This window comes from Strigops habroptila, chromosome 1, assembly GCF_004027225.2.
Source record: "Strigops habroptila isolate Jane chromosome 1, bStrHab1.2.pri, whole genome shotgun sequence".
Lineage (NCBI taxonomy): Eukaryota > Metazoa > Chordata > Aves > Psittaciformes > Psittacidae > Strigops > Strigops habroptila.
Genome location: NC_044277.2, coordinates 17,648,185 through 17,757,976, shown reverse-complemented (window position 1 = coordinate 17,757,976; position 109,792 = coordinate 17,648,185). Strand labels below are relative to the sequence as shown.

At 41.8% G+C, this 109,792-nt stretch overlaps 2 protein-coding genes across 15 annotated transcripts; one reads left to right on the top strand and one right to left on the bottom strand.

Annotated features, from left to right (window-relative positions):
• The first annotated feature begins 10,368 nt into the window (after positions 1-10,368).
• On the top strand, positions 10,369-28,408 carry EBAG9 (estrogen receptor binding site associated antigen 9). Of its 7 annotated transcripts, none has more exons than XM_030477380.1 (8): positions 10,393-10,532; positions 15,609-15,782; positions 16,700-16,797; positions 20,109-20,187; positions 20,344-20,502; positions 22,478-22,585; positions 23,574-23,665; positions 27,873-28,408. In XM_030477380.1, the coding sequence occupies exons 3-8, from the start codon at positions 16,715-16,717 to the stop codon at positions 27,991-27,993; spliced, it is 642 nt and encodes a 213-aa protein (XP_030333240.1). In that variant the 5' UTR covers positions 10,393-10,532; positions 15,609-15,782; positions 16,700-16,714; the 3' UTR covers positions 27,994-28,408. The 7 variants fall into 7 exon arrangements, with proteins under 7 accessions (XP_030333222.1, XP_030333231.1, XP_030333272.1 ...); XM_030477403.1 differs by having other exon boundaries at positions 20,063-20,187; XM_030477394.1 differs by lacking the exon at positions 10,393-10,532 and adding an exon at positions 11,248-11,590.
• A 4,436-nt stretch (positions 28,409-32,844) lies between these two features.
• On the bottom strand, positions 32,845-75,939 carry SYBU (syntabulin). Of its 8 annotated transcripts, none has more exons than XM_030495462.1 (8): positions 75,779-75,938; positions 75,442-75,631; positions 61,847-62,044; positions 41,692-41,763; positions 39,880-39,982; positions 36,715-36,918; positions 35,598-35,750; positions 32,845-34,942 (listed from the first exon to the last, which is right to left on the bottom strand). In XM_030495462.1, the coding sequence occupies exons 1-8, from the start codon at positions 75,803-75,805 to the stop codon at positions 33,832-33,834; spliced, it is 2,058 nt and encodes a 685-aa protein (XP_030351322.1). In that variant the 5' UTR covers positions 75,806-75,938; the 3' UTR covers positions 32,845-33,831. The 8 variants fall into 8 exon arrangements, with proteins under 8 accessions (XP_030351322.1, XP_030351329.1, XP_030351350.1 ...); XM_030495469.1 differs by having other exon boundaries at positions 75,442-75,628; XM_030495490.1 differs by lacking the exon at positions 36,715-36,918 and having other exon boundaries at positions 75,779-75,939.
• Positions 75,940-109,792: the final 33,853 nt, after the last annotated feature.

The following is a 109,792-nucleotide window of genomic DNA, read 5'->3' as shown; positions in this document are numbered from 1 at the left end:
GCTGTATGTCATTGTCTCTGTTAAATAAAGGTAGATGTCAGAAAGAAGAAAATTCTTTCTTCCACTTAAAAGTCCATCTTATTTTTTAAAATATTTATTTGCATTGAGTATGTGTCCTGGTTTAACCTCAGCCAGCAACTGAGCCCCACAGAGCCGCTTACTCGCTCCCCCCGGTGGGATGTGGGAGAGAATCAGAAAATTGAAAGGGAAAACTCATGGGTTGAGACAAATACAGTTTAACAGGTAAAGCACAAGCCTACACACAAGCAAAGCAAAGCAAGGAATTCATTCACCACTTCCCATGGTCAGGCAGTTGTTCAGCCATCTCCAGGAAAGCAGGGCTCCATCACGCTTAACACACACTTGGGAAGCCATGATTCTGAACGTCCCCCCTTCCTTCTTCTTCCCCCAGCTTTTCACTCTGAGCATGACGTTGCATGGTGTGGGATATCCTTTGGGTCAGCTGGGGTCAGCTGTCCCGGCTGTGTCCCCTCCCAACTCCTTGTGCACCCCGAACCTACTCACTGGTAGGGTGAGGAGCAGAAAAGGCCTTGACTCTGTGTTAAGCACTGCTCAGCAGTAACTAAAGCATCTCTGTGTTATCAACGCTGTTCTCGGCACAAATCTAAAATATACTAGCTTCTGTGGAAAAAGCTAACCATACCCCAGTCAAAATCAGCACAGTATGATAATTCAAAGTTTGATTTATGCAACTTCATTTGCAATGAGTATGTTCTGTTTGAATTGCATATATGTATATTCTGAGCTCTTCATTCTATACTCGATTTACCCAATGCTAGTAACTGATGGAGTACAGAATGTTTCTTCACACAATGTAGCAGAATATACTCTAGCTGAGCTTGTGTTTAATATTTGGCAAGGATATAAATTATCTCCTCTATTCTTACTCTTTTGTTCTTAGAGGTCTTTGATGTTCTTTGATATCTTGTACATGACTGAAAGTCTTTGCTTGATGAATGGCTGCAGCGTGTCATGGGCATACAGTAACTTGCTCCAGAGTTTCCACTTTATTTCCTTCACTGTGATGGGAGAGGGCCAGACTTGGAAGGCTTGTTGTCTGATTAGTAAACATTTGAGATTCCATCTAGAACATGACAGTTGAAGTGCAGCTGCTGTAAGTGCAGTGCAGTTCTCCACTGTGGGCAGCTCATGCTTGGCACAAAATAAATACTGAATGCTGTATGAATTTCCAGAAAGTTCTGCTGACCAATCTGAAGTTAAAGGTTTGACAAATAGCTCTTTCACATGCTTCCAAAAATAAATTGTAAAGTTATGCCCAGACTGGCTTAAAATGCAAGAGCGTTCAGAGACCCAGAAGAGCGAGCAGAGTGACTGCGTTCCAGACACACACCAGCGGTTCATCTCCTAAGGTAATACAGGCTGCTCACTGATGTGAACATCCCAATACCACATGTTCCCACAGTTAACCACACCAGTGCAGTCCCCTCCCCACGCAGAAGCTAGGCAAAAAGAATGTTTGACAACGTGCAGATCCAAATTACACTGGAGTGGACTAGTCAGAGGCATCTTGATGGATCTTCTAAGACTAAAGTTAGATTTGGGGTGATACCAGATGGTTTCTAGAGGAATAAGTAAGTCCCCTTAGTGGCTTCATATTTTTAACTGCAGGTTTTATTCTCACATGGACAAGGTGGCTTTGTTTTACAAACTGTTCTCTGAACAACCTCAGTTTCTACTCATTCGGTCAAGTATTGAAAACAGTCATTAACATTCAGGATTCAACCAGCATATTATTGTCCTGTTGAGGTTCTTTTCACACACTGAAATATACGATTATCTGTGCTGTTGAAGGTTCTGTAGCTATAGCATGTACAGACACACAGATAGATGCACTAACTACTTCAAAATTTCAGCATTTTCGATGTCATGAAATGCACCCATTCCTTACAAAGGCAGACAGCACCCAGAACTAGATAGCCAAGAACAGACAGTTTAGGATTGATACAAATTACCTCAGCTGTGGGCATCTACTTCTCTTAGGCGGCAGCCCTACATATACACTCTAGTAGCTGACTCAGCTTGGTCTTTTTGTAGACAAGCCCGTAAAAAATAGAATGTTTGTAAATTGACATTGAAATAATGGGTCAGATAACAGCTAGGGTAAATTAGTATAGCTCTGGATGTGCGCTAATCCAAATCATATGTGACAGAGAATTGAATAGTCCTACTGCTGTCAATGAAAGACCAATAGAAAAAAGTTAGCTCAGCCTCTCCCTTAGTCAGGCCCTGAGGGGTCTGAAATACACAATGAACTGGAACTGGTTAGATTCTAATTTGTTTGATAACTATTTCCCCATGAATACTTCTCCACATTGACACAGTCCAGTCAAAAAATGTTATAAAACAGTAACATTATCAAGAAATTCTGCTGGGATGTCAAACTTACACTCACATTTTAGATAGTTTTTCAATTGTTTGAGGGGGGTTTTTTTGAGTGGTGGGGTGGGTTTTTTGGTGGGTTTTTTGTTTGTTTTTTGTTTTGTTGTTTGGGGTTGGTTTTTTTTTTCTAGTCTATTTTTCCCCATTCTTCTTCATCCTTGTTTACTGCCATAGTATTTCAGAACAGACCTTTATCACTTGGAGAACAAGTATGTCTGAAATCTGTTGTAATCCAGCAAGAGTCCATCAGTGCTATTAAAAAGTTACTGCTGCTTTTCAGATCTTCTGTTTGGAGGGTCCTTTGCAGTGACAGCTCTGCACTACGTAGCCCATGTCCTCATCTTTTCTTTCACATAATGGAATATGTTTGATTTTACTTGATTGTGGCACCTTGATAATTTGGCTTTAACTTACTTAGTGATTGAGCTTTTATTGGAACAATGGAAAATATCCAATGCTTTTACCTGCTGGCTTTCTTTAGATTTCTAAATATTTGCAATTGAAATCAGAATTGTGTTCTACTTGGCCTGTTTTTCTCAAGCTATTCAGTTTCTAAAAGAAACAGCTGTGGCTGCAGAGCCAAATTTATAATGGCTGGAGCCCAAAATGAGGAAAAATAAATTCCTCATAAATAATTTATACTTAACCACTTTAGTGTAATGAATAAGTTAATTAGCATTCTGCTTGGAATGAGAAAAAGCCTAATCTCACTTTAGTGTATTTCCCATTTACCATGACACTTTCCACCTTAACAGTATTGTTCTTAAAAATATTCTTTATGCTTACCTTATAACTAGTGAAGTAATTTAGAAGTAGATCATAAAAAATACCCCTCTCAGAAATCCCTGCTGATTTCTGTTAGTTGGAGTTGCTAGGAAAGCGGTTATCCATTGTTTCAATCATTGATCCTGAGGTAAAGTGTCGCATTTATCAAGCTGCTGATAAAATCTGCATGTGGCAGCCTGTGGGTGAACACTGACAAGGGCAGAGCAACCTGGCCTCTCCTGTTGGCTGGCTCCCAACAACAGCCTGGGTACAAAGTCAGCACAGCATTGAGTTTTTACATCTGGGGCAGAGGGCAAAAGCAATGCTTAATTTCCTGGAAGCAGTGACACTTATTGAAAAGAAAGCTGATAGAAAATATGGTTGTGATGTGTCAGAACCTCCTCAGGGAGAAAAGAGGAAACACAGGGCACTTTAATCTAGCAGAGAAAGGCACAGAATCATAGAACGGTTTGGGCTGGAAAGGACCTTAAAGCTCATCCAGTTCCAACCCCCTACCACGTGCAGGGACAGCTTCCACTAGACCGGGTTGCTCAAAGCTCTGTCCAACCTGGCCTTGAAAAAAAAGCTGCAAGGGGAAAAGGGACATAAAGAGCAGATGGAAACCGAAGTCAGATAAATTCAAATTTTAAACAAGATGACATTTGTAAAACCACAGCTGCTTAATCACTGGAAAAAGCTATGAAGAAATATGGTGGACCCTTCATTTTTCAACACCTTCCTGAGTACTTTCTGGATTACTTTCTGGAAGATTACTTTCTGGAAGAGCTGCTTTAGTTGAGAGTTACTCAGGCTTTGTGGAAATGCATTATTTGCCTATGGGTGCTCCCCAGAGCTGGCAGCAGCAGCTCAGTTTCTTCCAGCTGAGAAAGAAAAACCAGAATAAATACTCTTCATTTATACTTCTGCTCCACTGCAAAAGAAACAGAGGCATCCCCTAGAATGTGAGTTCCAGAGCAGCTCGCTGATTTGTATAAATGTCCTCTGCTTTCTACCTCCTGTTCTAGAAAAGCTCAGCAGCATCTTAAACGCTATTTTCTAACACTTTCCAAGGTGAACCTTCTAATGAACTTGCCGTAAAGAGAAATGCTGCTTCAAGCAGTAGTTAACCCCAGTACGGGTGTAACTGGGTGGAATGCAATGACCTTAGAATTGATGGCAGTAGTCACAGCAGCAGTTAAGCATTATAAAATCTTTTCTTTTTAACCTGCATTGAAAAATGTGCCTGTCTAGCTAATCTGTTTGTTAACTTTTTCATGTGCATTTCACTGAGATAAGTTTCTGCCGAAATCCCAGAGGCGTTTGGTAATATTTGAGTAGTTCAGATTACATTTCAAAATACCCATTGACATATTTTTTGCAAGGAGGTGTTTCATCAAGTAGTCAATGGGGAGAACAGGACTGTTTTCCTCTGCTGAAAAAAGATCAGAAAGAGTATTATCTGTGCTTGGTTTCTGCCTACTGACTGCTGCAATGACAAAGATGACTTAAAATGTTTCCTTGCTACCATGAAGTAAAGAGGAAAACTGGATAATGAATTTAAAAATATATTTGTTTCACTTCATTTCCCTTCTTTGACTGCTGTCTCCTCTAGACTATATATATATATGAGATTATGCAGTTATATTCAAAACCAGCTGTTGAATTTTGTCCCCACCAAAACTGGGATCTAGATGTCCCAATCCAAACTTTACTGAGACAGTGAAGTTCATCTGAAGCTGGGATTAATTTTAGTCAGATTTTGGGAGCTCAACACTTCCAACAGCCACTTGGGCTTGGCACATATGCTCAGACAAGAACTTGAGTTTTGAAGTTTTTGATTTATAACATAGGTCTTTGTTGCTGGATTGATTTGTTTTAAAATGGAGAAAAGAAGGATTCATGATTAATTTACCTTTTCTTTTCTATTATTTTCCCAACTTTAGAATAATTCTTCTAGAAATGAGATTATTAAATCTGGCAAAGGGCATGGAAAAAAAGAAATGAAACACACATTTTACCAATAGGTAGAAATTCTTGTAACAAATGAAGTATGAAGAAACATAACAGTTTCATGATTCCCCTCCCCCCCCAAACAAACTCTAGATAGAAAATCCTTTGCTTTGCTAAATGCATTTCCAAACAAAACTTCATGACTATTTATTTCCATGCTATGCACTCTCTCTTCTATTTCCCTAAATGCAAACTATACACATGCACACACAAGCATATCCATGTAGATAACTATTTTTATAAAGCAACATGCTAAGTACTCAAGTATTTTGAACTCAAAAATGCTAACACTATGATCTGTCTTCTAATAACTTGAACTTTTTCCCTTAGAAAGAAACACAAGAAAGGCCATGCATTTAAGTCAAGTCAAGCACGATTCCTTCATGGCAACATACTGCAGGAAGGAAAGGAAGATTTTCTATTTAGTAACAAAGTGATAAATTAGTTGTATAAAGAATAGGTCCCATTATCCTCTCCCTAATTTGCAGTTGAGGAATATGAGGATTATAAGGAATACAAAGCATAAGCTTTCTTCCCATATAAAAAAGCTGGGGATTTAATTCTTTTTTTCTGGCAATTCTATTTTCTAGTTTAGTTTATGCACCTGTTTGATCTATTAAAATCAGTAATGACCGAGAGCCAGTAGGGCCCATAATCATCTATAATACATTTTAAGTGGAGTTTAAGCACCAATATCCACATTTGCTGTCTAACAGCTGCTCAAATGTACCTAAATGGCAGTTCCAGAAGTTCTTGAGTATTGTAAGTACCTTTACTACTGCAAACTTAAGTCTATTCACAATCCTGCCCTTGTACAAGCTGGAGTTTCCCTGTTGGGGGCAGATAAAGATGTACAGAGGCATCCAGTTGGCACCTAAAGGAAACTGGGATCTAGGAGACAGAACAGAATGCTTTAATTCCCAGGAGATCCGAATCCCAAGCACATCTTGCACTTACTTCAGCAGATTTACTTCCTGCCAAGGTGCAGCAGCAGGCACTGCTTTCTTTAGGATGTGGCTGAATGAAGAGGAAATAATTGCGATAACTTGGATACAGAGCCTTACAGTTAAATCACATAATCAAGACCCAAATAGCTAGTAAATTCTTTATTCGGGAAAGAGATGGGCTGTGCACCTCCTTCCCGACCTCCTGAAATGTAAGTAATTCGTCACTTTAAATCTTCTGCCTCCTGGGCAGACAAGCCTTATTGACAAGCTACTGCCTTTTCTCTCACAAGTCCTGGGGAAAAGAAGAACTCCAATACTGCTGTTCACTTGTGTTACTGTGAAAAAAAAAAAAATAATAATTGAGAGAGCCAAAGGATGCCTGGCTCTGTAGCCTCTTGGTTGGCTCACTCGCCTGGCAAGGACAGGGAGAACTGGGTTCTGGTACCTCCTCCTAGCATCGATTCTGTATAGAACCACAGAATCATAGAATAGTAAGGGTTGGAAAGGACCTTAAGATCATCTAGTTCCAACCCCCCTGCCATGGGCAGGGACACTTCACACTAAACCATGTCACCCAAGGCTCTGTCCAACCTGGCCTTGAACACCGCCAGGGATGGAGCATCCACAACCTCCCTGGGCAACCCATTCCAGGGCTTCACCACCCTCACAGTAAAGAACTTCTTCCTTATATCTAACCTAAATTTCCCCTGTTTAAGCTTGAACCCATTACCCCTTGTCCTACCACTACAGTCTCTAATGAAGAGTCCCTCCCCAGCATTCTTATAGGCCCCCTTCAGATACTGGAAGGCTGCTCTGAGGTCTCCACGCAGCCTTCTCTTCTCCAGGCTGAACAGCCCCAACTTTCTCAGCCTGTCTTCATACAGGAGGTGCTCCAGCCCCCTTATCATCCTCGTGGCCTCCTCTGGACTCGCTCCAACAGCTCCATGTCCTTTTTATGTATATTCTGTATATTCCATGATTCTATGATATGAACCCATCCCATTAAATACACAAACACCCCAGGAAGGAGGAGCTGATGCCATCAGCAGAGAACCCAGGATTGTCTCTTGTAGAAATTCTTCAGCATGAGGCTAAAGTCACACATTCTTTATCACCTCTTAAGTTCTGTACAGCACTGAACAAAACAACCAGCCTCTTTCAATCTGAGGTGGGTATTCCTCTAGGCTGACCACAGAAAGTCCTGTCAGCTGGCTGGGCTCCAGTGTGAAGGTCAGTGCCTCACACAGAGGTGCTAAAGGAGAAGGAACCCCTAGATCACTCCCCAGGGAGCAACAAGAACTGCCCAGTCCAGCAGAAAGTCTGCTTTGAGCTCAGGAAGACATAGGCAGTCATCGCTGCTCTTTGGCATCTCTTGGCCACTGCTTCCAAAAAGATTACTTGGGATGTGCACCTTTTCACAATTTCAAATATGATTTCCTTTATATATTATATGCTTGTTAAAAGTCAGGGTTTTTATTTTTTCTACAAAGGTCTCTCACCAGGATCACCAGTCTGGAAATTCCCTCTGCATGGCATTTCAAGCCTTAATGTGCATGAGGGAAGGAATTTAAGGTATGCTGGCAGAGGCAGTGGAGAGCAGAGCTTCATCCTGGAAGACCTTTAGAGAGAAAAGAGGCTTTCACGACTACTTGCCTACTTACTTGGGAAAGGGGCAGATTTTCATACACGCTAGAATACACACTTGCCTAAACTTAGGCAAACTCTTTGGACAATACTTAGATTTTACCAAAACCAGGTGCTCAGTAATGCTACAAAGGAATGGAAAATATGTCTCTCGTCTAGAGTTTTGAGACAGTTAATGATGAAATTTCAAAAAGCAGAACATGAATTTGTAGCAGCAGTATAGAAATCTACTTGTGAATTTTATAGTAAAAGCCTGCAATTTTTCTGTGATTGAAACTATGAAAACTCTTACTTTGGCCAGAATCAAACACTTGTCCAGGGTAAAATCTCTTCTGCAAATGTAAAACTCCAGTTACTGCACAATTCAACAGGACTGTAACTGAGGAAAGGCACCCTTAGATAAAAAAGCTATTTATAGCTTTAACAAATGGCTGAACAGTGAGAGAACACACAAGCAAATGAAGCACAGATAATAGAGGAAGAATTCATATTGAAAGAGAGACTGTATCCTTTTTATGTTTGGAAATGGAGATATTAAATAGAAACACAAATGTATCAGATAGCTTCTACCCAGTGGCTGTGGAACTATCAACCATGAAGTGGTGGAAACTGCTTTGTATGTAAAGAACTGACACTAGCAAACTTGCAAACTGTCAGGTCATGTCACGTGTATGTTTAATCTTTAATATCTGTAAAAGAAAAGCATTAATTAAAAAATAAATGTAATTCCCTAACAAACTTTATTAGTTTACTGTAGCAGTACTACATTTGCTGTGGCAATGAATTATCTACGATTTAAGACCAGCTCTTTGGGAAAACTGATTGTTCCAAGGGATTCCAGGTTAAAAACTTAAGAGCTAACAACATTTTTGAACAGAAAAGTATTTATCCCTGCAAACATTTCTTTTGAAATTATGTTTATATTATTCCTAAATTTGAAGTTGCATAATTATGTTTTTTATGAAGACAGCTATTCTTCATCTGTGGTCTGCCAATTTTTAGGGTTTTTTCCCATTAACACATCAGAAACACACAGGTCTGCTGTGCATTTAGGGTGACAGTGTGGGCGAGCCACTATGGCAGCTTTTGTATTAAGTGTGGGTGTTTATATACATATTTTAAAACATTTCGTTCTCATTGTGGCATATTCCCTATTGAGTACATAGACTGTAATGCCAAAGTGAGTGTGAAATGTCTCTGGCTATCTTCATAATCTGACCTCTCCCACTGTGCCACGCTTTTTTGTGTGAATGCTGATGAAGATTATTTTTCAGCTTCTGCTTTAGACAGAAAACTGTCCTTGAACGTTTAACACTTTGTTGCACAAAAGGTTTTGAAATGGTGCTTAAAATTAAAACCAGCATTGCATATATTGAGTTTCTCTTACTGAATGCAGGTTTTGCAGGCATAAGATCAGTCCCCACCTGAGCAACACTGCAGGAGAGCTGCCCTTCAGCTCAGCCACTGCTGTGCCCTGACTCGCTATGGACTCTATTGATCCTGGACCAGTAGATTGGCTCCCTGGCTTGTCCTCAGGTCTGCCTTATCGCCAGAAAACTGTCTGCTGGCCTGGACCCTGAGCTGCCGCCAGCCTGCCTTGCTGAGGTCCTGGCTGGAGAGGCCCCTGCCCTGCCACCAGCCATGTCATGCTTGGCTCCTTGTCCCTCTGGCCCCTGCTTCCTGACAAAGAGTTGGAGAACGCAGTTACAGTGCCTGCTGGGACATGAGAACACAGAAACAAAGGAACCCTGTTCGGCACCAGGGCCTCCCAATAAGAACCACCTTCCTAGCACCCATGTCCTCACTGCCCGAGCCAACAGTACAACAGCAGTTAACAGGTTAGCTACACAGCAGGAAGTCTGTAAGGGAAGGCATCTAAAGAGAGCAGAAAGAACTGGTCTGGATTTGAAGGGACTTTGTACCAGAGCTGCCTTCCAAGTTGACAATGCCTCCCAGTGAGCTGGGGCAGCCTGCCTCATCCACTGACTGGATTGCATTGTCAGATGCAACACGGCTGGAGGCATATACAGAGCTCTGGAAAATCACACATTACTGGACATCTCCCTCCTTCCCTTTTCTGCACATCGTCAGGGAATGAACAAACCGTGCCCGGAGGCCGGCCAGTTAACACACACAAGCACTTCTTGCGGCATCTGGGTGAACAGAGGCGCTGCCAGCCAAGGCTACACCCTGTTAGCAGCTACTTCAGACAGCATTTTTTAGCAGCTTCCAAACGTACAGCTCAGCGTGTAGCCAACCACACAGGGATACCTTTACAATCACGTATGCACACCCTGATTTATTAAAGACCAATGCTTTTTATCACAGCTCCCCGAGCTGACAAAGACCCGTATCCAACTCCCCCGGGGCCCGGCAGCGGCCCTGCCGCGCGGAGCGGACCGGGCTGGGGCAGGGGGCAGAGGGCGTGGGCTGCCGGCGGGGCTGCCCCGCGGAGGCGCCCCGCCGCCGCCTCAGCAGCCGCTCGCTCCGCCACCGCCGGCGGCGGCAGCGGGCGCAGGGCGGAAGCCCCTAGAGCGGGCGCCCGCGCGGGTTGGCGGCGTGCGGGGAAGGGACGCGGCCGGAAGGGGCGGGCCCGTCTCCCGGGTGACCGGAGGCCGACATGGCGGCGCGGGAGGCGGCGGTGCGCGCCCGGCTTTGAATGAGGGGAGGCCGTGGCAGGGCGCAGGGTGCGGGAGCGGCCCCCGACGCCCCGCGCCCCCCGGAGCGCCCTCCCGCGACGGGCAGGTGAGCAGCGGCCTGCGTCCTTCGCCTGCATGTGCCCGCTTCCGCCTCGCCCCGCCGTGGTGTGGCTGGGCAGGGGGCCCGGCCTCGGCGCTCTCCTGCCTTAGGGCAGGCCCTCCTGCTTCTCCCCCAGAAGCGCCCCCGCCCCGTTCCCCCCCGTGCTCGGGACGCCGTGTAGCCGCCGCCGCACCTGCGCCCCGCGGGCCTCGCCCGGCGGCGGGCCTGCCCCGGAGCACGGGGCCCGCGGCCGCCCCGTGTCTGCTCGGTGCGGGGCATGGCGGGGCGGGGGGACCTCACTGGCTGGACAAAGCGTGAAGCGACTGACGAGTAGATCGGCAGCGTTTGGGGGCCGGGGGGCTTGGCACCCGGTGGGGAAAGGGGAGGGGGGCACGTCCTGTCAGAGCTGGCGGGTTTAACCTTTCCCGGTGTTTCTCGGGGCTGTGTGGGACCGCGCTGCTTGGGGTTACCTAGTGTGAGGTTTTCCTTTGTTTATGCTGACTGACAAATTGCATGAAAGTTAACGTGAAAGTTGCTTAGTACAGTTTGAAAGACTTAAGTATCTGTAACAAGTCATAGAAAACTTAGGTGCTGCCGTCTGGCCTCGGTGCTGCCTCTAATTAAACCCTTGAGGCCGGGCTGTTCTGTAGAATGGTGGGGCACTATTTCATGGTCATGAATTCTCAATGTGTCTGCGTTGCACATATAATGTAAACAGCATAGCTTGCTGCTTTGTAGTCCTTCTGGAAGTACAGACATGCTTTGTAGAGTTTTCTTTAAGCCATCTTGGACAGTATGTCTTGTAGTGTATCTTGATTGTAAATAACGGGTGGTTGTCGAGACAGCAGATGTTAGAAGATGATTTTATGGTGCTAACAATGAGGGTGTGTTAATTTTTCATCTCTGGCTTTCCATGTAGCTACAGATAACTAAAGTCCAGGATGACTAATAATGACTGGAACAGAACTGGGGTCTCGAACTGTGGTTCTGTGCTTGAGAACTTCTTAGTGTTGTGAATTAGTGCATTATGTCAAAGACTTCTTGCAAATGTGAACAAAGTTGAAGTAAGTATTATGGGATTGCATGACTTCAATCCTTGTGTTCTGTATGCTGGTTTTCAGAAGGCTGTGGTTTATATAGATAAGGATTGTATATAGAATTTAGAATTTCTAATTCAGAACAGAAAGCTTCACGAGTTCACGTGAACAAGATTGGAACTATATTTAGTTTCTTGGAGAGGAAGGGGTGAGATGAGGTGGTATTACTATAAAAGTTTTGTGGGTCTGGGAGTAGCACGCTTTAAAAGAAGTTGAAACTCTATGTCGTGTAGTGGAGTGTTGGGTGTCCAGGAATAACTTGGTAATTGCCAGCATGCACCAATTTTTACTGCCTTTAATTAGGCAAGCACACATTCCTTCTTGAATTTTGACATCTTCTGCAGCTCCTTTTAGTCTTGAAATCTCTTGCTGGGTTTGAGCACCTTGGATCACTTAGTTCACAGGCAGAGTAGTCTTTTCCCAGCTACCTGGAGGATTAGTGTCAGAACTACAGTACCTATACAGACATCCACCAACTACCTACTTATAGATAGACAGGAGGTGCCTCCTCATCTTTCCTTTGAATTCTGCTTCTCTCTCTCATACCATAGTAGCATGGCTTCAGAGTTCAGTCATGCTGCCATTTAACCTATCCGTTTATCAACTCAGTGTTGGAGACATTGACAAGTTCTTTCCTTCTGCCTTTGTGTTCCAAATATTATGTCTCTACATGAAGTGATAAAACAAACAAGCAAACGAAACCACAAACACAGAAATCATCCAGGAAGAGGAGAGTGGAACCTCCTCATTAGGCTACAGACTCATGGTTTCTTTCTTTGAAACGCAGGAGATGCTGGTTGTGTCTTTCAGTACCTGACTGAATGCTGTTCCTGAATCATTATGTTGCCCTTTTTAAAATACAGAAAGTCTTTGTACATCCTGTTATGTACATGATTTTGAGGAGGGTTTGTGTGCTTGAAAACGAACAGGTTTTTTAGCTCTGTCTAGTAACCTTCATAAAATTCCATCTCCCTATAAACGTAGTTGGGCATCTGCATGGTGGTGTGCCTGTACAGATGTGGCCACTCTACTTTTGTAAAATTTCATACAAAATGAACTTCTAAGAAATCCTATCCTTACCAGTGAAACTTTGGACTAATCTTACGGTGCTTGCTAGTGAAGACACACTGGTTCAGCTGTGCTTTTGTGGAGTTTTGGTGCTGACATATGTAAGCGCTTAAGGCCATGTTAGTCTTTTGTACTAGGAAGCGAACATTTCATTTTGCTTTAGAAGGGTGAGGCTTTTTTTGTGGCTACTTATGTAAATGTGTAGTTGGCAGGGAACCTTTCAGTTTCAGACACGTTATTTTTAGTCTCGATTTAGATGCCATCCTTTGTCTATTTAGCTAGCTGTGTTTAATGTAAGTTAAAGTCACTGTTACCAAGGTGTCTTCATGTATTCATTGCAGAGTCACAGACAAGCTGATGTGAAAGAGAATATAATCAATTCGGAAAGCAGTGGTAATTTAAGGCAGAAATTTTGAAGATGGTGACTCCTAAAGAAAACTACACAGTAACAATCAGTCCTCATTGTAGAGGAGCAGAGGTGAGGAGGATAGGTGCTCTGTTGAGTGTTTTAACATCTTTTTCACTGACAGTAGGAGCTGAGCTCACTAAGAGAGAACAAGTCTCTGCAGCATTTTCAGTGCCACAAAGTGACTGTATTTTACAATTGGCTCTGTCATATGAAATAGTGTTTAAGTGGCACATTTAAGTATGTGCAATTAGGTATGAAAGAGGAAGTGCTTCCCCACATGACAACCTGCTCATTGTACAGTGATGGCCAGTGAGAGTCCTGCTTATTGTACCACAGCTAACTGACTCGGACTACGTGTGCCACGGATGATTTGAGGGTTAGTGTCAGTGAAGTCAGAGGTGCCAGAGTTCTAATGAGGCCACTGCTGCAAGCTGAAAGCAATCAAGAAATATTTCAGTTCAGTAAACTTCTGAACTTTCCCTCCCTTTGCTGTATTTCTTTTATGGATCTATAAAATGTTTTCAGGGATGAGTTGCCTCATTCTTCTGATCTGGGTCTAATGTGTTTAACGTCTTACTGCTGCTGTGCTTTAATCCTTTCTGTGCTCATTTTCCATGTAAGCAACTGCTGTGATTTTTTTACCAATAAAGGCAGTATGAGCTACACAAGTCAAACTCCAGCTAAATTGAGTGTCTGTTACAAAATTGTTGCGTTGACTGATAGAACCAAATTAATTGAGAATCATGTCCTGATTTATTTGCTTTCTGTTGTAATGGAACTTAAAAGTTCAGTTGACAGGAAGCCTGATAAATATAATACATTAGAAGCAATCTCAATAATGGGAGAAGGAAAGTTCCATCTCATTTTACAAAGGGGAAGCTGAGGCATGAGGCGTGATATGCACAACAGTGTATCAGGCTGATAGACAAATCCTAACAGATTTCCTGAATTCTAGTCTAGAGTTTCACCTTTGCCATCTGTTAAGAAATGTTCTAGGACTGTATATGTCTCTGTGCCATCCTGCATCATAGTTGGCTGCCGATGTAATTGTAGTTCCTTTTGGGATTGATTGTCAAGGAAAGGCTTAAGAGAAGAAAGGAAAGAAGACTGTGGCCCTGCCATTTAGCATTCCACGGTCCAGTATTTTTTCCCATTCATGAGATGAGGAAGATACATGGCTGTGCTTCTTTCCAGTGTTTGAGAAAGATGGACAAGAAAAGAATGAACACTTTGTTTCACTTAAAGTTTACACAATTGTTTACCATTACACAGGTTTAGTGTAGTGATATCAGGGGAATTAAGTTTGCAGTGAACTCAAGAAATATTAAGGTTCCATGTGTACATATTTATTCATGTAACTGCTTCAGAATATAAGATTCTTTACCTTTGAGAAAATTAATTAACTAAATCAAAAAAATCCCCCAAAAAACCAACAAACAAAAAACCACCACAAATCCACCAAAAACACAAACCCAAACCAACATAACCGCAAAGGCACCAAAACCCCCTCAAAACCTTTAGCTAACATTTAACTTTTCTTTTTGGGTAGTGTTGTCCTTAGAGCCACACTGCAAATGCTTCAAATGCTACTTCAGCCACTGGGGAGAATGTTTGACTTGTCTTAATATTGAGCCAATAATTTAGTCACAATTCTGTTTTAAACAACTTTTAGCATATTGCTAAAACTAATGCATATATACTGCTTCATGTCTGAATTAGCAGTATAAAAACTGGTTACACTGATGAAAGTACTCTTTAAAGGTAGATGATTGCTAATACTACTATGGCTAGCTGACAGCATATTGTTGCCAAAACTCTGGTACTGCATCATACATAGAATCTGTAGTGTCCAGAGCTTAACTTGATTGGGAAGACTGCAATCAAATTTCGGTGAAGAGGCAGGCCAGACAGTACTTACTGTCTTGAAGGGCCTAGCGCTGCCAGAGTTGAAGTGAAATGCAGCTCTAACACAAATACATGATGTGATTGTGTGTCTCATCTCAGAAACTTTTGCATGACAAATAGAAAATTGAAAGGGACAAGTTACCTGGTAGCTATCGAACCCTGCCAAACAGGCATACTGGTGGTACTGGAAGAGTAGTCACTCATGTATAGGAATGACCTGGGACAAAAGGATTGACTTCTGGTGGCTAACTCTTGTCAGCAGTGGACTTCACAAGCTTGCAAGACAAGATTTCTTGTGGATTCTGTTTTTTTTTTGCTTTTGTTTCTGTTAAGTCAGTGCAGCATACAATTTCATATATAAAAAAATGGAGATTAATTGAAAAACTGAGGTTATATATATACGTACACATATATATATTTATATATATGTAACTGATACATGTGAGTATTGTTTTGGTTTTAGTTTTGCACTTAGGTATTTCCAGGACTATATTTAAATAGTGTTTAATACTTAGTTATATTATCTAACAAATGAGCACCAATAAAAAATAAGCTCCATGAAGCTCACAAATCCCATTATGTACTTTTTAATAAAATCCTCAGGGCAGTATTGGAGCAGCCTACCTAATGATCCACCTTCCTGACTTCCTAACTTAAAGCCTGGAATATAAAAAGTGATTTAAATGCCATAGCATATTTGAAATCAAGCTGTCCTTCCATGGAGTACTCATGGCCTGAGGAAAATGTCACAGGGCTGCCTTCTCTTCTCACCAGGAGGTACGTTAAACTTGCAACAGAAAATGTTGTTACACGTGTAGACATATATGACGAAAAGCTATTCGTGAAGCCTAACCTCTTATTCTTTACTCTGCAATGTTCACCTCTAGAAGAGAGAAGAAGGATCCTTGAATTACAGTAGATTATTCTGGCTCAATCTGTACCTGTGTAAGGGAATCTGTTGGAATAGTGTGAAATACTGAGTATTGAATTCTCTAGAATATCAAATTGACACTGAAAGAAGCCTAAATGGCTTCAGCCAAAGGTCATTATTTTCTCTTGGCTGGGTTTGCCAGCATGATCCAGTCTGGAACAGGGATATTGATAGATCCAGGGGTTAACTGCTGCGATAGTGCACACAAGTTGAACAGAGTCTTTCTTTGCTGATGATTTTTCAGTGACGCTGGTTCTAAAATAAACAATATTTGTTCTCATCATACATTTCCATCAAAATGGAAGCTAGACTTAAACAGCTAATTTTGGGTTTTGGTTTAATGACTAAATTTATAATTTGTGTATGCAAGACTTGCTCATGCAAATGTGAGCTTCTTTCTGATGATTATTCTGTTCTTGCATTGCTAGTGTTCAGTGCCATTGCTAGTGTATAAAACTGCAGCTGTACAGTCACTGCAGTTGGTTGCCCCCACTTCCCCTTTAAAAGTATTTCTAACTGTGACTTTACCTATGATTATGTGCTGTTTCTGTAAAGGCTGTATATATTCAGTACTTGCATTATTTATACCAGTGAAATGTCCTGATAGTAGGTAGGTAGTGTCTGTGCTCCAGGTACCTCCTCTCTCTTCTTGCATTAATATAGTTTCATAGAATTCTCCTTGCTTATCAGCAGCTAAGAAGTTGACTTTAAGAACTATGTAAAGATGTATAATCCTCTATATCTAACTTCTTTTCTTTTGCAGGAAGGGTTTCTCGCCATGGCCATAACACAGTTTCGACTCTTTAAAATCTGTACTTGCCTGGCAGCAGTGCTTTCTTTCATTAAAAAGTTAATATGCAGGTAAACACGTGTGATTTAATTTGGTTACCTTGTCTTTTTTAATTATAGGTTCTTGCACTTCTTTCCTTCTCCCAACATCCACCTGCCACTTTTCCCAGTTCTGATTTTACTAATTGCAAAACAGGACAGATAAAAACTAAGTCAAATTCATGCTTTAATCTTCTTACTCCTTCAGAATTCAAAAGTTTACGTTGTGCAGTTGTGAGTTATGCAGCTATCATATCGTCGAATGATAGCTCTAATGAGTGTTTTCTAAACAGCTATGACAGGGTTTTAAAAATGCCTTTTAAAAATATCCTGTGTCAAACTTAAAGCAAAATTGTTCTCTGCATTTTTTATAAGTACTTGGCAAGTGATACTTTGTTTTTTTTAAGAGATTTGATTAATGGCAGCACCCATCCAGTCATCAGTCAGTAGGCTTTCATTATAAATATGTGATTCTAATCTTGCTTTGTCAAGAAACAGTTGCCTGAAACTTCAGATTCTTCTGCCTATTGAAGGTTCCTTCAGAAGTTTGGAGGACAGTGATTAAAGTTCAAGGAAACTGGTTTTCGTTTGGGATTTTTTTTTTTTAATGAACATAGCTTATTTTTTGCTTACTCTTGTAAGTCATACATAGTGATCTTTTGAGTTGTAGACCCATGAACATAGTAGTGTAGTACCTAGAAGCATTCAAAAGCCCTCAAGAGTTACAGCTGTACATTAGCAGAGTTCAAGAGAACAGTAGCAGATTACCTGAGGTACATCTCAGCGCTGCTGTCATGTGAAGTACTGCTGCTTCTTGCCACTCTTAGAGAATGTTGTTTTACATAAACAAATAGCCGTCTAGAGAAATGTTTTCTCCTTTTGTGTATGATGGCTACTACTTTGCCAGTGAGGTTAAAGCATATGCAGAATATGTGGTAGACACAAATTAAATGTTTATTCCCTGTTCACCTTACTTATCCCAAGAATAAGAGGCAGCTCTCAACTGGCTGGTAAATTCACTACAGATCTAGTGAAGCTTTAAAAAGATATATTTTAATGCTGCATACAACTGTATAGATGTCAGCCTTAGTTCTGTGATTTCAATTCCAAATTAAATTAAGAATACTTGTCGTGTAAGTTCTAACAGAAATCAAAACACTGAGCTGATGGTAGCTTCTGTATTATGTAGACCCTTCATCTCTCTAAGTGTGAAGCTAGCTTTTATAAGCAGATAATTGTTTAGTAGGTGTAATGACAGTATTTTCCTCAGTTTTTCAACTTCTGAATGAACCAAATCCTTGAAATTAACAGCTGAGGAACTGCTTGGGAGTAAAAAGAACTTTTCTTCTGTGAATAGCAGTTAGTTGAAAGAATGAAAATTTAAAATCTTTCACATAAGCAAGTCAGTGGATGAAATTAGTTCAGTCCATTAACTACAGATGTTTCTCCTGTTTAATGTTAGCTGCAAAGCATAGCTTGGTCATTTCTTTCTCCTGTAATGCTCCCCTGCACATGAGTGTGCTTGATAACCAGCAAACATGATTTAATTAAACATGCATTTTAATTCAGTGATTATGAACTTGTGCTTATTTAGATTATATAGTTTACATTAGGTTTTCATTTAAACAAGTACCTGTAGAGATCATGCATCTTTCTAGTAGCGTAAAGCCTACATGTGGTACTAGTCATCTCGTTAGTTAAAACTTTTTCTGTTTTATATATATAAAAGCCTGCCTGAATGCACTGCTTCCAGAAAATAAAATATATAAATACAAAAAAGGATGAAACTTTATTCTGTTTAAAATCTCTAGCTGGCTTCTCCAGCTGAGAAATCTGCATACTGCTAATTAGTAAAGAGAAACAAAACCCAAGAGCAGCATCTTGTTCCCTTTGTAGAAAAAGAAGTGGAGATACATAGCCTTCCTCAGTGCTGCCCTGTGTAGCATGTTCTTTCCCATGTTGTATAAGAGAAGGTGGTGTCGGTGTAATCATTTTGGCTAGCTGAATGTTTGTTATAAGCCACTTCCTGGAGTCTTCTATATCCTGTAAATAGGGGAATACATATAATTGCAGAAGTGATGGCTTAGAATAGTATTAAAGATACATATGTTGTACAGGTCTGAAGGATGTTTCCAAGCTTGGGTTTCCTTTAGAGACATCAGCTAAATCTAGTCAGCCAGAACCAGAAGTCTCTAATGCGTTTGAAGAAACAGCATTTTCACCTTCCTTTACCCCTAGACTGTTGCCTTCCAGTTTAAAGGGACAGTTTTTTAAGGGGGCTAGAGTTAATTATATAAAACTTGCATATTTGATGATAGCACCTGATCTTAAGGAAGAATCTGTTGGGCTTGAAGTAAGAAAATATATCTAATCACTCACCGGCATGCAGCGGAGGTGGTATTACAAGCAATTTGGCTATTCTGAGTTAATGGTAGAATGTTCTATAATAGTAAAACTAATGGGTGTGAACTCAAAATTGTAGTTTCCCAGTTTTATTCTCATCAGTAATAATAAATAACACTTAAGTTTTCTGAGCTGTATAAAGTCATTTACATGACTATCTTGCTATAGGAAATTGCACAACTTGGGGAAAAAAAAGAGTGTGACCCTGAATTTCATTCTCTTGTGTTGTAAGGTTTTAAAATATACTGAATGTCAGCTAAGAATATTTTAATTATTATTGTGATCTTTGAATGGTGTCATTAAGTAAACATCTAGGTGCTTTATTTGCATTAGTGTTCAGTGAAAATTATTTGATGCAGCTGCTGAAATGCTTTAATTAAAACTGTTGTGTAAGTAAGTAGAAGCATGTATTGAACAGAAGCTGTTGACTTGCATAATCTCATAGTACTTCTGTTTAGACTTTGAAGGAAAGTGTTTTAGAGGGGCTTTCAAATCAAGCAGCTCAGAAAGCGGTTTGTCAGACAACATCTAAGACAAGTAGAAATATTTCTCAGTTTACAGTAGAAATGGTTATCATTGAACAAATGTAGATCAATAGTGCTTGCTTTATAAGCACTGACAATCTAAAAATGGGAACTGTCTATATGCAAATAATGGAGTTAATTTGTCCATTTTCATAATTTAAAATTGCTTCTCCTGTATTTCCACAGCAGTTTGAAAAGTAAATTGGAAATTCTTGTAAACACCACTTTAAATTCATGATGAAATTCCTTCGTTTAGCAAACTTTTACTGGCAGTAGTTAATACTAAAGTAGTTTAAGGACTGAATGTTTTAGCCATGACTATATTCAGCAGTGCTGTTCTCAGACTTCCTTTTTGGTTTTTTTAAACTTAGTGCTCATGTTTTCAGAGCTTGGAGGAATCCTACATTTTTCTTTCAGGTCTGGAAGAGGGCGAAAGTTAAGTGGAGACCAAATAACTTTGCCAACCACAGTGGATTATTCATCTGTTCCTAAACAGGTAATTGCTTAAGCAGTAAGTGACTTAATAAATAATCACTTAGCAGAGTGATTACACCAATCCTATATAACATTAAGTACGTATCTTAGCAAGATAAAGACAGACAAGTTTTTACTCACAGATAATATTAACTTGTACCATATACTTCTTATTCAGCCTGAAGTAGAAGACTGGTCATCATGGGATGAAGATGCACCTACCAGTGTGAAGATTGAAGGTGGCAATGGTAATGTGGCTGCTCAGCAGAATCCTTTGGAACAAATGGAACCTGATTATTTCAAAGATATGACGCCAACTATAAGAAAAACTCAAAAAGTAAGTATTGCACTTTCAACTGTGCTTACGGAGGGTTTACCTTCCTTTAAAATAGGCTATAAATAAATCAGCAACTTAGGGAAGGTGCTGCTGGTAAAATTAAGCTGTCCTATTGAAATGAGATCAGGTGCTGATGTGTAGTCTAACATGTCCAGTTAAAAATACTGACTCTTTGAGATCTTAGCGAATGTGATGCTAGTTCATATCTACATCTTTAGTCTTAACATTATTGAAAACTTATAATTTTATAGTCTGAGGGCTCTGGAAAATATAATGTGAGAACTCTCAAGTTCTGAAAATGGAACTACTGCACTAAGATACTTGTGCTTATACCCTTCCGTTATTTGAACAGAGACATTCCATGTCATGCTGTACTGAAGTTTGAGGTAGCAGCACTGCTGTTTCAGAGAACCATTCACCAAGTTATATTGGGGAGGCTGGAATTAGGAAGCTGATATTTCAGAATAGCTTGCTCTTCAGATACCCATTTTTATTATGGAGACAAGACAGAAGGGCATATCCACAAGAGCATCGACACTGTAAATAAATGCTGATTAAGCTTCTGGTAATTGCAAGATTTGTTTGTATGTGGAAATCTTCCAGCTGGGTACTTACAGCACTTTGAGTCAGTTGGAAAACCTTTTTCACAACAAAGGCAGTCAAATACTGAAACAGATTACCAGAGAGGTTGTGCAGGCTTCATCTCTGGAAGTTTTCAAAATCCAGGTGGATTAGCCCTGAGTACCTTCATCAGCCTCGGAGCTGACAGTGCTTTGAGGAGGAAGTTGTATTTCAGCGCTCCTGAGGCCCTTTTCAGCCTGAATCTTCCTGTGGTCCTATGAACTGGAGATGATACTGGGGTCAGTTTTCTGTGCATTCAGGATCTGCTGTATTCTGTGGAACAAATTCTGCGAAGGATTTTTATCTCTCGAAATCTGGGGGCAGAGGTACCACTGGAGAGGTAGATTTCTCCTCGAGAAGAGCTCATGCTGCTTGAGTACTATATCCTGGGTTTGGCTTAAATGTACTTTTAGGGGTGACTGCAGGCACCGTAAAGAACATTCCTGCTAGCTTTGCCTTGTTGCCACCCTCAAATATGAATTCATGTTTGTTGCTACCAAATCTGGACTGGAACCGCAAGATCGGAGGTGGAATCTACTCGTGTTACCACTCATATCTACCACGTATGAAAATGGAACCTCAGTCAAATAACGGTGTCTCTCATTGCTAAATAAGATGGTCTAGTCTGTTTTTTTTCTTGCATTGGTAGTAGCATTTGTACAGTCAGTGGATCTGGGAATCTGCCTCTTTTGGAATTGGCAGAAGTGTAAAGTAGGCTAAATGAAATAAGTAAGTTCATATCTTGAGGTCCAGACACATAAGGGATGCATGATTTTAGCAACTGTCTTGAATTTTCTAATAAGCCTTTTAGGGGAAGCATTAGTGCATGTTTTTAGCCAAATCAGTACAGAGCTTTACCAGTTAATGTGATAGTGAATTACATTGCAGGTATTGAAACTTAAATTGTCTGCACAGGTATGCTACTGAAGTAGCTAAGAGAGCTGCATGTTCCAAAGCAGTATAGCTGTGCAGACAGCACTATCCTCAAGGGTAGTATCACACAGTGACTGTTCATGGAAACAGGGTTTATCCAAGGAATATGTCATGTAATTGGTAGCTTGTATGAGTACAGGGAGATGTGTCTATTTGATCTGTAATCACAGATTGAGTCACATTAAGTCATATGACTTAAGAAAAAGCTGGTAGGGGGAGGAGGGAGTATTTGTGTCTTTTGCGTTTAGCTTCTCTTCATACCAGTTCCTCTGGCTGTACAGCTTCCAGAGCCTGAGCAAGTTTGAGGCAGTGTGGTGGTGTGTATCTGTATCCTCACAGGCACAGAGTTAGATGATCACCGAGGAACCTGTGCAGTGCTTTGACTCACTTTTCCTTCCTTTTTTTTTTTCAATATTTTCAGATAGTTATTAAAAAACGAGAGCCTTTAAATTTTGGGATACCAGAGGGAAACACGGGATTCTCTAGCAGATTAGCAGCTACACAAGATATTCCTTTTATTCACCAGTCTGTAAGTATGTTCTAAGTATCGATCTTATACTTGACATTTAAATGACTGTTCTGTAAGAGAATGAATAGTCTGCCTAAGGTCTGCATTGTGGGAAGCAAGAGGAATAGTTGTGGAGTAACGTAAATTGTTTTAAAATTGAGTATTTGGTTCGAAGCAACGAAGTAGTTAATCTAATTTTAACTAATGTATTCTACTGAGAAACTTAACAGATCAGTGATAAAAAGGTAAGAAGCTTCCAAACACTTGTATACTTGTGAATCTTCTAAAGCAATGGGCTATACGTTTGGGGTTTTTTTATTCTACACAGTGAGTTCCTAACAAAAAGGTAGAAGGCTTTTCTGTTTGTTTCTTTTTGAAAGCTTCTGGTTACCTTGGTCCCATTTTTAACTTTCTGCTTTTCCCTTCTTTTCTGTAGGGATTGTATTCTAACAGTCTCCTGATTTTTTGCTCTTCAGCCTTTTTAAAAATAGACTAGTTAACCAACAGCCTGGCTACTTAGAGGGAGATGCTCTCCCTCTCTTCCCCTTTGCCTTCTTTAATGTTGCTTCTGCTTTGGTTAACATAGTGCACAGAAGGGTCATACCACTTCCTTAGACTGTCCATAATGAAAATAATTCAGGAAAGGAATTCTAGTGAAGAAGAACAGCACTCAAGCGATAGTGGACACACCAACATGTGGATGTACATGTTGGTTTATCCATGCAACTTCCAGAAATATACTTTCTACTCATTTCAGCTGCTCAGCTTATCTTCTCCTTCTAAAAAGGCACTCCAGTACTTCCTTCCTTCCTTTGTTACCCACCAATAAAAAAAAACCCCAAACAAACCTCCAACAATTAACTGGAAAAAGTCAATATAAGAGAAGAGGAAAAAGCATAGACAATCAGCTGAGAAGTATCATCATATCTCAGATATTTCTAGAAGTCTGAGGCATCGAAGGTAAAAATAAACATTTTATCACATTTTTTCATGTTTTCTTTTGTTTCAGCCTGAACTGGGGGACTTGGATACTTGGCAAGAAAATACTAATGCCTGGGAAGAAGAGGAAGATGCTGCCTGGCAGGCAGAAGAAGTTCTTAGGTAACTGAAAATAATGTAACATCATGTAAACTTTTTATGTGTGAAAGGCTCAAATGCAGGTTGGTTTGTTGTAACCTTTCTGATAAGGGTAAGAATTGTTAAACAAGTCTTAAGATACATGATTTTTATGCATCAGAGCTTTATGTAACTGGTACTTGGCAGAATGCATTTTGGATCTAATTAATTGAGTAGATGAGATAGTAGGGGAAATCTGCAAAAAAGCATTCTGGTCAACTGTTTATTCTAATATTTGGGGAAGTTTACTTTTCTCAACCAGCAGAATATAGGGAAGTCACCAGCACCCTTTTGATGCATTAATGATAGTAATACATTCAAGCAATTCTAATTCTGTCAGTCTTCTTCTGCAGCAGCCTCACATGTGAGAATAAGGTCATAAGGCAAATATGCTTGTAAACTTAATCAGACACCTCTAGGTGTGCGCTCCGGTCAGCATCTTGGGTTTGATTTTATTTTAACCAGTGCTGAAGCTGTTTCACCTCGTCTTTCACTAATGGATCGCAGGAGTATGAGCTTTGTGATATGAATGATGTGGCTTGGGGCTGGTTTTGTTCTAAGGATAATACCTATTCCCATAAAGTGTATCAGTAGGCTCAGTAAGATCTTTGATCTCTAAAGTGAAATCTGTTGAGACTTAATCTATGGTACATCAGACGAAGAAAATGAAAAACAGTGAAAAATGCTGTTTTGATTTCTTTAACTGAAGAAATGAACCAGCTACTTTTGCTGACTGCAGAAGCTGTGTTGTACTTTACTTAACCCTTGCCACATTCAATTACAGACATTTTTAGGGTGCTGAAAAGAAGTATTCAAACTTTCTGAAGCAGGGACTTGTCTTACACAGACCAGCTACTAGTTTTCTCACAAGCTCCATTTTTCCAAGTGTCATCCTGTTTGGTTGAAGCTGTTCTAACCATTTCAGCCTGGCACCTTGACTATTGAAAGGCTTCAGCTCAAGTGGTTAATTTTCATAGAATTCTTTTCCAGCTCCACTAAAAATATCAAACTTTACTGGTTTTAGAAGAGATGTGTATGTGTCCGAATATTTCAAATACATGGAACGAACATGATCAGAACTGTAACTGTCTGTATTACGTACTGCTTGGCCAGCTATGAATGGCCACCTCGGTACAACTGATCATTGTGTAAGCTGTATCCCAGCTGTGTGAAACTGAACTTTGTTTTATTCATGACACACCAAATTACAATGTTTTTCTGTAATTGGGGAAAGTGCTGGCTGATTTCTAGCCAGATTGATAGGAAATACCTTCAGGGCTTACAGTTTCTCTTGCAGTAGACATCTGTGGTATAATTAACATCTGACATTTAACATAAAACTTAAGTATAGTACGTGACAGGCCTGGCTCTGCTTTCAACAGACTGTAGTAAGGAAGTCATCTGGAGTTTCTTCTTAATACTAGGAGACTGCATCTTGGTCTACAAAATGATCTGGAGATTTCAGACTGCTACATGGGGGACAGAGTGCCCCTGACCCTGCAAAGAGTTAATGCTGATTGTACTCCAGCCGTGCCTATTGAGGATGAATGTGCAGGAAAAGTAAGGTCTCCGTTAGCTAGTGGTGTCTGGATACCCCTTGGTGCTCAGCATTCAGAAGTATCTTAGAGTGGAGTAATTTTTGTGTAGTAATGGAGTACAGATCAATCATGCAAAAATGGGCTGTGGCCTGCTAAATAGCAGAGAAGACTGGATTCTGTGGCCTTTCTGGTGAGTTTTATGCCTGACAGTTGAAATAAGCATGCACAGTAAGCCACATGCTTCCTGGAATCAAAGCATGCTGAAAGATAGTGCTGAGGAGTAGAGTATTAGTGCCTGAGAAGTTCTTGTAGTCTGCCTTTGGGGCTTTCTCCTCACTTCCCAGCACGTTCTGGGCTGAGATGCACTGAAATTTTCCAGTCAGTGGGGAATCGGTGTAGAAGATGATAAACTGGATTTTCAGTTAACTGAAGTTAGCTAGAACTTCATTTCTTTTGCAAATTGTAGATGCCCACCTTCACCTTTAGACTTTCTAATACCAATGAAGTTGGTTTTTCCCATTGGGAACAGTTAAGCTAAATGCTGGTACATTTTTAGTTGTGTTGAAGTAAAAGACCAAATGGAAGGAATGAATACTTTCCTGGCTTAAACAACTTGTATCATTCCATCCAAATCCCTCTGAACTCCTTGCTTTGGAACTCAGAAAAAGTGCGTCAGATATGGCTGCAGTTTGTCATGTGCTTTTCTTCCATTGAGAAAGGAAGTTTGGAATAGAGATCAATGTTTTGAATGTTGACCGAGTAAAAGAGCAGTGGAAATGTAATCACTTTGCAGCAAGCTGCTTGTTTATATTTTTTGGTGACTTCAGTTCCTCCATTTGACGTGACGTGAAGGTCTCTCATCTGGGCATAACTGAAGTCCAGTAAAACTACTCAGCCAGTAGAGGGCGCGGAAACCACTTCTCCGTGCAGCGTTCTGCAATATGCAGTTTTTAGTAGGGAGAAGAAACATGACCTGGTATGACTTTCCTCACTTCAGAATTGCAAATGAATAGCAGCATTGCTTAGCACCTCATGTAGCTTTTTGGAATTCTTTAACATGCTGGCTGGTGTACATGCAGCTTTTCCCCTTCTGCATCAGTTCAGAGGTGTGGCGAATGTAAGAAAATCTGCTGCTGTAAAGTGGCAAATATTATTCCTCTGCATATGCTCAACCGTCAGCACTGTCAGCGATCTGCTCTCTGGTGGGACTTAGAATAGTGGGTCATGATCTCAAAAATACCCCAACATTTGGGCTTATATTAACTTGGAAGGTAGATCCTGATCTGAATGGCTAATTGCATTCTTCCCTGACAGACAGCAAAGCAGCTTAATAGAGTATAGGAAAACTTCTAGCCATTAATAATCAAGGGAAACAATGAAGGTATAAAGTAAGTGCAATCTTTCTCCTGTCAATACAAAGATAGCGTAGTCTTTGTACCTCATATTTTGAAGTTTTGTGCTTATTTTGTGCATAGTTGGAATCCACCAGAGAGGGTTGCTGCAGATGATGATCCTTTTAATTCTGTATATTTTACACATTTAAGTGGATGTGCACAGGTAATTTAGATTCATTGAAAGTTAACACCTTACTGCCCTGTCAATTTGCTTTCTTTGTTCTCTTTTAATGAGCAATTCTACTGACTCTGTGTTAAATTTCAGCTTTTCAAGTTAATGAAGCTTCATATTTATTTTTACAGTCCTCTTGCAGGCTACATAGCAAATCTTAAATATCTAATAAACTGAATCAAAAGTGGGAGTGACCATACGCCATTCTAATACTACTTATGCAATACAGGGGAGAGAGCTGTGATGTGCCACTTGGGGTATGGATCCAGTTGTTGAGCCTGCGCCACTCAGTGATGTAGCTGTAGTGGGGGAACAAAATGAGTGGAATTTTGCGTTGTTTTTGCCTTTTGCTCTAGTGAGCTCTCTATTTGTGGAAATTGGAAACCTTTTTCTGTAGACAAATTCTTTGAGCTAGCACATAGTGATGTCCAGGGATTTATAGCAGTGATGAGGAATAATGCCAAAAGGATGCACAGGTGAGAACTCTTATTTCATTTTCTTAAAGACTATTGTTTATTCCTGTACTGAACACAAGAGTACAACACAGATCCTGAGCATGTGAAAGGCAGTGTCAGAAGTTATCATCTCGCCTGATCATGAGGGAAATACTTGTCGTACTTGCATTACCAAGAGAATAACTACTGATGCTTCTGCTGAGGGAAGGGGGGACCTCAGTTAGTGTTCTAGGCAAGTCAAATTGTTTTGGTCTGAATTTGAAGAAACAGGTAATCATAATAGTCAAAGCATTAGATAGCTTTTTATTTTTTTCTAAATAGCTCTAGGCCTTATAATAGCCTTATATTAGTCATATACTCTCACTGATTCTCTTAACTCTCAGTCTTTGGGAACTGAGTGGCTTTTAAATTGGAAAATAATTTAACAAATATTACTGCCTAAGACTAGATTAATCTGGAGAAAAAAAAGGACTTCAGCACAATAAAAGAATAACTGTTCTGAGCCCAACTACAGTAAAGTGCGGCTCTGTTTGATTAGTTGTAACAACCTATTTATTGATGGGAACTTAAGGTATGACCATGCTAAAAACTGGTTTCCTGTTATTTAGCAATTCCCATTTTCTTTAATTACAGACAACAGAAGATAGCAGAAAGGGAAAAAAGAGCAGCAGAGCAGCAGCGGAAGAAAATGGAGAAAGAGGCCCAGAGGCTAATGAAAAAGGAACAAAACAAAATTGGCGTAAAACTGTCCTAACAGAAACCAGGCATCAACGGCAGTGCCAGTGAAGAAGAGAATTTCAGCTCTAAAACATACATATTGGTATTGATTTTAAGTATTTCTAGGACTTCAACATGCTGCTTGGTTTCAGTGCATTCTTCAGGTCATCTTGGAATCCAGGATTCTCCCAAAATACCTTGAACTACTAGTTGGTTCTCTTAAAGGAGAAAAAGCCCACAGAAAATCATGCCTTGATGGAATCACGATTCCTGCAATAGTTCTATTCCAGCGCCCTTCTTTGCAGCAGAAGTGATTGAGCAGGGATGTTGATTGAAAGACATTCTTAATGAACAGCTCAAGCCTAGAGAAAAGAATGTAAATATTCAGTGGTGGGAAATCTACTGTATTGTCTGTGCTTACCTGAAACATGTAATTAAACAGTTTTAAAGAACCCTTTGCTTCTTGCCTGGTAAAGAATGTCTGCCTTTGCCTTTTTATAAAAGTATTTATAAATACTTCAGCGTTTTCCATGGGTGATCATATTTTGACATGTGCAGGAGAAAAGCACTTGTTATAGATGACCTGTGACTCTAAATGTACTCCTGGTAGATTATGCTATCGTAGAGCACAAGTGGAAGCTGAACACTGAAGTGGCTTTATTGTCACTTTGTCACTTGCAGCTTCCTGTGCCTCCGCACCCATTTACACATGACACTGCAGTGGCATCACCACGCAACAGCAGTGCACGCTGCTCCTTTCTTGTGCAGGCTGATATGAACACGGGGGAGCCATCTCATCGCTTACTTATCGTGGTAAATTTGTATTTATAGCAGAAATTCTTCCTACAGTTAGGAAAAAACCCCTCACCTTATACTTGTTGCACAAGTAGTATAATTGAAAAAAATTGTGTCCTGTTAATAAAGCGAAGTGTGAAAAGTCTCAGTTCAGTTCACAACACTTGTCAGATTCCATTTTTGTACACTTACTCTGTGTATTTACACTGGAATTCCTCTGGTAAAGTGTGCAGGGTAGATACACAGTAGAAAACAGCAGTGCTTTAAAGAGGAAAGGAAGTTTCATGTCTGCTGGAAGGGAAGGTGTACACGAGGAGGGGGGGTCTGTGTGGCTCTTAGATCCACGTCAAAGCTTCAGCGAATACCTTCTCCATCTTCTGTTGTGTGGATGCTGCTATCCCTGCGTTCGGGGGTTGTATGGATTTCTTACCTGTGACAGATGAGTGAAAACAGTGAGTTCGGTGCCTGAAACTTGTTCCCCGTGCATCCAGGGAGCAGTGAAGTTGTAAAGGAGTGCAAAGGGGCGGAAGGCTGTCAGACCAGATCATCCCTACCTGGAAGAATAGAATTCTTAACTAAGTTCTAGTAGGTTCTGACACAAGTTTTGCTTGAAAGGTAAGTAAGGGAGAAAATGACAGTACGAGCAACCTTCAGTGGGCTTGGTCCCTCACAGAAGAGGTTTTAAAAATGGTTAGCATGCTTGTCATGCTGCTTAAAATCTTGCACAAGCGCAGTGATTTGACGGCAGTTTTCAGATATGAAATAAGTCCTGAGGAATGTCACATTTTAAAATACATTTTAAAGGGCAACAATATGCACTTTTTTGTTCGTTTTTTCTGCATAAGTGTTGTGGCTGGAGCAGGATGGATGGCTGCAGCCCAGGCAGACTGAACAGCAGCATGGCAAGTGAGTTTGCTCCTCATGCACACCTCTATAGCATCTGGCGGTGGCTGGGAGATAAGGACAGAGTCTGTCAATAAGCTTTAATAACCCATGTCTGTCCTTTGAGCCACACTGATGAGAGGAGGTACAAGTCACAACTCTCACTACTGCTGATGGAGGGCAGGGAAACCTAGTATTTGTTGCCATCTTAAGGTCAAACCTGTTGGAAGCTACATCTCATCTTTTAAAAAATCAGTTTAGTGCTTCCTATTGCTGTTTATGAGGCAATGTAAAATAGATGCAAATAAATACTATTTTAAAAGTAAAACATGGGCTAGTTAATAAAAAGCTAGAACCAAAGCCCCTGAATGCATCACGAATGTGTGTTTGTTTTTTGAGCCTTCAGCCACTCTCAAAGCCGTTGGGTGCTGCCACCCTCTCGCCTGTCAGCCCTCCTGCAGCTGCGCGCTGCTTTGCCGTGCTTCCCTCCACGTCCCTGCTCTGCTTGAGCACAGCTGCTCGAGACATCACTTACATCTCATTGACCATGTGCTGACACGATGCCAGCAATGGTGCTCTTGTAGGTACATGTTAAACCCAGGCAGTGGTGGTACATCTCATCTTACCTGTGCTGTGTCTTCTTTCTTTCCTCCTTCATATTTCTTGATTTTTACCCTCAACAAATATGAAAACACTCCTGTTGAGTTTTTTGCATAACTGCTGCATCATTATTATCTTGGAGGTTCGAGTTCTTGAGGGATCTGCTACACCTGCTGTGTATCTTGTTTTCTTCCCCTCCTGCTGCCATAGGCTCCTCCTTTTCCCTCTCACAGTTGGCCTGTTGGCCATGTCCTTTTATTTCTCCACTGAAAGCTAGACTTGATTGCCTTCACTGTTATTCTTGGCTATGGAGAATGGACCTGCCAGGATGACTGAAATATCATCCTTTCCTTGGCTGTGCTATAGTTGGTCATGTTTGCAATGTCCTGTCTTCATTTGTCTGAAGGGTTTTGGAGCAAAATTCTCACCTATTCTTCTCATGTAGAACATCCATAAAACAGTGTTTTCATTTTAGTGTGGGTTGGGATTTAGGAGAAAGTTGCTTTGGGGTGAAAGGAAGGAGAAATGAGTAAGTAATCAGAAGTGAAGAAGAGCCTTGAGAGAGGATGGACATAAGTAAGGGTGAATCTCTGGGGTAGAGGTGGGCAGTGCCTGAACCTCAGTGTTCTCATCAACTGATGGGCATGTTGGGTACCCCTTCAGCTGAATAGTATAGAAAGGATTTTTTGTTCCTGGGCTAGAAAGCAAAATGCATAATGGTGTTATCAGCAGTGGTACTTCAGCATCCACATCCTCTGTGGATTGGGGAATAAAGGTCACCTGTTGCTGGGCAGTTAAATGCCTTATGTGATCTGAGCAGACCAGAAGACTTTTAAGGCCAGAAGCAACTTTGATGTTATTCTGGTGTTAGCACCTTATGTCTTCAACAGCACTGTTTAAAAACACTACTGTTAAATGCAGCCTGCCCAAACAATGGGTTGAAATCAGCCTGGAGAAGGCTCCACCTTACAGCAGCCTTCCAGTGCCTAAAGGGGCGCTACAAGAAGTCTGGAGAGGGACTTTTTACAAGGTCGTGTAGTGACAGGACATGGGAAATGGCTTTAAGATGACAGAGGAGAGATTCAGACTAGATATAAGGAAGAAATTCTTCACTGTGAGGGTGGTGAGGCACTGGCACAGGTTGCCCAGAGAAGCTGTGGCTGCCCCATCCCTGGCAGTGTTCAAGGCCAGGTTGGACAGGGCTTGGAGTAACCTGCTCTAGTGGAAGGTGTCCCTCCCCTTGGCAGGGGGTTGGAACTGGATGAGCCTTAAGATCCTTCCAACCCAAACTGTTCTGTGATTCTATGAAATGAGTTTGGCCTATTGGAATTTTAAACCTAAAAGTGTGGGTTTATGCTGCTTTGTTGCCTCTTGCTGCAATAGAGAAATCCAAAATTGTAATAAAGTTGGTAACATCTGATGCTATAAAATACTGCTCTCTTGGCCTTGAGCAGACATACTCTGAAGCAGGAACACAGCATCTTCTGTCAGGTGTTCTAGTCCCAAGAGGAGATACCTATCAATGATGAAATTGCTTGTGTAACATCTGCATTAACCCCCACACACTGGCCCTGGTGTCCATGTAATGACAAAGCTTCTGAAAGCGACCTTTGAGCAATGTGTATTGTAGCAGCTCCACAGGGCATGCCAGGCCTGCAGGAACCCAGGGAGGAGGGAGAGCACCAGATAGGAAGACATCGATGAAGAAAGCAGGATGCTCCCATAGCCATCTGTGAGCTCCTGGGGACTGTGTCACGTCTAATTGCCTGTTAATTCTCCTTCTTCAAATAATGCTTAAAGAACCCTCTTGAATCTTCATTGTAAACACAAATAATGCAGAACCCAGGCATCACAGGGATGTGAAAGGTGCCTCTGTAAGCACCAGTCTGCATCACCCTCTAGAGTGCTGCAAATGCTCCCCACACGCTGGCCAATTATTGCTCCTCCCTCTGGCTTACTAACAGCTCTCTTCCTCCCAAAGCTGCTGAGCAACGCATGGCACCGTCAGGCTTCACCAGGCCTCCCCTGCCCTGAGCTGCACAGGGAGATACTCCACTTGCTTTGCAAAGAGCAAAACAGGAGGCCAGTGAGGTTTAAATGGACAGAGCTGTTGCTGAAAGCTTGGGTGGAGCCAGACAAGCCCCACGGCTCACCCATGGGGTAACGTTGTCCTCCTCTGATCTGTGCACAGATCTCAGGGTTTGGACATGGAGAGTTCATGGTTTGATGGTCACAGTTGCATCTCAGTGTGCTCACTGAGACTGCTGGCTGAGTTAAACAGGGCCTCCTGGACCTCTGTCAGAAGCCAGGAAGATTGATACTCTTCTGCAAGCACAAAACCGAGAAGTTGCAAGTTTCCCAAGGCTGCATTGGGTTTCAGAGCAGGTCCCTCGTGCCTGTGATGCACGGCCACAGACCCACTGCAGCCTTTTCCTCTGTCTGAGTGCTTCTGCTTGGACTTGTACTTCAGTTTCCTCAGTCTAACTCTGTGCTCTGTGTCCTGTGGTTCCTCATGCCCTAACACCGTGCCTCCTCCTGCTTGGCCTGTGGCAGAGAGCTCAGCTGAAATGGGGTGGGTTTTATAGCTTTTCCACAATAAAACACTCACGCATTTGACATTTCCAACATGCTTTTACTGAACTTGTGATAATAAAGGTAACTTACAATAAAACAATTAAATAAACAATAAGTTAAAACACAATACATTTATACTTAGTATTTTAAAGGGCTCGGAAGACTATCCTGTTCCAATACACTAAGACTTAAACCAACATTAAGATTCAAAGTGTATCTACGCCTATACTTATAACAAGTTTCAAGACTCCCAACAACGTACGTTTTTGTTACAGTCCCCGTATACACACAAGACCAGTGAAATGCTCGAGCAATTGCACCATTGAGAAGAGCACTACACAAGACAGGGACGAAGGATGTGCTGGGTGGAAGCTGCCTGGGGAATATGTGTGTTACCTCTCAACTTAATTGACACTCTGGACAACAGATGGAAAGCGCTAGCATGCCTTCTGGAGCACATGGTTGATACCCTTGTTGGGCTGGAGTCTCTATGTAACTTACTTAACACCGTAGTTTCACAAATGTTTGGGTTAGTGCTGCCTCAAGAAATACCGCTCCTTTCTCTGTGCGTGTCTCGTGCTACCCTTGAGCCAGTGAATCTGCTCAGAGAACCAGTGAGGGAAAGTGACGGAGCTCCACGCCAGCTCAGCAAACACAGACATGAGCTGCAAGTCTCCTTGATTTCCCTGGTCACGTTCACTGTGCAGATGTGCTGGCACCAGAAAGACCCCAGCACAGGGGAAGGACACAGTGCCTGGGAGCAAGAGGGCCATCTCTTTAGGCAGCAGTACTGTTAAAAACACCAGTTAAAAAATAAAAATACCTTGTGGAGCTACAGGATTCAGCTATTTCTTTTTTTTTATTTTTGAAACAAGGAATATGTTTCTGAAACAATTTATAGTGCAAATCAAATAGTTAAAAGCAAAATTATGAACTCTTAAAGAATATACAATAACTTTTCATGACCTATCTTATCCCTATTCCCCTCTGCCTCAGCCAGTTGGCACCAGAGACAGAGCAGACTTTAAGTTTTGGTGAAGGGTGTACGGCGCAAAGAGCACAGGGCCACCAGGCAGCAGCCACGAAGCAATGGGCAGATATTGTAAATGGGTTCTGTGCCTCCTCTGTGGGTACTGAAAGCCCACACAAGAGTTGGTATAACAGGGACTGCTACAGCCAGAACATCTGTGAGGAGACTGCTGCTCCAGTAGCTCCTCTTGGTGTCTATCTGAGAGGAAGTATGGGCATACCCAAAGGCCTCATCAGCATGAGGGTCTATAAAATCAAGTTCTTTCATGAAACGGTTTTCATTAACTCCGCGCTCCACCAATCTGCATGGAGACTCCATGGGAGACAAAAGGATGACAGAGTTTGGATCGCTCGGAGTTAAGTCCACTGCGATAGCAGAATCGGTGAAGCTTCCAAGAGAAAATTCATCCAACTCCTTCAGTGAAGAAGGTGGGCTTAGAGGATAGGCATCTTGAGCACTGAAGATGCTTTGGAAGAACTGCTCCACATCCAGGCTATATGGCACCACGTCAGTCTGGATGGCCTTCTCCACCATGACGTTAATGCTTTTCTCCTCCTCCCGGGGCGAAGCTAGTTTTTCATCCAGAACATTTTCAAGCATCTCTGTATTCACAGCAGAATTGGAGGGAGCTGGATCACTCAACGCACAGGTTCTGGTGATCAAACTCTCTTCACATGAATCAGTCTCATTAGCTGTGTCCTCATTAAGAAGCAGTCCACTGTCTGCCACCTCCTCCAGAGCTTGCTCCTCAGCGATGAGGCTGTCTGGTATCATGGCACACAACGCTAATGGTTTCCCTTCCAAGTCACACGTGTACTCCAGGCACTGCTCATCCTGCACAGAGCTGTGCTGAGCCAGCTCCATGCTCTGCAGCAAAGATTCCAGTTTCTTGTTTTGAATGTTTATGTCTAGGAAATATTTCTGCATTTTTTTGTCTTTCTCAGCCATGCTGTTTTTCATGGTTTCAATAACCTCCTTAAGTTGTTTAATTTCATTTTTTGCTTCCTTTAAGGCCAGCTCTGCCTCCACACGATTACACTCTTCTTCAATCCAGTCTTCCCTCATCCGTCGCAGCTGAGCTTTGAGCTCTTCTACTTCTGTTTCCCTGTAGCAAAATAAAAGTGTTGTGACACTACACTGCTGACTGGTCAGTTAAAGAATCAACATGAGGCTTCCCTGTGCTGGGATGGCTGTGCTGCAGAGATGCTCCAAGAAGGAAGCAAGCTCCTCCATGCCTCATTTGCTGCCATCCCTGAGCGAGCTGGCAGAGATGTAGCCAGCTGCCAACCAGTCACCAACCTCACCACACAGCCAGCAACCACAAGTGGGCACACTGGCTTGTGTAAGAGCTTTTCTTTCGTTAGGGGAGAAAAGGGACATTTGTAGTCATATTTCACTGAGAGACGCAGAACAGGAGACTAAGGTCCCATGCTGGCAGGGAGAAAATCTTTTATGTATAAAAGGCCTCTCAATGCTAAATCAGACTGGTAAAATACAATCCTTTAAAAAATACTCTATAGTGAAAGTTCAAAAAAGGGAAAAGAGACAGCTATATTCATAACTAAACTGCATGGTATGTATTCCCTGAGAACACTACGAGACCTGAAATACCTGAAAACAACCTACTCAGACTGATCACATTTCAAATTTCTTAATGAAACCTTTCTGTGGTCAATAAATGAGTAAAAGCATTTGGGATTCCCACCCCTAAATGCTTCTGAATAATTCTTTCTTGCTCTGATTTCTGAAGTGAAATTTACCTTTCTTTGAGCTTGCTCTCAGACTCCTTCAGCTTGGTTTTCAAATGCCGTACTGTGACTTCTTTCTGCTGCAGAGGTGTCAAATACTGCTCTGGATTTTGTGGCTTACTGTTGTGACTGTCACCACAAGAATTACTGTACCTTCCTGATCGCCTGAAAAGGAAACATACAAACCATCATTCCTACAGTTCTTCCATCCTGGCCAAATGAAAAGCATCCCACTGACTGATACAAAATTTGACTCATTTGGGGCTCCTCAGTGTCCATACAAGTGACCTCCTCTGGCAAATCAAAGTACTTGAGGAAACAGCTGATTTGTGGCTATAGTGCAAAATTTACTATTTATCGTACTTGGTTTCAGTGCCGTGACATCAAATGAGACATTAACGTTAAACCACCCAGCCATGCCCTCACCCAAAAGGGATGGTGTGCCCAAGAGCAGGCAGCCGGGACCTGGCAAGGGTCCCCAGCTGGGCACACAGACAGGCAAGGCTGAGTTCAGCTCCACATGGGAGTTATGTAGCCCAGCACGCTGAAACCTCGATTCATCCTATCTAGCTTTAGGTGCATGTCTGACATGCTTGGCTGCTGAATTGCCTGAGAGAGGGAAAGGGATGGAAACAGCAGCAGTGTGGTGGCAATTCTCTGCAGTATGTGTCGCATGCTCTGGCAGGCATCTGTTTTCCTTCCTGTACAGGAAATTGCACTCCTTAGGAGGGTGCCCAAGGCTGGGCAGAGTGAATTTTCACTCAAGTGTATATTATTTTCTATACTACCCCATCCACTTGTCTCCAAAGTGAAAGGACCCTTCAACAAAGAACCATTAATTCCCCATGAGAACTGAAGGCATGAAACACATGAAGGAGCCTGCCTTGGAGTGAAATAAAACTCCAAAGGGCTTTGACTAGAAGTAACCTTGAATTTTACAGTGCTGAAACAATAAAGCTTTTACAAGGGATGGAGCACCCTGATGACTGTCAAGCCACCAGCATGAGGAGTCACACCTATGCCGAGGAGCAAGGTGACCTGCTCTGCAACTGGTACAGCTGATCCCACGTTACAGTGCAGAGAAGGTAAGTCATGCGCTGAACACCGGGATGCTGAAGTAAAGACTTGCCTCATCACTGGGCTGCTGTCGCTTCCTTTGTATGAGCCTGAGTTGCTGCTGCTGACTGAAGAAGCCCTGTAACTCTGATGGATGTTAGGAGGACTCAGCTGGTTTTTGCACAGTGTTGGCAAAGGGTCCTTTTCACGGGAAGCAAGTGGGCTGGCTCCAGGCTTGTAGGACAAGGATCCACTATTCCGACCATAAGGGCCGCGACTGGAGGGGAACCAAATAGTCAGAGGATTATGGTGGTTTAACCCCAGCCAGAAACCAAGTTCCACAAAGCCGCCCACTCCCCCCTGCCCTGGTGGGATGGGGAGGAGAACCAGAAAAAAAGGTAAAACTCATGGGTTGAGATAGGAACAGTCTAATAACTGAAATAAAATGAAAATATGGTAATAATGATAACACCAATTGTAATGAAAATGGAGACAACAAAAAGAGAGAGCTGAATAAAACCCAATAAACACCAGTGATGCACAATACAGTTGCTCACCACCCGCTGACCAATGCCCAGCACGACCCCAGCAGTGATCGGCCCCTTCTGGGTAACTCCCTCCAGTTCATATACTGGGCATGACGCTCTGTGGTATGGAATACCCCTTTGGCTAGTTTGGGTCAGGTGTCTTGTCTCTGCTTCCTTAGGCTTGTTGTGCCCCTCCTCACTGGCAGAGCATGAGAGACTGAACAGTCCTTGATCAGGGTAAGTGCTACTGAGCAACAACTAATACATTGGTCTGTTATCAGCACTGTTCTTGGACTGAAGCTAAAACACTGCACTGCACCAGCTACTAGGGACAGAATTGACTCTATCCCAGCAAAAACCAGGGCAAGTATATTGCATTATCGTCACCACACAACTCTTATTTTACACACAAAGTTGTGTAACCATTGAACCAGACAGGTAATTGTGAGTGGCTGAGAAGAAAGTCCTGAAGCCATCAGCCACTGCATGTCCTTTCACTGACTGCGAGGCGCTCAGCCTGAATCACACGATCTAGGGAAACCTCGGCCATCTTCACTTTTGTCTGTGGATAGCACAGTTCCCAGTGACTCCATCATCCACATTCCCTGAATTTCTGGCTCCAGTAAATAATGAGAGGACTGCAGCTTGGATTAGTGCCAAAAGAACTATGCTGCAGCTTTCCCTGGCCAGGCCTGCAGAGAGATGCCCGTCTGTGGAGGTTTGCTGTAAGGCTGCTTTCATGCTGCTTAGCAAGCAGCCTGAGGGATCACAGCATGCAGTGAAAACAGATTTTGTTTGAGCCACTGTTCCTTTCTGCCTTTGGCATCCTGGGTGTTTCAGCTGTCATTGTCAGCTATTCATTTGCTTAGATATAGTTTGAACCCCACTGAGAGTAGGCTGGAATAGTATTAAAACAGACAAAGGAAAGCACAGCCTTTTCTCCCTTCCTTCCAGTTTCCCTCATACACATCTACCTTTCTTTTCCCTCTCTTCATTAAAAATCTGACTGTCAACTGTGTGTGCTTGAAAGCAATTGGTATCTGCACTGCCCAACAGCTGCCAAAGGGCTGGGGCACTTCGAGGATAGCCTCTCGGGTGTCTACTTGGTTTGCCTTCCTGCACTACTATGCTGCTGCCTTCGTCCTCCCATGGAAGTTGTTCTAAGCTCTAATGAAAGGGCAGGTTTAAAACAAGATTGGAAAAAGGTAAATCCAGCCAGCAAAAGAGAAAGCTGGAACATAAAAATTTAAATACCACAGAATTATGGAAGCAAAATCTCTTCTTAAAATCGTTTGATTTGGTTTCGTCCCTTCTCTGAAAGTGGAACAGCTTATAAGGAACAGATGGTTGAGTGGCTGCTACAAACCTTCATGACTGCTGTGGTTTGGGTGATTTTACAATTATTTTACAATGAAGTGCAGGGCGGTGGTTTGTGACAACACTGAAATGTTTAGTCGTGAGTTAAGTCAAACAGTTAAAAAAGAGCCTATTGCAAAGGAGATATCTCCTTCTACTTTGTAAAGTACAGCATCAACTCTGGAGCGAGGCAGAACTTGTACAGACTGTGCATAAGACAGCAATGCATTTGAAGGAGTCTTATTACAGAGGACTTCTGTCAAATTCAGTAGGTCAATATGCTCTAATTTAAAGTTATATTTAAATGCACAATAATATATGAAATTATACATAATCTTACTGAAAGTAAGGTGATTTTAGGGCTTCATATTATACTTAGTACTGTTTCTTCCCACAGCCAGTAACTTTACTTATTAGATTTAATCTAGAGAGAGCTTAAATAAAGTTTATTTTTCTAACAGTCTCACAACACAGATAAGAAACCACTCATTAAGCATCATTCTGCTGATGTCTGTACATTGGGGCACACTGCGATCCTGGAGTCATCTGTGTGACTCAAGCATATGGGTACCCTGCTGCTGGTCCCTGCCTGCCAGCTCTGCCACAGAGGGCAGGAAACCAGCCCTGTCAACCTGAACTCTTTCCACCTTCTCCAAAACCTGTAAGCAACAGGGACCGCGTGGGCAGAGCACACTGTGCGCAGCCCAATCCCAACGCCTCCCATTCACAAGCTGTCTGGATTTGCACTCCACACATGATGGGGAAAAACCCCAAAATCTTTTATGAAAGGCTCGGTCAAACAGATGATCATGGTATTTTTTAAAATTTGCATTTAGTTTTAGTTACGTAAAGGTTGGGCCAGGGCGTTTAAGAAAAAAGCATCAAAGGCGATATTGTCTACTCTTCCTACAGAAATAAGGTCATGATCTGGAAAGGTGTAAGTCGAGCTCACAATTTATTACAAAGAGGAAATAAAGTAATAAAACCAAAAGGTTAAGTGGTTAGAAGTACTGCTGTTAACTAACATACACCCAGTTGTTTCCTCCTATACTCTAGCCAATATCTTTTCTGCCTTACCTCATTCTATCTCCATACTTGTTATGAATAAACAACAAAAATACCATTTGGCTGATCTGACATACTGACAATCTGTGTGCTCCAAACACAGCATCATTTTTTCTTTCTCATATCACAGTTCTCATCAGTGTAGGTGCTGCCCGAGAACATAGTGTTACCCAAATTGTTTTAAACCTCACAATACAGGTATTGTACGCATTAACTGCAAGACCTTTACACAGCAGTCTGTCTTTGCACAAGCAGCACTCGCAATGTTCAGGAAAAATCGCTTTGCTTACTTGCGAGAGAAAGAAGATTTCTTGCTTCCAGCAGCAGACAGATGGACTTCAGGCGCTGAAATACTGCCCGTGCTGCCTGAAGAGCTAAAATCAGCTTCACTGCCTGGAAAGGAAAAGGGAAGAGTGAAAACATGATGGAAATTATAGCTCAAAGACTGTTTTCAAAGTAACAGTGAATCACAAGCATCCTTCCTTTGTCTGTCCCGTGTGAATTTCAGAAGTTGCATGGATTTTCACACATCCCAGAGGGCAAGTGCTGGATTTGTTCCAGATTTTCAACATTTCCTCAGAACCGGCACTTCCACAAGAGCTGAAAAAACTTGGACACAAACCCTTCATGCTACAGAAGCCATTTTAGGACTTTGGCTAGGAACATTTGTTGTGACCACTTGTTTGCTTTCTCACAGCCATCAACAGATGAATGAGGCCACTAACGTGGCTCCTTTGGGAGCACAGTCATTAGGAGCACACAATTCTAACTGGAGATTTCTCTTGCTTCATACCATATGCAAATACTACTTGCTGGGAGGAAAGCTGCTTCTGTTTTGAGGTACCCACACATTTATATATGTATAAAAGTATAGAGACTAACAGGGTATATGCATATATATATATGCACACCTGTGCAGGTTTTCATGTGGCACAGAAATATAGTAAGGCAGTACTAATAGGCTTAAAATAATCCAGTAATCACGTGTGGCTCTCAAGTGCTTCTTGGGTGCTAAGTCATCTATCTGATTACTGACTTTCTATGGATGACAGATTTTATTTCCCAAGCTCTGATATACACAAGGAAAAATGCTCTCGTTTTGCTAAGGTCAGTACTAAGTAGATGTACTAATAAAGTCTTGTCATCTGGAAAAAAATCCACCCTAAAATTAGGAGTTTTTTCAGCCTGTCACTCAAATAGCATATGCCCCAAGGCATATCCAGGGCTCCTGCTGCAGAGCCACAATATTGGATGGTGACTTTATTTGAGGGGATGGAAATAACTCTTCAACCTTCTTTACGCAGCCGGTCAGGGGGAGCATGTCTGACCTGGGGATTTCTGGGTGCTGTCCCATGCACACACACCCCTGGCCAGCAACTGCAGACTCACCACAAATCCCAGTTTTGCTCTCTTTTCCACGAGGGGGAGATGCAGCTGCAGCTACCATCATCCCGCCAAGACAGATAAACCTTCAACTGCACAATCTTCACAGCCTTAAACGGGATGAGACATCCAGCAACCATCCCTACCATCCGGTAACTCTTAGCAACTGCTCTTAGGGTCAGACTTGTTCAGATTAACCCAGTATTTTCCCAATCTCACCAGGTCTGAGACCGGCTCCATTGCTCTGCGCCTCTGGTTCAGCCCAGCCCAGAATATTCCTTTGCCCAATTTCAAAGTGCGCAAATGCAAAGTTTAGCTCTTCAAAAGGGTAACTCAGGGACCTGGCTTTTCCACCTCTAACAAACTCCGTACCCAATAAAACACCCATGATAATCAGACCCAAGGCACCAGAGCTGTAACCAGATCAAAACCACATGCAAGTCTGCAAAGGAAGGGAGAGAAAGCAGCAAAGCCGCTTCGTTTCATAGAGTATTTATATCATGTCTACAGATGTAGATGTCAGTGACCCTCTCCTTGGGGAAGCAAAATGACCGTGGGACATAATGTCCAAAACTGCAACAGAATTTTCCTGATAAACAAAACATTCCCATCTACAAGACTGAAATACACTCTGAATACTGTCTTGGTACCGCACTACTGCCAAATCTACTCTTCCAAGCAAGACCCAAACAGGTAAACATGTTACACAGATGTCATACCTCTGGTGTTTGGGCCCCCACAACATTCCTGCCCTTGCAAGACGCCAGCAGCTTTCCACAGCCAGGTCCTGCCTGCAGCACAGAGAGCAGGAGCACTTGCTGAGGCTTAGCCGTGGCTAAGCAGACAACATCATAATCAGCTCTGGCTACGGAAAACATTCCAAGGAAGCAAGGCTTACCAGTTGCCTCTCGCTGACCTGCTCATGTCACAGTGCATCGCCGGGGTGAACTGCAGAGCTGGCACTGCCGTCCGGGTCAGCAGAGCCTGGAAACAGCCACCTCCACCACAGAGCTTCCTGAGAGTGAGCTGCATCGAGACACGAACTGCGCCTGCCGAGCACCAACTCACCTTTCTGGCCACAGTTCTGATAACAGCTACACACAAACTTAACAATGAGCACAGGAGATTACTTATGTTTAAAATTAGGCATTAGGCTATTTATAGGATCTTCAAGAACATTTTATAAATTAAAGGGGTCACTGCTGGTAATGGTTCCAAGTGTGTTAGTGATGTTCAAGCTAGCTTTGCGTGTGGCAGAGCAGTGTTACCAGGAGACCTTAAAAATATTTCCTCTCACTTGGTAGGCATCTCTAAGCAAAGGAACGTGGCATGTATCCATAAAATATCACTTGCAACACATCCTCTTGGGTAACTGTGACTTCCATTTTACAAATGTCTTAACAAAGAGGTGGAACTCCTTGCCTAGCAGCAGTGCAGACAGGAGCCTCTCATCTCTCCTAATGCCATTCTCCAGCCTGATGGCTCCCCAAGGATGCCTGTTGACTATTTTTGTTGCTGTGACAATGTGATTGCAAAAGCTCACACATGTAAGCCCAGAACAGCTCACTGATTCAGTGCTAACGATGAAGGAGGCTGACATTTCTCAAAAACATTATTTTGTCCTAACTGGCCTTAACACTTGCTCAGCTCTGATCTGAGACTTTCCAGTTAACAGGACTGTCTTACCCACCCTTTCCTGCCCATGATGCTACATGTTGAGCCCCTGGATTCAGCGGTATGTCATCTGAAATTCATTCATACATATTCTTCCATGCTCCAGGCGCTCAGTGTCACAGCACCAACAGCCTGCCAGGGTGACCTGACCTAGGAACATGCTCTGATGGAAATGCTTGCGCCACATGTATGGCATTCAGCATTGGGAAGGCCGTTGCCCTGGCCTCCCCCCACCTCGCAGCAGGCTCAGTACAGCAGCATGCCCACGCCCCTGGAGCGGAGCTATGCACTGCTCTGTGCTGTGGGAGGAACAAGACGAGAATGGCCAACAAAGTACTGTAACATTTTCCAGGATTGCTCCTTGCCTGGAATGGGTATCTGAGAAGCAGGAGTGAAATCATGTAGCATCTGGTGCTATCCCTGCACTTTACTGCTTGATGGGCAACTGCTCCAAGCTAAGAGCTTGCTGCAGACAGCATCATGCTTCGTGCTGCCTTTTACTCTCCTTGCTGCCTTGACAGCACTGCGACAGTCACCTAGCTCCAGCTGACATAAGGGGAGAAGGGAGCCATGCCACCCCGTGACAAGGGCTGCAGGCAGCGCGGGCAGGCACAACCCAGGCAGAGGCCAGGAGGGCAGCGAGGGTCTGGCACACGAGTGCTCCCCTGCACCCTGGGTCAGGGAGCACAGCTCAGGGAGCTAACGCCGTCCTCCTGCAGCACGGAGTCAGCTGAAGAACCTCCTGCTGATGACTCAAATTTCCCATCCTGCACATGATGCCACTGAATTTCGGAGTGGGATTGAGGGGAGGGAGAATGAGCTGCCTGTGCAAGGGCAGCTGGCACTAGTGTGTGTTTACTCCGCTCGGGCAGCACAGCCACCACGCCTACATTGTGGGTGTAGAGAAGCCCCACCTTTAACTCTGCTGCCTGCACAGCCTCAGTCATAGTGCAAGAGTAATGATGCAGTACTGTGAGCAGATGATGCACTGCATTCACAGCTTTTATAGGTAGAAGAAAGTCAGCATATTAGGCCTACCAGGGCAGTATGCAAGCACAGAAATACCACACCATGGAAATATATGTATGTATGTATGTATACAGAGACAGTAAATACATTGCTTACAGAGTCACACAATAACCCCCTCACGCATGCCTGGAATATGGCATTCTAGTCTGCTATTCCTTGCCATTACAGACAAGGTCATCTGGCCTTGATATTAAAATTTAGCATTTAACCTCCTTCTTCTATAAGAAGAAAGCTCAAACTTTCTTGCGTGCATTTTATTGTCCATTTGCTATCTAAATAGTAAGATTAAAATATGGAGAGAAAAAAATAAAAAGTTCAAGTAATATCTGTAACAGGAACATTGACAGCCGAGCAGCAGAACTGGATTCCCAAAACTCAGGATGCATGTGAGTTTATTAGTATTTAGTCTTTCTGTGTAAGTCTTTCCTATTTGCAACTTCACCACTGTTTCACGGCTGACAAAGCATATAAACCACAGAGCATACTTATCTTCTGACTCCATACCATGACCTCTATATATCAGTTTTGATGGTAAGTTTTGCATATTGTCATCCGGTGAAACAGAGCTGTAAATAAAACCGTGCTGACAGAGACAGCTTGTTCTCAAAATGTAAAACACTTACATTTGCTGAGCTTCCTTGCCTTGAAAAGCATCCTGTTACACAGCAGAGCCCGCTATATGCATACATGTTCACCACTTGGATGTAGCAACTACAGGAGTAAGAGGCACACCCTCTCCATAGATAGCTTTATTTAGAGACCCCAGGGGAAGAGATAGGGCCTAACTGCGTAAAAAATTCCAGCAAAGCCATTAGAAGCCGTTGGAAAAGTAGAAAGAATGCAGTTGCAATGCCCACTATTGAAAGGACCTGTATTTTAAAGAGATTTAGTGTCATTTATCTTGTAACCTTTAACTCACAGCTACATCTCTTGTTCCAGTCTTTAACAGCATAAGCAGTGTATTTCCAGGAAACACTAATGTGGCTTCTTTTCTACTTAATATGAGGTTGTTCCTGCAAGATTGGTTTTGTACAGCACAAGCAATCTAGGAAAGAAAACCACACTGCTCACATGCACTGAAAAAAATAAGAAAAAGAAGCTGCAAAGGAGTGATGAAGTCTTTCTTTAGCATTTCAGGCCTCTCTTCAGGTAACACCCTTAAAAATTACCCATTTCAAGGGTAAAGTCTCCTAGTGGGAAATGTACTCAATTCACAGCATCAAGCCATAGCTGACAGTGGGTTTTGGTTCCAGCCCCTGTCCTTTGACTTACTACTTATTTGACTTACTATTATTGTACGTGAGACTCGGATCTTGGACTTCATATTATAGTCACACCAAACAGTAACTGGGTAAAAGAAGATATAATCCTGGAACCAAGGAACAGGACACAGAGCTCTCCTCCACGTGGACAGCGCTCGTCTTTGGGTGACACAAGCTGCTCCCACTTGTTCCACCTTTGCCCATGGCTCAGCCTCTCTGCTACTATGAGCTCTAGAGTGCATGGTGGAAGCTGAAGATGTCCAGTAGGCCGCAGTGGCTCAGAACTCTGGTGAGAAGTGTGGATTCACAGTTCACAGGAACAACTGGTAACCTGGGCACCTGGCAAAGCTGCAGTCAGAGGGGATGTGGAGCAAAACTTGCAGTGTGACCCTCTGTAAATTTTTCAAACCTGCTGGGTGAGGAGACCTCCAGCTCAAAACCTGACAGACGACTTTGAGAAAGAACTGCGACACAGATCCTGCTTCTTCACATTTGGACCTAAACTTGATTTTACAAATGATCCCCTCAATTCAGAGTGCTAGCTTTGTGGTCTAACCTCATTATTTGTCTTGATTTTTGCTTGCTTACTCTTCTTACTTTGGAAGAAGGGTTGTTATCAAATAATTAAAATTTATCTCATTAAGCAGTTTTCTGATCTCATCAAAATACTATAGTTTTGGTAGTAATGGGAACTACATTAATGCAAATTATAAGCACTGCAGATCTCAAAATGAATACCGAATGTGACTTGTGTATGCTGTGAAACCACAATCAATCCAGCTCTTGTCTAAAAACACAGTCACTACAAACTAATTACTGCTATTGGCTGAGAGCCATCATGTATATTCTGCATATCACTATGATCTGGGCTTGTGTTTTTCTTAATTGTTTTTAATTCATGGATTTGTACAGCAGCCACAAGCGGCTGTTGGAACAAAGAGCATTGCAAGCTGGGGTTTTTTCTGCTTTTTAAAGATTCTTCATACAGAAATCAGCCTGACCTAATTACTTTTTGTGCTTCTATATACAGTTTGGGCTGTTCTAACACCTTAGAAATGGCTCTCGTACCTTTTCTTTTCTCAGCCTGAAATGACCTTTGTCAGGAGGAACATGTTCACGAAGCAGAAGGGGACTTACTGGGGAACTTACTGCTCAAACAAAAAGGCTCTTTGGAGCAGTGGTGGAAGGATGCTGCTTTGCTACACCAACCTCATGGAGGTTCAGATAATACACTGACAGTTGTATAACTTCATACTCAATTTGCATTTGACAGTAAGTGCAAGTGTAAATGCACCTATGGACAAGTATCTTTTATAATCAAGCACGTACTGTCACCTCAGGAGATTTTTAAACGTACCTGGCAATGCCATTTGGTCTGTTTGAAGGGAAATGGATAGGCTGGTCAGAAGTATTTTTAGGAGCTGGAAAATGTCATCTTTGGTAGGGATGACTTAGCAGTACACAAAAAAGGGAGTGAACTCCATCAGAGACTGGGAAAACATCCCAGCCCTCCTGTCACATTGGTGGCAGAAGTTTAACAAAGGGCTTTCAGAGGCCTCTTCAACACATCTAAATCTGGTTCACATATACACGGAGGAGGAAGGCTGGCCGGAGCACTGCACAGGCAAGCATTCACACCATATATGCAAATGCATGAAATCACATGCTAAACCTGGTTCAGCTGAAAGCTTGTGCACAGTCACCCTTAATCTAAGACATATGGTTTTCATTATAATGCACATAAAAATTTAAGTCAGCTTGACACGTTTTCAGCAGGCAAGAGAAAAACACTGGAAGAAGCAGCATATCTGGGAGGTAACTAACGAACCAACCTGGCAGACCCAGGATGAAAACCAAAATTTGTCATAAGCTAAGAAAACATTTACTGTAGCACACACCTTGAAATGATTACAAAATACAACAGAGTTCAAGTATCATTTCAGGTTGTGACTGCTGTCATTTGCTGCTTCTTTTTCTCAACAGCACTCTTCTCATTAGGAAGCACAAATGACAGACAAGAGACCTGTGCTTTTTCACCTTATTAATCCTTATGGGTTTGTGGTCACACTGTATTCTGCCAACTCCAGCAGTCACAGCCTGCCTGGATTTGGACAGCCAACAGCTTCCTGTTAGTTACAGAATTTCAGAAGGGAGGAACAGAGACCTGTAATAAAGTGCCTCGGCATGGAAGCAAGGCAAGGTTTGTAATACTAATAAAACATGAAACAAACCCGGCAGAATTTTCATTTCCTTATGGAAACGGTATATATAAAACACACTATCATAAAGCGGGTTTACTCTTTTGTTATGTCACACTAAAGGCAATACATTTTAAGCTCCTTATGGAAGCGATGTCCACCTGGAGGCTGGATTTATGAAAGGATGCCAGGTACCCAGCATTCGGAGTGTGATGGGGGAGGGATTTTGGAAGTGGCCCTCTCCCCATCTGCCACCTCACTTGGGAAGTACCTCCCCATCAGTCTCAATAAGCAAAGCTTCTCATCTGTGTGACACTCTTGTTTCTGAGCATGCCTAGGAGCAGGTCAGCTTTGAAAGTGGTGAACAGAGCAGTGCTTGGCTGCTGTCTGAAGACCAGGGTGGGTGTTTCACGCTACATTAAATACATTAGGATCTACACAAAAGCAGCCCAAGGAAAGCGCTCTTCTGCTGTCTGCTTTACTATGGAAAGAAAGCATTCAGCTGGGATTCGCAGGGCCAGATTTCGCTTTGAACAGGGAAGAGGCTGCACGACGTCTCCCCATCACACCACCAGGAACATGCACCACATCCAGCAGTAAGAAATGGGTGAAGAGACGGAGTTCCCATACTCTCAGCTGATCATGCTCCTCTCCACTTCCTTTGCAAATCCACTCAGTCTGGGATGCCTGTCTTCATTACCCCCTGCTGCATTTCCCACAGCTCCCACCTCCATGAGGAGACTCTACCCAACCCCAGCACCCAACACGCCTGAGAAAACTAAGCTCTGCAATCTGAAGTTTTGGGACAAGTTGCGCAACCTCTATCTAGTTGCTCTTCCAGATGCTAGTGTTTATTTTATGATTTTAAATTGTGGTTTCTTTATTAGAACAGGGACTGGTTGTGCATTTCTCCTATGCTCTTTCTGAGCTCAGAATTGTATATTCAAGAGGGAACCAAAACAAAGTGAAGGCATCTAAAACACAGCTTCATCAGGATTTCGATATCTAGGTACATAAAAGCAAGTAACATACCACTGCTTAACCAGGCCAAGTGTTCAAAATGCCACTGCTACCTGCAAAGGCCTGCTTAATTGTTTATGCTTGAGCTTTCACTTTTGAGCCCAGGAACCACCAACTTATCTGATGTCTTTATCGCACTGTGAAATGAGTGAGATTTGCATGACTAAAATACATTCCCTTAGCTTTCTGTGCTTAAGTACAGATCTATAAACACAAGGAATATACAGACATATCTGCTCAATACTGATCAAAAAGTATTTAAACTACTCACTCTGAGGGAAACAAAAACTTTTAGGTAGCAATTTGGTCACCAAAAAAACAAAGTTCAGAGAATACTGAAGCTATTTATGATTAAAAGCCAAACAGAAAATTGTCTACTTTCTGTTTGTAATGATGCTGTAATTTTGAAAACTGACAAAGTTCTTTTTTGTGTCAAAAAGGGGGTAAAACCACGAAAAAAACGTCCCCACACATTCTAAATATTTTACATTGAATATTGTCTTTGTTCAGTCTAGAACAAAGGTTTACTTTAATGTTTTGATTTGGCAGCAAACCCCCAAATCAGTTATTTGCATAGCTCCACTATGAACATTTTAAGATGTCAGTCCAAAAAGAAATAAGGGATGTAAAGGAAAATAGAAAAGGAAATAATCTATCAATTCTTGAGTAAACATTGCTCAGAAAACAGTTTAAATCCCAGGATTCTCATTAAAAAGACATTAATAACCCGGAGGAATTCCAAAAAAGGTCAACAATAATGATAACAGGATTACAGGGCACTGTTTATGAACGAGATTAAGGGAATGCAATTTGTGTATTCTAAGATAAAAATGAATACTGGCAAGACTGTTTATCATGGGGAGGAGGGATACAGCTGGAAAACTGTAAAGAAAATCATGTAATAGCAACACAGGATTCTAGCCGTGATTCATGTTGTTTCATGAAAAATAAGTTGAAATAAAAACTGATGGTTGGTGGGAGTTGTGCACAGTAAAATGTAGCTCGAGTAGGTTCAGAATACTTTAACCAGGGAATCAGAAAGCTATTTTAAACATTGGCATAAATAATCACATTGTAATTTAAAAGCAGAGCACACACACACAAAAAATCTCCTAAGGGAAGATTCATAATGGCCTCTTTCGTATGCACAGTATTTCTTTCTGTGCAGGTGAAGTGAGCTGAAACCCACAGAAAACAGCCAGAAGGAGTGGAAAAATTGCTGCAGTATATACGCAAATTGAAAAGCATGTTCTAGCTTGACCTCACACACATTTTAAAACAAATATTTAACAGTGTGCAGTGTATATAGCGTCAGTTTCTCATTTTTGGCTCTCATTCCACTCTGGATTAACAGAGAGGAGAGAAAAAAACCCTACTTAAATCACAGAATCATAGAATCATAGAATGTTTGGGTTGGAAGGGGCCTTGAAGTTCCAAGCCCCCTGCCATGGCAGGGACACCTTCCACTAGCCCAGGTTGCTCAAAGCCCCATCCAACCTGGCCTTGAACACTGCCAGGGACGGGGCATACAATTTTATTTTTTACTTTTTATATTTTTAATTTATTTTTTATTTTTAAGATCACAGCTATTGCCATCTTCCATACCTACCTCAACTCTGACTTCTAAACTCCAATTCCCTTCTTATGCCAGGCACTCAGCCATCTTTTCCAGATGCAGGAGCACATCCCCACAATCCCCAGGAGACCTTCATCTCTATCCAAAGGCATTTGGAGCTAAAAGATGAATTGGCTGGCACAGGTCTCCCCCCATCCAGCAGCCCCCGCACTCCCTGCCAAAGTCCCATATTCGCATCCCTTACTCACTCAGATTTGCAGTTAGAGCCGTGGCTCTCCCATGGATCGAGCGCAACTCTACGCTTGAGGTTGCAGGCATGTTGCTGTTATCATCAAGCACAAACCTCACTTTTTGGATGAGTTTCCCACTTTCTGCACATCTGGAGCGGTATCGGGACAATTAACAGGCCAGAGAGAGAGATGAGTTATGGTGTGCCTGCTGGGAACTCCGCTTCAACTTCCAATAAAGCAGTTACTAAATTAACCAAAGTGGAACAGCTTCCCTGGGAGCAGACTCCCTGCGTCCCCTCAGCCTGCCCAGCAGACCTGGATTAGGGCACTCTTCTCTTTTGTGCTCGAGTCCATCCTCCAGAAGAGGCACAAACAGATCTACATATAAATTTATTTTCCCTTTACTGGACTAAGTAACGGGGATCTCCTTTTATTGTATTTATTTTTTTAATTTCATAAGGGGATAAGTACCTAACTGCACAAGATTTGTGCCCAAGGCCCTGAATTGCAGGTGACCTGTGCCACCAGCCCACACCTGGACAGGTCATGATCCAGGACAGGTAGGACTCAGGCTTTCACCTTTTATTTGCCAGTTCCTTCTTTGCGACTTCCTGGCTTCAGTTTTGGATGCTCCATTCTTCCTGTGATATATGGGCGCTTGCTGCAGCCTGAATCTTCCGAACAAAAAGAGGTATGTGTCTCAAGAGGCCACAGCCCAACTGCTAATTACTTACAACTCTCCTAAGCAACACCTAAAATAATTTTTAGAAGGGGATGTATTATAAAATTAGTGACACAGAATTAAAAGACTCTTTTTCCAGGCCACTTTAACAGGAACTTGTAGATTTGGTTTTGATAATATGAAACGCTCTGAAGCCAAAATATTCTTTGTAGCTGTTTTGCTTATTCCTGTTCAAAAGAAGTATTTGGTGATTTGAACACGTTTCCACATCAATTCAAGCATATTTGTTTAAATTCGAAGTTTCAATCTGAAATACATATAGATTCAAGCTAAATAAACCCCAGCACTATGCTAATCATATTTACCAGACTTTCACATGGCAGGGGGTGCAGGGGCAGGAAGGTGGGTCCTGAGCCCATGGGGGCTGTGTGACCATATGTGACCACAGCTCGGACCAGGGCAGCAATGGAGCCCCTGGGCTCCGTTTGTGTCGGTCTCTCTCAGAGCAGTGGGCCTGCCCTTGAGTAAGTAAAAAGAAGTAACTCCTCGAGGTTGAGAGCCCTCCCTTTTAGATGAGTTACTGCACATTTTGGATCACTGGCCATGAACTTTAAAAATCAGCAGAGTAGTGGCGAATCCATGTGACATCCCAAATCTGTCACAGATGATGCTGGTGGAGCTTTAATTGAGCTTGAACAATAAATTTCGTTTAGCCCCAATTTACTGTTTCTGTGGCATTTAAATTGGTATATTTGGCAGGATGTCCATAGAGGACTTGATATGGAGGCACGGAGGAGCAGGTTTTGGTGTCCAGGAGTGTTTTTGAGCAGCGGAGCGAGTGGCTTCTTGGGCTGGGTGGTGGAGCCCAGGAGCGAGGAGAGCCGGTCACTGTGGAAGTGAAGGTCCCGTCCGAGCTGCCGGAGGGGGTACAAACGGCTGCTTGCATCTAAACAGTGGAGAGAGGGCTGCAGGGATCCCCGATGGCTGCTCCGGTAGAGCCCGGCCGCCTCAGACCGCTCCTCAAAGGGTCTCCAGACGCCCTGAACGTGTTGGTTCAGACTCACAGAGGAAGAATCCCGGCGGCCACGGAGCACAACCGGCAGGACCCTCAGCACCCCCCGTGCGCGTTTTCGTTCGGGCGGAGACGTGACACAACATTGTCATCCCCGGGCGAGAGACGGGCTGGGCTGGGCCAATCCGGAGGGGAGGGTGGGCGGGGGCAGGACAGTCCGGCCGGTCGGTCACAAACCCCAGTCCGGCCGCCCCGCGGGGATCCGGAACCGCCCCGAACCTCTGGGGCTCGGGCTGCCCGCTCCTGCCGAAGTGGCTCAAAGTCCTCACAGGGAAAATACATGAGGGTTTGACATGCCAGCAGGCAGGCAATGGTCTGCCCAGTGGCGGAGTGTGGAGTTCTGGATGCAGAAAGGCAGAAGCCCCTCAAGTGAGGCTCCTGCAGGCTGCCCCTGCCCTACCACGGAACCACCTGTGTCCCAGTAGCCGCTGCCAAACTGGCCACCTCTGAAGTAACTAAAGATCTAGAGAAGACACATATTGTAAGTCGTATGTACTCCCCTCATAACTCTCCAGTCTGGCCAGCTCGTAAGGCCAATGGCCAGTGGTGTTTAACAATTGATTACAGGAAATGGAATAGTAAACTCCACCACTGACTGCTGCTGTCCTGAGCATAACCTCTGTAGTAACAGCAGTACAAGCTGCTGCCCACCCCTGCATGGGCACTCTAGATGTTAAGGGTATGGTTTTTACGGTTCCCCTAATAGAAGAAGACACATCTCAGTTGCTTTCACTTGGAAGAGGACACAGTACACCTATAGACAACTCCCCCAAGTGTATAAACACTCCCCCAATATTGCCCACAGTGCTTTAGGCAAGCCAATGGAATAGTTGAGCGAACTCATGGCCTGATTAAAAACATGCTGGTGTTTCACACCACATTTGGGATGTATGACTGCTACAAGCAGTCTTCACTGTCAGTAACTGCCAGGGAAATTACGGGAACCCAAAAATTCAAGTGTTTTGTCCTCCTGGGACATCGACGGGTGACACCCCCGTACCTGGTGATCAGAGGGGTCTGTTCCCATTGGGAACCCATGTGGGACAACTAGTCATGGTGAAATTGCCCTCTGTTGGCATCGTGCCCATGACCGTGGCAAAACCCAGAGGTCTATATGCCTGGGAAGCCCAGGACAGGAGCGGGAAGACCCATCGTATTAGTGCCCGATGGATAATCTCTGACTATAACCCTAAAGCCTGGCCTCAACAATCCGAGCCCTAGGTTTGTTTCCTTACAGAGGAGGACATGGAGATGTAGATCACCCTGATGCGACAGGAGTACTGCCTGCAACAACCACCAGGACCTGGTCATCAGACATGTCAAAGCCAGCTTGGCATGTGATACAAGGTGTAATTTCACCTTTCTAGACCCTTCCTCACAGTGACACAAGGTGGAGTTGGACATTTTCAAGGAGGGTCTGTGCCAACAAGTGGTAGGACTGCACCCCAGGAAGCCAGTGGGAAGTGTGGCAGGAAGCCTCAACACTAAAGAAAGGGTGTATATGGAATTCTGAATCTGTTGATAGATGACTGCTGTACTCACATTCCAAAGTTTATATTATGAGAAGTTTTATTAAGTGTGCAATGATAAGATCAGTAAAATAATTGAGAACTAATGATGCACAGCGAGCATTAAGACTTACCAAGGCTGTGCTCCCTTTTAACTTTGGAGTCAAGAAGCCTCAATTTATTGGTTCTGTGACACCAGGTTAAACGTTCTTTGACATACCCTTGTTCTTAATTATCCCTCCCCCAGAAAAGGTGCAGTCTTGGAATGTGGGTCACAAAGTACTGCTAAATAAGAGACAGCAGAAAGACAGACACATTGCACTGAGGTCACCAGTCTTCTCATCGCTCTCGCCTTTGTGTGATTTCTGCTTTTAAACTGAAGAACACCTATTTATTTTAGGGATCAGTCAAGTCAGATTGCTATCTCTAAATACAGGTTGTCTGTTGTCTGTCTTTCTTTAAAACGACCCAACAGTGTGACTTTGTGTTAGTATACACAGTACACCAGCAGCGTTTTAAAAAGTATTTCAGTGTAAGAGGCAGAAGTACTAACTAGTAGTTACACAGAACAATGAACCTTTGCATGCCATAGGATCTATTTAAATTAGCACATTTTGTAACTTGGTTTTTGTATTCTGTACCATTGTTTCTGAGCAATGGGGACAGCAGTTCTATTATTTTTCCCCACTGCTTGCAGAAACTTGGTACAAAGAATGAACGTAAGCCATGCAAATACAAGATACAATGTTCTTGGATAAAGTAAAACATGTCTTTCCAATATTTTACGAGACTTCCCAAGATAAAACAAGTCCAATCATTGCATCTTTCTGCATTCAAAAAAGTGAGGTTCTTAAGAGTGAAGTATACTTCCAGAATTACCTCTAAGACAATCCTCTCGCAGTGTTTGCACTCAGATTCATCTGTTTTTCAAGTGAAACACATACATATATACATATATTTCAGAGTCAGACGCTATTATTCCCACAGTGTCATACTGAAGAGAGGGATTGAGCCGACAGAAAAGCCATAGAATCATAAAGCCAGATGTCAGTAATACAACCTAAATCAGAGCTTTTATTTAAAATAACTGAAGTGGCTGCCTTTAGCATACAGGCGCATATGGAAGCAGGGTAGCAATATGGATAAACTCGCCTGCTAATTTTACACTAATGGATCAAGTAGCCACTACTCTTATTTGCACAGGGTGACCCTAAGAATAAGTTCCTGGATATTTCGTACCCTGGCAATCTAATCCTTACACACTGGACAGTACAAAAAAGTCAGCAGGAAGAGCATTATATTTTAACAGCTAGACATAATTTGCAGCTAACGCTTGTACTTCTTCTCTGATCTGCTTGGCTTATTTAGCTCTAACTGTAATATTCCCAATTATCCAGGGTCATTTCCCTTGCCTCATTTTTGTTCATTATCACCAGCTCCAACACTGATTTAAAAAAACAAGAGCACCTACTGAGTACTCATAACCAATTTAAGGTGAATACAGTCTGCCCCACCTGTCTCTCCTAAAACTCCTGATAATCTTAAAGACTTCAAAGATTAATCTGGGCAGACTGAGACACCATACCCTGAGGGTCACTCAGTTGTGACTTAACAAATTCACCAGGAAGAAGTAGAAAAGATCATACTGGCCACATATGTTGAGTACAATATTACTTACTATGGCTAAAAGTTAGATGACATTTTTAGTTGAATAGTGATTGTTAAAAGTTACTCTTTTTTTATACTTTCATTTTGGTGACCTTATTGTAATTGAAATGTCAGTACATGGACATGGAAGATAGGCCAGAAAAAGCACAAACTGTACCTTGCAACTACTTAACTACAGATCTGGGTGATGCACTATTTAAAGTAAAAACAGTCCTACAACACAGAATCACAGAACCACTGGGGGTGGAAGTGACCTCTTGAGACCACCTGGTCCAACTCCCAGCTCAAGCAAGTCTAAGCTGATGCAAGCTGCCCAGGACTATGCCCAGCTGAGTTCTGAATCTCTCCATGGATGGTGACTCCACAACTTCTCCAGGCAACCTGTGCCTGTGCCAGCTCCTATCCAGAATGGTTATTCCTGAACTGAGCTGTGAATGACAGCCAGCCAGTCTTGACAAGGCTTGGGACCTGACCCTAACTGTGGCTCACCTAGGTCTCCTTTCATGCAGTGGTGCTTACATCTCTACTCTGCATCCTCCTGAAGGTGCAAAAGGGACAAGTCTGGGATTGTCTTAAAGTTTTATCTCAAGTCTTATATTTCATATAGAACTTCAGCAATTCCACAGGCTCTAAGAGACAGTTTGACAGTAACCTCAACTGTCCCGTGTATGCCCATGACACCAAAAGCAAGAAAGTAAAGATCAGAACTTCTGCCAGAAATGCTGAACACAGTCAGCTGATCAGGTGCCCTTCTCAAATGATGCTCACAGACATTTAAATACATCACTGTGTTACTTTAAACATGCAAGCCTTTTAAAAGTTACTGACACAACTCTTGCCCAAGATTCCCTTCTTCAGCCGCATATCTTTGGAAGTTTATTAGTACTTTTTAGTTTGTAGATCCAAATTTTGAATTCTTGTACTAAGCATTCTAAAGGAAGTAAAAAAAAATTAGATGAGAAAGACTGTCAAAGAAAGCAAAACAGTTCCCATTATTCTCAACAAGATGTGGACATGAGCTGCAGGAATTTAGGATGGATCTTTGCAGGAGTACACTAAGAATGTGAACATGAAAAAGCGTTTATGCTCCTGTTTATTCAATTATGGAAACTAGGATTCAGAAAGACTAATTTTAATAAAGCTGTTTGTTCTTTTTGTGTGGGCATTTTCTGCAACACATTTTCCATTGCTTTTAATATTGCATAAATGAATCACATCCAAAGAAGGAACAACTTCTACAATCTTGAATTTAAAAGGCTTGTAACTTTCTCCTGGAGAGGATGTTATAGATCTTCCTTAATGTTCCTGTCCTCTCCATCCCTTCATGGGAAAGAAGGCACAGATTTTAAGCCAAATTCACCTATCACACTGCTGTGATTCAGATTTAATGCACGATAAAAGCCATTACCAACTATCCCAAATGAATAATTTCTTCATGGTTATAAATCTTTCAGAGGCTTAGCAAGATGCAGTGATGATTCATTCCAGGATTAAGTATGGTTTGCTATGCAAACAACATAAATTATGAGTGATACCCAAATCTAGTTTGTTAAAACTTCAAGAGGTGAAGATGACTTAGATCCATATAGCAATGCCTAAGGCTGTTAGTGTCCTGGGTTCAGCTGTAACCATTATTTTTCTTTTTCTTAGTAGCTGGTGCAGTGCTGTGTTTTCGACTTTAGTCTCAGAACAATGCTGATAACACACTGATGTTTTTAGTTGTTGCTAGTAATGTTTACTCCAATCAAGGACTTTCCCGACTCATGCTCTGCCAGTGAGAAGGGGCACGGGAAGACAGGAGGAAGCAGAGACAGGACACCTGACCCAAACCAGCCAAAGGGGTATTCCATAGCACAGCGCGTCATGCCCAGTATATAAACTGGGGGGAGTTGCCCAGAAGGCCCAGATCGCTGCTTGGGTCGGGCTCGGTATCGGTCGGCGGGTGGTGAGCAATTGTATCCTCTCCCCTTGTTATTTCACTAATCATTATTATCATTGGTGGTAGCAGTAGTGGTTTTGTATTATACCTTAGTTACGGGACTGCTCTTATCTCAACCCGTGGGAGTTACATTCTTCCGATTCTCCTCCCCATCCCTCCGGGAGCAGAAGGAGGAAGAAGGGGGGGAGTGAGCGAGTGGCTGTGTGGTTCTGAGTTACCGGCTGGGCTCAAACCACGACAGTTCTTTTTTGGCACCCAGTGTGGGGCCCGAAGGGTTCAGATAATGACAGATCTGACCAGAGTGTGTCTAATCGTATTTGTGATATGCATTCATTGTTTTGGATTCATAGTCACTCGTCACAATGTTGATTTATGTGCTCTCAGAGTTGTTGCGCTTGATCTCAGAGTTTCAGCATGTCGTACCTTACTTGCAGCCAGTATTTGCTGTTTTAGTGTTTATCAGCTGTGGGGCCTGGGCTAAGGTTCTTATTTCACTGTATTTCATGGTGGTGACTTGTAATACTATAGAATCATTGACCATGAAACTGGTCTGGCTTGCGTTCTCAGCGTGGTCATCACCTCTGTACTTTGGAGGCATATAATGGGAATTTTTAGCAATTACACATCTTTTTTTTCCTCCTCGGAGGGTCAACCTATGAAGGAGACCTTCCCTCACACCCTCTGCTCGCCCACCAGGCTATTTACAGCAGCATTTGAGAATTCTGAAGGCTTTTTGGATGGCCTTTGGATACCCTTGAAACCTGCCTTCTGCTTTTGCTGAGAATCAGCATGTTGCCACAAATACTGCACGTGTTTTACCCATGGCCATACCACCTTGAGAACGCCCTATTTCACCTGATCTCGAAAGTTAAGCAGGGTCGGGCTCGGGTCTTGTCTAGGGTTAAATAACGATCTAAGAGGACCACCAAGAGATTTTTCCTGAGGCTGGACAGTCATGAGTGGCAGGGTGTGTGGGATAGTATGGGCAAGTATCTAGGCCAGTGGGCCCCTCCAGTGCTTTGGAACTTCACCACTGAACAAGTGCAACATCTGGAAAAACTAGTGAAACACTTAAACGAGGTGTGCTGTCATCCTGGTTATACCAGAGAGGGACAAATCATGGCAATGTGCTGGGGCTTGGCCTACACCTACAGAGCCCGGCTCTGTAAGGAGCAGGAGAAAGATGTTTGTGGATCTGATGGGAAAGCAACAGACAATGCAGCTACCCAACCCCTAAGCACAGCAGCTACACCACCCCCAACAACAGACACTGCAGCCACTCCAACCGCTGTGACAGACACTGCAGCTAAACCAAAGGACCAATCTGTGCCAGTTGCCCCTATAAGCAAGGGGAAAAGCAAATGAGAACCACAAAGAGCAACCCATGAAGTGAAGAAAGATGAAGACCCAATGTGCACACTAGAGGGCCGGCATTTGAATGAGAGTTATTAATACGTGGATCAGAGAAAGAGGAAGAAGAAGAAGAGGTGACTTGTTGATCCTGGACCTCAACCAAGCTGCGGAATATATGAAAAGATTTCACCCATCTTCCCGGGGAGCACATTGTCATCTGGTTGCTCCGATGCTGGGACAATGGGGCCAACGGTCACAAACTAGAAGGTAGGGAAGCCAAGCAGCTGGGATCACTTGGTAGGGAAGGAGGAATTGACAAAGCGATTGCAAAAGGGAAATGAGCCCTCAGCCTTTGGAGGCGGCTCCTGGCAGCTGTGAAGGAAAGGTTTCCCTACAGGGACGATGTTATGAGTCGCTCACTCAACTGGACCATGATAGAGAAAGGCATCCAGTCCCTGAGGGAATCAGCCATTACAGAGATGATCTATCGCAGGCTGGATGCCAGGAATGCATCTGTAGATCCAGATGAAGTGGAATGTACACAACCCATGTGGCGGAAACTTACACGGAGTGCACCATCATCATATGTCCACTCATTGGCACCAATGACCTGGAGTGAGGCAGCACCACCGACAGTGGATAAAGTGACTCATCAGCTCCAAGAGCCCCACCATATAATGAACTGTCAGAGAGTGAAAAGCAATATGCCTTGTTTACTGATGGGTCCTGCCGTATTGTGGGAAAGCATCGGAGATGGAAGGCAGCTGTGTGGAGTCCCCTGCGACAAGTTGCAGAAACTGCTGAAGGAGAGGGTGAATCGAGTCAGTTTGCAGAGGTGAAAGCCATCCAGCTGGCCTTGGACATTGCTGAGCGAGAAAAATGGCCAGTACTTTATCTGACTCATGGATGGTGGCAAATGCCCTGTAGGGGTGGTTGCAGCAATGGAAGCAGAGCAACTGGCAACGCAGAAGTAAACCCATCTGGGCTGCTGCATTGTGGCAAGATATCATTGCTTGGGTGCAGAACCTGGTGGTGAAGGTACGCCATGTAGGTGCTCATGTACCCAAGCATGAAAGAAGCAGGGGAGTGAGCAAGGGACTGCATGGTTCTGAGTTACCGTGGGCTTAAACCATGACAGTTAGAGGGAAAAAAAAAAAAAGCTATGTTGCATTTCATATTTTGAAGTATAAAAAAGAAAGATGAAGTGATGTTGCATAAGCAGCAGAAAAGTACTGGAGCTTGCAAACAGCCTAAAAATGTCCCAGGGTTCATTCCCAGTGCTATCCCACTCCAACATTTCCTGATTATCTGAATATTTGTGTGAGTGTTACTTCTGAGATTCAGATTGTTCCAAGAAAACAATCCTGGAAAGAGATAAATTTATTTCAACAAAATGGCAGGCGTTTTGAAGGTGTACACTGATTGATATACTTGCCTGCAAAAATGTAGTGCAGGACACAGTCTGTAAAAGACAGTGGTAGGCTGGATTTCTGTCTCTCATCTCATATCATATCATATACTCCTGCTATGTAGTCATTATCAGAAGATGTTTCAGATAAATATGAAGTAGAGATTATCTCCATAAATCAGTAAAGGCTTTTGGTATAGAGAAAGATATCATGCACCACTCCTTTTGTGCCATAGTTTGAGGTATCTAGCTATATGCAGAACTAGGTTATATGCAACAAGGACACGTTGCTGTTACTCTCCTCCCATGTCCCACTTCCCTTCTCCTGCTCCCGTGCTGATCCCTGTCTGTTTTGCTACATGACACTGCCTCCTCTTTGCACAAGGGCTAGATATTCCTGACTGAGTCACCTGAAATTCACGTGCAAGTAGGTCATGGGGAAGACACTGGATCCACCTAAAGCCAAAAGATGGCAATGGGAGAGAATTACATTAACCCCTGTGGCCAATGGTGAGGAAAATAAAACCCAGCTGTCCCCTGGCATGCTTCCCATTTCAGGAATGTCCCTCACATGTGTCAGCTCTTACACTGACTATGATGCGGTTTTTGACAAATTTCCACTAAAAAAGTGTGAGATATTTAGCAGGAGGAACTTAGAAGTACTCTGTAAATCAGACCTGGTTCCTGCTCTGAGAGTTTTGATGGACCTCAGGAGCAATAGGCTTGAAATCAAGAAACAGGTTTTCCAACCTTAGAGATCAATCAGTGCAGAGGTACCAACAGTTACTGCATGGCCCACTTTCAAGAATACCTAAATACCTAAACTAAGTCCATTCAAAGACTTAGTTTATGGTATTATTATCGAAATAATGTCATCAACTAAAATGAAGACAACTTCTGACTATTACTGCAAAAGGTGCTTAAACCATGACAGGCTAATAACTTGATATTATAGGTCAATTTAAGTGTAATAATTAAAACAGGTAATTTATTGAAATGTGCATAACTTTTCCATGTGTATAGGACTCTTCAGTAGAAAAAAACCTTTCAAAATCCATAATCCACAATCCACATTTTGCTAAGCTACGTCCATATTCACATACAAAATGGTTGTGGTAGCCATGGCTGCAGATGTGACTGTCAGATACCATATTCGCTGCATTCTGCCTGCATTAGATTCTTTGCTTTTAATGGAACAGAAAACAAACCTTGAAAAAATATTATCTATCCTCCATTATGCAGAGCAATGGGAGACTGGGAACACTCAAGTAACATGGTGCTATGAAATGAGCTGAACTTGCAGGGATAGTGGTAAGTCAGATTTAATCAGCCCATTCAGTGACCAAGCCATGAAGAGTTTTTGCAACAGATTCTCTACTGTTTCTAAATTAAATGTGGTGCTGGTAAATCTGTACAAGTAGCTAAGTTGCTTCCAGAGCTAAAATGACCCTGGAAACAGTACAGCCAGGAAATGCCTGAGTTCATAATCCATGTGAGTTCTGCAGCTGGCTCTGTACAGGGTTAAAACCTTGTCTGTCTCCATGATTAATTAAATAGCAGCACAACTATCCTGATCATTTGTAATCAAGAACTGCCACAGGCAAAATCATTTTATATCTACTCATTAAAATTACAGCAGCCAATGACACACCAGGATATTTAGTCTTGGATGCGCAACAAGCAGGTGCTGATTTAGTTGGCAGTCTGAGGTGGCCCATTAGCCTGAGGCAATGGGTGACATGCTCTTGATTCAGCCAATGCAGCATGGATCCAAATCTGCCTAATTCCCACATGTAGGCTGCCTGTAGTCTTGCCTTGGTGTAACATGTTGTATTCCCAGAGCTATCACAGCCTGGCAGCATAAACTTTAGGCAGGATCCAACAATAAAACTAACAACATCAGAAGACTGTAATTCTTTGCTTTCATGGTAAGAGTCATTTATCTTTGGCCAGTGAAATATGCGTGCAATTGCCACGAAAGGATAAAATCCATTTCAGTTACCTGGCATCACCATTGAGCCTCATAAAAGAAAGTAAAGATGTCAATTAATTACATTTTCATGAAAAAGCTAATACCAACAGTGTTTCCAAACCTTGCAGGTGCTCCATAGAAACAACCCAACTATTTTTTTTTATTTACTATCAGCATTAGTGGTATCACAGGCAGCACAACACCATGTGTGTAGACACCTGCAGATGTACTAGTAAATTAGAAAGTGTAATTAAAGACATGAAAGGAACTATATTGTACTCACCAGGCTTTACAAGGCTTGTCTTTGTCTCCTTCTTATATCGACCCGGCTGTGGGTTCCCTTCGCTCGTTGTCCCTGGACTGAATTTCTTCCTGCAGAAGTCTCCATCGCTACCAGTGCAAAAACTGATTGGACTGTTCCCAGCATCAGAAGGAGTCTTAACTGGAGATACTGACTGGCTACTGGGACAGCCAGTGTCATCTGAAGGGAAAAGGGAAAACATCAACATTTCTTACTAGTAAGTACATGAATGTCAGCAGAAAAAAAAAAAAAAAAAAAGAAGTGTTTGCACTACAACTCTTTGCAGCCAATTACCTGATATGCACAACCTTGGTTCGGAAACCAAGAGAAGCTATTCGTTTCTCTCATTTTGTGAAGAAGTCTTGAATACCTTATGGCAGAATAAAATGGCACGTGCTTGTTTCACTAAGTCTGACAAAATACAAAATCAGGGGCTACATAATAAAAACTCAGATCTAAGATAAATTTTTTTGACTTAGCTAGGTTAGGGAGTATTCTGAAATGTGCAAATGCACATAAAACACGAGAATGGCTTGTGTAGTACACTGTGGATGAAGAGCTAGTATGGCCCATGGAGGCCATGGACTCTCCTTCAAGATCTGTTCCTGTGTGAACAAGAGAACAACCATATGCACAAAGTCAGGATTTTCAGTTAACTGGAATTAATAAATGTTTCTCAAAATTGTTTTTCCTTTTAAAGCAACTGTGATCACAGAGCTCTTCCATTCTTTTTATGCACAAATTCCTCTGAGGACATATCAGCGGTCTGTGGCATCAGCAGCCACCTCGGGAACAGACCCATGTTCCTGACCTCCAGGAATACAAACACTCCAGCTCTTAACAATGAAATGCAAAGAAGTCTGAGTCCAGATGAAATCCACATATCAAACACCCCCTTCATCTCATCACATCTCCTGTAATGTTGAGTAATCACAGCTCCCCTAAAAGTCATGGTGGTTTTAAAGATACACAACAAAAACAAATGGGCTACTCTGACACAGGGAAGCCTTGAATATTTACTCCCCTGGAGAAACAATTGTTCTTTCTCAGGACACAATGAAAGCTGCTATCTTAATTATGCAATTGCACCCTGCTCCCAGTGCAGTCTCTTTACCTAACATGAAACTCAAAGAAGTACCAGCAACTGAGCCAGAAGATTTGCATGACCATATTGCACTTATCACTTCCACCCTGTTCATAATGCTGATCTTGCAATAAACTTTGCATGGGCAGATTGCTCAAGAAGTCAGTATATGAGTGCGCATTTATGAGGCAAAAGGAGCACCCTGTAACTACCTAACTCCCTCCCTGCCCTCCCCCCCTCCTCAGGGAAACGCAATTTTTTCTATTGTCAACTACTGCTCCCTCATTACAGTAAAACAACCTCATCCTGCCATGGGAACCAGTTTTCCTGGCCAGTTATTTGCTGCAATGTTCTGCTTCTTACTTCTATGCATTCTGCCTCCAGTACTAAGATACCCGTAGGTGCTGACCATCCAATTCATGCTCTATGCCTTAGCACGTATCAGCAGCCAGCAACCCGAGGTGCTGCTGCCCAGGTCCCTGCAAAGTGCAGCCATGATGCCAAGCTGTGGGGCAGCCCTGCCTACTGCCAGGATTATCTCTCAAGGCATAAAGGGCAGTAACGGTGCAAAGCACCTAATACAACTTCACTGTATTTCATTCCTTCATATCAGCTCAATTTAACCTACGAGCATCTCTTTTTGCCATCTTGCTGCTGCCATCTATAACTCAGAATTGGTACCTAGGAAAATAACAGGAAAGAGAAGATGGCTAATAAGGTTTTCAGCCCATCCCCACATTCATCCTGACTAAAGCAGGATTGCTGTCCACATGATTTTAGTTTACTTTTTGTCCTTTCTATTCGCATCAACATCACTGTATAAATGAGTACAGGGACAAGAGAAGGCAGCAGTTTCCTCCCAGATCAGCACCCATTTCCTTTCCTCAAGGGTTCAGAGTCTCTTTTGCAGGCTAAACGAATGCTACCTACAGGGCAGTGGATCAGCATGCTTGAGCGAGCTTCTGAACTGCATTTAAGCAGCTCCTTTAGCTATGTCCAAAGCATCTGCTCTTCAGAAGCACACAAACATTTATAATAAATATATTCTGAAAAGTGAAGGTTCATGCAGTTTATTTTTAATTGTGACCACTCCATTTAGTTGTTTATTTTCAAAACTTTGCATTTAAAAAAACCCATCCCAAAACTATTTACTTCATCTCTCCACCAGTAAAATTACTGCAATAACCTGCATAGGTTCTGCAGCCCTCATAGATGTGTTTTATATGGGAGACTTTATGTACAAATAACTCCCAAAGCTATAGAGATGCTACCTGGAAGAACATCAGGAGCTGATAAAACCTTTAAATAATGAAAGAACTAAACTTCAGTTTTAAAAATTTGGGCAGTAAAAGAACCCAAATATGTAAAGCTAATCGCAATAGGGAAATAAGGTAGCTAAAGAAAGCATACAAAATAGCATTAAAATTTAAATATTTTAATTAACACACTGCCACCATGACCTCTGATATCACACTGTTGACACTATGATCACATTATGTCATGTCTACACATTCTCATTTTACCCTTAAGGACATCAGCTTTCATTGCAACGGGGCATTTATTAAAGGAAGAAATGAGCCTGGCACAAAGAAGAATAGCTCTTCTCTACTTATACCCCTTGTGATCTTTAAATACACCAATAAGCAGGTGAGCATTCCCTCTCCAAATGAAGTAAACTAGTGATTTTATTGTACTGCCTCTCCTCTGATGGTTTTGTTATTTTCTGTGTAATGTGTAACTTCTACTCCTTCGACTTAGTATTAGCCAGAAATGTGAACAAAATTAGAACTGTCCAAATCTAGGCCAAGGTGCAGAGAGACATTTTTCTGTGTCAGAATGTTTACTACCCCGGACAGGAACAGCTGCATATAAATGCTGGTGCTCCCCACCAAAGGCAAGCAAAGCTCTGCTGTAGGCTGGGGGATCCACCTCCCACCTGACCTGCAACCCACCATTCTGGCACAAGGAAAAGTCCTGGTGAACACTGAGGTGCTATCCAGCAGTTCAGTGTAAGCCAAATTGCCTGCACTTACCTGCATTCTTCCCTGCTACCAAAGCCTTAACAGGCTATTTAATTGTATTTAATACTGTAGGTGAACTCCCCACAGGAGAGCAAGAGATGGACCTTGTGGACCCTGACTGTGCATCCAGCTGATGCCCCCACTGTCCTGCAGACAGCCTGACCATACGTTCTGCTCACTGCTGCAGCGAACACCTCTGCTGCTCGTCTGCAAGACGAAGGGTGCAGTGTGGGTTCAGTATAACCCACAGACCTGCAGGCTCCTCCAAAACCCCACTGACAACTCTGACGAAAGGAGGTGAAGACCTCCACCTGCCCAGAAATGGGCCGAGATAAGGGCTCTATCTCCAAAGTAGGCAGTGGGGTAACAGGAGCAGATAAGCCCACAACGGGATTCACTTTCTGCTGATATGAATATATAAAGACATGATAGAAATGTAGTTTTCAGCAAGGTCAGTTATGGATTCAGTCCTATTACTTGGCAAGAGTTTTGCCTGAGTAAGGATTTCAGGTCTAGACTTCTCAGGAATACAGAGAGACCTGATTTACCTTCTCAGGCACATAAGCATCAGGAAGACAGAAGAGAGAAAGCTGGCAAATACTGATCACTTCTGATATTGCCTATATTATTTAGTTGCACAAGAGGGAAAAACAAATTTATAACATAAGACTTTCATTGCTTACTTTGCAATATTCATGGTGTCTTTTTTCACAGTGGCCTCCTAAGAGTGCTCTGGGAGTACTTTCCCTTTGAACATCAGCTGGATTTCATCACTGAAACTCCACGTCCAACCCTTCTCCCAGATCAGGCACGCCTGCCAAGTTTCAAAGCCAAGCATGGGATATAGTGTCTTCCCTAACAAACAATCAGGGAGGTTGCTCAGAGTACTCTGACATTTGCATGCACTAACTTTCAAATAGTAAAGTCAAAGTATAAACAGCAGCATTAAAGAGAATAATACTCTAACAACTGACAAAAACAGCGTTCTCCTAGACTTTGAGGCCATACATTGCGACATGATTTTCTCTGATTTTCTGGGCACTTTAGGAGTTAGAAATTTCACTGGAATATGCCTTAGAACCTTCCTTAGAAAAACACTGCCTTTTCCTAAAGGTTTCAAGAAATACTGAATATATAACCACCTTATATAATGCACCAAATAATTAATGATGCTCTCTCTGAGGAACCACTGACTTACTTCTACTTCCACTCCTAGCTGCCAGATCTAGTTATGCACTTTTATGAGTCTGAACTGTTCACCCCCTACCTGATCCCCATTTCACTGTCCCACTTTCATCTCCTCTTAAGGTTCCCTTGACCAATGTTCAGGCTGTATGTATTTTGAATTTCCACTAAGAAATGTGGATTCTAGAATTAGACATGGGCCTCTAGTAAACTTTTAAATACTCAGTGTACCAAGGCAAAAACGGTTTCCTGACTTGTACTTGATGGTTTCCCTTCAGTTTATCCCAGGATCTGTTAGTCTGGGTAACCATGGCTCTGCTAGGATGGTGCACTGTGAGCTGGCTGTTGATGGTGAGGGTACCAAGGGTATTTCAGAATTTTTTAGGATAATCTCCCAATCTGTTTGTCTGCTCCACATTTTTTGACACCCTCTATGCTTTGCCCTTCTTTTCTTTTGTCTTTTAGCACAGGGGTGTTTTATGCATTAATGAAAGTTGCTGACAGACACCAAAGAAAATGTATCACCTAGCTTCCACCTGAAAGGCTCTTTCTGTATTAACTGGAGAGAAGGAGACTTCTCTGGAGGAGGAGAGTCTAATTCAGGCTTACTCATCCCACGACTCTGACTCACCGTCTGGAGGATCTTGCCTCTCTCCATTGACTGGTACAACCACTGTTCTGACTGGCAGCTGAACCAGTGTTGGTGTAAGGGCTCACCATCCAGTCAGAAAACAGTGCTAACAGGAGACTCATAGCATCATTTTGAAACACCTGGGCAACACAGTAAAAGCAACAGGATAAAACACAGTAGTATAAAATGAGTAGTACATACAGAAGGACAGAGGTGGAACATATTCAGATCCACACCATGAGGCTCTCAACAGGTAGGAGTCTAACACTTATCTCATCACAACAGGGAATGATTCTCCGGAGGCACCCTCACTTGCCCACGTTTTGTCACCTACAAATAACTAAAAGATTAGTCATTTGCTACTAACAATCTGTCAGCTGCAAACCTGCAGTCACACAGGCTGTTGACAAAAAATAGTTAACAACTTCACTAAAAGTAGAGCCCTAAAATGCTACTAGTTTTGGTCCATCTGATCAATTCTAAACTCATTTTACAGCTATTTTTAAGAACTGTTGGGGTTAGTATTTAATAAAATTCATCAGAATATCATGTGGTTGTGAGGCACGTCTTACCAGAAGTCAAACACACTAAAGCAGAGTAGAAAAGCAACCAAAACTGTAACCCTGTCAGGAAAAATAGAGGAGGCCTACTTACATGAAATTCTGCTAAGCAAATTAATTCCATATTTAATCTCTGTGTCTCTGCAGACAGAACTTGAATTAACTACGCTCCATTTTGCCTGAGAACGAAGGCAAGGCTAGCAGCTTCATCGCTCCCCGAAGTCACCTAGAGAGGCTGTGCAAACTCCTGTCCTTGAAGGTTTTCTAGAATCGGATAGACAAAGCCATGGCCGACGTGATGCAGTACTCAAAAGAGTCCTTCTGCAAAAAGGCAGCTGGATGAAGTGATCTCCAGAGGTCCTGTGCAACCTACACGCATAGAATAATTCTTTTCCTTTACACTTTCTAGATACTCCACAGCTGGGAACCGCTCTGGTTTTCCCTGTTCAGGCTGGAACTATTGATTTCAATGTTCTAGTCATAAAATCTAACCCAGTAGTGACATAAGTATTTCCCACAGACCTGTAGGCTCCTCCAAAACCCCGCTGACAACTCTGATGGAAGAAGGTGAAGACCTCTACCTGCCCAGAAATGGGCCGAGATAAGGGCTCTATCTCCAAAGTAGTGGGGTAACAGGAGCAGGTAAGATTAAACATCTTCAACTCCTTCTGATTGTTGCTGAGGTTCCTATCATTAATATACAGGTAACTTTTATACCTGTTCCTCACCAGCCACTTTGACCTTGCTTCCATCACATCCACAGGCTGAACACTAATGGTCACTACTGAAAATTTAGTATGGAAACTGCTCACTGATCACTCACAGCATGAGTGATTGGAATGGAATTAAACACATAAAAACACACACACACATAGAAACAGGCTCAAATTATGTATAAGAGGGGGGAGGAAGGTGAGAGAAGATGGATCGACCTGCTCTTACAGCTTGGGCATCTTTTACGATGTAGTATTTAATTACAGAATCATAGAATGGTTTGGCTTGGAAAGGACCTTAAGATCTTCTAGTTCCAACCCCATGATCAGGGAGACCTTCCACTAGACCAGGTTGCTCCCAGCCCTGTCCAGCCTGGCCTTGAACTCTGCCAGGGATGGAGCACTGACTGCTTCCTTGGGCAAATTTCTTATTCCTTTTTCCTTATTTCCCATGAACATGTCCTTAAAGGTATCTGCTCTTGACATCTTCACTATACACTAGATAAGTTACACCAACGCGGCAAATTTTAATGGACTTTGGCAGTAAATCTACTGATCTTCCTTCTATTTGAACATTTCACTAACAGGCAGAACTGACGTGAGTTCTGGGAAAGCATCTGAAAAAATGACTATAATTGTGGCTTACTGGCTTTATCATTACATTTATAGCACCACTAATGGTAGAAATATTATGGAACAAAAGCATAAAGGCTTACTAATAAATACATCAATAAAAATAGTACTGTTACTAGGAGAGAGCTGTGGTCAGCAGTAACACAGCTCCTAGAGTTCTGGTATCACATCACATCACAGGTAACATTTGGACAAGGGGTTTAAGATGACAAAAGACTGAAAATCTATTTGAAAATTATAAAGAAAAGTTTTAACTAAAGGTGAGGACAGGAAAGGATCTGAAAAGAGACAAAGAAGAGTCTTGGATGTTTCGTAGGGTTTTTTAAGCACTTTAGTAGCCCTCACTAACCTTTTCTGAGGACAGTAGCTGTAAGTGGAACCACCGCTGCTACCTCTGGTGGGAAAGCCTTGACTACATCCAGTCTAAGAAATATTATCCATTTAGTATTAACTTTATGTGAAATACATGTGTATATATAAATGGGTTTCTAAGTGTGTGTGTGGTTTTATGTGTTTAACTCCATTATGCATTAAAGGAAGAAATTATACATTATTGAATTTTGAAGGTACCATTTTTGGAAATAAAAATCTTCAGTAGACCACATAGAAATTTGTACCTGTTCCTCAAATGGTACAACATATTACATCCCCTTTTTTTCACACAACTCTGCCTCCATGGCTCACAGCATGACTGTGACCTTCACAGCTTTGACATCACCTCATAATGTTGCACTGTTTACCTTCTAATGGAAAGAAACCACATATATTCTACTCATTGCTGTTGTATGCCTGTTTTTCTTATTTTGTTAACTTCCCTCAAGCCCAGACTGGCAGTTAGCATCACCACACACAGAACCCACCCACTGTATCTGGTGATACCTACACATCAAAACAGTGTTCCAGAATTTCAAGGACATATATTAACCCTATGAATGTAGGGTTAAAACATGACATGTAGAATTTATTTTAAAATAAACATCAAGATTCTCTTTTAGTACAAAATAAACCAAAGACTCGTGATTGAAGTTTCGTTCCTGCTATGAGTTGTGATGTTCTTCAATATGTATGAGAATATTCAACTCAATAGAAAATTGCATGAAAAGCACTTTATAACAAAAGTATTAATTACACATTGGTGGCAAAGAAAATAATACACAATACAGTTTAGAATTCAGTCCGTAGCACACAGCAAGCTGCGACAAACAGGGTGGTAGAAAGGGTGAGGTACTGAGTGTTCTCAGGGCACCATCCAAAATGTGCCAGCTAGAACAGGAACTCTTCCACTGACTCAGGAGGCTCTGGTCAGGCTTTAAAAGTTCACAGTGCTGACAGACACATAAAAAGGTGACAACAAACATTCAAAAGGTCAAATATTTTGGCTCCAGATGTTGTTGTGTGGCACAGAAACAAAAAGATTGTTACTTAGTAAGAGAGAATAAATAGTAAAGTTGAAAAGGAAGCAGGGAAAGGCCAAAAGCTAAGGAACCAGCAGGCTTTGCTCTTTAGTACCTAGGCACTTTGCTCATTTCCATGTTTGGAACAGATCTTGAGCCACAGAAACAGAACTAGTGGTTAACACTATGAAGCAATAATAAATTATTTCACATAAGCCGACCCAGCAGGAAATTCTCCAGGGAAGCAGCAGTGAGAAAAGGAAGCATGTCACAGTGTGGCCCTTATGCAAAGGCCATCCGTGCATTTTTGAAAGCAGATTTTGTTTCAACGTTTTTGTAAATTAATATCGCAGTGATCCTGAGCTGCAACAGAGAGTGCTGCAAGCAACTGCGCTGGAGAACACCTCCACTTCCTAAGTTTGAGAAAATGGCAAAAATACCCCATAAAAGCATAGCATAAAGGACTGCGGGAAAGAGCTAACTTTCAATATCACATACTTGCACACTTTTAAGACTATCTCTGAGTCAGTAACTCAGACTAAAAAAGACCAACAAATAAACTGGAAAGGAACTATTTAAACAAAATATTTCTTCTTATAACAAGAAACAAGAATGGCAGAGCTCACGGTTTCTGTATAATAATACATACATTATACATACCTATATATACACACAAATAATAGGAGTAATTATTTCCAGTAATCTGCACTAACTCTCTGGCCTCATTCTGTTGACTTGTTAAAATACTGAAAGTTTGTTTTCCTCTATGTTTTTCTATTCAGAAATACATGTGTAAGTACACACACTGTAATAGCGTAGTCTCCAAGGCTAGATGGTTTACAATGCAACCTGCTTCAATGTTCTAGCAAAGAAATTATTTACCACAGTTCCAGAATATACAGCTTTTTGTCCATTAACACCCATATAACCCTTTTCTTCTTGTCTGTGGCTACCAGTATGGGTCATGCTTTCACATGGACTGCAATAAACCTGCCTAAAGCCTACACGCTTTTTTTGACATAGGTGTTCCGAACTCAGCCCCAGCATCCATCACCAGCTGGCCCAACTGGCAAATAATCTCAAGAGTTCAAGGGGACCGTGCACAGGAGCAGGGAACGTTAACGCTGAGTTTCCTGTTGCAGTGCCTGCACCCCAGGGCTTACAGTGCAGCCACGGTAGAGAAGCATAGTTATTGTGCCACACAGAAGAATAAGCATTTTTAAAAGTCACTGCACCAGAAAAGAACTAGATATGGAACAAGTATTGAACCCAGATCTTGCAATTTGAAAGGAAAAGCAAAAAAGAAGCTTCAACTCCTATTTTGGAAAACTTTGCAGTAGTAAGTCACAATCATTCATGTACACAGACGCTACTGGTTTTCAATGGCCCATAGCACTATGCAGTCTAGTTGAAGAGGTGATTTGCAGGTAAGCCCAAGGAAAGAGGCGCTGTTTGCTGTGGGCATAAAACAGGTCCCCTGGCTCATAAAGTCTTTCACTGAACCGATTATTAAATGCAAAGCTGCTTCCTGCAAAGCTGCATCTCAGTCAACAAAGCGCTGCTGCATTACCTGCAGAAATTCAGGCAGCTGGCTTCTGAAGAAAGGCTGGAGGAAAGCTTGGGCATCATGATGAAGGTAGCTTGTAACAAGTCTTCTTCATGAGGAGAAATTTAAAAGCTGAGCTATTCAGCCACAGAAACTAGGAAAAAAGTAGATCCCAAACTAACTTTCTTTTACAATGAAAAGCTAAACAGGCTGTTCCTGTGCCTGGCATGTCCAGGCTGCCTCTGATCCAATATGCAACTGGCCTGGTATCAAAAGGACATGTACACAGAAATCAAGGATAACGCCCTGCCCTAAGTATCTTATTTCTTACAAGGCAAACACTGCAACTGGACTTACCAAAGCCAGCCCAGCAGCCACGCTGCCACAGGCCCACGAGCGGACGGTTTGTTCTCAATGCTTAAAATTGCGCTCTCCACCTGACAGAGAAGGTAAGTGTGTGCACGGAGCCGCTCGGAGCCAAGTGCAACTGATGAGGAAAACACGCGTGACACGGGCAAGTGCTCAGTAGCAGCCGCGCCAGAAGCTGCTGAGAGAGTTTGTTCACGGTTTGACATCATTAGAGTTCTGTGGCCGACATCCAAGCCGAAGGAGGGCAGCGGCTGCAGGAAGAGAAGTGCTCCCATATCAAATGACAAACAAGACCCCAGATGCACTAGGATTTTAAGGAAGGATTGCACACGGTGAATACTGATACAAAGGCTCGGCTTGCCTAGACAACATCCAGAGAGCATCCATGTTCACTTGGCAGAAACAATATTAAAAACATGTTTTGTCAAGAATATCAGGTAAGATTAACAGCCTCATCGTGTTTCATACAGACTTACAAAGCAAAACTGACACAGTCAGTTGCAAATAATTGACTAACAGGATCAAGTGAGTCTGTGATCCAGTCACCCAAGACAAAGAGGGAGCTGATCACACGAATTACTTCAGCCAGAACTAACTTCTTCAAAAGAAACGAAGCATTAAACCCAAGTGTCTCTTGTCTTTTGCCAAGTGGTATTTTTTGTACTGCCACAGTTCCCAAAGGCTCCTTCCGCCTAACCCAACATTAATGATACCTAGAAGGCCCTGCTGCTCTCATTTAGAGAAAAAAAAGAACTCCAAGCCTTCACTTATGCATTGTGACCAATGTAAGCACACAGGGAAATGGACAAGCTCAGAAGCCTAGGCAAATCAAGCAGGAAATACATGTTTAAATGGAGGAGGGGGAAAAAAAATCACTTCTACTGGAGAAAAAGAAATCTACTGATCATAACCACTTAGTGTCAATGATAAGGGAAGAAAGGCAGAGAGCAGCTTGTCAAAGGAAGGGTAAAGAGGAAAGGAATTATTCTAGGTGTCAATTTACACTATCTTACCAAGAACGTTTTGGAGTTTAATGCTCCAAAGAACTTACTTACAAAAAAGACATTTATCCAAATGCTCATGAGCTTTTTCATGCTGCCATCACACTGTCATTCATATTATCCATCTGCTCCCTTCTTCCAAATTTATTACTTGCTAATTTTAAATACACTTTCTGCACATGCCACTTCTCCATTAAGATGAAGCACCAGGAGAGGCAGGTGAGAGGCTGCTTCACTGTCCTCCCCATGCAGCTCTTTTCCATCCCCTCCCCAGAAAGAGGAACCAGCGGCCACCTGCTGCCGCTGGGAATTTCAATCTAAATTAGACATATTATGATAAAGAAGGATCACAAATGGAAGATAGGGAAGAGACGCTAGAGACAGAGGAGATTAAGTCAGTGACTGTTGTCATCATACCTGCACTACAGTGAAAAATCCATCAAACCTACCAACAAAAAACCCATGTACTGGGATGGAGCACAGGGCCTTGGCTGATCCTTGGCTGTGAAAGGTTTGAAGACTCAGCAGTCAAATTGGGTAGTGCATAACTGCATGGGTGCTGCAGGCAGCTTGTGAAGCACAGAACACTCAGCATGGGAAAGAAAACCAAACTAAATCAATGCAGTACTCGTGGAAGAATAGAAGGTGAATACAGGAAATACAAAGAGGAGCATTTGCAACAGCACTGCACTCCTGAATGCCTCTGTGGAAGGTGCCTTAAAACTGTCCAGCCATGAGATCAGCCACACCCAGAGCAAATACAAAGCTCTGCTGGGCCTCCAGACAACCCACATAGCCCAGTGGGATGGCAAGGGTATTACCAGGCAGCTTTGCGCTGAAGAGATCTGAAGAACATGATACAGACCCAAAAGATATGAAAAAGAATGTCAGTAACCAGGATGAAAGGCTTGTCAACACACAGGGAAAAAAAGTCAGGATGAGAAGCAGCCATTTGGGAGAGATCATAAAAATAATGCATTTCTAGAAAGCTTCAAAAGATTTTTCTTCTTTGTAACAGGCAAACTCAAGCAGGTAAGGTGGAGGGATTCCAGACGCATGGGAAAAAGACTTCACTGGTCCTACAGTACTGTGTTGTTTGCTTAACATTTTGCATTGTTCATTAAACAATAACCAAATAGATCATTCCACTGAGCCTGAATTGCAAAATCTGTCCAGGCTAGACTCAAACATGGATAGTGTGTTTCTCATCTAGGGGAACTGACTGTTCGTGTACACAGTGTTAAATACACTGCTTTTCATTAAAGGAATTGAAACCAATAATCTGATCCACTGTAGTGAAGATAGAGATAAATATGAGTGTTTCTGGCTGTTCTCAGGAAAACCTTTGGTACCTGAAATACCTTACAAATAAGCAAAAAGGAAGTTTAGGAACTTGCTCTGATATTAACTGTTACAAAAATACTTGCTATAATTCAGATTTTTAGTTAGTCTGAGAATGTTATGCTCTCCAAAATACTATTAAAACCAAACTTTTAGTTTCCAAAATATGTTTAAAGTTACCACACGCATACAGAGCCCAAGGTGCTCATGCTGTGACCTTCCATGCCATTATCCACATGCATAACGTCCTACATGGTGAACAGTTTCACTGAATTAAAAGATTGCTCACCACTAGTAGGAATCTGAGTCATTCACTGCTAGTTGAGGCATTTGAATTGTGCTAAACTGTACACAGGACAAATATGTAACATAAAAAATCTGGTTTCAAGTTGTCCCTGACGTAAAGGGTTATACTTATGTTGAAGAGCAAATGACACTTTTGTGGTCTACAATTGGAAAGCAGTAATTTACTTCTGATGTATCATGCAGCCATTGCCCTCTCTGTAGAGAAGACATCATGCCCAGCTCTGGTGACAGGCTTGTCAGGAGAAGCCTGGGTTCTCAAATAAACAAAACTCAATTCACTATGACAGTGAAAACTTTACCTACATGTTTAGTTCCAATTCATGCACAATCACTGTCACAAAACCAAAAAGAATTGCAGTAGTTGACCTACATCTGATACCTGTATTAGCAACTAATAAATAGCAAATAACTAATAACTAATAATTAGCAAATAAAACTAAGTCAGTTTTACAGACTGACTTAGGGGCTTTTCAGATACCTCAACGCCATGCTGCAGTTTTTAAGGCAAATCTTTCTCTTTAAAGCAACTATTTTGCTGCAGTAAAACCACCAACTTTTTAGCAGTGGATAGCAGAACTCGAAATGGAAACATCTGGTGTCGCTTATGGGCATGTATTAAAAGAGCAGATACTGGAAAAATGAATGGTTGCCCTTCTTCATCTGCAAAGCAGGATGCTCGTCAGGGCTCAGTACGAGCCTGACACAGATGCTGCATCCAGGGGTGACAGCAAACCCTCGGGGGTCGGGGTGGGCACTGAGGCCGGGAGGGTAGGGGAGGATCCCTCTGCGGTACCTGAGCAGAAGCTGTTGCTGCTGACGGTCCTGCGGGAACCCCCGGAGGAACTGGGCGGGTTGAATTCCCGGCTTTCCTCTTCCGAAAAGGGCGACTCAGAAGCGGGGGATGTCTTCTGCTGCGGACGGAGGACCAGGCGGGGGATGCGGCTGCGGGACACCTCCTTCTCCAGCTGCGTATTCTGCTCCTGCTTGGGAAGGGACACTCTGGGATGCACCCTCCTCCTTCCACCATCCAGGCAGGCTCCGGACGAGCGGGGGGGCCGGGATTTGCCTGCCCCTGCCGCTCGTCCGTCCCCGCAGCCGCCCGGTCCCCGCAGCCATCCCCTTCTCCTCACCTTGCTGCTCTCCCGCAGAGGCCCCATCGCTTTTCAGTCACGTCGCAGCCGGGAACAGGCACCTGGCATGGGCGAGAAGGGATGCGCTCAGCCGGGGCCGCTGCCGCTGCGGCGCTGGCGGGTGGCGGAGCCCGGCCCGGCCCCGCCGCTCCCCGCCCCGACACGTGGTGCCGCCGCTGCCGCCCGCCCCGAGGTGCGGGAGCGGGGCCGCGGGTATCCCGATGGGCAACAGCATCGCTTCGGAGCCTCCCGGAGCGGGCCGAGCCGGAGGGGACGCTGCCCTGGGTGCAAGAGGGTGTGGGGAGCATGAACATGTTCATAGGGGCAGCGCTGTGATGGAGGTTTCAGGGTGAGGCACTGAAGCAGACATATAGTGGGGTAGATGTTACCAGTACAAATATGATGGATGCATAGCTGTATAAGTAGAAATACGTGTCAGATGTTCTCTGCTCCTTATTATTCAACACCACCTTTTGATGGAACATGTAGAGATGTAAAAATGTACTTGCTTTTCAGTGCATTGCATAGTGTATTTGATTGTTGTAGCATCTCTTTTACCTCTCACTGTGATAATTGTTGTTGACCCTCCTATTGATTAATGCACATGTGTTAACCTTCTTCATCTGCTCCCCAGAGCGGCTCTACTTAAAAAGCATGAATTTATTAGCAGGGCTACAATCTGAGCTGTGTGCATATTCACACAATGGGTGAAAAGGACTTCTTTTCCACAAAAAGGATTATGAAATTCTCAATGTGAAGCTCATTTGGGGTTCCACATAAATGTCTGCTTATTGGACTTACTGAGCTTGCAGAAACTGTACTTTCAGCAGTAGTATTTTTGGGCAAAGATTTCCTTTGCATGTATGCTTCCTACAAAGGGCCTCAATTCCTGTGGGGAACTTCTGTTTGCTATTAGAGTGTAAATATTAAATACTGTCTCAAAAATAATTAGGAGCAAATGTGTCTTTTATGTGCAGTGCAGAGAACATACCACCGGTAATAGGAAAGGTGATGCAGTCATCTGGTCTTCGAAGAGGAAAGAGGGCATTAGTGAGTACTGACACACTGATTGTTGAATACACAAAGACATACAATTACTAATTTATTAAGCTGGCATCAGGACTAGGTCCATTACTTATGTAGAGCTCCAAGCTATGCTCTGCCAAAAAGATGATGCCATCCTCCCTGGTGGTGTCAAGACATCTATAATTCAGAGAAGTGAGATAGTTACAGCTGAAAAAAAAAATAGCATAAAATCCCTGCATTAAAAATTCTCTGTGCTTATAAGATATCCGCTAAGTGCTGGAATACACCTTCCTGAGGCACAGGACAGCAGGAAGGATCCTGGGTCCTGCTCCAAGACTGTTTCCATGGGATACTGCAGATCATGTATTTTAGTCACAGGAATTTGCTCTTCCTCTCTGCAGGGACCGGGCACTGGAGCCCGTGGGCCTCTCCTGTGAGCCACACATGGCACGTATGTGGTGGACATTTCCCATGTACGTTTGCTGTCATACCTGTAGAACGAGTAAGGGGAAGCTGTGCAGCAGCACTGCCATTGCCATAGTAACTCAGCTCCGGAGTGGATGGTGATGATTCAATTGCTGGAGCCTGCTTTATCTTTTTTCCATTTCAAGCTCAAATTTTTGCCTTGCACAGAAACAAGATATGAAAAGTGAAGGCTTCAGGCTGCCTCAGGATTCATAATGGGATGTGATTCCCTTTGATCTCCTCTCCTCTTTGCATAGAGATTTATAGCCTTATCGTAAATCATGAAACAATCATTAACTTTCAGGCAAACATTTTTTTCCCGTTACAATCCATGTATATTAAATAAATATTGAGGAATTAAGTCACTTTTCAGCTTATTAAAATATTTTTACTGTGCACTGGTTAATCATCAGTATGGTGAGGAACACACACACGACATGATCCCATGAGACCGCTCTTTATTCTCCTCCTGATGCCTTTTACAAACCAGCACTATTGCTGCATTACCTATAAAGCTAATTTTCATAACCAGGATGTAACTCTGACCATACCTGTGTTTGCTGTGGAAAGGAAAAATGTTATGCATTGATAAGGGCCTCAGAAAACCTACAGAACACAGTATCTTCCTAAGCTGCTCTCTGCTCCCTCCTGACAAATAACAGCTCTCCAGGAAGCCGCAGCAGGATGCAGATTCAGCACAAGCACTGGACTCTGGGAGCCGCCAGGGAAAGCTGGGCTCTAGGCCAGGCCCTTGGGTTAGACCTTTTGCTTCCCTGAATGGGGAGCAAGGTACGTGAAGCAGATCTTATTCCAGGCTTTGCTACTCTGATCTTCACTCAGCTGGAGTGCTCTTCCAGAAGCAGTTGCAAGGGAGGGGGACAGGGTGAATTATAGCTGGTCATCGAGCACTTTTTGTTGTTGCTTCTGCTCCTGTTCTGCTGCTGCCTCTGAACCTTCTCAGTGTGAGGGAGAATGGGGTTCTCATTCGCAGAGTGTTGCTAGCCAGCAGTTGGCTGTGTCCTTTAGCACAGACACAAGGAACTCAGTGCATTGCTGCTTCCTACTGCAACTGACCTACCAGAAGAAAAGCTTCACCTGATGTTTTTGCAAAGCTTTCTGTGGAATTTGTTTTTGTAAGTTTATTTGTTCCATCTGATGGTACATTTTTCCTAGACATCTGCAGATGCTGCTCTCCAGTTTGCTTTCTTGCAGTCCAGTATTTTTGTTCACGAGATGTCAGAATAACAAGAGTAGAACAGTCCAGTAAAGGTCTCAGCACTGCAGTTAAGTACCCAAATACCTCTGTTCAGAACTGGGCACTTCAGAAGAAGCAAAACCAATGCTGTACCCGGGAAAATGGCTTAGAGCTCAGTAGTACATACAAGGGTACCTTTGCACCCTTCAGCACAGGAGGTTTATTCATTCTGCCAGCAGAGACCAAGTTTCAGCTGAGACCTTCTCCATGGTACAGCCTTGTATACAGCCTTTCTGATTCCATGAATTTTCCTTCTTTTCTGTGCAGTAGTTCAGCTTCAGCAGGAGGACTTCCTCTCCTAACTCACTTTACTTTTGTCCAGTCCCTGACAGAGTGGATGAACGCAGCACTTCTAGGAAGTCAGAGACTGCAGCCTCCCCAGGTGGCAAATGATTCCTGCCTGATGTGAATTCCAACTAAACAGCCACCTTGTGCACCTCGGCTATCTTTATGCGGTCATCTGGTAGTGGTGTGTGTTCTTGCAAAATTTGGCTTTGTGGGGCAGTGGTGTGCTTCTGCACTCAATTTATCGTCTGGTCCAAAACCAGGCTGGCTTGTTGCTCAGACCAGGACAGTTTCAAGTTTTTATAACACTGAAAGCACTTGTGGACATTTGGGATGAAAACTCGAGGTGTTTCGTGACCTTATGTTCATTAGGGCTGGGTGGCTTTCTTGCAAAGTTACTTTGTTTTGGAGTGTTTTGGTGCTTACATCTGTCTAAATTCAATTTCAGGTGGCTGAATTTTTCTTTTAGGTTTGGCGCTGGGCTTTCAGAGGTCATCAACGTGCAGACAATACCTTATACTGCTTCAGAACCGTAGGCCAGGTTTGGGTTTTGAACTGTCTCCCTCTGAGGTCACAGGAATGCTGAAAGGGGCAGAGTGCAGAGCTGGGCCCTGTAATCCCGGTACTACATGATCTCATTAATGCAGGCTGATAATGCTGCATATTATCAGCATAGCTGATAATGCTTCTGTCTGTGACCTAGAGAGCATCTGTACTTTGCCAGCTGAGGCCTATGATGCCTTAACATTTTTTTCCCACCCAAAATATGAGAATGATGTTGAAATCAGATTTTCAGAGTTTGGAAATGGTGAAATGTTGGGAAGATTGTGAAAGCACATGAAGCTGGGGAAAATGAAGGAAACACTGCAAATTGTCAATATTAACAATAATTGACTCAGAGATCTTCTTTAAACATCTGTTTTGTAATCAAGTGATTAATATGTAGGTGAGCAAGCACAGTGAAAAGTGTTGCCAAGTATACAAAATTGTTCATTTGCAATCGTGTGTATCGGTATATTAGTAGGGATAGGACAGATAGAAATGATGGAAAAAATAGAACGTGGAGAATTAGAAGATTACAGATAAATCTACATTTAAAATGTCAGACTCAAAAGGCTTTTGCATAAAGACGATAGATGAAAAATCAGCATAAATCAGAGAAAATAAAAAGATGAAACAAATTGATACTCACTGAATATCATATATATGGATTTTATACTTATGAATGCTACTTGTATGTTCTGTATTTTTCATTGGTGGTGGAAAATTAACATTTTTTCTGCTTTAGAAACCAGGTGTGCAGTAGAATTAAAATCCAAATCAAAGACCTGCACATGGGTCAATCCCCAATATCAATACAGGCTGGGGGATGAATGGATTGAGTGAAGTCCTGCAGAGGACTTGAGAATATTGGTGGATTAAAAACTGGACCAGAGCCAGGAGTGTGCACTTGCAGCCCAGAAAGCCAACCATACACTGGGCTGCATCAAAAGGAACATGTCCAGCAGGTCAAGGGAGGTGATCCTGCCCCTCTGCTCTGCTCTCATGAGACCCCATGTGCAGTACTGCATTCAGCAGTGGGGGGCCCAGCACAAGAGGGAGGTGGACCTGTTGGAACAAGTCCAGGGGAGGCCAGGAAGGTGATCAGAGGGCTGGAGCAGCTCTGCTCTGGGGACAGGCTGAGAGAGCTGGGCTGGTTCAGCCTGGAGTAGAGAAGGCTCTGGGGAGACCTTAGAGCAGCTTCCAGTGCCTCAAGGCCCCTCAAGGGGGCTACAAGAAATATGGAGAGGGACTTTTTACAAGGGCCTGTAGGGATAGAACAAGGGGTAATGACTTTAAACTGGAAGAGGGGAGATTTAGAGTAGGTATTAGGAAGAAATTCTTCCCTGTGAGGGTGGTGAGACACTGGAACAGGGTGCCCAGAGAAGCTGTGGCTGCCCCATCCCTGGCAGTGTTCAAGGCCAGATTGGATGGGGCTTGGAGCAACCTGCTCTAGTGGAAGGTGTCCCTGCCCATGGCAGGGGGTTGGAACTGGATGAGCTTTAATGTCTGTTCCAACTATTCTATGATTCGATGATCTCTGACTCAGTGATTCTGACTGGCCTTAGTTCAAATGAGTTCTAATTCCCCAAACAGAATAACACCCTCTAGTTTGCTTATCAAATGTGTTGATCCTGTTTTTCTATTCAGATGGGTTGTACAACATATCAGCAGAAACATTTCACAAATGCTAAAAAGAACACCAGCTGGAGCTAAGCATTTTCATAGCAATAGTTTACATTAGAGGTCTTCGGAGAATTACCTGAAAAATTCTCATGCCATATTTATGAAATACTGGAAAATGAGAGAAAGATGAGAAGACTATGAATACCATTATAATATATATAAAAGAGCAAAAGGGAAACATTGCTTCATGTTGGTCTTGGGCAAAAAAAGAGAATAATTGAGATTCTGGCAACACAAATCAGAGGTTAAAAATAAAACTAATAGCTATCAGGCTGTCTCTATAGGAAGCATATCTTGTAAAAAAGACTCATTAGGTAGAGCGAACAGTAATATTAAAAAAATACAGCCAAATTCAAAGAAAAACATCTGGGACAAATAATAGAGCTCTGCCAACAGGATGGGAAACTGTTTTGGAAAGCAGTTATGAGAAAAAATACTTTGGACCCATAGTAGTGAATGTCTCAATGTGAGTTCTTAGACCATGACTGTGGTTAAGAGAACTAATGCTGAAGAAGTGGAATGTTTAGCTGAAGTAGGGGAGTGATCTTGCCTGTGCACACAGTGTAAGATGTCAGCTGGAACAGTGTGTTCAGTTCTAGCGGGGAAGAGTTCAAGGGAGATGTTATTTTCATCAAGGCATTTGTTTAATCTGACTTCTGATAAGAACTGTGTGATCCGTTTGTACTAGACAGATCCCTGTCAGTACTACTCAGTGAAATGCAAGCCAGAAAGCAACCTGAAGCACTGCACACCCTCAGATGTTTGTGTAGCAGCCTGTGTACTTCGAAAGGACTTGCCTGACTTCAGGCATCTGTAGTTACTGCATGAAATTATGAGATACATAGAGGCAGAGTAATGACAAGCAGGCACATCCATGCTTGTGCCTGTGCTGGAGGTGGAGGTGTGAGGCAGGACCTGTGTCCAGTGAATGCCTGAATTTAAGCTTTCCTCCCCAGAGGGCTCCCAGAGCTCTGCCAAAACCCATGACCCAGCTATGCATCCAAACAATTTGGGAAATACAGGAGTTTAAGTGCAGTTTGGATCTGCTTTTAAAACACAGTGTAAACACATAAAAAAAAATCTACCTAAAAACAGTTACTGAACTGCCTTACCACAACAGGCACTCCCATCAAAGGCTAATGTTTTGTAAATGTGCAGTCTAAGTGGCACAGAAATACCCTGTGTGTTTTAGGCTATAGCTGTGCCTGAGCTCCAGTAGAACAAAACCTGATATTCCTATATATATCCAATTTATCAAATTCATAAAATGGTTGTATATAGCAGGACACATATTTTGATAATCTCTGAGAAGGTTGCCCAGAGAGGTGGTAAATACTCCATCCCTGGCAGTGTTCAAGGCCAGGTTGGACAGGGCCTTCAGCAACGTGGTCTAGGGTGAGGCATCCCTGCCGATGGCACGGGGTTGGAACTAGATGATCTTAAGGTCCTTTCCAACCCTTACTATTCTGTGATTCTATGATTCTGACTTGTTCCAGTGTCAGAGTTTAGGAGCAGCCTTGTTATGAGTCCTGGAATTCAACCATCTGAGTAACTGTACCTTACTGTACCTTACTGTACCATATGGCTTTTTTGTATAATGTAAACTCTATGCACAGTAGAGCTTGGGATGCGGCTGTGGTGAGGTCCTGAAAATGTTGATGGCATGCTGAGCCCTCGTGTAGTCAGTAACTCTGATTGTTTTAGGGTTTAGTGTGATATTGCAAAGAAAGACATATATACTCAAGGAAGACATTGTTCTGAGATGGGCATGTACCTAATGACTCCTACCTAGTTTTGAAAGATTCTTTGCTTTGGAGCAAGTGTTCTCCACTTTTATCTTGGCTCAGTGGGCATCAGCCAACCGCTATTTAAATTGGAGGATACAGATATAGTGGATTTGGCAGAGACTTAATATTTCATATTAAGTGAGAGTGAGTGAGAAAGTAGCAGTGGTATTCTGTGGTTAATTATTTCTGAATGCTGTATCTCCTGGCTTTTCAAGAAAATAATCTTTTTTCCCCCCCCCCCTTATTTTCCTCAGGACTGTATGCATGTTTACATGGTATATAGCGCTTACAGCACAGAGCAGGTAGAAAAAGCATTTTATTGGGAATCTGGACTGAACTGCCACTCAGAGAGGGGTAGTTGACATTTTTAGTTTTTTTCTGGAGACAAGTGTCTGTTAATGAATACAGCACTTGTGAAGGGAGTTTTATGACCCCAGAACAGGTGTCTGAGAAGTGTCTTCTCATTTATCTTGCACATCTAGTTGGGTCTCTCCGTTCTGCGGAGTAGAAGATCTATTTCTGAGCTACTTTTATTCTGTTCTTACCCTGCAGGTAGAGAGGAGTCTGATTTAAAATGCTTTTCAGTGTGGGAAAGAAAAACGATGCAGTGACACCTGTATATCAGAAAGTTTCCCAGGAACTGAAGCACACTTTTGCAGCGGTCTTTAGGTGAGCTTCAGATTGGTTGATGACATTTAATATGGTTAAGAGGATAAGCTCTCACTGACCTGGAATCTAACACTGTTCTTATGAGCTCTCCCCTTTGAATCAAAGTAATGCCTTGCCAATTCACACATGCTTCTGGCAAAATGTAATGATTGGAACTAGGACAAATTTAATCAATTTATGGGAATACTTGCACAGGAGCGAAAAGCAAAATAAGAGACTGTCATGGTGCAGAAGGATACAATGTCTAGAATGTCCGCACAGGCTCTGTTGTATGAGCTTGAGAGCACTGCATGTGCTGTAGCCAAGGGAGATATGATATAGGAGGTGATGATCCCTGGGGGCAGACACAAGGTAATGAGGAAAGGTTATCTAGGGTGCAGATAGGATCCAAGGCACTGCTGGCCAAAATAATATGATTTCCCATGCTCACTATATGAAGCATGAATCCATCTGAACTGCCACTGAAATAGGAAAAACAGCATAAACAGTATACAATTGCCAATGTCAGTAGCTGTTCAACTCAAGGGAAGAGCAGAAACTGTGTTAGCAGAGCATTATAATTTGAGTTCAGGATAACTAAATTAAATTTTAACCACATTTCACAAGTACCAGTAACGAAGAATGGTCAACACAGAGGGGTTTTTAGAGGACAAAAGTGTGAGCAATACTTCCCTCCCAAAAGTAGACTTCAAAAGAATCTTAAAAAGTCTTTTATCTTAATCATCTTATTAAGTACTGTATCAGTCCTTCTGGGCTTGCTTTAATAATAAATTTGGGATATGCATAGACTTATTCAGTGCTGAGGTTCTGTGGTAAGTAAGTAGAAATTTATATATGGGTATTCATGTATAAATTAGCTCATGAAAACATGAATAGCACCAAAGAGGAACAGAAACATGGTTTTTATTTACTGAGGTGAGGCTATAGTGTTTATGTTTTGGTCTTGTCCTTCCAAACCTGGTCTTTCTTCTGTCAGCTTCACAGTATTAATATATATATGCAAAGGATCATGTCATAGTTTCATCCTCCTACTCTTTCTCCTTTGCACTTTTATTGATGTTCTTGGCTAGACACTTATCCAGCAGTGCCCTCCACATAGGCTTTCTCTGGGGACATTTAGAGCCTGAACTATGGACAGGGACAAGGCCTTTTGGTCTGGGTTTTTTTTGTTTTTTCAGTATCTATTGCAATGTGGTTTAAACAGGGCCTTGAAATGCTGCTCCATATAAACAATAGGTGATAATAGGAGTAAATTGTAAAGCTTAATGCCTTCAACATCAGAAGGATTGTCGGGGTGCCAGCTGAGCTATAAAATCTTCAAGTAATCAACAGATTGTGCACTCTTTGATGACTTTTAAATCACTGGCATAAGGATTTTGGAGAAGTGTGTATGTGGTTCCTGACAGGTACATTTCTGCTTGGTAGCATCTCCCATATGAATGATTTATGTTGTTACCATCCTCTCATTGCCTCTCAATAAAATAATTGTGCTATCTGGGGCAATTAAAAGGCAAATGTCACTTTTTTTATCTAGGTATCTACTTTCAGACAATGGTAGTATCATATTTTCCACAACTGTCAGTAAATAACAGTGATACTGGTTTGATATATAGGCTTGTGAAGCTGAGAACACTGAATATGCAAAGGGCAGAAGTGCTCCACTTCCAGAAAAGATGTGTGTTTGTAAGGCTGCTGGATAAACTTGTTTAGAAATATCAAGAAGAGAAAATGAGATTTTTTCATCTTCATTTTACATCTGATTGTAAATATAATGATTTACATTTTATTTATATAAAATTTATTTACACGGTAAGTTTGTAATTGATTTCATTTTTCTCTAAAAGTAGACAAGATAAACAAGAAAATATTTTCTACTGATGCTGAATTGTCAAGCACGTCAAATATGCTGTTGATTTATAGTCTGGTTATTTAGCTGAAAGAAATAGGTCCGGTTTGGGCCATGGATTTACATTATGGGTAACAGTTAAAGAGTACATCAGCCTCCCTTACCTTTTTGTTCAGACTCAGCTGCGTTTCGCAGACATTGCTGTGCTCTCTGGACAAGGCCTTTCGGCTGTAGCCCAGGACAATGGCACAGCTCCGGCTGAGGTATGTGCTGGCTCACGCTGTGTTGTTCCAAGCTTGCTGGAGGTGCCCAGCAAGCAATCCCCAAGACAGCAATCCCCAGCTGCACGTCTGACACCCAGTCCCTTGGCTCAGTTAACCGCTAGTTGCACCAAGTGCCTCCTAGAATGTGGGGGGAGCAGGGGCACAGCAGGGCAGAGTCCCCTGGTATTTCCCCAGCCACTCCATAATAAATTGGCAGTGGGAACTGGAAGCTGCAAAAAAGAAAGCTGCCTTGTAAGACTGTAATGCACTGGCAGGGCAGGGATATGTATAAGTTCAGGGGATGGAGAGGAAGCCTGTCAGAACTGATTCCAAGTCTCGTTCCCTGCAGGACGTGCTCTGGGTGCAGTGCCGCCTGGCACAGCTGGATTTCAGCATCCCCTGCTGCAGCACAGAGCAGGTGATGGCCAAGCTTCAGTTCAAGAAAGACGGTAGGATTAGACCCAAATATTTCCGAAATATGATTCAATCCCATAGTCCTTTTATATCCATAACTACCAGCATGGCTGAAAGGTTGCATCCTGCCCTACAGTTCCTACCTGAAGTAGACGCTAAGCTTTGAAAGTCATCTACTGAGGAATTCTAGATACTAAGAGTAACTTAAGCCAATACAAGTGTTGTGCAACCACTGGTGACAGGAATTTCAGAAGATTCAAAACCCTTATTGGTAAAAACATCTGTTATTAAAAAATAGCTTTTTACGCATTTGTTCTCCTGATTTCCTTTGTACTTTGCTTATTAATTGAAATGTCAGATGATCGGGAGTAACTAATGCAGATTCAACCTCTTAGGTTCAAAATTGTTCATGTTTCCTTTGTAAATTTAAATATAGTAAATAATAGAGTCTCTTTCTTAGCCCATTTACCTTTTATTTTTTTTGCATTTTCTTGGATACATTTAATATAGATATTTTGTAAGTATGAGAGACTACCATTACTGTTTACTGTGGGCTTGAACTGAGTTTATAGCAGTCAAGAGCACCCACTCAACCCATTTGAAGGATTGGTATTAAATCTTCATGGAATGCAGGTTTAACCCACATCAACATGTGATCCCAGAAATGCATGAGCCTGATGCAAGAAGGACTTCAGTTTGTCAGCAGCTATGCACTGGCAAGTCTGCAGGCTCTGGACTCAATCCAGCATTAAAGTTATATCACTGCTGGAAGGTAATTGAAAAATAAACTCTGCATAAACAATACTCAAGTAATACCCAGTGTTATTTTTTATGGTATCAGTAGAGTTAAAAGAAACCTACTTCTAGCCTAGGCTCCAGGGAGAACTTGTGACAGAATGAAAGATAGCCTGCTGAAACCTACTGTAAGCAAATACCACAAGCTGCGCCAAACAATTATATTAGTTTCACTGTAAACATAACACTGAATAGAAAGAAAGGACTTGCATATTCCTGCCACCATTGTTTTTAAATGGTACCTCCATGAAGAAGGCTAGCAATCATCTGGCTAAAAAGTCATTAAACCGTAATCTGTTTGTACAAGTATCCAATGCAGACAAAAGTTTTAGTAACTTGAATCTGAATATCACATTTGCTTCCTAATACTATTTAGGAATATTTATAAACCCTGTTGTTATTTCAGAATTTCATTTTCATGACATTTTAAACACTGGTTGATTACTCTGATCCTGTATGCATACAGACTCTTTTTCTACTTTTCATTTAGAAAAGCTATGGTGTAATGCATCTGTTATTTGCAACAAAGCAGCAAAAAAGGGATTAGTGTTTAGTTCATAACTAGTACATCTTAATATCTGTAACTCTATAAATGGATTCCTGTGGACACTGCTGGAATGGTGAGGTTATACACACTTAAAACATCAGGTGAGGGATACATGTGTCAAACCTATGATTTCTGAGGTGCTCTTGCCAAAAGATACTAAGTTTTGTATGCTCGTCTAAGAAAAATTAGGCTGTCAACTGGTCTGAGATGACATAGTCCTGACTCAGGGCCCTGGATGCAATTCTTATCAGATCCAGTGCTTTTTCAAACACTCTGTGTCTGTAACCTGACCTCAACCTCCAGAGAAACTCCCTTCTCCACCGCAGCAGATGAAACTGGACAAGACTGGAGAATACAGAGCTTGAACATGAGGGGGATTTATCTTTAGAGTTTGTCAGAGCACACTGCCAACAGTTTCGGTTTCAGAGCTGAGTTCAACTTTTTCTTTAAGGAACCTTTGTTTTTGCCAGCTGGGAATCTTCACAAATACTCAGAGCAATTCTTCATTAGGAGCACAAATATCTCAAGGGTTTTATATATATATATATATATATTTCAAAAGTTTGTATATTGGTTTATTTGTAGCCCCAAATATAATGTATTGGAATGCATCTTTCCATTGTACTTCACTAAACTTGTTTTTCAGTCTATGATGAGTCCAAAATATCCGTATGTCACTAATCCCAGAGTCTAATCCCACCAAAAGTTACTGGATGTGGCTTTTTTTTGCCTCACCTAGCAAATCATTCATTACATTTTCAGGATTCACTTATTTATCTTCTCGCAAGTACTGTACAATTTCTCATCCCATCTCTTGTCTACTTCAGTGTGTAAGAAACATCAGTTCAGAAATCTGAAGTCTGTTTTAATCTATGGTAAGAACACTTAGGGATTTTAGAAGTAAGTAGTATTTTTGTGCTTTGTAGGGTGGAAATATCCACTGACAAGGTCTGCTTTCAACTAATGGCATCAGCAGAGGTGGTGTTATTTCTTACTTCTCCAGTTAGAATCTCTCACATTCTGTAGACATAGTAAAAGTAATTACATCTCTTACTGGGTTCATATTGCAATGTATCACAAATGCTGCCCATGCTCCCTGGCTTTTTCACAGTTCTTGGATAATGTGATGCCTCTTTTAGCTTTTCTAAATGATCATTCATTTCAGCTTTTATTGGAGCCCTTGTGAGCTTTCTCCAGCTCCTTGTTAGAAGCCACTATTCAATTCCCAATAGGACTAGAAAAATAATATGAACAATATGAAATCATACTTGGAACTTTTCCCATTCGGAAAATGCTTTTAGATTAAAGAGTCTGCCCTCATTTGATATTTAAAATAGTGGCAATATTAGATAAATCTGAATTCACTTTGTATCAGGGAATTAAGAAATTAAGTGGTAGCTTTTCCTGTAGAGCAGTCAGGAAGTTTGCATGGGAGGTGATGTAATGTTTCTAATAATAGGACTTTTTATCATCTTCCTGCAGGTTCTGGATCTTGGCAAATATCGTTGTAATAATCATAAATGCATTTGAAATGCTCTAAGTGGTACAGATTCTGTTGCTTCTAATAGGGATGTTGGAGCAGCATGAGAAAAGCCCTGATTCTGGAGGCAGTGATGTGCATGTGCATAACCTGGGGCTATGTAAAGGCATAGGCATGTGCCTATCTGTCTGGAGACTTTCTGTCCCTGCATGTAATAAACCAGATTCCTTCCAAAAGTCATCTTGTGTGTGTTGGTTTTCTCCTTTGTCAACATACCAAATAACATTGTTCTTTGTAAATGGTAATTGAATTTTTTCTAGTACTAAGTGCTTCAACTACACCTGTGTTGTTTCTGTCATAGGATACATCAGTCTAACTTGCTCTTAGAAGTCTCCAGCTATGGTTTCCATAATCTCTCCAACTAAATTACTCTTCCACTCTTAATTATCTTTACTAGGTTTGGTGTGAACTTTCTGTGCTAAAAGTGTTGAACTCGTTGTTTCTTGTCCTGTCCACCACAGCCATGAAGAATGAAGGGCCCTTTTTGTCAACTTTTTATTCACTTGAATAGTGCCCCTTGCTTATCTCTTATGTATGCCTAACACTTGTATTTTATGCAAGCTTTTGTTTGAAGGTCTTGACTTATAGTCCCATCACACTTATAACCAGCTCTGTGGTTTTTTTCCATTTGACAGTGGAGTTAGCTTGTGTTTCAGAGCAGTCCTGTGCCTTTACTGCAGAATTGCTGCCTATCAAGTTCTTCCTCATTCTGTTCATCTCATTATTTCTTCATTAATTTTCATTTATCCTTTTTAGAAAGTCAACCTATTATACTAAGATGATATAATTTGTTCAAAGCACTGACAGTCCCCTTCAGCTTGGAGTTGTCTGCACATTAATAATATATTCCTTATTTCATCATGCAGGCTATTAATGGAACTTTTTGCCAGACCCAGGGCGGATCCCTGAGGACCCTATTGAAATACATGCTGCCATTTTCACAGTGAACCATTGATAACTGTCCTCCTAATGTGATTTTGTAACTGGTTTTGCACCCAGTCAATGATATTTTCACCTCTATTATGTGTCCTAGTTTGCTTTGAGAATGCACTGTCAGTACAGTGTCAGAAGAAGTACTGAAATCAAAATATATGACTTCAGCTGTTTCTCTCTTACCCACAGGCCTGTCATCCCATCACAAAGGAATTTATATTGGCTTGACATAATTTATTCTTAAGTAATCCGTATTACCTTTTAGTCATCTCCTGTTCTTCCACATACGTACAGATAGTATGTACAAAAATTATCATTTTGGTTAGGATTGGGAGGAAATAGAGATGAGACCAGCACTGTGGCTGGTTCCCAGCTGAATGTTGGTGGATATTATCAGAATAAAATCTACTTCTGTAGGATCTACACCCTAGTTGCCCTTCAGACTGCAGCAGAGACCATTGCTGCCCAAGAGGTTGGTAACAAGGCTGTGTCTGTGCCACTCAGACTTTGTACCCAGGCATGTTCCATCAACTCCTTGGGATGCAGCTTCAGTCTTCTTAAACTCTTGCATCCCTTTTCAAGACTGAGATCTTTCACAGTTGTCACCAGTGGTAACCACTTGATTGGCAAGTGAACTTTTTAGTGAAATGAAACTTGGCATCATCATTTGTTCATACCACTGAATGGCAGACTAACATTTGGGTTTTCTCTTATTATTGAAGTACTCCGAATGTCCCTTGCTAGTTGCATCACTTTTTTTTTTGTTTTCACTTGTATTAGACTAATAAATTTGTCTTGCAATTAAAATCTGTTTTCTGATAGCCCTTTTAGAGCAAATTTCCACTGAAGTGTTGGCTAAAGTGTTTATTTTCACTAAAACTTGTGACAGCTTAATATGTATATTCTTGTCAGTACATATTAAAACATCATGTCTTATCTATTTTTTTTCAAAAAGTGGGCATCTTGAAAATGAGAACAAATACCATGAACCTATATATATATTTTATGTATATATCTCTATGTAATAAATGTATTTATCTATCAATAAAGTGTGTATGTGTGCTTTTTAAATAATAAATTCATCAAAATTGATTTCATGAAGCTATTTAATTGTAGAATTGATTTTTACCCCTTAAAAGAAAGAAAATTGGTTTTGGTGTTAAGTGGTAAGTGCATAGCAATATTTGAAAAGACAAAATAATTTGTAACTAACTGTGGTGTCCTTACATAGTATTATAAATTATGTCCACTAATATTACTCCAGATAAACAGATTTTTCTATGGAATTATATAGGAATCCTTCGTCCGTATCAAAACCAGGAAATATACTGTCTTTAGAAAGAAAGTATTCTGGCAGATCCTCATCCTATATGAGAAATGCAGTAAATAATGCTAAAGCTGAATATATTTCTTTAATATAAGGGAAAAAGTTATAAGCTAAAATATCATACTGAAAGAAGGCCCTCAAAATTAAACAGGCATAAAAGTGGTGCTGTAGTGTCAAAGTTTACTTGGAAATTTTGTAGGTAAATCAAATTTTTCCCTTTGTTTTTCAAATTCATGCTTGTTATAATGTGAACACTTAAGCTAATGACAACCTCAGAAAGGCCACTGGAGCTCAGGCTGCGGGGCTGTGTGACAGTGTCCTGCCTGCCACTGTCCAACACTGCATGGATGAGAAAGAACACAAGGGCAGGGTTATGCATGCAGTGATATGTTTGCAAAATATTGTCTCAGCCTGTGGCAATTTGTAGGTCAAGGGCTTTCCACAGCGGAGGTGAAGGTTTGATCCATTCATTTGCCCTGTTGTTTTCTGCAGCCATCTCTAGATTCTCAAAGCCCACCACCTTCTGCAGAACAGTGTGCCATTGCTAATTAGATGTGGGGTCACATCACTGCTTTTCATTGCATTTTTCCTCTCTGGTCAGTGCTTTTTCCTACGACCAGCTGCTCATTCCTCAATTGCACAAATCCATCTGGCATGGAAGAGGCTACTCTCTCATCCTTAACCCCTTCCTTCCCTACCTACTGCTTCCCCCATACCTCTAGCACAGAAAAGATGGGAAATGGGATGTTGCTGGTGTGTTCCCTGGCTGCTCCATGGAAGCCAGCTGCATCACTGCCAGCCAGGGCAGCCTGGGGGAAGGACATCTGCATGTCCTATAGACTCAGGCATGACGGGTGGAAAAGGCACCTTAGGAAGGTTGTAGCTGCCTCTTCATTCCCAGAGCTGAGTAACAAAAGCGTTGCCTTGCTCTCTCTTGTTCTGCTCTCAGATGATCGAACCGATGAATTATACACATTGCTTCCAGTTAACGGTTTGCTCTGACAACTTGACAGAGACCAGGTGAGCCAAGTTCCTCCATTTGAAAACTCACATGCATTTAAAAATAATTAAGGCTAATTTTGAAAGCAATGAAGAAAATAAATCAGGTCAACGTAGGAAAAAAGTTTTCCAAAAGTGATAGAATAAATTAATTATGTATGAAAACAACCAAAATCATTATGCAGTTCATTTTAACAGTGTGGCAAAGAACTTCCTTATTTGCTTTGAATGGTCACAGGAAGGTGTTTCTGCTGTTAAGGCTGGAGAACACAGGTGAACGTACATGTGGAAGCTCCTGGAAATAATGAAAGCATGGGGGAAGTGAGCTCATAAACAGTGAGTTATACACTATGTGTTTTCATAAATACTTATTAGCCTGGATGTTTTGATGCCTGAATGCAAATGCCATCTTTCCTGGTTTTATTATTTAATTATTACTGCTGGTTTTCACTTTCTGAAGTCAGAGGGTCATAGCAGCATTTGTAAAAGTAGCAACAGCATACCAGTGTACTAGCATTTTTTTCCCATGCATATAAAAATATAAATGTTCTAATTTAAAAGGTGAGATGGTTCACTATTTTATTGAGATACATTCCATTTCGGAAAACTTCTGTTTCCCAATTCCAGGCTGCAGGCTAAGAAAATCAGCAAAGTTGTTGTTTGGAACTTGGATGGACTATTTGATGGATAAGGATTTTACTGGATGGCCACATCCAAAGAGTTGCAGTCAATGGCTCGATGTCCAAATGGAGATCAGTGACAAGCACTGTCTCTTAAGGGTCCACACTGGGGCTAGTATTGTTCAGTATCTTTATTAATAACATATATATTTGGGATTGAGTGCACCCTCAGCAAGTTTATGGGTGACAGCAAGCTGAGTGGTGCGGCTGATATGCTGGAGGAAAGGGATGCCATCCAGGAGGGCCTTGACAGGCTTGAGTAGTGGGCCTATGAAGTTCAAGAAGGCCACGTGCAAGGTCCTGCACCTGGGTTGCAGCAATCCCCAGTATCAATACAGACTTGGGATAGAGATCAGCCCTGTGAAGGAGGACTTGGGGATGCTGGTGGATGTAAAATTGGACATGAGCTGGCAGTGTGTGCTTGCAGCCCAGAAATCCAACTGTATCCTGGTCTGCATCACAAGAAACATGAACAGCAGATCAAAGGAGGTGATTATTCCCCTCTACTCTGCTCTTGTGAGACCCCACCTGGAGTACTGTGTTCAGCACAAGAAAGATGTGGGTGAGTTGGAGTGGGTCCAGAGGAGGGACATGAAGATGCTCAGAGGGCTGGAGCAACTCTCCTATGCAGCCTGGAGAAGAGAAAGCTCTGGGGACACCTTACTGTGGCATTTTGATAAAGAGGGCTTACAGGAAAGATGGAGAGAAACTTTTGACAAGCCCTATAGTTACAGCACAAGGGGCAACAGTTTTAAACTGAAAGAGGGGAGGTTTAGGTTGGACATAAGAAAGGAACTTTTTATGATGAGGGTGGTGAGACACTTGATCAGGTTTTCCTGAAAAGTTGTGGCTGTTGTGTCCATCCTTGGTAGTCTTCAAGGCCAGGTTGGATGGGGCTTGGAGCAACCTGGTCTAGTGGAAGGTGTCCGTGCCCATGGCAGCAGGGTTGGAACTAGGTGAGCTTTAAAGGTCCCTTCCAATGCAAACCATTCTATCATTCTATGGTTCTGTGATTTTTCACGGAACCTTAAACAGGTATGTGGGTGAGGTAGATACAGAAATTCATGCTTAAGATGAGAGCATGTGAAATCTTTTCCAAGTAACAAATGAATCCACCTCAACAAAATTCCAGATCTGAAGAGATCTACCTGGGTATATTATTTACTTGTAATACACCATTTTAAAGGGATACAGTGGGCAGCAAGAAGTCTGAATTAGTAAGGGAATGAAGTAAAGAGATGGGATAACAGAAAAGCAGGATAACTTTAACGGACTTTGGTTTGCATTTTGAGTAACAAAAAAGTACCCAGGGAGCTGTTTGGCAGACTGTGTTCTCCAGCACCCTCTCCTGGCTGGCTCAGGAGTGGCATTACAGCCTTGAAAAGTGTCAGCTCTTTTGGAGAAGGTGAAAATGACAGACTACAACTGCCTTTTTAATGGAAAGGCAAAGTGGGAATGAAATGGATGAGAGAAACAAAATCATTTTTCTCTTTCCCAGAAACCCTAAGCCTACCTACAGGATTCAAGAGGGGTTAAAATTGTTATAAATTATTATTCATGGCCAGTTGATAAGGCCATGCGGGAAATGAAATCATACAATTGCATTTTCAGGTGCTCAGAAAAAGGCCCAGAATAGCCACCTGCAGTATGCTGTGAAGCCTCAGTGCTGGTGCTGCAGAGGAAAAAGCAATCTGGAGGGTTGCAAACGGGTGCAAACGGGTCCACCTCCCTGTGCCTTCCCCAGCAGTGGAGCTGTATCTTCCAGTCGCTAACCACAATGTTTCACAGGAGACAGAGCATAGGGCTTTTAGCTGTAATTGTGGAAGGAGGGGAATGGTAAAACAAAACCCATGTACTGCCAAAAAGTGGTTTCTTGCCTAACATGAATAATTTCTACATCTACAGATGCTGAACTATGCACATCAGAGAGAGAAAGAACACTTTCCATACAGGTAACTACTGACTTCAGTTGCACATATACTCCTAAAGTGCAGTAATTGTATTAGTCTTCCATTTCATTTGGTGCGTATGAATGCTAATATGTCATGAAATAAAAGGCAAAGCTCTTAAGATCAGGCTGTTTTAAGAAAATGTTGACAAATTCTGTATTGTAAAAATGTATCAGAGAAGTTAAAGTTAAATGTTTTTCATTACTTGAAGGTATTTTGTAAGGATGTTTATACTTAAAGATGTATGTAATACATAAGATTAAATTAATCTTACATATATTAAATAGGTAATTCAATACATATATAAAAGGTTGTATCTAAAAGACATAAAATGTTTAAATGAATATGAAGAAGTGAAATTTTCAAGGCTTTTGACAGCCATTTTCTCATAAAAGCAAGAGTAAGCTAAAGGTAAGGCATTAGTTTATAAGAAATTTGCTGTCTTTGATCAGAGAGTATTTAACATTCTTAGAATATTGGTCTGAAGAATAACACATAAAAAAATTTAACTATTCTGGTTACTGAAATGGCACCTGGTGCCATACCTGGTGATTCGAGCCAGGTATTGCAGGTCACACCTTTCCTGGCTGACTCCACATGATAATTTGTTCCACAGCCCGCTGACTTCAGTTGGGCTACAGGGATGGGAATAGTTGCACCAGGAAGAATTAGAGTCCAGTGCCAGGGAGATATTTCCAGGGAAAGACCATTGATGCTTGAAAAAGGAAAATGCTCAGTGCCATTTTAGCTCTGTTCAGCTTCAGAAAGAGTGTAATGGCAACAAGGGTAATGGGCTCCATGTCATCATCTGAGTGGAGAGGCCTCTCAGTGATCATCACAGTGGGTGCAGGGCTCTTGTGGTTGTACCTCTAGCTTCTCCTCTACCTTCTCTTAGCTCCTAGCTACCAACATTGAAAATTAATTTAGTTGACTCTTTTGTAAATATAACTCAGTTCTTTACATGGCTCCTGATACATAGATTTTACATTGTATGTTAGATGCTATGGGAGAAGATGGGCAAAGCAGATGGCCTAAAAATGATGTTTCTGAGAAACAGGGTTTTTTTAATGAGTAGTGTGTAAACTATAATTGCAGTTTTATCATTTTATTTGGCAGTATTGCAATCATTTTGTCTTGAAACAGATGTAGTAGCTTTGGTTGCAACTGCTGAACAGGAAATGCTGAAACCAAAGTGGTCTGCTTAACTTGACAGATCTTAATATCGATAGCAAGTCCTGTCAGCACATATGTTATTACTCATACCTATAGGTAAATCTCTCTATATGCCTATCAAATACAAAGATAATTCGAGCTTGTGTAAGAAAATGAACTTTTTTCAGAATCATTAAATCAGTCCTCTGCTCAGAGTAATTATAGTCATACAGCAATGTCCCCATACACATTAATTTGACACAAAATAACACCCCTTGTGCTGTATGAACAATGGGAAATAAGAGATTTTTCCTAATGCACATCTATTTCAACTGTTAGAGAAGCTGTTACTATGTGAATAGGACTAAAAATTCCTCGTAACTTACTTATCAACTGTCTTTTAGTTTGCCAGCTATTTTTAGGGTTTTAGAAAAATCACATTTTGTGTAATTGTGCAGGGGAAAAGAAAGTCCCTTAAAGATTCAGTTACTCACATGCTAGGGAGTAAATGCAACTGTCCAATGCTTTGATTACAGAACAGTCTCAAGGGACCAAGCTGGTAGCAACAACTGCTTTGTGAGAAGCATGACAGAATCTCGTAAACTGAAAAGCCTGGAGAACAGGATGAACCTTGCTCTGACCAGAGCTGCCCAACATACCTGTCTTCATGGGCTTCATCAGTGATCCTGACCTATCTGAGCTGATGATTCTTGGTGGGCAAACCCACTGTTCACTCTTTTAATAGACTCTGATGTTTCCTATGAATTGTGCTAGAAATTTTTGCTGATCAAAATAAATGTAATAATTACATCTACATGAAGAAAAGTGTATAGTTAGTGGCAATTAAATTGATAATCTGGAGTGCTGCAAAAATTCCTGCAGTAGTTAACATTTCTTTGCCAAAGCTTTCAGTACTGAGATAGGGGGTAACTGCTTTCATTCCATTCGACGCTTAAATAAGAATTGTAGTGATTTCATTGAATTAATATAAAGCATTAGATATCAAGTTTTATTTTAAGTTTGGGTTTTTTTAAAATAATAGTCAGATCTGTTACACCTTGCTTCTAAATCCCACATCTGCATTCAAACCAATTGCGCTAATGCCTTTCAGAAATACTGCAGAAATGTAGGTCAGAAAAAAATGCAACACTGCTCTCAATCAATCAAACCAGAAATTAATGGCATTATAGAAGTTTCCAGGCTATCAATTTTGAAATAAATTCACTGATGTAGCACTATTTGAGTGACCCAGTCACTATAGCAGCACTGTAGCTGAGCTCAACTGTAGTTGAGTCTCAATGTGACTTTAATTAACTATTATTATTTAGGCTCAAAGTTAATCTATCTCATTAATAATAATGTCAACTATTCTTATTGAGATTTAATGATAAATGATTTTTCAAATCTTAGTATTCTACAGAACTGTAGTAAAAACTTACTGGTATTAATGCAAATTTTTTCTAACTTTCTAGATAATTTTTAAAGCATTTAAAATCAACTGCTCTGCTTGTAGGCAAAGAAGAAGGCAACATGAGGCAGAAAACCTTTGAAATGCATACAGAGGAATTTACTGCTTTCTGAGGAAGCACAGCATGCAGCTTTTGGTGAATATGTACTAGGAGTGGTGCTCTGCTAAAAATTAATAGTGGGTTAGATTTGGACATTGTTTGCAATTGTAAGAAGTATTTATTAAAAAAATCCAAGAGAGATCCTGATCCAAAATGTTTGAAATTATTTAGTTTAGGAAGACGGAATCTGATAAAAAAAGTAGTATTTCACACCCACCCATGTGTCTGAATGAATGCTTCTTCAGTACCTACTGTGAGATATTGGCTGGCCTTTTGGCTTGTCTGTGTGAATGGGGAAGGGACAGTAGAAATACAGAAAATGACACATGGATGTAGAAATGTAATCGTAGATTCATAGAATGGTCTGGGTTGGAAAGGACCTTAAGATCATCTAATACCAACCCCCCTGCCATGGGCAGGGACATGTCCCACTAAACCAGGTTGCTTGAGGCTCTGTCCAACCTGGCCTTGGACACCGCCAGGGATGGAATATTCACAACTTCCTTGGGCAGCCTGTTCCAGTGCCTCACCACTCTCACAGTAAAGAATTTCTTCCTTATATCTAACCTAAATTTCCCTTGTTTAAGTTTGAACCCATTACCCCTTGTCCTCCTGCTTCTTTGTCTATGCTTCACATTGAAATTCTCTTGCACAACTGTATTCCTTACACCATTATGGAGAGCACTTGTCCTGGTTTCAGCTGGGATAGAGTTAATTTTCTTCCTAGTGGCTGGTACAGTGCTGTGTTTTGGCTTTAGTCGTCTGAGAATAATGTTGACCATGACAGCACCTTAGATAATTGATTTCCTGTTTAGGAGAGATGGCCAAAATGTAGTTCCTCAGACCCTCAACTACCTAATCTCTCTCCCAGATTTTCTGAAATTTTCAGTAAGAAAGCAACCTTTCAATAAGAAAAATCCTTCATTTCTCTCAGCTGGCGTGTGCACAACCATCTGAGGTTTCATAGCATGCAGCTAATCAATGTCTAGGACAGTTTTGCAACTCAGAGTCTAGATCACTGGCACTGAGGGCAGACGTACTGAAATGTGTCCTCCCCCCATCCCTTCACACATAGCTGATGGCTCAGATGATTGAATATGTTGGCTGGGATATGGCAGTACCTCCCTTACGCTTGAGGGATTGTCCCACAGCCACAGGAAGGACAACAGTTGAGGGCTTTGATAATTCTCAGCTGGAGGTCTCCCAAGCCCATTTACTATATCCATTCAATCAGTTTCAAAGTATTAATTAGAGCTGGGAAAAACATGCCTGTCTGAAGAAATGGAATTTAATTTCCAATATTATTTTCCGAAATATTTATTTTCTTGAAGAAGATGAAAAACTAAGGGTCAAATTCTTTCCTCGATCACAGAACTGAAGAAATTTGTCACATAGTCTAACAACTTTTCACATAGGCACTTAGGGTCTGCTGATGGGTAGTTAGAGAAGTTTAAGTCAATTTTCCTTTTCCGTGCTAATGTTTATTGATGCAATTTTGCTGCATTCCTTGAGAATACTCAAAATCTTCATAGACACAAATGGAAGAAAAATAATTTCTTTTGCCGTTTTCTGAATCCATGGCATACACAAATGACACATGGTATTTATTAATTGCTAAGCTTAATATGTATTCAGCACATCTTAGAGAAAAGCAATTATAATTAATTCTTTCATAAAAGCGGTATCTTCACTATGATAATTCCATGAGAAATAGCTAGCTCTGAAGCAAATAACCAGCATTTATAATCTCAAAGCCCATTATCATCAGGGAATTATCTCTTTAAACACCTTTGGTCCAAAAGGATATATTATGTTGCCAGTGATCTTGACATTATGCATAGAATTTAATTACGTTCATAGTAAATTTCCCCTCTGTTATACCTTACACAGTTTATGTGACAAATAAAGTGAATTTATTTTTGCAATAACTTTAATAAAGTCAATGAAAAGATGTCTCTCAGTATGAGATACTTCGCAGTTGTTTTCATCACTTATAATTTGTTTTTATTGCAGGTTAATGTATTTCCTTGTGGACAGATCAGAAACTAGTGAATTTCTGAAAAACTCCATAAACCTCAACCCTAATGCTATATTTACTTGTAAAAGCGCAAAAGACTCACTCCAATCAAGTCACCATGGTTCTGCTCTAGACACATTTTTAAGGCTGTGCCAGGTGCAACAGAAAGTTATAATTTCTCAACCTGACGTTTTTTTCTTTCCCATAGTCAGCATAGGCTGAGAAACAAGGGAATAGCATCTTCTTACTGTCAAAACTGTGGGCACAGCTGGTAGCTGTACAAAATTATTGTCATGTTCCTTCTTCACAGGTGAGGAAGCAAATTATCTATACACTAAAATTAATCCTTAAATGATTCTAATTAATAGAAGAAAGGACTCAGGCACAAAGTTTCTATAGTGCAGTTAGTTATGTTGAGTTAATTGAGCTATAGTGATGAACTACGTGCTTATTTTTATGATGCATGCAAAGTCCCTTGTGTTAATGGAACTGTTTTTCAATACAGGCTAAAATGACTTGAATTACATCACCCTTGTACCAGACTAGGAAAGTTCAGCCTCAAATTCAGCTGATAAATTTGATCAGTTGTTTCAGTCCATAGATGGCAGTTGCCTTTTTGCATGGAGTATTTTGTTTGTATTTGCCTTGAATAAATCAAGGTACTTTAGAAGCTCTGTATTAAATTTGACCTTTCTGAAGAGTGAGGGTAATTTATGCTTATACACAGGTACTTTATTTACTTAATGTCTGTAGAGATTTAATATCTAATCATGATCTTGAGTGTATAAAGATGGCACAAAATTCTGAGCTTTATAAAATTTGCTAGAACATGACCAGTGCTTCAGTGTATACCGGATTGACAGCTGATCATGAGTCTTCTCACGCAGAAGATGGTTCTAAGGTGAACTAACACATCAGTAAGCAACTGTACATCAGCAGCTTTGCAGCAACTGCCTTTGCTTCTTCAAATGAATGAAGAATTGCCTTTCAATCTATAAAGGGTAAGCTATCTTAAATTGCCTCACACTTTTTAGGGGATAAGAGGGCATGTGGACAATTACTGTGGAAAAAATGATGTGTAGTAACATATTCTGTGCACTGAAACTTCACGTGTGAAATTGGTGAAAGAGCTGAGCAGTATCACAGACTTCCCCAAGGAGCAGTGACTGGAAAAGAGGAAACTACTATATTACTAGGGGAACATAAAGCACATAAGCATGGCAGATCAGATGGAGCACCTTTTCCTTCTTAATCCCTCATTAATTGATAGAAGTATTTTTTCTTAAGGGATTCTGACAATCTCAAGTTTCATCAAATAAAGATGAGAAAACCTCATTTCATATAATCTCAATGTAGGTGAAAGAACCTACAGAGAAACTTTTCTTAAGTCTTTTGAACAATAAAGATATTGCATGTGGTCTTGCAACAAAACTGGAAACAATAAAGAACTGAGAGAATATTTGAGACATAGATTTCACAGACACTACATACATTAAGTAGTGAATTCATGCTTTATGAATACAGAACCAAAAAATTGTTCATACAGAAACTCCATATGAACTGTTTATATGAACCAGCTAATTCCAGTAAATGTCAAATGAGACTCTGTGTGTGTATCTGTGCAACAGTAAAAGCTGTCATTCAAGGTCATATACTTCCTTTATTTATGCTGACTTCAGCAGGGCTAACTGTGGAGTAAAGCAGAATTTGAGTGTGGCTCAGTGAAGCATATGGCCGCAGGCATCCTTGTCATGGAAGACTTAAAATATAAATGAGAATTTCAGCTTTTATTTTCCTGTGAAGATAGCACAGAAAAGGAAACCAGCTATTTCTGAGTGCGAGCTTATGACAGCAAAAACTAGGGCACCTGTCTGTGATGGTGTTTCCTACACTTTATTCAAAATCATAAGCTCTCCCCATAAAAATTCACTGCTTTTCCTTTCCTCCCTGTACATATTTACTACTTAACATGAAGGAAGAAAGTAAGAGCAATGAACTTCAATATATACTCACAACATATCAAGCCAGATAGAAATGCATATACCACATGCTGCTCTTCTAAACTGCATGCTAAACACCATGAAGACCTCAGAATCAAAACCAAAAAGATTTGCCACTGCTTGTGAGCCCACATCTCCAAAGAAAAACATGCTGCCTTGCCAGTTAGACAATGTTATGAGTTAAGCAAACTTAATTTACCCATTTATACATTTTGATCTCTCAAGGTACTCTGACTTCAACACTCATGTTAAATACTGAGATTTTATAGAATAAAGGATAAAAATATTTTATGTCAAGTAAAATATACATAAGTATATAAACTGGACCAGACTAGGGTAGACTAGAGTAGACTACACTAGACTAGTTGAGTTGGAAGCAACCTACAGTGATCATCTAGTCCAACTGGTCTGACCAGTTCAGAGCTGACCAAAAGTTAAAGCATGTTGTTAAGGGCATTGTCCAAATGCCTCTTAAACACGGACAGGCTTGGGGCATTGACCACTTCTGTAGGAAGCCTGTTCCAGTATTTGACCACCTTCTCAGTAAAGAAATGTTTCCTTTATACACTTCAAAAATCAGCAAAATTAAAAAAGATAAACTTTTCTATGCCAGATGTTTCCAATGAAGTTTTATCTTCCTGCAAAATTATAAGGCCAAATAATAATCCTTAAAAAATACATAAAGGAAGTGCAATCAGATTCATAACTACTGTTTGCCTGTCAGGCACTGTCTAGCTGGATTGTAGAGCAGATCTGGGCTGTTCTTCACTCGCATTGAAATGCTACCTACACTGAAAAAGACTATTTAAATCACTTAATATGAAATGCTCTCTAAAAGGCCAAAAGGTATTCAAAATAGTATTTTAAGGATTATTTTAAGTCAAACATTAAGATTTCTGTTTTACTGTCTGAGATGAAACATGCTGTTTTTTTGATTGCTGTATTATTTTGAAGATATGAACATGAAGGATTTCCAAAATTATTTCCCTCCCACAAACATTATTTTCTTAATCTTTTTAGTACTGATTCCTGGAACATGCCCTGTTGATTTGATGCAGGAAAGCAAGCAGAGCTTAAGCCAGCAATGTCAGTACAGTAGGAATGATAAATCTCCTTCACACTTTAAACAAGAAAAGACTTGCCTTTTGAGAAGAGATGAGATAACACAGCAACAGCTGTGTTCTTCTTAGAGAACCCTGTCTTGGACACACTGGTGAAAGATATCTTCCTTTTTGATCTAGATCCAAAGAACGAGGCTGTTTAAATGCACTTAGCATGCGATTGTTGTGCCCCTTCCAAAACAGAAAACAGAGCAACATGCATTGAGTCCTTAGTTACAGAACTGCACTTTTGTTCTAAGCAGAATGCTAATGGAAAACCTGGTACTTCACGCAGCTCCTGTTACTTTGTTGAGCAATGATTTGATCTGACAAAGAGCTTCTAGCCAAATATCTTGTTAATAAAATCAGACCCTTTGTGCTGCGCCCTTTCAGAGCAAATGTGAACAAAAAACCAGCAACAGTTAAGGGCATGAATAAATGAAGCTGAAGGATATAAAAGCCTTGGCCATGGTAACGTTTGTGGCCCTTCTAAGAAATTCTTGTACAAAGCATATTCAAGCAATGAAAATAAAATCCCAGTGTTGACTAATTCCACCCCTTTCTCAACATGCTCATATCAATTACAGTGAGCCTGTCTCAAAGACAGTGTGAATCAGACATGTCAGTACTGTTCTGGAGTACTATACACCTTCTGTGAAGGATGTATATTGTTTAAAATGAAAAAGACATATAAACAGGAGTGAGGAGATAGACTGTAGCCAAGGAAAATACAGTGTAAAATTAAGAACACTTTCTTTCAGTGAAGTCCATGATAAGATTTGAGTGATTTAATTCTACGTGGCATAAATCAATGGAATCTGGTTTGGACAGTGCCATCTGTCCCACAGCAAGTGTCACAGCTGGGACCATGAAAAAATCCATCTTTTTAATGAATCTACTCACATGCTTTGAATACTGTAAGTTGAAAGAAAGTTGGTTACCTGAACATTAAAATCCATTAATTTTGACCCTTCTTTCAGTCTTTAATAAATATTCACAAACTCCCAGTAAGGGGAAAAAAAAAAAAAAAAAAAAAGAAGAGTGAAAAGTAGCAGCTAATCAAATCATAGGATAGCAATGGAGTTAATTGTTATCTTGCCCACTAGAGACACTTCTAAAGGACCCCCATGGGTTTTCCATGCCTACAAGCTAGGCAGCCCTTCTGTGCTGTCTCTCTTTGTGATTTCCATCTTGTTTTCTTTGTCTCAGGAGTGCTTTTCTGCAGTGCTTATGAGTTTGACTGCTTTATTACCTTTGTTTATATGCTTCTCATTCATGTCCTTCTTCTCTGGCTACTTGCCAGCCAGACAACAGCTTCCCATGTCCCATTTATCTTCCTAATAAGCCTCCTTCTCGAAACTCCTAGGGTCCCTGTATGAAGAACTCACTAGGCCCCTGTGGAAGTAGCTGTTGTCTTCAGTGCTTCCTTGACTCAGACGTTTGATCTTGTCCTTCCATGATGTCTTTGAACTACTTTATTCATTCCAGAGGGAAAATAATATCACCCCAAATCCAGATTTCTTCTTAAGTTCAGAATAAGTCTTCTCCTGTTATCAAGAAAGAATGTGGAATCTCTCAAAGTGCAATTTTGAAACCAGGTAACTGCTAACTACCAATTGATCACAAGAACCCAATCATAACTTAAATATAATTATTTGATTAAAGCCTACAGCAGATTACGAAGCAATCAGTGTGAAAAATCATGGCAGAAGAATGACAGCACTCCTATAGGAAAAAGCTGATTTATTCTAGTAACATCAGTATCAAAATGTGTCTGTTTAGGAAAAGGGATTAGCACTGTTTTAATCTGCTTAAATATTATAGATTCAAGAATGGTTTGGTTTGGGAAGGACCTAGAAAGTACATCTGGTCCACCCCCCTGCCATAGAAGGTGACATCATATAAAGATGTTTCTGTAGGAATTAATGTTAGAATCCTAGAATGTTTAGGGTTGGAAAGGACCTTAAGATCATCTAATTCCACCCCTCCTGCCATGGGCAGGGACATGTCCCACTAGACTAGCTGGCTTGAGGCCCTGTTCAACCTGGCCTTGAACACTGCCAGGGATGGAGCATTCACAACTTCTTTGGGCAGCCTGTTCCTGTGCCTCACCACTCTCACAGTAAAGAACTTCTTCCTTGTATCTAACCTAATCTCCCGTTTAATTTTGAACCCATTACCCCTTGTCCTATTACTACAGTCCCTAATGAAGAGTCCCTCTCCAGCATCCTTGTAGGCCCCCTTCAGATACCAGAAGGCTGCTATGAGGCCTTCACACAGCCTTCAGACTGAACAGCCCCAACTTTCATAGCCTGTCAATGTTCTCACAGAGTAATTACTTAGGGTTATTTTCTTGATCAGTGCAGGTGAGACTGCTTTGCGTTGTTTTTGTCTGCCTGCATTCATGGAGTTAGTGCAATTTCTAGCTTTTGCTGTGCCAAAACCCTTTCCCCTCTGCCGCTCTGCCTGCAGGGAAGCGTGGCTTTGGTGGTGGTGGTGGCCGCGGCGGTGGCTTTGTCGATCCGACTGCAGCACCGCGGACAGCGCCCGTCGGCGGCGCTGGCCCTCGTCCCCCGGCGTCTGCGCCCCTGTGACGGGCCGCGGGAGCGCGGGCAGCTCACTCGAGCCGGGCAGTGCCCAGCGGCCTTCGTTAAATCCATTGTGTCTCTGAAGTGCGGATGATGTATGCATGCAACGGCCATTAGTCCTAATGGGATGCAAACCAGACTCTGGTCTTACGGGAATTGTGCTTATGGAAGGAGCATGATTGATGATAATGGGAAATGGACTCAGCCGTAGACATACCAAATAGAAGAGCTGAGAGCCATTTGCACCTCTCTGACTGAAGGCTTTGAAACAGCAGAAGACTAGCACAATATACCGAGGTATTTGTCCACTCAGTGTTGCATTAGATAAATTTGATCTATAGCATAACCTGAGTGTTTCGCTTAGGTAAGTCAGAGTGTGCAAGCTTTGTAAAACTTATGCTCAAAGGCAGATGGTATGAATTGCAAAAATGAAAAGGTATAAACAAAACATTATTTACATCTTATGTCAGTCAAATGACAACAGTTCTGATGGTAAGTAACACAATTCAATGAAGTTAATAAAAGCAGATAATCTTTCTGAATCTTCTTGGGTGGTTCCAGTGCTGCTCTGTTGCTTAGTAATGGGTAAAAAGACTGATGTTTTCTCAAAAGCTTTGCTGTTATTGCAAATGTACCTCTGGCCATGGAGCATGCCCATGAGGAGATCTCATGATTTCCCTGCTTGCTAGATTTTGACTCTTGATGGAAGATCTGAACTCACATGTTCATCGCTGTCATACAGCACTCTCAGAGCAGTGTGAGCCCTTCCACCTGTAATAAAATATTATACAGCAAAAGTTTGAACAACAGGGCAGTTCTTCAAAATGCATGCAGGCAAGACAGCTCAATGGAAAAGTTTCAAGGCCAGGTTGGATGAGGCTTTGAGCAACCTGGTCTAGTGGAAGGGGGCTTGGAACTTGATGATTTTAAGGTCCTTTCCAACCCTAACCATTCTATGATTCTATGATATATGTTTTTTAAGTGTAAATATCTGAATATATGGTACTCCTGGTTATGAAGAAGTGGTCTTGACTTGGCAGGGTTAATGTAGCTATTTGGGATTATTATCATAGTGTTGACATCCACGTTAAATGGGCTTTAACACATAAGGTTATAGCTGCTTGTCCAATTCTGAAAGAACAAATGCTTTTGAAATTATCAGACATACATCTGAACTAGTGCAGCCTGTCAAATGCTGTTCATAAAATGAAATCATCATATGACCTGCTTCTCTGTTCAATGTGTTAGCTAAAATGTTTTTGGCACAACAGCTGGAGAGAGATGGCTCCTTGCCATATGCCTCTCTATCATACCTGAAGCCATCAGCTGCTCAACTCCCCTCCCTTTCTCCCTCACTGTAGCCCTAGAATACAAAATACTTGATAAATGTACATTGTGCTTGTACGTTAATTATAGCGGGTTTCCCATTCCCATATTAAATTGAATATATATATGAATTTCTCAAAAAATGGATCCTGTATATAGACTTTTAGATAGAAAAGGGATAATTCACAGTACTACTTAAAGAGGTATGTGTGTTTAAAGGATCAGTCTTAATCCCTTGAGCTTCACACAGTCTCAGGATGCACTGACACTGGTATTCTTAAACACAGCAATGATGTGGCACTTCAACAAGCCCAGATCTAAGCACAAGCTGAAAAATACTCAGTTTCTTCTGTTGTGTTTGTGAAGGATGGAGAAGGTATGAGAAGCAAAGACATCACATGTACCCTACCAAAACTCTTGTTGCAGCTGTGGAGGTGGCAGATTATGCTGTGAAACAGCCATGCCATCTCCATAGTAACAGAAAGGCAAGGCTGATGATTCAGAACTGAACATGCACTCTTCCCATTGCTATGCAACCTCTCGCCTCAGGATTTTTTATGTGCAGCCTCCACATAGACCCTTCCTTTTGCGCTAAGACATCTGAAAGTACAGAGATTGCAGAGCAATCCTGTACTGTTGGACAAACCTGAATAAATAATAGAAAATTTTATGTCAGAATGCTCAGCCACCACAAATGTAAAAACCATAAACATATTGCTGAAGAAATTGTGGAATAAATTCTACACTTATTGAAAAAAGAGTTAAGTGGTATTACATGCTTGAGATTACATGATTTAGATTCCCTCTGCTCCATCCCCACTCAGGGAGCTCAGCTGTAAATCTTTCAGTTGCTTAGTGAAAGAAGGTGGATTAGACTGTATGTTACCCACAACCACCTCTGTGAATCACTTCAACAAATATGTTGTTTTTCTTCACCAAATAGGAAAGCAAAAATGGATTCAAATTAAATTACCTGAAAATGTCGATAGAAAAAGGGTATTTTCTAAACAATAACTAAAAGCCTTCAGTAGTTTGGAACATGGTTACTGGTGGCTACATCTGTGTTGGTCTTCGCCAGTAGACTGGAGCCTGCTATACCCGCATACCAGGTTTCTCCACTTCCCTCCAAGCTAACTGGTACCCAGATTACTATATTGGTATGGAGATATACTACTGTGCAACTCTTATCGATACTCATCAGCATAGACTTACTGTCATACACACCACAGCTTCTGGGATGCAGGCAGGGAGAGCTCAGCGCTACCACTGACAGGCATGCTGACACACCACAGACTTTCATGTGTTCTGTTCCTTGGCAGTAAATTGGATGCAGGCACCACATTTCATCTAACACATGCTTGAGATTCAAGTTTGCATATACCAAGGGCAGAACATGATGCAAAGACCTACAGCTGGCACAATGACCTTTTACTTCTCTTATAAATTCAGGAAATATGAAAATGTGACTAGTATTTCCTCTACACATTTTTCTTTTTTCTTTTTTTTTTTTTAAACCAGATTTTGTCCTTTTATTGACACCTTTCTCATTTCTTTTCCCAGGAAATTCACCACCTTTCTCTCTCCCTGTCCTGTAAGGTTTTAATTGGTTTATTATTTTTTTTGCTTCTTTCTCTGGTATTTTCTACTGTGCCTGTATAGAGAATGTTGGCATGGTCAATGGGCAGAAGGATTGGAATCACTAAGGCAGTAAAATGCAGTCTGATTTGCATAGCTTTTCTTCTGTAATGGTGAATCTTCCACTGAACCATTGAAAAGCGGATTTATACATGGTCAAGGATTTAACCCATGGTTCCTAGATATGATGGTGATAAACATGTCAGAATTTCACCTCAAAAGACATTATTACTAGTATGTACAGGAAATCAAGTATGTTTAGCTGCCTGTACTTGTTCCTTCTAATAACTAGATTCTGAATCTTTTTCTGGCTTTATGTGAAATGTTTTAATTACATTTCTTTTTTAATCTGTGCGTATTTTTTTAGTGGAAAAAGCAAGTGGTGAGACATGAAACTGCATGTCTTAAGCAAGTGAGAAAATAAGGAAAATGCTTCCAAGAGGCTGTTTTTGATATTAACATTTGCTGACAAGTTTGTTACGCTACCCAGCAGCACTGACCTTATTATGCCAGTCTCATCTTCAAGCAGCCTCCGTGCAGCAATGGGAAAAGAGGGCAGGCTATTTTTGCAAAACACAGAATGTACACAGATCACAGCACTCTCTGAAGCAAACACATCTTATGATGACTTTAAAGGAACAGTAAAAAATAATAATAAGGGGGTTGTTTGTTCTTTAGCTTGTAAGAGAAATACTACTACTATTCAAAGCATTGTGCTGGAGTCTAACCAGGACAGATATGCAGCCGTTTTACCTGAGTATTCAATGAGTAAGACATTTGAGAATAAATCACTAACCCAGATATCATTAACATTAGTATGTGTGTTGGCTTGCGTGGCAAGGTTTTGGCAGCAGGTAGCAAGGTTTGGGCTGCAGCGGTGGCTTCTGTGAGAAGACGCCATAAGCTGCCACCATGTCAGAGAAAGCCAGTTCTAGCCAGCTCCAAAATGTGCCTGCCACTGGCCAAAGCTGAGTCCCTTAAACTTTGTTGGTAGTGCCTGTGATAGCATATTTAAGAAAAGGTAAAAAATAGTGCACAGCAGCTGTGAGACACCAGTGAGAAAATATGAGAGCAACAGTTCCACAGACACCAAGGTCAGCGTAGAAGGAGGGCAAGAGGTGCTCCAGGTGCCAGAGCAGAGATTTCCCTGCAGCCCATGGTGCAGACCATGGTGAGGCAGGCTGTGCCCCTGCAGCTCGTGGAGGATCCTAGACTGTAGAAAGGGAATATTGCCCTGAGGGAATCTGCAGCCCATGGAGAGCCTGCACTGGACCAGGCTCCTGGCAGGAGCTGTGGCCTATGGAGAGGACTCATGCAGGAGGTTTTCTTGCAGGAGCTGTGGAAGACCCATACTGGAGCAGTTTGTTCCCAATGACTGCACTCTGTGGGAAGGACCCACATTGGAGAAGTTTGTGCAGAACTGTATCCCGTGGGATGCACCCCACTAGAGCAGTGGAAGAACACGAGGACGAAGGAGCAGCAAAGTTATCAGTTATCATCTGACTTCAATCCCCATACCCAATCTCCCTATCTACTTGAGGCAGAGAAAGTGGACTGTTAGAAAAATTACAAGTGTTACTGTACGGTCTGCCAGCGGATGAAGAACAGGTAGAAACCGAGCA

What these genes read in the sequence shown, in the direction of transcription:
- EBAG9 (XM_030477362.1), top strand. Translation starts at nt 10,447, where the DNA reads ATGAGGGGAGGCCGTGGCAGGGCGCAGGGTGCGGGAGCGGCCCCCGAC. An exon ending in CGCCCTCCCGCGACGGGCAG is followed by an intron (nt 10,533 to 20,108) that starts GTGAGCAGCGGC and finishes TTTTTCTTTCAG; the next exon opens with GTCTGGAAGAGGGCGAAAGT. An exon ending in ATTCATCTGTTCCTAAACAG is followed by an intron (nt 20,188 to 20,343) that starts GTAATTGCTTAA and finishes CTTCTTATTCAG; the next exon opens with CCTGAAGTAGAAGACTGGTC.
- SYBU (XM_030495462.1), bottom strand. Translation starts at nt 75,805, where the DNA reads ATGGGGCCTCTGCGGGAGAGCAGCAAG. An exon ending in AAATCTTCTTTCTCTCGCAA is followed by an intron (nt 36,919 to 39,879) that starts GTAAGCAAAGCG and finishes GTTCCCCTCCAG; the next exon opens with TCGCGGCCCTTATGGTCGGA. An exon ending in GACAGCAGCCCAGTGATGAG is followed by an intron (nt 35,751 to 36,714) that starts GCAAGTCTTTAC and finishes TTTCCTTTTCAG; the next exon opens with GCGATCAGGAAGGTACAGTA.